Source organism: Sorex fumeus, unplaced genomic scaffold (assembly GCF_029834395.1).
Source record: "Sorex fumeus unplaced genomic scaffold, SorFum_2.1 ptg000051l, whole genome shotgun sequence".
Taxonomy (NCBI): Eukaryota; Metazoa; Chordata; class Mammalia; order Eulipotyphla; family Soricidae; genus Sorex; species Sorex fumeus.
In genome coordinates, this window is record NW_026606108.1 from 10,629,248 (window position 1) to 10,751,143 (window position 121,896).

Below are 121,896 nucleotides of genomic sequence, written 5' to 3' on the forward strand. Positions count from 1 at the left end.
ATTTTTTTGTTGTTTGGATTATTATATGAATGCAAAAATTCATCCATTTATTCTAAATTCTACAATTTCATGGCATAAATTTTTTATAGTAATTGTATCATTTGTATCACTTGTCATCTCATTGATCGTTGATTTGCTCAAGTAAGCGCCAGTAACGTCTCCATTCGTCCCTGTTGCATGCTAGTGTAGCCCAATGGCATCTGCTCGCTCCAGGAACACGAAGAGCCTCAAACCATTTGTTCAGGGTTTTGACGAAGAAGTCTGGTGGGCTGCCAGGTGTCCTTTTGACATCCCATGAAATCCAGTCGGTAACAGCTCTACTCCAGGGGTCATCTCTAAATTTCAGTACATGTCCGGCCCACCTGATTTTCGACACCGTGGCAAACAAGACAGTGTCCTTGATTCTTGATCGTCTACGGAGGTTGGAACTCCGGATTCCTTCTCTCACTTGAGTGAAGCATGATACTCCAAGCATAGCTCTTTCTGTTCCTCTTTGGGATACCTGAATAGCGTTCTCGTCCTGTTAGTAATTACTGATTATATCAGTAATTACATCAGTAATTTCTAATATAATTTAAAATTTAATGACCTATTAAATTTCTATGGTGGCTGTTGCGATATCTACTGTTACTTTTTTTATTTGGTTTATTGGGCCTTTTCTCTTTCTTTCTTTATAAGCCTCACTAACGGTTTGTCAATCATTTTTACTCCTTCAAATAACCAGTTCTTGGTTTCATTGATCTTTTGAACTGTTTAAGTTTCTGTTCCATTTATTTCTGCTCTCCATTTTATTATGTCCTTTCTTCTGCTGGTTTGAGTTCCTTTTGTTGATCTTTTTCTAGTATCTTAAGTTGTGCTTTTAACTTATTTATTTGAGGTCTTTCCAGCTTCCTAAATGAATGTTCGCATTGTTATAAACTTTCCTCTTAAAAATTGCTTTTGCTATGTCCCATATATTCATTCTCATTTGTTTCCAGGAATCTTTGTATTTCTTTTCTCATTTCCTCTTTGATAACAGTAGTGGCTCAGTAGTGAGTTATTTAGTTTTCAAGCATTTGAGTTTTTTCTTCATTTCTGTTTGTCAAATAATTCATAAACCCTAGGGTCTGTCTCTATTAAATTGGTGTGAAATTATTTTTATTCCAGTACCACATTGTCTATAGCTTTATTGTTAAAGCCAGGAAAAGAAAAGCCTCCCATCTTTTTTTCTACAATTACTTTGGCTATTTGGCAAGGTTTATTAGTCGATATAAATTTCAATAGCATTATGTAACTATTTTCCTCCAGATCTTTTAGCAGTTTTTTTAAATATCTTGATAGTACATCATTAGTATCATACATTTTTAGGAATGTTAGTTCCATGAGAAGAGCAGAAGTACTGGTAGATGCGGCAGAAGCCGGGAAAAGTATTCGTAACGCCCGCCTGTCCTTCGCCAACTATAAGACCAAGATGACTGCCCTCCGACGTCCTGATGGATCCATCACATCCTCCAGAACGGCAATGGAGAAGATTATCCATGACTTCTACTCAAATCTCTTCGATAGCCATGTCCACTTACCGACATACCAAATTCCACAGGATGGGTATGTCGTTCCCAACGTTCTCCCTTCCGAAATCCGACACGCCATTTCGTCAGTAAAGAAGCAAACAGCACCCGGCCCAGACAAGGTCAGACCTGAACACCTGAAGAACCTGCCGTCAGTACTCATCAATACACTGGCTCGGCTCTTCACTCGCTACCTGTCTGAATGCAAGGTTCCATCTCAATGGAAAACCAGCAGGACCGTACTACTGTTCAAGAAGGGAGACATCCATGACATTGGCAACTATCGCCCGATCTGCCTATTGTCTGTCATCTACAAGTTGTTCACTCGAGTCATCCTGAATAGGATTGGCAGAACACTAGATGAAGGACAACCATGTGAGCAAGCAGGGTTCCGCAAAGGATTCAGCACCATCGACCATATCCACACGATAACCAAACTCATTGAGGTTTCTCGGGAGTTCAAGATGCCGCTCTGCTTAACGTTCATTGATTTAAAGAAGGCCTTTGATTCTGTTGAGACGGAAGCGGTCATTGAAGCCCTAGCCAATCAGGGCATACAAGCCCAATACATCAGGATCCTCCGTGAGCTGTATTGCGGATTCACTACCAGGATCTCACCATTCTACAAAGAAGTGATCGTTGATGTCAAGAGAGGGGTGCGGCAGGGTGATACCATTTCACCAAAACTCTTCAGTGCCACCCTCGAGAACATCATGCGACGACTGGAATGGGAAGGAATGGGAGTGAAGATAGATGGTCGGCAACTACACCACCTCCGCTTTGCTGATGACATTGTTTTAATAACACCAAACATCAGCCAAGCGGCACAAATGCTGGCCGACTTTGACCGTGAGTGTGGAAAGGTAGGACTACAGCTGAATCTTACGAAGACAATGTTTATGAGAAATAGCCTTGTTCCTGACGCCCCATTCGCTCTCAATGGAACGACCATCTCCGAATGCAACAGCTATGTGTACCTAGGTCGAGAGGTCAACATGACAAATGACCTGGCACCCGAGCTGCGCAGGAGGAAGAGAGCGGCTTGGAACGCCTTCAAGAACGTCGAAGAAATAGCTAAGAGGACGAAGAACCTCCGGCTCTGGGCACATCTCTTTGATTCCACTGTTCTTCCTGCATTAACATATGCCTCAGAGACCTGGGCCCTACGCAAACAAGATGAGAACGCCATTCAGGTCTCCCAAAGAAGAATAGAAAGAGCTATGCTTGGAATATCACGTTTCACTCAAATGAGAGAACGAATCCGGAGTTCTGACATCCGTCGACGATCAAGGATCAGGGACGCTGTCTCATTTGCCAAGGTGTCGAAAATCAGATGGGCTGGTCACGTAATGAGATTTAAAGACGACCGTTGGACTAGAGCTGTTACTGATTGGATTCCACGGGATGTCAAGAGACCGCGTGGCCGCCCACCTACCAGATGGTCAGACTTCTTTGTCAAGGTCATGAACGATCGGTTTGAGGCCCTCCATGTTCCCGGAGCGAAGAGATACCATTGGGCTACACTAGCACGCGACAGGGACAAATGGAGACGTTACTGGCGCCCGCTCGAGCAAATCGACGACTAACGGGAAGTTAAGTGATTAAGTGATTAAGTTCTTCATCATGTACATATGCCTTGATTATTAAAATTTACTGGCCCTGTGACAATTTACCACAATAAAGCTGATTGGATTCAACCTCTGTCCAGCAAGGGTCATTCACAGAGAATGAGACAAACACATAAGGCTGGCCAAGTTTTAGGGACACTTAAGCAGCCATGAGAGAGCTGATAGCTTGATGTACCTGAGGGCAGCCAGGGCCATTTCAGAGTCAGTGGGTTCACTTGAAGAGATGTAAGTGTGTACTGTGGGAGGTGTTGTGTAGAGAGGTATTTTCAGGTATGACCCCAAGACCGCTGAACACCACAGTAAAATCCCTATTTTTTTTAATGTGAAAACATGGACTGACATGTTTTGGGGAGTTTGTGGAAGATTTAACGTTCTTAACCTAAGCACATACATTCTCTTTATTTTAAATCATTCCATACAGCTAAATAGGCAAAATCTAGCATCAATTTCAATATACAATTTTTATTTTTATAATTATTGGGCTGGAGGGATAGCACAGCAGGTAGGGCATCTGTCTTGCACGCAGCCGACCCAGGTTCGATTCCTCCACCCCTCTTGGAGAGCCCGGCAAGCTACCGAGAGTATCTTGCCCACACAGCAAAGCCTGGCAAGCTACCTGTGACGTAGTCAATATACGTCACAATAACAATAACAACAAGTCTCACAATTTGTTGTGAGACATTACTGGTGCCTGCTCGTGCAAACTGATGAACAACGGGAGGACAGTGACAGTGATTATTATTATTATTTGCTTTTTGGGTCACACCCAGCGATGCTCAGGGGTTACTCCTGGCTCTGCACTCAGGAATTACTCCTGGTGGTGCTCAAGGGACCATATAGGATGCTGGGAATTAAACCTGGGTCGGCCATGTGAAAGGCAAACATGCAAGGCTATGCTATCACTCCAGCCCCTAGATATAATTTTTAAACCACTGTCATTTATTATTGATTCTACAAATCAAAATTGTAGAATTGTCATCTTGATGAGTTGTTACTTCTGCTACAATTGAAAAGTAAAGGAATAAGAAAGCCCTGGTCCCACTCTAGGATTGTCTCATCTCAGCTGCTATCTACTTATCAGGAAGCTATTCAGGGTTCAGCCTCAAGACCCAGTAGTTGCTTGGATTCATATTAGCACCATAAATGCCTCGTACCTGTCATATTTCTCCCAGTTTAACCAAGTTCCATTGTAAAATCTTGCTTTTACACATTAGCTTTGATTAACTAAATCAAATCTGGACCTCTGAGTATAGTTAGGGAAAGGTAGTTTTCACTTTCTGGCCTCTACTGTCAGAAAAACAAATCAGAAATATAAATTGGGAAGCAAACCAATCAGAATTTAAACACATTTACCAAATTACATATAGCTTGACTATTTTTCCCCATCCCTCCTTTAACTCAGACCCCTATACTATAGCATTATTTCCAGAAAGAGCTCTTTGTTTCCTCTATCTCTCCAGACTAACCACTGCCTTCACTCCATAATTCACAAAGTATGATTGTAAAACTCACAGGACCTGCTCAATCTCCTTGCTTTGGTACCCGCTTAGTTCTTTTAGTCCCCCTACTTCTCCTATTTAGGATGCTCTACGTTCTGCATTTAGCACCGCACTCCTGTCTGTGAACTCAGCCTCGACGATCTAATGCTGTGGTAGATCTGCCATGTGGAGATAATCTCACAAAACATACCACCAGCTGTAAAACCTTTCCCAAGAAACAGATATAGATTTCCAACTGCACCCTGAAAGTATTCTGAATGTCACAAAGCACCACCAACTTGTGCATGCCATACGAAATTCATTCTTTAATTACAAATCCATTCATTCCCCTGCATGCTTAGTCTGTATAAACTGCACAACTGTAACCCACTTGTCAAAGGTAGAGCTCTCAGAGTCAATATGATCCTCCTTCTTTTCTTTCTTACTTCTACATCCAAACTGTCTTTAAGGTCCATGAATGCGTGGGATATTATTACCTGAACTACTACATTTAATAAATACTCTTTTTGTGTGTTTTAAGGCAGGTTTGGAAATTTCTTCTGGGAGGGCGGGGTGGTTTTTAGGCCACACCCAGCCATGTTCATGACTTACTTCTGGCTCTGTGCTTGCAAGTCCCCCGAGTATACCCTCAGTGCCAGATATCAAAGCATATTAACTCTCTCTCTCTCTCTTGCTCTCTCTCATTGTCCGTCTCTCTCTCTCTGTCTCTCTCGTTCACATTTTTCTTGTATGTTGTTTGGTTTGGTTTTGTGTGCTGGCTATCAAATGCAAAGCCCTGTATACAATGAAAGTGCTCCACCTCTGAGTCATCTCTGTCTCTAACAAACTCTATTGGATTTGGTTCGGTTTGTTTGCTTGCTTTCTTGCTTGCTTGGGGGCCACACTTGGCAGTGTTTACACTACTCTTCACTCTGTATTTTGGGTCACTTCCAGCAGTATATGGTTCTTGAGGATCATGTCAAACTGGTGCCAGGGACCACATCTGGGCCTTTCACATGCACAGCATGTTCTCAGCTCTTTGAACTCTCTCTCTCTCTCTCTCTCTCTCTCTCTCTCTCCCTCTCTCTCCCTCTCTCTCCAATTCAGTACACACTCTCCAGAAAAATACCAAAATACCTCAATAATGCTTTCTAACATTTTATTAGAAACTCGTTTTGTACAACAATGAAGTCAGATCAAAGTAACATTTTATAATAACAGCATGGACTGCTTTCTTACATAATTTAATAAATCCCAGGATATTTCTAAATTGGATCAAAGATCTTGAGTGGTTCAGAAATCTTCCTACATCATTTGAAGTAATCGTCACCATTTTCGGGTTGGTTCCAAAAATCCTGGGAATGTGTCTTTAAAATATGTCTGTCCTTTGGATTGGTTGCATTCTGGGGGAAGTCAAGAAGGACAATATGGAGAACTTACTGCAGGATCCAGGCAGAAGGACAGAACTCCCTAGTATGTGGCACACCAGGGGATGGAGGTTAGAGATCCTAGAATTAGGGCAGGGAATTCAGCCACCTGGTATTTTCCAACATTGCTTGAATATCTAAGCGAGACTACTCAGAGTTCGAGCATCTGCTTTGGAAGTCCAGTGCAGAAAGAAACCCACTGCCCATGCCAGCTCCCTTGAGAGTGCCAAAAATAAAGAAGCCTACCCTACATTAAATAGGGGCAAAGATTCTGGCTGAAGAAACTCCTGAAAATTTCCACCTTATCTACTCCTCAACTTGCTCCATCTCCACACCGAGCTCAATCTTCTCCTCATTAAGAAAACTTGAAAAAAGAAAAGTCTTTGAGCCACTGTAGTTTGGGGTCCTTGGAATGAGGATAGAATGCTCTTCACTTGTTTTGAAAAATGGGGCTCTGGTATAACCACTCTTCCACTCGCTCCACCTTGAAGACCATCACCAGCAAATAGGTTATTTGGTTTTTCAAAGCTTCTTAGCATTCGGCATAACACTGCCTATCAGTGGTGGCTTTAAATGCTCACAAACAACTCTACTAAGTCACTAATTTCAAAACTCTATGAGGTAGGTAGGATAGGGATCATGATCTCCATTTGGAAGATAAAGAAGTAGGAACTCACAGAATCATGTCGCTTGACTGAACCTACACTACCAGCCAGTGAGAGAATCAAAACCAGAACAAGGCTCTCCTCTTACATATCACACTCCAGAGTCCACATTCCCAAGGCCTTCCTGCTTAGTTTTGAGGGAGAAGAGACTGAGGGAGTCTATGCCATCCTCATTCGTCACCTGCCCCTCCTTGGGAAGCAGTCATACGGGTCCATTGAGAACAGGATGAGTTCGCATGCGGTAAATGATGACTGCCATCGCTGGGCACAGCAGCAAGGACGTCATGATGACAATGGTGGCCAGGATGATAAGGATAATGACCCAAATATCCAAGATGTGCTTGGGGAGCATAGCTTCCATGGGAACCTGGCTGACGGTGTCCATTCTTCTCCACTCTGCAACAAACAGAAAAGAATAAATAACCACTCAGCACCATCTGCCTACCTACCCTATCAGCTACAAACCTGGTCAGTGGATAAGAAACTTGCCACTCACCAGCCATGTGATCTTTGAGATTGCTCCATCAGGTTCAAGAAGATAGCTCAAAGGCCTGAGTATGTGCTTTGCATGCAGGAGGCCCAAGTTCAATCCCAAGCACCACATGGCCCTCCATGCACTACTAAGAAGTGACCCCTGCAAGCACAGAGCTGGGGATAGCCCCTGAACTTATAAGGTGTGGCCCAAACAACAAACAATAGGTAGATATAAATATTTCTCAGTAGATAATATTAATAACCTCTTTTACTAAAGGCATCCTCTGTGCCAGGACCTGGGTAAGGCACATGGATATGGACTCACTCAGCCCTCAGTCCTACCACAAAACCCCTGAAATAGAGGCTCTAGATTTTTATTCCCTTCTATTGATTGGCTTTTATATTGAATTATTATCAATTTATTCATTGCAAAAGTCTTAAAACATGTAGATGTATCCAGTTTGCTCAAGGAAAGTGAAGTCATATGGATAAACTCCCAAAGACTCCATACTTATCTATTATACAGATGCTTATAAGCAACTGTTTACTCATCTATAAAATGGGAAATTCGGTGATTTGGGTCCTTATCCCTTTCTCTGTTCTCCTGGTATCAGAACCTCCTTTCTTTCATAGTATTAATTCATTCCATGAAGTTTAGTTGGGGTGAGCACTGAGCAGTGGGATAGATAGTGATCTGAGTTTGGCCATCATAAATCTCTATCAGTGCAATACAGAGATAAGCAAGGATCCAAGCTGTCTATAAAAGTGATTTTATACGAAAGTCACAGGAAAAAGTTATTCACTCTGCTCGAGCTGCTAAACTAGAATAGTCTGAGTCTGAGAAGGGAGGACCCGAGAATATCTCACCCATGTGTGCAGAAGCTGTCCCAGAAATAAAAAGACAAATGGAGTCTTGGTGACCTCATATGACCAGTCCAAGTTGATGCCATCTAAGGCTTTGGACATGCCAGATATATATAAATGAGTAGATCCTTGTGTTTTCCTTCACCAGTGTCAGTTTGGTTTGTCCCACTAGTAGTAAAAATTATGAATAATAGCACTGTAGCACTGTCTTCCTGTTGTTCACTGATTTGCTCGAGCGGGCACCAGTAATATCTCACAACAAATTGTGAGACTTGTTGTTACTATTTTTGGTGTATCGAATACTTCACAGGTAGCTTGCCAGGCTTTGCCATGCGGGTGAGATACTCTCAGTAGCTTGCAGGGCTCTCCGAGAGAGGCGGAGGAATCGACCCCGGGTTAAGCTGCATGCAAGGAAAACACCCTACCCGCTGTGCTATTGCTCCAGCTCGATGATGAATAATGATGTAAATCAATTGATTCCAAACTTTTTAAATTCAGAAGTACTCTTCTTCCTAGTAATTCTCACAGTTCTTCAGGTCAAAAGAAATCCCAGGTAGTTCCAGTTATTTTGTAGTTAGGTTAAAACAACTTAATGATCATAACTGGAAAAAATAAACTTTTACTGAAAAAATAACATGCCCAAATTGAAAGAATATTTTTATGATATTTTTACTCAGTTACTTAATGGGGTAAAGAACTACACAACTTCTGAAACTCTGGAATCACTTGGACAATGTTATTCTCACTTCATATTTCACATTCATTTGTGAAATACTTGCTGTATCATAGCAACTGTCCAAAACTCAGCATCACATATAGCATCACCAAAAATATAGTAAGAGTAACAAACATGTTACATTCATAAATCCTAGGTTTTTTAATCCTAGTACCACAAAAATAATAATATTAAGCTGTAAATTACTTTGAGCCAGTAGTTTTCACAGTGGCTGAAAGATTTCAAACATCATTATTCATGTCAAAAAGTTTGAAAATATCACAGCCCCCAACGCACACACACACTCACACACACACACACACACACAAACGCCTTTCTAGTGAGTTCATTGTGGTTCTCAAGGACTCAGATCAGAACTTGCTAACCACAGACATAACACCTTCCTCTGCATATGATATAAACCTAGTACAATCGGTTTTGGTTCCCTGTGCTACAAAGATCTATAATTTTTTTTAAGATCTACAATTCTGAGAGTTGAGACCTCAGGGAAAATTCTCAATTCCAGTTCTATTCCCTCAACAACTTTTTCTTTTAGTGGCTTCAAGCCCACGATTATATAGGTAGATGCTGATTAACATAACCAAAGTACAGTCCCCACGATAGACAAAGACTTTTGTTTCTGTGACTATTGTTAGAGCAACCAACACAAAATTACTCATAAATAGAAAAATAAAATAGAGTGTATCCATGTAATGGAGTATCCTGTAGCAATTTTCATTCATTCACTCATTAATTTAAAAATTACATAGCTCTTGCCACATAAACATAACCCCAATTTTCTTGCAAACACCAATTTATTTAATAGTTCTTAAAAGTAATGACTATCTGTGGTGTTCTTCGAAATATTTTAAGTGTTGGCACTGGAGCAATAGCACAGTGGGTAGTGTGTTTGCCTTGCATGCGGCCGACCTGGGTTCAATTCCCAGCATCCCATATGGTGCCCCAAGCACCGCCAGGAGTGATTCCTGAGTGCATGAACCAGGAGTAACTCCTGTGCATAGCTGGGTGTGACCCAAAAAAGAAAAAAAATATTTTAAGTGGAAAAAGTTAAGTTTAGGACAATGTGTATATGATCCTTCTGCTTCATATTTTGCAGGATTAATTAGTTACATAGAAGAGTACATACAAGTTAAAAAATCTTTGTGCAAGGGAAGGCCCTGCCTCAGAAGCAGGTAGGAATGGGGGGATGGGGGGTGGGAGGGATACTGGGATCCGTGATGGTGGAAAATGGGCACTGGTGGAGGGATGGGTATTTGATCATTGTATAATTGAAACCCAAGCACAAAAATTTGTAAGTTTACAACTGTACCTCATGGTGTTTCACTAATAAAAATTAGAAATAAAAAATCTTTGTGCATCGACTCTTATGTAAGAGTTAACAGAAATTTCTTTCGTTGGAGTAAGAGTAGAAGAAGATTTTGCTTTTCATTCTTCATGGTTTAGTACTGCTTATAGTCTTTAAATGTGATCTTGGGCTCGCTCTTCAAGTCCATGTTCTCCCTTGAACATGTATCTCCCTTGCTTGTCTCTGTTTCTTTGCTTGCCCATTCCCACTCTGGAGAAGCCTGTGTTCTCTTTTGTATACATACTGCTCCCTCATTCTTATAGAAACTTGATTCTAAATTAGTGTCCTATTTCTTGTAATTTCTTTTAAAAAAAAAAAGTATCTTGCTTCTGGGCGTATGGTGCCGCCAGCAGGTCAATCTGTACCTGTGAGGCGAGTGCATCAGCAGCCTGATGGCACCTTCAGACTTCCAGATACCCCAAAAATCGCTGCTGTCAGGTTTGGGGCCGCAGTGTCGAGACACGCGGGGCCTCACTGGATGGGGGTGGAGCCAGCCCTGTCCTCCCCATCCCAACAAGACCCCAAGTCCCAGCCCACGAACAGCCTCTCTGGTTCCTGATCAAGCTGCTTAGCAGTCATTATCCCAGAGACTCAGAAACAAATCTCGCAACCCAGTGGCTCTTGGCAGAAATCCCTCCATATTTAATTGTTAAAATTTTAGAATTTCAAATTTGTGCAAGCACTACTGCAGCCATATGTTAATCATAACCAGCAATAGAAAACAAATTGTCTACTGTTGCCTTTTCAGCAGATCTGAGTGTTGGGGTAAAATCCCAAATAATAATGGTGGATCTGGTGTCAAAATATGCAATGTAATCAAAGTAGAGAGAGAGTAATGTGGAAATCATCTTCCCCACAGGTAGGGGGAGAGTGTGGGATGGGGGTATACTGGGGTTTTTGGTGGTAGAAAATGGGCACTGGTGAAGGTACTGGTATTTCATTGTATGACCGAGACTTAAACCTGAAAGCTTTGTAACTGCTCTCACGGTGATTCAATAAATAAAATTATTAAAAAAATGGAAAAAAGTAAGGTGGAGCTCATACCCAATTTAATCAGCTAATCAGTGGCTGAATAAATAGCAGTACTCCTACATAAAAAAAAAAAGTATCTTGCTTCACCAAAAAAAAAAGTGAGACCCTGCATTACTTTCAATTTTTGTTAACATAACCTGTGTGGAAGGAGAAAGAAAGAAAGAAAGAAAGAAAGAAAGAAAGAAAGAAAGAAAGAAAGAAAGAAAGAGAAAAAAGAAAGAGAGAAAAAAAGAAAGAGAGAGATAAAGAGGGAGGGAGGGAGGGAGGGAGGGAAGGAGAAAAATAAAAGGAAAGAAAGAGGGAAGGAAGAAAGGGAAAGAAGAAGAGGAAAGGAAGGAAGGAAGGAAGGAAGGAAGGAAGGAAGGAAGGAAGGAAGGGAGGAAGGGAGGGAGGAATGGAGGGAGGGAGGGAGGGAGGGAGGGAGGGAGGGAGGGAGGGAGGGAAGGAAGGAAGGAAGGGGAAGGAAAGGGAAGGAGGGAGGGAGAGAGGGAGGGAGGGAGAAAAATAGAAGGAAAGAAAGTGGGAAGGAAGAAAGGGATGGAAGAAAGAGGGAAGGAAGGAAGGAAGGAAGGAAGGAAGGAAGGAAGGAAGGAAGGAAGGAAGGAAGGGGAAGGGAAGGAAAGGAGGGAGGGAGGGAGGGAGAAAAATAGAAGGAAAGAAAGTGGGAAGGAAGAAAGGGATGGAAAAAAGAGGGAGGGAGGGAGGGAGGGAGGGAGGGAGGGAGGGAGGGAGGGAGGAAAGAAGACACACACATACATAACCTTTAAATAAAATTAAACTATGAAACTAGATTAGTGGTCAGCAAATGCCATATACTGAGCTTAGTGAGAGTTTCAATGGGACATATTGTATGCAATCAGATTCATCTATCCCAGTCCAGACTTACTGAATTTTCCAGAAGAGGTGGGGAAAATCTTCTTCTCTCATTTCCCAAGTTTTCTGAATATGTAATCTGGTTTGGTAACTGCTTCACTCCATGAGCTCTAAGACCTCTATGACTCCAGCGCCATGATTAGGGAACTAGTAACTAAGGGAGCTCTGTACTCAGTCTGGCCAGACCTGGGCAAATTCCAGGATGAAAAAGAAGCAGAGTCTGACAAGGATTCTCAGGGATGCAGAATTATCAGGTCTGCCATTCCTTAGAAATGTGGTGACTTTCTCCAAGGTCTATTGCACAGAATCTGACTCACAGGAGTCACAGTTAGAAAAAAATGGGGGAGGAGAAACCATGCTTTGTGGTCTCCTGATTACATCAACAGCTAGCTTGTTGCAGGCCAGAAGAAGCCCACAAGAAGTCCGTTCCAGGAAATCCATTAACATCAAACAGTCTCTCTGACGCCAAATGCCAGGAATACATAATCTCCCTGGCTTATTTTCACAAAACAAACCTATGATTTACAGAAACTTGAGTTCAAGGCTCATCTACAGTCCCAAATCCTGGAACATTGAAAGCAGATCCAGTTTTATTTCACAGATGTCAGAATTTAAGTGCAGAGGTCTCCCCCAGCTCAGTTCTAACAGAGCATAGATCTGGCAAATCCATAATGTTCCTAACTAAAACAAAACAGAACAGAGGACATAGATCAGTGCAACTTTTCTTGCAACCTGTGCTCAAAGACCAGATATTTCAAACTTATTTGGTCCTTTTCAGAAAAAAAAATTAATTATACAGAGGCCCTTAAAATATATCTTACTTAAGAGAAAGTTTTGGCAATTATGGATAAAGCTGCTTTAAACATCTGGATTATATGATACGGGTATATAAAGTTTTGTAATAAACTACCCAGCTGTCTTCCAAAATGACTATCATTTGCATTTCTGCCAACAGCAAGAGTTCCTATTTGTTTCATATATTTATCAGCATTTGCTGTGGTCAGTTATTTTAGATGTTGACCATTCTGGTAAGTGTGTGGTAATATTTCATATGTCTTTAATTTGCAATTTTCTTGTGAAATTAAGATTTTAACATTTATTTATATGCTTGTGATATCACAGCAGATAGGGCATTTGCCTTGCATGCAGCCGACCCAGGTACGATTACTCCGTCCCTCTTGGTGAGCCTAGCAAGCTAGCGGGAGTATCCTGCCTGCATGGCAGAGCCTGGCAAGCTCCCCGTGGCGTATTCGACTTGTGAAAAACAGTAACAAGTCTCACAATGGAGACGTTACTGGTGCCTGCTCGAGCAAATCAACGAACAACGGGAGGACAGTGCTTCAGTGCTACGGTGCTAAGCAAACAAACCACTGAATGCAGTTCACTCTCCCCAGGAGCTTCTAACTCTGCTCCAACAGGCTCAGTCCATCCCTCATCTACAAGCGTGTAACTTCCACTCTCTCCAGACAAACCCCACTCTGGAGACTCCAGATGTTAGAAAACTCCCCCAGAAGCCAGCTCAGAACCAAAGAAAGCTTCCCCAAAGCACGAGCACCAGATTGACCCTCCGACCTGACTTGGAAGATGCCTAGTACAAAGGATGGAGCAATCTTCAGTTTTATGCATACACACATCGTGTCAAAAACAAAAATGGTGGTACCCAACATAAACAGCGTACAGCTGTCCCACGGCCAAGAGCGTGATTACCAAGAAAGCAATTGGGAGCTAACATTCCAGAGGCACAACATACACCCTAAAGGTGAGTCCTACCCACCAGGCAGCAGGCCTGAGCTGTCACACCAAAACTGAGAGGAGCAAATGCAAAAATTCTACTTTGCTATGAAGGCTGACTTGCTAAACAGCTGTGATTGGCTACACATGACCACAACTCCCAAGTCTTTTGGACCGTGACCCCACATCCACTGCCAGACACCAGCAACAGTGAACCCTGTGCCAGAAATCAGACAAGCTAGATCTTGGCAATACAGTAGAAACTGGGCATGATGGGCATGAGTGCCACAAATCCCTCGTTGTCATCAGAAGCACAAGAGTCAGAGCCAGTAGCACCAGATTGCTCATACAAGCAGTTAAGAAATTCTCTCAGGGGGCAGAGCAAGAGTACAATGGGTAGGGCGTTTGCCTTGCATGTGGCCAACCCAAGTTCTATCCCTGGCATCCCATATGGTTCCCCAAGCACAGCCAGGAGTAATTGCTGAGTGCAGAGCCAGAAAGGAACCCCTGAGCATCACTGGGTGTGACCCAAAAAGCAAAAGAAAGAAAGAAGAAAGAAAGAAAGAAAGAAAGAAAGAAAGAAAGAAAGAAAGAAAGAAAGAAAGAAAGAGAGCGAAAGAAATTCTCTCAGGGCCAGAGAAGAGGAAGAAGAAGAAGAAAAGTGCCTGCTATGCTGGGTGGACAGGTGGACGAGAGGGTGGGCTTCAGGTGCATTTATACACTGCTAAACTGAAGAAATGGATCCTTAGACTCATGTACACTTGTACTTGTTGATCTTGGTTCAGTACCCCCATATAGTTCCCCAAACCCCACCAGTACTTATCCTTGAGTACAGAGCCTGGTGGAAGGTGTGTCCCAAAAAAAATAAAATAAAATAAAATAAGACCTTGAGATTAAATTAAATCCCAATGAAATACGTAAGGAAAGCACAGGCAGAACTCCCAGGTTATGGACCTCAGAGGTGTGTTCAATGGTTTGACTCCATTTGTAAAGATGACAAAATAAGTGGGACTACCTCAAACTAAAAAATTTCTCTAGGGGCCAAAGCAACAGTACGGTGGGTAGGGTATTTGCCGTGCACACCATCGATCCAGGTTTGATCCCCTGCACCCCATATGGTCCCCTTAGCCTAAGAGTGATCCATGCACAAAGAACCAGGAGTAAGCTCTGAGCACTGCCAGGTGTGAACCAAAAGAAACAATAATAAAAAGTTTCTCTATGGGGGAAAAAGAACACCTTGAGTGTTAAGACATCCTATTAAATGGGAGAAAATATTTGCATACAAAGCCTCAAGTAAAGGACTAATATCTAAGATATATAAAACAGTCACAAAGTTCAATAATTGGGGGTATGATGCCACCAGCAGGTCAACCTGTACCTGTGGGGCGAGTGCATCAGCAGCCTGATGGTGCCTTCAGGCTTCCTGATACCCCAAAATTGCCTCCATGCCTATGACTGGACACCAACATCTTGGGACCACGTTTACCAAGAAATTAAACAGCCAAAGGTTAGGTATGTGGGAGCCACAGCCACAAACCGCCTCCAGTTCAGTTATACAAGCTCATTTATCAGCCTTATTTCAGAGACCCATAAATAAATCTTGAAAGAGATGAAAAGCATAGCTGAACAGACCAGGATAAATCAGAGGGGGGCAGGTTGGCCTGTGTCCACCCAAGCAAAGCCCCAGGCAGCCACTTGCTCCCACATTCCAAAATCACCTCCATACCCCCGGCCTGACTCCACTGTCTCAGGACAGACCTCATCAAGATATAATCTGCTAAAAATCAGGTTCACTGGTTTTGTGACTGAACTCTCCAGGCTTTCTAGAAGTTGTGATGGGCTACCTCCCCTCACTTTCCAAAACTCCTGGAAGCACTGGTAGTCACCCCCCATGAACCAACTGCAGTGCCACCATACATGGTGGCGCTACTACCGGTAGTTCTACTACCAGTCTTGCTTCAGAGACCCATAAATAAATCTTGAAAGAGATCAAAAGTCATAGTTAATCTCAGACCACACAAGGCTGAACAGACCAGGGTAAATCGAAGGGAGGCGGATCAGTCTGGTGCCTGCCCAAACAGAGTCCCTGGCAACCACTTTCTCCCACAGTCCAAAATCACCACCATACCCTTGGCTTGACTCTACCATCTCAGGACAAACCTCACCGAGACACAATCTGCTGAAAATTCTGGTATGCGGGTTCTGTGACTGAAATCTCCAGGCTTTCTCAGGGTCAGGACGGGCTATCTTTCCCCTCTCTCTGTACTTTGAGAAGCCTCGGCAGTTACATCCCAAAGCTGCCAACCCAATGAAAAGGCTACTCTAGCCTACCATTCTGATAAAAATACCAAATTCCTTTACTCCATGACTTGGAGGCCAACCACACATACTAGGGGAAAAGGGAGCTCAGAAAAAGAGGGGAACACCAAATAAAGGTGTTGGGAGGATCCTCCCAGGATGGGAGAAGCATGCTGAAAGTAGACTATAGACCAAACATGATTGCCACTCAATGTTTCTTTTGCAAACCACAACACCCAAAAGGAGAGAGAGAACAGAGGGGAATGCCCTGTCACAGAGACAGGGTGGGATGGGGGGAATGGGGGGTGGGAGGGATACTGGGATCCGTGGTGGTGGGAAATGGGCACTGGTGGAGGGATGGGTATTCGATCATTGTATAATTGAAACCCAAGCACAAAAATGTGTAAGTCTGCAACTGTACCTCATGACGTCTCACTATTAAAAAAATGTTTAATAAAAAAATTTAAAAAATTAAAATAAAAACCAAATTCCCTGAACAAACACCATGACCCTTAGCACTTGTATTGCAAACTATAATGCACAAAAGGAAAAGGAGAGAGAGAGCAACAAGGAAAGTGCTTCCCATAAAGGGAGACTGGGGGTGGGGGGTGGGGTGTTTGGGGATGGTGGGAGGGAAACAAGAGACATTGGTGGTGGGAAATGTACACTGATGGAGGGATGGGTGCTGGATCATTGTATGACTGAAACCCAATTATAAACAGTTTTTTAATAGTCTAGCTCATGGATATTCAATTTAAAAAATTTTATAAAGTAATGTGGAGTCTATGCCCAATTCAATCAGATTAATCAATGGCTGAATAAATAGCAGTACTCCTACATTTAAAATAAAAAGCTCGGGGGTATGGTGCCGCCAGCAGGTCAGTCTGTACCTGTGAGAGGAGTGCATCAGCAGCCTGATGACGCCTTCAGACTTCCAGATACCCCAAAATTGCTGCTGTCCCTTTGGCAAGACCCCAAAAACTTGGGGCAAAGTTTACCAAAAAAGTAAAAAGGCCAAAAGTTAGGTATGTAGGAAACACATCCACAAACCAACTCTGGCTCAGCTATATAATTGGAGGCAAGGCCTCTCTGATCCCAGAGATCCCAGAGACTCAGAAACGAATCTTGAAAACCAGCGGCTTTAGGTAGAAATGCGTCCGGTCCCTGCAGTAGGTTACCGGTGCTGGGCCAACCCAGGTGGGAATAGGTTTCGTGCCTTGGCCTGTTCCCCCGGGCGGCCCAGTGGCCGCCATCCTTCAGAGGCCACTGGATAGTCAGACTTGGGCCCCCAGTGACGAGACACACAGGGCCTCACTGGATGGGGGTGGAGCCGGGCTTGTCCTCCCCACCCCAACGAGACCCCAAGTCATCGCCCACGAATGGCCTCTTTGGCTCCTGATGCAGCTGCTTAACAGCCATGATCCCAGAGACTCAGAAACAAATCTCAAAACCTAGTGGCTTTTGGCAGAAATGCGTCCAGACCCCACAGTACGTTACTGTCGTCGGACCACCCCAGGGAGGAAAGGGTGTTGTCACTCTTCCTGCTCCCTCTTGGCGGCTCGGTGGCCATCATCCTTCAGAGGCCATTGGACAGTCAGGCCTGGGCCTGCAGTGACAAAACTTGTTGGGTCTCACGGGATGCGGGGGGGAGCCGGGCCTGTCCTCCCCGCCCCAACGAGACCCCAAGTCATCGCCCACTAATGGCCTCTCTGGCTCCTGATCAAGCTGCTTAACGGCCTTGATCCCAGAGACTCAGAATCAAATCTCGAAACCCAGCGGCTTTTGGCAGAAATGTGTCCGGACCCTGCAGTAGATTACTGTCGCCGGGCCACCCCAGGGGGGAAAGGGTGCTGTCCCTCCGCCTGTTTCCCCCTGGCGGCTCGGTGGCCACCATCCTCCAGAGGCCATTGGACAGTCAAGCTTGGGCCCGCAGTGACGAAACTTGTTGGGCCTCACGGGATGGGGTGGAGCCGGGCCTGTCCTCCCCACCCCAATGAGACCACAAGTCATCGCCCACGAATAGCTCTCTGGCTCCTGATCAAGCAGCTCAACAGCCATGATCCCAGAGACTCAGGAGCAAATCTCGAAACCCAGTGGCTTTTGACAGTAATCCCTCCAGATTTAAGTGTTAAAATTTCAGAATTTCAAAATCACATGGCCCTACTTCAGCCACGCGACATCATATGTTATTCATAACCAGCAATAGAACACAAATTGTCTATTGTTGCCTTTTCAGCATATCTGAGTGTTGGAGTAAAATCTCAAATAATAATGGTGGGTCTGGTGTTGAAATATTGAATGTGATCAAAGTAGAGAGAGAGTAATGTGGAAATCATCTGCCCCACAGGTGGGGGGAGGGTGTGGGATGGGGGTGTACTAGAGTTTTTGGTGGTGGAGAGTGGGCACTGGTGAAGGTATGGGTGTTTCATTGTATGACCGAGCCTTAGACCCAAAAGCTTTGTAACTGCTCTCACGGTGATTCCATAAATAAAATTATAAAAAATGAAAAAAAAAAGTAAGGTGGAGTTCATGCACAACTCAATCAGCTAATCAGTGACTGAATAAATAGCAGTACTCCTACAAAAAAAAAAGCTCAATAACAACAAAAACAATAATCCCATCAAAATTAAAGAGAGAATATGAACAGACACTTCCATAAAGTGGACATACAGAATTAAAATGGACATTTAAAAAAAGTGTTCATCATTATAATGCAAACCAAAACAATGAGACATTATTTCACACCAGTGAGAATAGCGTATATCAAGAGGACTAGAAACAACCAGTTTTGATGGGGATGTGGTGAAAAATGAAGCCTTATCAGTTTGTGTGAATGTCATTTTGTTCAACCTCAGCAAAACAGTATGGATATTACTGTTTCACACTAGCACTGCCAGTGTAAAACTGAGCAAAGAACCAGGAGTAAGTCCTGAACATTGCTGGGTGTGGTCTAAAAGAGGGGGGAGGGGAGAGGAGAGAGAATAAAATTCCCATCTGACCCACCAATCCTACTATTTGGCATCTATCCCCAAAATACAAAAACATTAATTCTCAGTAATATATATATACACTCTCGCTCACTGCAGTATTTAGTAAAATAACCAGAATAGGGAACCAACCCATGTCCAGTGACAGATGAATGAATAGAGATGTTGTATCAGCAGGACCTCTGCATGCTGTCGTAAAACTGGCACTTATAATCACAGAAGTAGACCATTAATTCTCAACCTTTCTATATCTGTGGACTGGCAGTTGAAGACCACTGGTATATATACATATATATAATATATAGACATATAGGTACATAATTCAACTATAATATGAAATCATGCAGCTTGCTGCAACATGAATGGAACTGGGAAATATCATCAATTAAAGAAAGTCAGAGGAAAGACAAATACCATTTGCTCTCACTCGTGTGTGGTCTACAGGCAAAACAAGGAAATAATATCAAACAGTGATAAACCCTTGCCCTTGAATCACAAAACTCAGATTACCAAGTAGTGGGTAAAGGGTGAATGGAAAATAAAGAGGTGACTAGAAATAACATAAGAACACTGGCAGTGCCCTGCCACAGAGGCAGGGTGGGATGGGGAGACGAGGGGGTGGGAGGGATGCTGGGACCTGTAGGGGTGGAGGATGGGCACTGGTGGAGGGATGGGTACTTGACCATTGTATAACTGAAACCCAAGCACAAAATTTTTTAAGTCTATAACTGTACCTCTTGGTATTTCACTAATTAAAAAAAAAGGAACACTGGCAGATGTTATTGGCCTCTTTGGTAGTGGTGAAATGAAGAAACTTTGTACATAAATTCCATAAACATTACCACTTCTCTAACCATGTTACCTAAACTCTACTTTAAAAGAATTTTTTTTCTATTTTCTTAGAGGCTCTAGAGCTTACAGTGCTCACTTCTTTCACAATACAATACAAACTAAAAGTAATACTGAACCATAACACATAAAATGTACATGTTTGTGAAGTTTGGCCTTTTCTTTAACTGAAAGATCAGAAAATCACGTTCCCCAGTTAGCTTTCTGGTGCTCCTGCTTAGCATTTGGCCGATCAGTTTCCCCGAAGTCCCTGGGGCTTCTCAATACCCTGATCAGCAGCAGGGGCCATGCAGAACTTCTACTCCAGCATAGGAAAATGAATCTGTGTGTCTAGGCAGCAGAAGACAGAAGGAGCACCTTCTCGTTTCTCTATCAGGCATCCTTCAAGGGACTGGTCCCCAGGTGGTTGGGGCAGGGGAGAGAAGAGGCCCATCACTTCCACTTCCACTTCTAGCCACTGTCAAAGAAAGACATGCTCCCTAACTGAGAACTACACAACCCATATATTCATCCTCTTTAACAGCATATGGGGAAATTTTGCGTGATGGAAAGCGGGACTGAACGCTGCCACCGCCTGTCTCTTCCTCCTGCCTCTTATTTGACCTTTGTTTGGCATCTGGGTGTCCCAGCTCCCATGAAGCCACAGAACTCTGCTTCTTTAAACTTAAAGCAATAACCCATCAATTTGTTTATCCCTTGTTTTGAAGCTGTGCTACTTGGTATTTCTGACTAAGGGGTCACATTAGAATATGATTCAAACCACTCATCACAAATGTAACCATATCAGTGTTTGTTTTTAATGTGGCCATGGAAAATAAAATAGTCATCAGGTCTAAAACTGCTATGATTTTTAAAGTGGCATACTTCATCTGCTATTTACCTTACTTATGAATAAGGAACTTTGACATTTGTGCTACGGAAGTCTGTCCAACAAACTAAATGAACACTATTCTGAACTAATCAGCAGTCATTGTTACCCGTAGTTTCTGATGCCGTCCAGGTCCTATGTTAGCCCTGGGAACTGGGCACAATAACAGCTCCTGTTTAGACCACAGTGATAAAATTATAATTGTCCAAATGAGGTGGAGAAATGGCTCAAGTGGTAGAGTAATGTATAACAAGTATGAGCCCCTGACTTCAATCCCCAGCATCACTTACTCCCTAAGCCCTGCCAGGTATCACCTGGGTGACCCCCAAGCAGTGCCAGGCATAAACAAAAAGCAATGGGGCCTCAGAGAGAGTGCAAAGAAATAGAGCAAATGCTTAGCATTCAGGAGCCCCAGGTTCCAACTTTGGCACCTTTGGAAGAAACAACCAAGCATCACTTGGGTATGACGCCCCCCAACACATACACACACACACACACACACACACACACACACACACACTCACTCACACGCATACATAATCTACAAATGACTAATTGGGATCCATTAACCTAACTAAATGTAATGGTGGTGAAAAATAGTACTGGTGAAGGGAAAGGTGTTTGATCACTGCATGACCGAGACCTAAACCTGAAAGCTTTGTAACTTTTCCCACAGTGATTCAATAAATAAATACAAGAAGAAAAAATAAATAAATAAATAAAATTATGAAAAATAAAACTGAAAAACAGCTAACTGAATGGGAAATATATTTTCATTCAAAACTCCACCCCTCTCAGAGAGCCCGGCAAGCTACTGAGAGTATCTCGCCCGCACAGCAAAGTCTGGCAAGCTACCCATGACGTATTCGATATGCCAAACACAGTAACAACAAAGTCTCACAATGGAGACGTTACTGGGCCCGCTCAAGAAAATCGATGAACAACGGAAGGATAGTGATAGTGACAGTGACATGAGATAAAGGTTTGATATTCATAATGTGTAAAATACTCACAAAGATCAACGAAACAAATTCAAAATCCCTATCAACAAATGAAGAGAGGAAATGAATAGACACTTCTCAGAGAAAGACAAGTGGAAGGCCGGTAGACACATGAAAAAAATGTTCAATATCACTTTTCACTAGAGAAATCAAAATCAAGACAGTGAGACACTATCCCCCACACCAGTAAGAATGGCAGATATCAAAAACAGTAGGAACAATATGTTTTGGCAAGGATGTAGTGAAAAAGCAACTCCCATCCACTGCTGGGGGGAATGTTGTCTGATACAACCCCTGTGTTTCCACAGTATGTAAAGTTCTCAATAAACTTAGAATTGAACTACCATTTTCACAACAATTCCACTTTGGGGCATCTACCCCGCCCCCGGTCATAAAAACACTCTCTCAAAAGGACATAAGCATGGCATTATTCATTACTGCACTCTGTACAACAGCTAAGATATGGAATCAACTTAGGTGTCCAGCAGCAGATGAACAGATTATGAAGATACTGTAATATATACAATGAAATACTATGCAGCTTCAAGGAATGATGAAATCATGCAATTTGCTGCAACATGGTTGGAACTGGAAGATATCACATTGAGTGAAGTATGTCAGAAGAAGCAACACAAAAACAGGGTGATCTCACTTATATGTGAAATATAGAATACTGATTGAATGTACTGTATTAAATGAGGGATGCTCAGATCATCCCTGACCCCGGTGTTCAGAGAGGAGACAAACAGAGAAGGAAACAAATCAAGGGGGAAGAAGAAAATAAGAAATAACATGTTAACAGGCATCTGGGCTTCAATTATACCAGTGATACGAGTGAGAGTATATCCATATACACAAAACACAGATTCAACAGAACTGGAAACATGAGATCTAAGTGGCAACCACTGACACTTAGTAATGTGCCTGTTAAATTGAGAGACAGAGGGGAGTGGGGGTTGGGATGGGGAGGGAATCTGGGAACACTGGTGGGGGAAAGTTGACACTGGTGGAGGGACTGTTGTTGAATTATTCTATGCCTAAAATGCAACTATCAGTAACTTTGTAAATCATGACTAACAATTTTTTTCTTAAAAATGCATGGTCTCCATGCCCTACCGAGGTCACGAGTTGCCCCCCATGAGCCGCTCTCCAGCATGGCCATGGCTCCAGAAGCACAAGGACTTAATGCAGAACCCGGCAGCTTGCGGCAGTAAAGTGAATGGACTATGCGTTAATCCATGCCAACATGCCTGCCTGGAGGGAAAAGGATGTTGCTCCCGTCTACCTTTTCCCCTCTGGACAGCAAGATGGTGGCCGCCTCGGAGCTTTTTGGAAAGCCAGGTATGAGCTGGTCGTGACGGGGGCGACTGAAACCTCATGGGAAGGGGGGTGTTCCGGGCTCATCCTTCACACCCTACTGAGGTCACGAGTTGCCCCCCATAAGCGGCTCTCCGGCACGGCCATGGCTTTAGAGCCACAGAAACCAGTCTCATAATTATCTGACTCTCGACAGAAATACTTCCAGGCTTAATAAGTAAAATATCAAGAAATCCAAAATCACGCTCATCATTTGATTCTTGTAACCAGCTATAGAAACAAACTGTTTCAGAATGTCTTTTCAACAGGTCTGATTTGGGGGTGTAAACTCTACATAATAATAATGCATCTTTTGTCGAAACAATGAATCTAATCAAAGTAAATAAAGTATTAACCAGATTTCATCTGCCTCACAGGCATTGGGAGGGTTGGGAGGGAGGTATATTGGGGTTCTTCTTGGTGAAAAATAAGTACTGGTGAAGGGACATGTGTGTGATGATTGCATGACCGAGACTTAAACCTGAAAGTTTTGTAACTTTTCCCACACTGATTCAATAAATTAATAAATTTTAAAAATAAATAAATAAAATAAAATATTTTTATTTTCAAAAATGTCAAGCTATTTAATTTATATTGGAATTAAACACTCTTGGCACTAATAAAATGTTCAAACTGCTTGTAAAAAAAATGCATGGTTTCACTAAATGCCATTAAGCACTAAAAATTTAGAAACCAGTTAAAAAAAAGTTACCAGACTAAAATTTGAAAGAAGAGAAAAATCCAATGAAGTTAGCCTGACACCTGAGGCAGTATTTTCATTAGATAAAGAAGGAGACTAAGCTTTGAGTCTTAGTCCCAAGATAGACTCTGGTGAATGAGGGAGCAAAAGCTGATGTCTGAGATAGCGATGATTGGGTCATTCTGAGGCAGGACTTCAAAGAGTGACCTAAAAGTACAATCCCAAAGACAGCAGCTAGTTTCAGATCATCAATACCTCCAAGTGCCTAACAATAGCAAATCTCTGTCTTCTCTGAAAGAAATAAAATTGCAGTGCGTTTTGGGATTTGTTTTTGCTTTTTCAAATCTAAAGTCCAATACATAAAACAAGCAGGAATGAGTAAAGACAAGAGAACAGGAACAGAACCACAAGAAATAATGAACAATAGAAAATTATCTATACGGACCTCACATATTGTAGTTTTCAGGTAGGCATATTTTTTATTTGTGTTTTGGGTTGTTAGGGGCTTTTGGAGGTGGAGGGTGGTTGGGGGCCACTCCAAGTTGTGCTCAGGGTTCACTCCTGGCTCTGCACTCAGGGATCACTCTGATGGGGCTCAAGGGACCATATGGGGTGCCAGGTTCTGGGAGCAAACCTGAGTCAGTCACATGCACCTTATCCATTCTACCATCTCTCCAGCCCCAAGACAGACACTTCAAATCACCCTGCTGACTATGTCTAGGGGGGAAAGAAAAATCCAAGGTGAAGAGAAGTTTAACAGAGATGTGAAAACTATAAGAGGGAATACAACATATTTTTAAAGACTCAAATAGAAATTCTAAAATTTAAACATATAGTAATAAAAATCATGGTTTGGGGGCTGGAGTCATAGCACCGTGGGTAGGGCGTCTGATTTGCACACAGCCGACCAAGGTTTAATTCCCAGCATCCCCAAGCACCGCCAGGAGTAATTCCTGAGTGCATGAGCCAGGAGTAATCCTTGTGCATCACTGAGTGTGACCCAAAAAGAAAAAAAAAAAAAAACATGGTTTAATTGACAGGTTTCATAGTGATTAAGAGAACTGAAAAGAATTTGCAAGCTGTGAGACAGACCAAGAATGAAACTGAGAAAAATAACAGGATGGAAAAAAGAGGAAAACCTATTGGAAGGCACAGAAAAAACAATGAATAATAACAAGATCAAGTCTATGTAATTGAAGTCCTAAGAAGAAAAAGAAGGGAGCTGCATGGGAACAATATTATAATTAGCAATAACGAAATTTGTCAAAGCTGATAAAAGACATTAGTTCACAAACTAAGGAAGCCTTATGAAACTTCAGCAGGATAAACAAAATGTTAGGTAACCACAGTTTGGTTTTTACAGGAAATCTGCTGAAACCAAAAATAAAAGAATATATATGTATATACATATATATATATATTAAGAAAGAGAACCTATTAGACAGACAGCTAACTCAACAAAGATAATGAAATTCAGAAAACAGAAAACCTGCATCTTTTAAGAGATCGACAAAATTCACTGCAAAGAATTAAGATGAAATAAGACTTTTTCAACAGAGCTGAGAGAGACAGAAAGTGCATGCTTTGCATCTGGAAGGTCAAGATTCTATCTTTAACACCACATGGTTAACCCAAGCACTGCAAGAAAAATCCCCAAGCACCACCCCAGGAGTTGACCCAAGAATTGCCAAGTGAGTCCCAAAATTTTTTCAAAAATATAGATACTTTAATACCAAAATATGCAATTAAATTGTTCAATAAAATAGTAAATAATTCAGAGAATAAATAGAAATACAGTGTTCTGATTTTATTTTTTTATTTTTTTACATTGTCTGGGAAAGGTCAAAAAAGTAGTTCAAGGGGTCAGAGAGATGGTGGAAGGGGTAAGGTACTTGCCTTATGTGCAGCTTACCCTGATTCAATCCCCAACTTCACATATGGTCCCCCAAGCATTGTTAACAGTGAACCCTGAGCACTGCTCAGTGTGGTCTAGGCACTAACAAAATTAATTTTTAAAATAAGTAAATAAAAAGTAAGTAAATAAGCATAAGTAGTCCAAGAGAGGGTAAGGAGTCCAAGGGATGTGTACTTTGGGATCTCCCCTCTGGAGAAGACCAAGTCCTCTCTTGAGCAAGTATTTTACCTTCCCTCTCTCTTTACCTCTCTTCCCTCACCAATAAACTTGTTAAACCTGAAAAAAAAAGTCTAAGAGCACATAAAACTTCCAGAAGAAAACAAGAAAAGAAAGGGCAGAAATCATAGAACATGTAGGTCAAATAGAGAACACAAAAATAATAACCCAAACTAACAAACACTAATAGATTGTGTGCAAAAACATAAAATATACAAAATATAGGGACGGAAATATGGGTCAATAAGAGACCACTTGATCTTTCATATGTGAGGCCCTAGGTTCAATCCCCAGAACATATGGGCACATACAAAAATGGAATACTACTTAAAGAAAAGATGAAAGTATGCAACATGTTTTGATAAGCTCATCAGAAAGAGAGAGACATACACAGATCAATCTCTTTCATCTGAGGGACATAACAAAAACACAGTACAGGAATATCAATTGCCCAAAGGCAGCAAAAACTGAAATTGGCCTTTAGTGGGATGCAGACCACAAGGGAGGTAAGTGGGGATAGAACAGGAAGTGGAGAACAGAAGCAATGGAGGAGGAAGGTGGTCACTCTAGGGGAGGGTGTAGAGAAAGATTTTGTTGTAAATAACACCATAAACCATACCAGTAGCTGTACTGCACACCACAGAGGCTAAGATTGGGGGTGGGGGGAGGAGTGTAGACCTAAGAGAGGTAGAGTTCTTGCCTGATAGAAGCCAACCCAGGTTTAATGCCTGGAACCCCATATGGTCTCCCAAGACTGCCAGGAGTGATCCCTGAGTCCGGAGCCAGGAGTAAGTCCTGAGCACTGTCAGTGTGACCAAAAGCCAAAAATAAATGAATAAAATAAAGTTTAAAAAATTAACAAATAAAAAACAAATAAAAGTGTTCTTGTCATAGAGACAGACAGGGTGATAGGGAAATTGAGGACACTGATAGAGAAAGTTGATACTGGTGATGGAATTGATGTTGGAACATTGCATGCCTGAAACTAATCATAAATAACTTTGTGAATCATGGGCTTTTAATAAAATAAATTATAGAAGCCAGCGTGATAGTACAGGGGGTAGGGGGCACTTGCCTTGCAAGTAGCCAATCTGGGTTCAAATCCATAATATTCCCTGAGTCCCCCCAGGAGTGATCTCTGAGCACAGACTACTGCCAGGTCCCAAAATCAAAATAATAATAATAATAATAATAATAATAATAATAATAACATGCTTAATATAATAATAAAAATATTTGAGCACCACAACCAAATATGTGTGCAATCCCATTCATCTCAAGTACTACTACAAGAAGAATGAAGAAAATTAATGAAGTTCTGAATACTTTTTTAAAAAGAGTTGAAAGCAGAGTCTGGGAAAGATTTGTACACCTCTATGTTCATGGCAGCATTATTCAAAATAGTTTAAGTGTAAAAGTCACTCAATAGTCCACCCGTGGATAAAAGGATTAACAAAACGTGATATACACGTTTAAAAATATATGTATGATTCAGCATTAAATAGAATAAAAATTTGCATATCACCACAACACACTGAGCCCTGATGACATCATGCAAGGTGAAACTAGTTGACCACAAAAAGATAAATATTGTAAAGTTCAACTTATATGAGATATTTAGAATAGTAAGGGCACTATATAAGCACATTAACGGTCATGATCTGGAGACTTACAAATAAATCTCAGAAGAGAGCAACACACTGCAGAAATGCCTCCGGACTACAAAATCACCATCCAGTTAAAAATTTAACTCCAATTCTAGCACCCTATTTAAAATTTTAGAATTCCTGAAGCAACATCTCATACTTCATGCCACTGATATATATCAAGAGTAGCACACCACATTTGATGGGGTGTAAAGTAGAAGGCAACTGATCTTAATATGTGTGTGTGTGTGTGTGTGTGTGTGTGTGTGTGTATCACAGGCTCAACCTGTAATAACATGTTAGTGATCTCTTATACAGGGTTCAATGTCCCCAAGGTAAGATACAACAAGTTTCACACACTGTCCTCTAAGGAAATCTTTTTGGATCATTCTCAGTGGATTATTTGTAACAAGCAATACAAAATAAATTATTTAGCATCTGCCTTTGAAACAGGCTTGAGTGGTGGTGGGAAAATTCAAAATAATGGTGGTAGGAAGGTGTAATGGTGATGGGATTGGTATTGAAATATTGAATGTAATAAATAGCACAGCGGGTAGGGCGTTTGCCTTACAAGCGGCCAACATGGCCGACCCAAGTTCGATTCCTCCGCCCCTCTCGGAGAGCCCGGCAAGCTACCGAGAGTATCTCGCCCGCACGGCAGAGCCTGGCAAGCTTCCCATGACGTATTCGATATGCCAGACACAGTAACAACAAAGTCTCCAATGGAGACGTTACTGGGCCCGCTCGAGCAAATCGACGATCAACGGGAGGGCCTTTACCTTATAAAAATAAAATTTAAAATAAACAATTTTATGCTTCCATTTAAGAGCAAAAAACAAATATGAAAGAATTCAGGAGCAATCCTTGAGCAATAAACCAGGAGTAGCTCACAAGCATCACTGATTTTGGACCAAGAAGGAAGTGAGGGAAGGGAAAAGAGAGAAGGAAAAAGGAAGGGAGGAAGGGAGGAAAGAAGGAAGGAAGGAAGGAAGGAAGGAAGGAAGGAAGGAAGGAGGGAGGGAGGGAGGGAGGGAGGGAGAGAGGAATGGAAGAAAGGGAGGAGGGAAGGAAGGACAGAGGCACCTCAAAAGAACATTGTGCTCAGCTAATCAATGGCCGAATAATTAGCAATACTCCTACATTAAAAAAAAAAAAAAAGAAAAGAAAAATAAAAGAACATTGTGCATGCCTTGTCTCACATTTGATCCTGGCACCATATGACCCTTCAAGTATCTTTAGACTTTGCCCTGGTGGCCTCTGAGCACTACTGAAGTGGGTCCTGGTGGTTCCCAGCTCCAACAGGCCTGAGCACTAAACTATCAGGCCTCCACTACCAACTCAAATATCACCAGGAGTTGTCCTGGGCCCCCAAATACTGCTAGGGAGCCCATACCCCAAATGAAAAGAATAATTTTCTGCCTCATAGTATTAGGCTAATTCCACGAGATAAGCAGTACTTAGCAGCATTCTGACTCACAGAAAACTCTCTACAGAGATTCCGCATTAATAATTAGGAATTATAGGATTAATAATTCCTGAGAGGAAGAACTCACGAACATGAGAAAATAAGCTCCCCTCCTCCAACTAGAGTTTGTTCACACCCTGACTTGAACCATGCCTTTATTTTACCAAAGATGACAGATGATTAATCTATATTAATAATTCTTTACTCAATCAGCAGGATTCATGATTAATCTTACATATTCCTCCAGTCCAAGTACCAAAAGTGAAACTGGCAGAATAGCAATTCAGTCTAATTCAATAAATATTTATGACACTATGATTAGCACTGGGATCCTGGAGTAGAAATAGAGACAGGAAGTACACTTAAAAGCTCACTCTCTTATGGGGGTAAAAAAAAGATACTAATTACCACCTCTAATTCCAATACAAGGCAAAGAATTGTGTACTGAATATATAAACAATATGCAATGGGTAAAGGTTTTCCTGGTGATTTGGATCCCACAGGCCACTTTTGGTGCTAGTGCAGCAAATGTAGGACCTAACTGCTGTACCAAACAGTGCTGGGGTGGGAAGTGGGCATGTGGGGATTAACTCCTCATGAAAAGTGCTCCAATCCTTTGATCCACCTCCCCTCCCACTACTAACGAGGAAAGAAGAAAGAAGAGCTTGAAATAAATTCTGCTTTTTACTCTTATTAAAGGTATAACTTTGGACAACTTATTCAAAATCTACTCATCTCTGAAATAGGAAAATGAGAGTTAGCAAGATAGCTGCAGAGACTGAGCACATGTTTTGCATGCACAGGCCTGGGTTCGATCTTTAACGCCACGCGTTCACCAAGCACAGAGCCAGGAACAGTACCTGAGCACAGTCAGTGTGGGCCCTAGTATAAAATAAGGATACCAAAAGATCAAAGTGAGGCAATATAGGCATATCCCAACGTATGGTATATAATTTCTTTCTTTTCCTTCAAAACATTAAAGTGAGACTATGCGTATAGTGTCCAGGAAGACAATAAATGCTCAAATATTAATCCTCATTTTTTGTTTTTGTCTCAAGGAAATAGGAATTTTTTTAAAATAAAATAAAAGTCTTTGATAGGTCTCTGAAAATTAAAAAAAAAAGTTTTCAAAATTAAGGAACGATGCCAGGTTTAGTGCCCGCCCCACCACACACACACACACACACACACACACACACACACACACACACGTTTAAAAGGATAAGAGGATAAAAGGAATAAATACTATCAGCAAAACCTGGAGATGTGAGATACAGCGTGTGTTGGGAGCAGATGCTGTCCTTGTGCTTTGTCAAGAAGTTTAATTGCTTTGGGGCTGGAGTGATAGCACAGCAGGTAGGGCATTTGCCTTGCATGCAGCCGACCTGGCTTTGATTCCCAGCATCCCATATGGTCCCCCGAGCACTGCCAGGAGTAATTCCTGAGTGCAGAGCCACGAGTAACCCCGAAGCATCGCTGGGTGTGACCCAAAAAGAAAAAAAAAGAAGTTCAATTGCTTCGTTTCCTTTGTCAAACAGAATAATATGGGGGTGGGAATATAGCTTAATGGGCTGAAGCACACTATTTGCATATGGGAATCTCAAGTTCAATCTCCAACACTGCATGCCCCGCACCCCTGAACACTGCAGAAATAACTCCAAAGCACTGTTAAGTATGGTTCAAAAACAAATACAAGTAGAAATAATATAATAGTAGAAACTACTTTATTGAAGTGCCAGGAAATTTGGACAAACATAAATTAGCATATAAAGCACTTACTGATGCCTACTACAGGGCAGGGCTGATTAAAACTTAACGTAAAGTAGCGAACACAGATGCCAAAGAAAAAGAACTCAAGGCCCCCTCCTTTTTGGAGGACACCAAGACTGCTCTCTGAGTCTGACCTAGAAACTATATGATAGCTTCTTTTCTTTTCTTTTCTTTTCTTTTCTTTTCTTTTCTTTTCTTTTCTTTTCTTTTCTTTTCTTTTCATAGCCTTTTGATAGCCTGTTCCTGTTTTGACCTTACACTAGAAACACACATCCTTCCATGTGAACCACAGCTAAAAGTTAACTTTTGAGAAACTGCCAAAGGTCATGCAACTGGTTTTACAGCCAAGTAGTTAACCAAGGAAGAAGGCAATAAAAAATAATTACTTCCTGCTGGCATACTAGCTTTATAATTCCAAAGTGGGAGAAAAAGCATGTAAAGACAGGAGTCCTGGAGTGATGGCACAGCAGGAAGGGTGTTTGTCTTGCACGCGGCCGACCCGGGTTCAATCCCTAGTATCCCACATGGTCCCCGGAGCACCACCAGGAGTAGTTCCTCAGTGCAGAGCCAGGAGGAAACCCTGAGCATCATTGGGTGCGACCCAAAAAAGAAAAAAAAAAAAGACAGGAGTCCTATTGCTGCAGGAGTGGTCTCAGCCTAGCCTTGCCAGGTCTCTAAGCACATCAAGAAGACGCTGTTTTCATTTCCTCCAGACAACAGGGGGCAGCTATAGCCAACTGTAGGATAGTAGGATTCACACAACGAAGATGATGGGCATTACACTAGGAGTGGGGGTTAGCAGCAATGCCCAGCTTCCAGGACCTCTCTTAGAAAGAATTGGTGAGATTATCAGAGAGTGGCACAAACAAGTTAGACAGAGGAGGCAACTCAACACCAAGACGGGGCCCCCACTAGCTGTCTAGTAGCCTGTTCTTCCCAGGTGATGATTCCACTTCAAAATCTTTAGTAGCTCTCTCTTAGAGTGCTCTTCTTATCAGATCTTCCTTTTTAAAAAATTCAGTGTCTCACTGCCCACAGTCTCAAAGAAAGACTTTCCAGATTCCTTCTGTTAAATCATCACTCACATCCAACAGTCATCCTCTATCTTATACCTTGTTTTGTTTTATTCATAGATTAATTATCAAATGAACTCATCTTGCTTAACTAGAAAGGAAGAACTAAAGGTGATTAAATAGGATAAAAAGGATCAACTATATAATGAATAATAATATAATTGGAATTTTACAGGTAAACTTAAGTAGAATATACACGTTGATTTATAATACAGAGGGAGCGATAACACAGCTGTAGGGTGTTTGCCTGGCGTGCAGCCGACCCGGGTTCGATTCCTCTACCCCTCTTGGAGAGCCCAGCAAGCTACCGAGAGTATCTTGCCAGCAGGGCAAAGCCTGGCGAGCTACCCGTGATGTATTCAATATGCCAAACACAGTAACAACAAGTCTCACAATGAAGACGTTACTGGGCCCTCTTGAGCAAATTGATGAACAATGGGAGGACAGTGATTTATAATACACAGCATGAATTAGATGTTATACAATGCCATTTCCATAAAAAAAAACTTTAAATAAAATTAGACTAATGAGTAGGTTTGTGACTCAGATGAACACATACCTAGAATGTGCAAGGCCCAAGATTCTATCTTGGGTATCTCAAGAAACCTGGGTTTGGCTTTGGTGGTGCTGAGTGCCCCCAGGTCTGAGTACTAAAACATCAGGTCTATACTGAGAATTTGAACCCAACCCTACCACAAGCACCACTGAGTAGGGGCCCTATTTTAAAAAATTTAATACAAATAAAATTTTCTTGCATATTTTTCTGTTAATTTGGCCACCTTCTCCTGCTTTGAAAGCATAAAGAGAGCAAAGCCTCAATTCTTGACTGCTGCCACACCCTCATTATCTATCATAGGCCCTGGCACATATCAGGTGTCCAATAAGTGCAAGACCAATGAAGGAATGAATGCGACAGACTGGAAAACTTTAGATTTGAACTTGACTCCTCAGATTTAGATGGTGAATATTTAGAAAGGATCCTAGGTTGGATTGATAGTATAGTGGGTATGGCGCATGACTGCTCATGGATGACCTGGGTTCAATCTCCAGCACCACATATGGTGGTACCCCGTTCCCAGGAGTGATTCCTTAGCACAACCAAGTATGGACAGAAGGAAGGGAGGGAAGGAGGGAGGGAGGGAGGGAGGGATGGAAGAAGTAGGGAGGGAGGGAAGATATATTCTCACCACTCTAGAAGCTCCAATTGCCTTAAAAGTTAAAATTGTGTCTCTACGCTGACATTTTCTAATTTAGTACTTTCTGAACTCTCTCAGAATTTATCTTGCTTCTCCATTCCACCATGTATACACCAAGCAGTGAAGGACTGATCTTTCAGAATAAAATCCTCTAAGGCTTCTTCTAGATAAACCATTTAGGCTGGTGAGCTTAGATTTCCTGTGCTCAGGATCTGGACATTAAGATAAGCAGCTAGGGTACGGCCTTTCTCTCTCTGTCCTCGGATGAACGCAGCAAGACAGATAAAAGGAGGCGATTTCCCATGCCAAGTCCAGTGTGAAGAGAAAACTAGTCCAGGCTCACATCTAATTTTAGAAATAATTCAATGTAATACTTAACCTTAAACTTTTAGCAAGCCATCAAAGTGTTCATATTATCAGGAACCTTTGTTCCCCACCACCACCACCACCCAAAAGGGACCAGAGAAGGAATAGCAGGAACACACAATTATTTAAAATAATAATTTTAAATTATTTAAAATGCGATACAATTCAAAGACTGGATGCCTGTCTTCAATGACTTAAGGTCCCTGAGGAGTAAACTAGTCTATTTTCATGTCACTCTATTTGTCTTATTTCCTCAAAAACTCATAAAGTCAAAGGACACGCACCCTGCCTAAGTTTCTTCCTGCTCCTCTGTGAGTGGAAAATAGGAAAATACCAGGATACTTCAAAGAGCTCAGAAAGTAGCCAAGATTGTTCAAAACTGCACATACCATCCAAGCTAGTCAGTCACAAAGTCTCAGAAACTAACAGAGAGCTGTTGAGGAAAAACACAGCCAATTTCAAGGCATCCTATGGAAGTCTCTACTACCCATCACTGTAATCTGTAGTGACTATGTGCCAGCTGTGAGCTGGCCCCATGAAGGAGACTCTACATAGAGTGGGTAACCAGGGTACTTGGTGAAAGAGCTGCAAAGAGTTCTAAAGAGATGCTAAGATCCTGTGTCCCTGTGTTGTCAAAACAACTCACTCTCCCAAAGTGGGGGCTGGAGCGATAGCACAGCAGGCAGGGCATTTGCCTTGCACGCGGTCAACCCGGGTTCAATTCCCAGCATCCCATATGGTCCCCTGAGCACCGCCAGTAGTAATTCCTGAGTGCAGAGCCAGGAGTAACCCCTGTGCATTGCTGGGTGTGATACAAAGAGCAAAAAAAAAAAAAGAGGACAAAAGTGGGCCACACTGTAGAGGTAGAATAATGAATCACCTCTCAAAAATGTCATTGTCTAGTTTCTGAAAACATGAATATGAAAAATAAAATAGGACTCCAATGGAGATTCTTTAAGAACAGAGGTGAAAGTAACTTGGCAGTGAAAGTTCAGGACTTTGAGCTAAGAGGAGTATTCTAGATTAGCCAGGTGGACCCAGTCTAATCACCTAAGTCCTGAAACAGTAAAGAAAATGGCTGAAGAGTCAAGGAAGTCTGACTTGAGAAATACTTGACTCACTGTTGATGAGTCAAGTATTTATTGTCTCTGAGGATGGAGGAGGGGGACCAGGAGTCCAGGATAACGGCAGTCAGGGATGCTGACTTGCCTGTTTCAACTGAAGAAAACAAGATCATGGTCCTACAACTAGTGAATCATTTGAACTAAAGTTAGGCAATATTTCAAATAAAGCTATTGGAGTCCTCACTCCTAAACACTCCAATAGCCTAGAGGTGTCTTAATTTTATTCTAGAAAGACTCATAATGGGGGTTGGGGGTGATTAGAGGTAACCTGGGGACACTGGTGCTGGGAAATGTACACTGGTGCAGGGATGGGTGTTGGAATACTGTATGACTGAAATCCAATCATGAACAGCTTTGCAAGGGTCTGTATCACACTGATTCAATAAAAAAGTTTTTAAAAAATCATAGGATAATAAAATCATTAAAATATTTTAAAAGACTCATAATGGACTTCTGACTTACAGAAGGTGATGTAATAAATCTGGGGGGATTTTCAGCCAGTAAATTTGTGATAATGTACTATATCATTAGAAAACGAATATTCTGTGATCCTAAATAAGACCATCTCAAAATGGACCCGTATCTCCTACCACTAAGTTGAAAAAGGCTGGGTGATGTGGTCTCTCACACATATTGCTCTGCTCTCCTGGCATCCTGCCTCAGTTCCAGGATGGATTCTGAGCTGAAAGTCATTAAAGAAAAAACCGGAAACAGTTAGAGGAAGAGAAGATGGATTGCCTGCTCTACTATTCATTACTTTACCATACCACAGAGGAATTAAGTGGGAAACCTGAGAGAGCTCAATAAAAGCTTCACAATGAACTGGCAAAGCCCATCCAAAACACCTCACTAAGAAGGATTCCAAGAGTTAGAGACAGGCTCATGGGTTGAACACTTGCACTGCCTATGTGAAACTCTGGGTTTGATCTCTGATCTTGGAAGGGTAAAAAAAAAATCGGAACACTCAGACCACAAAGAAGGATTCTGAACCAGTCTGGTAGAGGTTAGGAACAAAGTCCTGATTACCTATGAGAAAAGGGGTAAGAACAGTAAGATGTATGCCAGACCTGTGTGTCATCACTAATTGGGAATTAAAGGAACCCAGTTGCATCATTTTTGTCTCCTCCCTTTTCCAGTTCACTGTCTTGATCCTATGCAGTGGTTCACCAACAGTTCACATGCCTACATAGTTAACCAGAGTACAAATCAATCAAATAGAAGCTATACACAATAAGCAACTGAATGTATGCAATTTAGTCATTGAGTGTGGTTGCTTTTAATATGCCAGTCAAGTAAAATTCAGAGCTGTTCCTCTTCCAATCTGTTAGACTTTACTCTTGGATATACACCTTTTTTTCTTGAAGTTCATCTGCCATAATCCTAGCAAATTGGAAGGGTACTAGAGTCCCCAGTAATACCTTTAGTCCGGTGGCTGTGAAATTCTCACTCACAGTCCCTGATGTTATTCTCAAATAAGTTTCAGAGACAAGATTTGAATACAGATCGCTTACAACCCAATGAAGTTTAAAACACAGACCCTGTATATAGACTTTCTGGCTTCAAACTGATTTTCTGCTATTCACATTGTTTGTGATCATAGGTGAATTACTCACTCTAACTGGACCTCAGTTTCTTGATCTATAAAATGAGTGTGGCTCAGGGGAGTGTGGTGAAGAATAAAAAAGTAAAAAAAAGTAAAGGCCCTCCCGTTGATCATCGATTTGCTCGAGCGGGCCCAGTAACGTCTCCATTGGAGACTTTGTTGTTACTGTGTCTGGCATATCGAATACGTCACGGGGAGCTTGCCAGGCTCTGCCGGGCGGGCGAGATACTCTCGGTGGCTTGCCGGGCTCTCCAAGAGGGGCGGAGGAATCGAACTCGGGTCGGCCATGTTGGCTGCGTGCAAGGCAAACGCCCTACCGCTGTGCTATCGCTCCAGCCCTGGTGAAGACTAAATGACTTAATATATGTAAAATCGTTAGATTAAAATCTGGTTCCATGGATAAATTTAGACGGTATTGAGCATACTAAGGCAAATGACACTATCCAATGTCACTCACATGTGGTAAAGAGAGAAAACAAATAAATGTACCAAACAGAACAGAAATAAATGTTAGACTAGAAAGTCAAAATAATGGTTACCAAAAGGAAAGGGGAAGAGGGAGATAAATTGGAATTTTAAAAAATCAATAATATGATGAATTGTGGTGAACTTCTTGAGGTAAACTCTAACTATGAAACGATGTATATGGATAAGACTTTTAATAATGCAAAACTAAAATCAATAGAATGTACAATGCAAATTTCACTTCAACCACTTTTTAAAAGAATAGTATCTCAGGCTGGAGAGACAGCACAACCGGTAGGGCGTTTGCCTTACACGCAGATGATCTGGGTTTGATTCCCAGCATACCATATGGTGCCCCAAGCACTGCCAGGAGTAATTGCTGAGTTCATGAGTCAGGAGTAACCCCTGTGCATCACCAGGATGTGACTGGAAAAAAAAGGGGGAAAAAGAATAATATCTCACATTCAGTACTCCATAAATGCCAATTATGATGTTTTTTATAGAATTCAGCTGACCTGGCCAGTCAGGGTGGGGGCTTTAGGATTCATGTATCATTTTGATAGTACGGTCAATGTCAACAGTATAAGGCCAATTAAAATAGACTCTCTTGGAGTTTTTTTTTTTTTGGAGTTACTCCTTGGAGATATTTCCTTTTTATACTTCAATTCATGGAGAAGAAACAGAAACATGTAAAGAAGAATCAGAATATATCTGGGAAAGCATCTGCATCTGTGATGTCTCTTTGTTGGCTCTGGGTCCACCAATGTGTGACTCGTTACTCTGTCTCAAACACCTCACCACTGCCCCAGTTTTCAGGCTGTGCAGCAGAGGAGAAATCTATAGGCCATCAATGCAATGGAGTCAACAGAGTCCTCATTTCTGACAGCAGTCGGCTTATCTTTGTAAGATTTAGAGTCACTGGCATGGTCATAACCCCAGGCCACAGGAAACAGGAGGTCCCTGCCAGAAAGGAGAAGAAACTCTCCTTGTTTTTACAGTTGTTAGACAGAGGTCCCAAAGAATACCTGAAGTGCCTCTGTGACCTCAGAGGACAGGCCCACATGCTAACAAGCTCACTCAACCCCCGGCCCCCAAATGTTCCACACCCAGTTTCTTATTTTACAGATGGGGAGGGGCAGTCCAGAGGGAAATGCCTGATGGAGGTAACTCCAAGCTCTCCTGACTTCCAAGAACTATTCTTCCCCCTGCCACCCCACCCCAACGTACTCACCCCAGGACCATTTAGCACAGGTTGCCCAGAGCACAGCCAAGGTCCAGGGAATATCTGACTCCTTGTGTGACTGACACCCTAGAACTAAGAGGGGTCTTAGGCAGCGACCCAAGTGCCCTCAGAAGGATAGACAGGAAGGAATCCAGTAGAACTGCCTGGCCACAAGATCAAAAGAACCACCTCTGAGCGCTAGGCAGGTTTACACCGCCTCCATCTCCCAATCTTTCACTCAGTAAACATAAGGTGAGCACCAATTTGCCAGGCCCTGTGCCAAACGTAGTTTTCTCAGGTATAGAGACCATCCCTATCCTCAATAAATAGCTGGGCTGGAGGGGGTGGGGGACAACAAAGTCCTCTGTGAAGAGATAGAAGAAAGAGGCCACTTGGTAGAGGGTAGACTTCTGCCCAAGATATTTTATACTCCCCCCACCCTTCTCGTCTGATTTATGTACACAAAAACATTTTCCCCATTTCACGAGCTCGAAGGCTCAGAGACGGGAGGGTAAAAAGGCTAGAGACAGAGCAGGGGTCCCCGCCAGCCCTGACTGCAAGGCCTCGGGTGTTCTACAACTGTGTGCTTTGGAAATGGGGGGAAAGATGCGGCCCAGACGCCCAGCTGCTGAGTAGCGCCAAGGTTCGGAACACAGGGTTCGGGCCAGCCCACAGCAGGGTCCAGGCGCGGCTCCCGGGGGGCAGGACCGTTCCCCAAAACGGCAGGAACTGCAGGGCCGGGGTCCCCCTGGGTGCCCAAGGATCCCGGGAGGGCCGGGACTTTAGGGCTGAAAGAAGACAAGGGAATGCGAGAGTTCTGGAGAGAGGGGAGCGGGAGAAGGGGAGTGGGAGGGGTGGACTCCAAGGAAAGAGTTCGGGGCACGGGCGAAGGGGCAGCCCCCCGCCCTGGCCCGCGCCGCCCCACTCACCCAGGCTCAGGCGCTCCGGGCTCCGCTCCGGCTGCCCGTGTGAGCACGACCCGGGGCGGCCACCGCGCGCCGCAGCTCCCAAGAGCCGCCCCGAACCCGCCTCCCGTGCCCGGCCCGCGGGCTCCGCCCCGGCTGCCCCCGCAGGGATGGGGCCTCGGCTCCGCCCGCTTCTCGCCCGGCGCCCTGGGCACCTTCGCTGCAACCGAGGGCGCAGACCTCCGCGGTTCTTTCTAGCTGTGGTCTACACTAGGAAGTTCTGGATTTACAGCGAGTAACTCCTACTCCAAGTTTCTGCTCTGCAGTGGAAGGGGATGAGGGGCGAGGGGAGCTAAAACTGGACACTAGAATTCTTTTTTCGCTTGCGTGCCTCTGATTTTAGGTTTTGGTCCACAGCCCCCCCCCCGACCCCCCCGGGGTACTCAGGGGCTGCTCCCGATCTTGGGTGCTGAGGACACTATCTCTCGGAGCCCCAGGAGCCGGAGGGTAGCTTGCTTTCTTTCTCTCTCTTTTCTTTTTTTTTTTTTTGGAGGTAGGGGGAGGGGTGGACAGTGGGGAAGTTGTGGCTTTTTTGCGTTTAGGTACAGTGATTTCCAAAACTGCTAATGATGAGCTTCGATGAATAAAACATCCCTGCACCAAACCCTCCACTTACCCCAGAGTCCCCCTCGCCCTATCCTCCCCCTATCTGTCCCCTCTCCCACCCAACTAGCTTCCTACTGAAAAGCAGTTCTCTGAATCTGTTGCCTTTCAGAACATAGAATGCTTTTGGGTTTTTTTTTGGGGGGGAGGGTGCTGGTTTGGGGTGGAGGGAAGGAGGAGGTCTAACCCAGTCAGCTGAGTACAAAGCAAGCACCCTACCTGCTGTAGTACCACTCCCGCACAAAAATCCTTAACCAGAAGTGCCATTCTGTTATCTCCCCAGCTTTGTGATGAGGATTAATTTAGAGGACGAAAGTGACTCAAGCTGACTGATGACTGCAACCCAACCTCTGAGCATCCTGTTTACTTTTTTGTAGTAACAGTAAAATGGTCCCATCCGAGGAGGTCCACAGCCTACATCTGAGAGCTTTCCAGACCCTCTCTGCTCCTCGCCTGGCTTCCCCAAAGCACAAGGCCAACTCTGCAACTTCCCCACCCTCCAAAGAGACGGAGGGACACGCCACTTGATCACTTGATCACTTGACATCCCGTTATTCATTGATTTGCTCGAGCGGGCGCCAGTAACGTCTCCATTCATCCCTGTCTCTTGCTAGTATAGCCCAATAGCGTCTGCTCGGTCTAGGAACACAAAGAGCCTCAAATCAATCGTTCAGGGTCTTGCCAAAGAAGTCTGACCATTTCGTATGTGGGCAGCCATGCAGTCTTTTGATGTCCCATGGAATCCAGTTGGTAATGGCTCTAGTCTAGCGGTCATCTCCAAATCTCATTATGTGTCCAGCCCATCTGATTTTCGATGCCTTGGCAAACAAGACAGTGTCCCTGCTTCTTGATCACCGAAGGAGGTCTGAACTCCGAATTCTTTCTCTCACTTGAGTGAAGCATGATACTCCTAGTATAGCTCTTTCAATTCTCCTTTTGGAGACCAAATAGTGTTCTCATCCTGTTTTCGTGGGGCCCAGGTCTCTGAGGCATATGTTAATGCAGGAAGAACAGTGGAATCGAAGAGATGTGCCTGAAGCCGGAGGTTCTTCGTCCTCTTAGCTATTTCTTCGACGCTCTTGAAGGCGTTCCAAGCAGCTCTTTTCCTCCTGCGCAACTGAGGTGCCAGGTCATTCGTCATGTTGATACCTCGACCTAGGTACACATAACTGTTGCATTTGGAGATTGTCCTTCCGTTGAGAGCGAATGGAACACCTACAAGGGCGATTAGAGGCCGCCCCAAAAGCCTCTATCCCTCTCAGAGAGCCTGGCAAGCTACCGAGAGAATCCCGCCGGCACGGCAGAGCCTGTCAAGTTATCCATGGTGTATTCTATGTGCCAAAACCAGTAAATACAATAGGTCTCATTTCCCTGACCCTGAAAGAGGGACACTCCAGGTCCTATTTTGGCACCCATAATTAATTTTTTAAAGAATCTTTTAGTATTGGGGCTGCAGCCATAGCATAGCGGGTAGGGCATTTGCCTTGCATGCTGCTGACCCAGGTTCAATTCCTAGCATCCCATATGGTCCTCTGAGTACCGTCAGGAGTAATTCCTGAATGCAAAGCCAGAAGTAACCCCTGTGCATTGCTGGGTGTGACCCAAAAAGCAAAATAAATAAATAAATAAAAACAGAATCTGTTAGTATTCTAGCTCTGGTTTTGTTGTAAGGATTGGGCAGTAAGACCACGCATGTGTCCCCAGATCTTGTTCCTTCCCTAGGCCAAGACTTATATACATTGGTGACAAGGCAAGTCTTATGACAGAGGTGATTCTAGATATCTATTTCAATCACCTAGAGCCAGGCAGCACCGCTAATCTTATTGAAGATAACCTCTGCCTATTTGGGGATCATCAGTTGTCATAAACAGACTGAAAAAATGCTTCTATTTAATTTTTTTTATTTCCCTTTGCAGTTGTTGGTTGTGTTGCTACAGAGACTGGAGGTCATTGGCCATCCTGACTATGAGGGTTGCACATTTTCAGTTGGAAAAGGGAACATGGCACATCAGGTTGCAGTGCTCAAGCACAAAGGGTTTCACACCTTTGAGAGTAACTCTGCTCCATTGGCTCCCTGCGGGGCTTAGCGGGGTGAGGGGAGAAGGGTACCATGCAGTGCCTAAGATCTAAGTGGATGTTCCAGTCTTTTGAGTGATCGCTCTTTCTAGTCCATGCATTGCACTTCTTCACACAGGCTTGGAGGTTACAAAGACGAAATGTTCTAGTTGTGGCCATCAGAGCTCATTCAGCTGTGTTGTTATGGTGAAGGTGGGAATGGCACGGGGTAGAAGCAGCTCCCTGTTGCTAGTACACATGCTAGTCAGGGATCTCACTTCCTGACTGTAGGGCTTGCACATCTTTTATGCATTCACACATATCTACGGCCAGAAATTGCTTGGAATACCAGGGATCACAGACACAAGAACGGCCAAGGTTGCCATAGGGGCATGTGGAGGCACTGAGTTTTGAAGTCTTGACCTGATCTTGCAAGGCAGGCATTCTAAGTCACATTAAAGTTTTATAAAAATAAATAAATAAATGTAACATTGTATTATAATACTGTAATGTTTCAAGTAGATCACTGTAGCACTATCCTCCCATTGTTCATCAATTTACTCAAGCAGGCACCAGTAATGTCTCACAACAAATTGTGAGACTTCTTGTTACTGTTTTTGGCATATCAAATAAGTCACGGGTAGCTTGTCAAGCTTTGCCGTGCAGGCGAGATTCTCTCGGTAGCTTGCCGGGCTCTCTGAAAGGGGCAGAGGAATCAAACCCTGGGTCAGCCACATGCAAGGCAAACGCCCTACCCACTGTGCTATCACTCCAGTCCGTTTCAGGTATATGTTGTTATAAATCAAAAAAACTATTAACTTTACCAACTGCATTAACTTTACCAATTATATCCTTCTGGAGCAATAGCACAGTGGGGAGGGTGTTTGCCTTGCACACAGTCGACCCGGGTTCGATTCCTCCGGCTCTCTAGCAAGCTACTGAGATTAACCTGCCCACACGGCAGAGCCTGGTAAGCTACCCATGGCGTATTCAATATGCCAAAAACAGTAAGAACAAGTCTCATGATGGAGACATTACTGGTGGAGACATTACATGATGGAGACATTACTGGTGCCCACTCGAGCAAATCAATGAACAACCGGAGGACAGTGCTACAGTGCTATCCTACAATTGATTTCTTTAATTAAATAGGTCTCTTTAATCCACTTCCTTCTCCCTGTTTGATAATTCTTATAGCCTAAACATTTACTTTGTTATATTTAGTTCATTGGGGGGACCCAGGTGAAGTGGGGTTTGTGTGTGCAGTATTTCTCTTTTTCCCACTAAATGTGGATAGTGAAAAATCAGTAACTGTAAGTACTCTGACGGTCCATTCATGTTATTATAAATGGCAGGGCTTCATCCCTTAATTTTCTTCTTCATTTATTTTCTCACGGTGACAGAAAACAAACTCAAGACCTCCTACGTGAAGGGAAAGTCATCTCCATATGACCAGGTCTGGTAGAAAAGTGCTTTACATGCCAGACCTGGATTTCATCATTTTATAACTCAATAGTATTCACAACAGGTAGGGCATTTGCCTTGCATGAGGCCAACCTTCGCCAACCCGAGTTCAATTGTTCAATTCCTCCGCCCCTCTCAGAGAGCCCGGCAAGCTACCTAGAATATCTTGCCTGCACGGCAAAGCCTGGTAAGCTACCCGTACTGTAATGTTTCAAGTAGATCACTGTAGCACGTATTCAATATGCCAAATACAGTAACAAGTGACGTATTCAATATGCCAAATACAGTAACAAGTGACACAGTGGAGACATTACTGGGCCCTCTCGAGCAAATCAATGAACAACGGGAGGACAGTGACAGTGACAGTATTCATTATGAATATTTGCCACATCTTCCAGGAGGCACTTAAATTGTCCACAGTGCTTAACTATTCAGATAATGCTGCAAAAAAAATGTGGGAGTACACATATCTCTTCAAATAAGTGTTTTGTATTATTCAATCAAATACCCAGAAGTGAAAATATATATATATGTAAAAATAAATAGCCAGAAGTGGGATAACTGGATAAGAAACATATCTTCTTAATTCAACAGCTCAGTTTTTCTTCAGTCATAGTTTTCTGGGAGAAAAACAATGGTCATGGTGGTGCAAGTTTTGCAGTAGACGTGAGAAGTCTTGAAGTCCAGATATATTTAGTTCCTTCCTTCCTTCCTTCCTTCCTTTCTTCCTCCCTCCCTTCCTTCCTTCTTTCTCTTTCTTTCTTTCTTCTTTCCCTCCTTCCTTTCCTCTTCTTCCTCCTCATCTTCTTTTTTTTTTTCGTTTAATCCATGCAATGAGAACCATCATACCTTACCCAGGCTTACATTTATTATGGTGTAGATCCCAGGACTTGCCTCCTATATTTCTCTCTGAATCTTGGATAAACTCCAAGGAAATGACATCAAAATCATTTTTAATTTTTCACAGATATGAGCTTTGTATAGGAAAAATGAGTCTGAAGGAGACTGAATGAGTTTCAGAAATGGCATTGAGTCTCAGAATCTGTCACTCCTAAATAACTGTTAATCAAAAAAAACCCCTAAAAACATGTACCTTGTAGTCCTCTTTTAATATAAAACTCTTAACAGATAATTTAAAGAGTGAAAAAGAGTTAAAGTGAGAAATTTTAAGATTAGGGGGTCAGAGAGATAGTACAGTGTGCAGGATACTTGCTCTTACTGCAACTGATTGGAGTTCAATCCCCAGCACTCCATATGGCCTCCAGATCACCAGGAGTGATCCCTGAGCATAGTGCGCAGAAGGGTGTGGCCAAAAATTTTTTTGAATGAAGACGTTACTGGTGTCCACTCAAGCAAATCAATGAACAACGGGAGGATAGTGCTACAGTGCTACAAAATGGTCCCTCGTTAGTGGAAGGGAATAGGGAATGCCTTTGGGTGGAGTTGGAATTCGATTATAATGCTTTGTGAACATGGCTGATCTCTGAGAAAATGCTGAGGTCAGAGGTGGCAGCCAGCATCAGGAGGCTTATTCTGCTTTTACAGCTTTTCTCTTTCATTGTGAGTTCTTTTGATACCCAAAAGGCAAGCAAAAAGGAAAGTCTGAATACCCTAGGGGAAGCATACAGTCTTACAAAATAAGCTAGGCTAATTTTGCCAACATGACTGTAGAAGGAAAGAATAGTGGATGCTCTGTTGCAGTGAGACAATGTAGTGGTTTTTAGGGTGTGGGGAGGGGTGCTTACATCAGCCTGTGCAACATCTTTGGGGCTGTTGCCAATAGCCAATTTCAGCAATAACTTTTTGTTACAGTAAAAAGCAGGTACAACTCACATTTAGCTACTTTTTTGTTTTGTTTTGTTTTGTTTTGGGGCTAGTGGTGTTCAGGGGTTACTCCTGGCTCTGTCTTCAGGAATTCCTCCTGGCAGTACTCAGGGGATCCTATGAGATGCCAAGGATCAAACACATGTCAGCCACCTGCAAGGCTTACCTTACCACTGTACTATCTCTCCAATCCCTAGCTACCTTTCAATTACAAGTTTTCCAAAGGGATATCCATCAAGAGAACAAATAAATAAGTCGTGTTTCCTAATTGTAAGGAAAGTGTGAATTTTGTCAATTCTATCAAAACGCTGGCTACAAGATCTTATATTATGGCACAATCCATATCAATTCCATGTATAAATCTGTTTTTGTGTGTATTTTCTTACATATATCTTAAATTTATACATGCACTTATTTTAGTTGTGGGAAATAATTTCATTTGTTTAGTTGGAAATCAGGAAACCAAAATTTTTTCTGACATTCATTTGTTAAATTTCATTAAAGGCTCAGCTTCCTCAAGCATAAAAGATTCCTTCTGTCTAATATCATTATTTGAGTCAATATTTGACCTGTGTTTTCCTTCATTCAAAACTATTCATTGGAAGTTTTCTACATGTTCTAAGCAGCAAGGAAGGAATTTTTTTTCTTTTTCTTTTTCTCATTATGCCAAGGATTAAGTTCAGGGTCCATACATGAGAGAAAGATGCTCTATTATTGAGCCACACCCCTGATCTAAATTCTCTTTCTTTATTGTGTTTATAATTCGTGGGGAAGTTATTTGTAATAAATAAGTAGCACTGTAGTACTGTCCTCCCATTGTTCATCAATTTGCTCGAGCAGGCCCAGTAACGTCTCCATCGTGAGACTTGTTGCTACTGTGTTTGGCATATTGACTACGTCATGGGTAGCTTGCCAGGCACTATGTGAAGTCATGAAAAATATACAGCAAAATGATGCTTAAGAGTGATGGAAAGGCATTATTAATTATGGCCATAATGAATCTGAGTTTTCTAAATTATTTTCTAACTTGTTACTGGGTGATATATCACTTTAACTATTATTTTTAATATCTTTAATACACTTTGGAGTATGTCAATGGTCAAATTTGTCACTTTTCCCAAATTTTTTTTAATGTTGTGTTACTCAGTGATGCATTGTAAATAATGTGAGTTGGGGGGGAGTGCCACAGTCCTTTGGTATGACACATTCGGTAGTCAAGGGTCACCTTCAAGGAGGAAAATAGAAATGGGGACCATGACAACTGATGGCCAATGGACAGTGACATTTAATTCAGAACTGAACAGCATACTTATAGAATATCTAAGGGGGGTTGAGGTACAGGACTTCACGTAGGTGTGACTGATCACTGACTGAGGTCAGGCACTTCACAGAGGTAATTCTTTTGTGGGGATTAACTCAAGGAGACACTGTCTAGAGGCTTGATCCCAGAGGCAATATGCCATCTATACTGCTCTCTTCTTTCCCTTGCTGCTAGTACATATTAAACAATCATACTAAGTTTTCCTATTATTAATATATGCAGTTATTTTGGATAAACACAGTAATACAGATTCCAAAGCATAGTTCTCTGGGCCCCAGGGACTAAAAGCATAGTTCTCTGGGCCCCAGGGTTAAAAGCTGGTTGGGCTTTTACCGTAAATCCCAGACTTGCCAGTCTTCAGGCAAGTTTAGCTTTTCTTACTCCATGGGGTCTTGTCTTTTAAGCCATTATGGCTTGTATCAAGACCGTACTTGTCTACTGCCATATCACCCGGATCACACCCAATCTCGTCAAGACCTTGCTTTATGACTTCTAGACTTCCCATATCAAAACCAGGGTAGCTTTACTGCTAACCCCAGATCCTTCCTTGGATCCTTCAGTGGGACCCAGCATTTTAGGATGTTAGGAACTACAGCAACTGAAGCCTGTCAGATGACTAGGAGTAAATAATTTTCAGAGTCAATCAACTCTCAAATATTAGGAGCATAGCATTAACGGCCTTTCTGTGTTTAAGCAAAGAACATTGTTTTATAGTCCACTATCCACTGTCCACTGTGTCCCGTTGTTCATCAATTTGCTCGAGCGGGCCCAGTAACGTCTCCATTTTGAGACTTGTTGTTACTGTGTTTGGCATATTGAATACATCGTGGGTAGCTTGCCAGGCTCTGCCGTGCGGGCGAGATACTCTCGGTAGCTTGCCGGGCTCTCCGAGAGGGGTAGAGGAATTGAACCCGGCTCGGCCGGGCTGGCTGCACGCAAGGCAAACGCCCTACCGCTGTGCTAAAAATGAAAAGGTTATAGGGGAAATAGAAAGCAACTAATTCACTACAGATACAAAGTCCAATGTCACCAGAAGCTTTGACTTTATAAGTAACCAAAGACTGACCTGGGGAATTTAGTCACCAGCAGAATGAGAGGAGAAGCACAAAGGAAAGGTTAAAGATAAACTCAGGACACTAGGAGTGCTCATAGGACCACTATAAGATCCTAGTGTGGGGGCAGGGGAGGGAGGGAGAGGGGCAATTCACTAATGAAGCCTAAAACACTTGTGGTTAATAAGCAACAATACATCACCCTAAGTATAATTTTTAATTTCTTTAATTGTCTTCAGAGTGTATGCTAATGGCAAATTTGTCACCTTAATAAACATAAAGAGGCTTAGAAGAGTAGCTCAGTGGTATGCCTGCCTTGTGAGCATAATGTGAAATGTTTAAGTCCTGAGGCTGCCACATACACGGGAAATGATCCTCTTTTAGCACGCCAACCCTGCTGCTTGATCCCAGCTGTATAAGTGAACCACAGCCAGCTGTGTGTAAGCACCACAACAAAAGAGGAAATTTTGCAAGTATCACAAATCAAATGTGTAACCAGGAAGCACAACTGCTGACAAATCTATGTGTGAGCACTGCAGCAACCCTCTGTGACCACTACAACCAGAATATGCCTATTCAGTTTTTATATTTCCTCCTGATTCAGGGTTGGAAGGTTTTATGATTCTAAAAAATAAATCCACATCTCTTCAGTTCTCCAACTTGGTGCATAAAGTTGTCTTCGTGTATCTTTTATTTGTCTGTTATTATTTTATTTGGCTGTTATTATTCTGAATTCTGATCCATTCTTGGAATTCTCTCTCTGTCTTTCTATGTCTGTCTCTCTCTCTCTCTCTCTCTTTCTTTCTCTCTCTCTTTCTCTCTCTCTCTCTTTCTCCACCTGGCCCTGTATTCAGAGATCACTCCTGGAAGGGCTTGCAGGACATTGTTGGATTGTTGGATTGGATGCACGTGAAACATCAGCAGCAACTTCGGTTGCCATCCGCTTCTCATAAAAGGTACGAAGTTTGCATTCATCGTCCCACTTCAATGAGTTTCTGGCAGCCAGTAGCTGGGTAGAACATGTTCAGCTTCATGTTCAAACAGCCGAACACCTCTTAGCCGCCATGAAAAAGAGGCCCGAAGATATCATGTTGAGTGAAGTAAGCCAGAAGAAGGAAGACAAACACAGAATTACCTCACTTATCTGTGGAATATAGAATCCTGGATGAGGAAATGTAGTAAAAGGGGGAGTCCTAGATCACCCTTGACCCTAGTGGTTGGAGAGGAGACAAAAACGAGAAGGAACGAAAGCAAGAGGGAAGAAGAGAAAAGAAGTAATGAGTGGATAGGCATCAGGGCTTCATTTATACCAGTGATGTGAATGATATAACCATACATCCAAAACACAGACTCAATAAAACTGAAAACATGAGATCTAATCTGCAACCACTGAAACTTTGTAATGTGCCTGTCAAGATGACAAGCTGAGGTCAAGTGGGGGTTGGTGTAAGGAGAGAATATGGGAACACTGGTGGAGGGAAGTTTGACAGTGTTGGTGGGATTGGTGTTGAAATATTATATGACGAAAGCTCAACTATCAATAACTTTTAAAATCATAGTTCTTTAAATTAAAAAATTAATTAATTTTTAAGATGCCCTTATGGCACAACCTTAAGGAAACTTTGGAGAAAATTATGGAGAAGAGGGGAGGGGATAGGAAGGGGGAAGAGGGGAGGGGAGGAAAGGGAAGGGGAGAGGATGAAAGAGGAGGAGAGGAGAGGGGAGGAAAGGGAAGGGGAGAGGATGAAAGAGGAGGAGAGGAGAGGAAAGGAGAGGGGAGGGGAGGGGAGGTGAAAAGAAATATATGTTTGTCACTGAAGAAAAGCCATTTGCACTTCTATGTTCATTACAGCACTATTCACAATAGCCAGAATCTGGAAACAACCCAAATGCCCAACCACAGATGACTGGATAAAGAAACTATGGTACATCTACACAGTGGAATACTACACAGCCAACAGGAAAAAAGAAGTCATGATATTTGCGTATGAATGGATGGACATGGAGAGTATCATGCTGAGTGAAATGAGTCAGAAGGAGAGAGACAGACAAAAAAATTATTGGACTCGTTTGTGGGATATTTAAAAAAAAAACATAGTATGAGACTAAATACCCAAAGTCAGTACAAACAAGGGTCTAGAGGATTGGCCCACAAAAGTTTGCCACAGGTGGTTGTGGCAGGGAGGGCAGTTAGGATAGAGAAGGGACCAATATGACAAACACGGTTAGAAATTATCACTCTGGAGAAGAACTGAATGCTGAAGGTAGGTAAAGGAATAAACATGATAACCTTTCAGTACCTATATTGCAAACCATAATGCCTAAAAGGAAAGAGAGTGAGAGATAGAGACAGAGAGAGACAGAAACAGAGACAGAGAGAGACAAAGAGAGAAACAGAGAAGAAAAAAGCCTGCCATAGAGGCTGGATGGAGGGAGAGGGATCTGAGGGAAACTGGAGATGTTGGTGGTGAGAATTATACACTGGTGAAGGGTTAGGTGATGGAACATTGTATGACTGAAACCCAACCATGAACAACTTTGTAACTCACAGTGTGTATCTCACAGTGATTCAATAATATATATAATTAAATTTTAAAATAACAAAAGAATAAAAGAAAAGAAGAAATATGTATTTGCCAAGGAAGCAGGTGGAAGAGAGAGGGAATTGGTCATTGGTGGACGGATCATTGGTGGACGGATGCTGACACTGGGGGTGCGTTTAGAGTTGAAACAACGAGTGCCTGAAACTCTGCCATCAATAGATTTGCAAATAATAATATCTAAAAATGTTTTTAAAGAGCAGAAATTTATAGTGTGTGGAAGAGAGAAAAAAATAATGAAAAGGGATAAAAGTAACCCAGCCAGTCCACTGCTGACCAGCTATCTAAGATCTATAAAACAAAGGATCTTAGTTTTACCTTGTGGTAGATGCCCTGTTGATATGGATGTCTTAGTCTTCTATGTTCAAAAAAAATTATAAGAAAAAATAGTCAGTTCTGGAGTTTATAATTTCCTTGGGGAAAATCACACCTTACTTTTTGGGAGCAGCTTTATTTACTGATTAATTTTCAAATAAGTTTACTTTCAGCATGAAAACTAGCTTACAGGACTTGAACCTTCCCTGGAGGTGCTCGGGCCTACTGTATTCCAGGGCTGCTCCCAATGGTGCTCACGCGATATGCAGTCAGGGATTAAAGAGGGCCTCTCACATGCAGAGCATGAACTCAGCCTACTGAGATCTTTCTGGTCTCCAGAATTATTTTTTAAAGGGTCGTTTCTGGTGATATTTTGGCCTGGCAGAGTGAACCGGAAGCAAGATGCTCAGGGGTAATACATGATGCTGGTAGGGAGAACTAGGATTACAACCTAGGGTCTAGGGGAGTCATTCAGTTTCAGGACCTCACATATGCTGGGCATGTATTCTATCACCTGATCTATCTCCCCACCTCAGTAAGTTTTATCTTAATGAAAACTTTATAGATGAAAGACCTCTCAATGGACCAAGTGAATGCTTTACATGTAGGAGGCCCACCTTCAATCCCTACTACCTCATTCTCCCCTGACCACTGCAGGGAGCCTATACTCTAATGTAGCCTAATACAGTTCCTTGAACATCTCTGGGTATGGCCCCCAAAACAAAAATAAACCAACAACTTAGTTGAACTAAAATGAAGTAAGGATGCAAAGTAATGGAATTTTCCAAACATAGGATTGAGACACAGCATGAAATTTGGGAGGCTGGAGAAAAAAGGGGGTCATTTGCCTTGTACACATCCAACCTGGGTTCAATTCCTGACATCCCATATGATCCTCCAAGTAGGAAAGGGGAATTCATTAATTTATGGATCTCAATGGCTTTATTAAAGATTCATAAATAGACGCATTATTCCTTCTAATAAGACCCACAAGGGCTTGTACAAAATGGAAGATCTTATAGCAAAAAAAGAGGGTGTGAGAAGATCATTAATAAAAAAAAAATAAGTTTTTGCAAGTAAAAACATCTTCCTTCAGGAGAAAGAAGATGTGGAGCCAGAGAAACAACAGTACAGCAAGTTTGGCAGTTGCCTTGCACTTGCTAGAGTCAAGAGAGCAAGTGACTCTACGTGTGGTCCCCTAAGCACCATCAGGAGTGATTCCTAAGCACAAAGCCAAAAGTAAACACAGCACAGCACAACCAGTGTGCCCTTCCTCACCAAAGAGAGAGAGAGAGAGAGAGAGAGAGAGAGAGATAAAGAGAGAGAGAGAGAGCTCAGGTTTTAGACAGATTGTTGTTTTAATTAATTTTGTATGGTTGAACATAAAGTTTCATATCTGCCACAGTTTTCTAGAAAGAATAAAACTACAATTAGATTAGGTATTATGTCTGGGTGGGGCCCAGGTATGAAAGACTCCATATGTGATCTTTTGTTTCATTTTCTATTTTTAACAGGAGTAACTCCTTCCCTAGCTAACGCACATTGCATACACACAATCAGACCATTAGGCACTTGATTATGACACAAGGTAGAGAATAGTAATTGTATGAATTAAAAGGGAGGAAAGAGAGCTAGCTCAATGGCTGAGTGCATACATTTTTCAACCCCCGATAGTACGTGATAGTATGAGCATTGCAAAGGGCAGCCCCTGAGCCTAGAGTTCCCCCTAAGTACCATCTTTATCGGCTGCCTTCATTTCCCTTTATCACTACTTCACTCCTCTGTTGAAGTATCCTAAAAAAGTAAATGAATTTCACTCACACATTTATACTAAAATCTGCTTTGAAAGAACCCAAACTGAAAATAGATTTACTTGATTCTGGCTTTTAGTTGACTGTAGCTAAGAGAGAAACACCAGTAAAATATTGAAATATTTTATATTTTACCCTCTTTTTGAACTCAAAAAAACCAACTTATGTCAGGAGACCACCTTCACATATCTTTCTAGGTCTCAAGTTTCCAGTAAAAGCTTTTTTCCATCAACCCTGAAAATATTAGCAACACACACCCCTACTAACTCTAAGACACTTCAGTATTCTGATTACGTGCCACCCCACACAAAACAGCTATTAATAAATTTAATTCTCTTTATTAATCATTTATTAATTGCAATTTTAGCCCATCTGTCTCTGATCTGTACTATTAGTGATTCTGAAAGTTTGAAGATATCTCAGAGAAGATACTAATGAGAATATGGGAAGTCAAAAGAAAGGAAGGTGGAAGGGGCTGAATACAAGTATAAAATGCAAAAAATGGCTAAATTTGTGGTTGGTATCTTTAAATACTCATTGTCTCACAGTCTTTGAGCGACAATAATTAAAGTTCTGCTTAGCTGGGTGATTCTAGCTCAACATCCCCCATGAAATGGTGGTCAGAACATCAGTTGTGTAGTCTTCTCAATCCTTCACAATCCTTCACTAGAACTGGAGACTCCTCTCCACTCATTATGTTTATTGGAAGGCCTCTGTTCTCACTAGCTATTGGCTGGAGTCTTTAGTTCTCTTATGGGTCTTGCTACAAAGCTTCTCACAAAATGACAGTTTGTTTTCCCCAAAAAAGTGATCCAAGAGAAGGCATGCATACGTGTGTCAGTTTACACCTCACATGGCATATTTTAAGCCTCTCATGGGATATAGCCAGTCAGATAACAGTAATAGTTAAGTTAAGGAGTGGGTACAAAAACAGGAGGTAGGCTAGGTAGATGGCATAAATCACCAAAGCAGGCAAGCAAAGACAGCACTGGTAGATAGTGAATACAGCTCAAAAGACAGCCTTGGATGGACACTCAGATTGGTGACTTACAAGATAAATAATGAAAGGAAGATGATGACGATGCAGACCTGTGACCAGCAACTAGTCAGAAACCTGCAAGTGATAAGTGGAAAGTAGTGAGACACTAGTGAGATGGCACCAGCTAATAGCCTGACAACAAAACAGCAGAGAGGCAGAAAGTCAAGATGGAGAAGAGAAATGGCAATCAATCAGGTTGCTGTCCCAAACTCAGAAGTCACTCTATCTGTGGATGCTATAGCCTGAAGAGATTTTTGTGCATGAGCTATTCAATAAACAACCATTAGAACCCAGGTTCTATCTCTGGCACCCAATATGATCTTCTGAGCCTACCAGGAGTGATCTGTGAGTGCAGAGTTAGGAATAACACATGAGCTCTGTTGGGTGTGGTCCAAAAGCAAATAAAAAATAATAAATAAATAGCTATTAGATAGATAGAAAAGCAGTAACACTGAAAACAAGTTGTTGTGCTATTCTAACATGCTGACCCCCAAGAGCCCAAAGTTAGCTAGTTCCGCTGTAGTAGTATCACCAGAGCTTGGTCATTTGCTATTGGTCACAGAGACCAATCTTTTATTTTTGGTGAAGAGCCACACCTACTGGTACTAAGGGTTGACTCCTGGCTTTGTGTTCAGGGATTACTCCTGGAGGTGCTCAGGAACCATGGAAGATGCCATGCATTGAACCCTGGCCGGCCGTGTGTAAGGCAAGAGACCTAATCCAGTACCACAAAGGCAAATACTAGAGTATACAGAATGCTACAGACACCGCTGAGCATCTGCCTAAAGGTCAATTTCCACAAAGACTAAGTAAGAACAAAACATCCCACTTAAGACCCCTGTGAGGGCAGAAAGGTAAGATACATGTAGAGTATGGCTAAAAGAGCTTCCCAGAAAGAAATAGTAAGAGGCACCTAAGAAGCACAGATGAGAGTCTGGCAAGAATGGAAAGCCTGGTCATCCAAACATAATAAATCAACTTAATTAGCATTAAGTAAGTCATTAAATCCATTGTAACTACAGACAGACCATTTCCTTTCTCTGAACCTAAATACCCGCTTATAAATGAGGAGGCTGGACTAAAAGTCTATAATAATGAAAAATACTTAAATAACAATTGATAGTATTCAATGTCCTATCCTCTTTGACTTTTATTAACTCATTTTTTTGTTTGTTTTTTCCCTTTATTTTATTTTATTTTTTTTAAAGTTGTAGATTTACAATTTTTTGTGCTTTGGTTTCAATTATACAATGATCAGATACCCATCCCTCCACCAGTGCCCATTTTCCACCACCATGGATAATATCCCTCCCACCCCCATCCCCCCATCCCCCCTGTCTCTGTGGCAGGGCAATCCCCTGTGTTCTCTCTCTCCTTTTGGGTGTTGTGGTCTGCAAAAGAGGCATTGAGTGGCAAACATGTTCAGTCCATAGTCTACTTTCGACATGCATCTCCCCTCCTGGGAGGATCCTCCAAACATCCTTTATTTGGTGCTCCCTTCTATTAACTCATTTTAACTTCACAGCAAAGAGAAAGCCTTCTCTGGAGGAGTCCTAGCAGCTTTCCAAATGAGCTGGACTCTCCCTCCACTTCTCCGTAGCCCATACTGGAGCTCTGAAGATCTGATTAATGTGTTTAGCAACTGAATGGCCCTTCCTCTGGGACGCTTGTGAAATATTTCCTGTGTGGTAATCATCATGCTTTGTGATTTGTTTAAAGTAAACTAGGGACTGAACAAGTTAACGTCTTCCTCATCACTTAGACATAAAAGTGTCTGATCTTCTCCATGATGTTTTTATTTTGATCTTTGAGAGAAGAAACAGATAATCTTGATAATTTCTGAGGAAGTAAACTCCCTGTGTGACAGACAGAAGCCAAGCACAACCTTTTAGATATGTGACTATTTTTTTTAATTTTATTGAATCACCGTGAGATACAGTTACAAGCTTTCATGTTTGAGTTACAATCATACAATGATTAAACACCCATACCTCTACCAGTATACATTCCCCACCACCAATCTCCCCAGTATACGCCCCTTTTCAACCCTCCCTCTGCCTCCATGACAGACAATTTCCCCCATACTCTCTCTAATTTGGGGCAATATGGTTCGCAATACAGATATTGAGAAGTAATCATGTTTGGTACTTTATCTACTTTCAGCATACATCCCCCACCCCGACCAATCCTTCTAACCATCATTGTCTTATGAAAATGAGAATTTCTACAGAAAATCCCATAGAAATTTTCCAAGTGGGTTTGGGAAAAAACTATATAAAACCAACTTTGTGAAATCAAGCAGTGCTCATCCCACTTTGGAATTGCCCACATTCCAACTTGGGATGTGTAATTCTTTTCTATTACTTTTTATTTGTTTGGTTTTGGGGGGGGGGGTCACGCCTGATGATGCTCAGGGGCTACTTCTGGCTCTGCACTCAGGAATCATTCCTAGTGGTGCTCAGGGCCCATATGGGATGCCAGGGATCAAACCTGGGTCAACCACATACAAGGCAAGCACCTCACCTGTTGAATTATCGCTCTGGCCCTTTCTCTTACTCTTTTTTGGTTATTTTCTCTGCAATAGATACTGAGTATCTATTGCAGAGTATCTGCAATACAGATACTGAGAAGCCAACATGTTCAGTCTTTTATCTACCTTCAGCACATACCTCCCATCCCAAAGGATCCCTCCAACCACTGTTGTCTTAGTGATCCCTTCTCTCTTCCAGCTGCCTTCTCTCCCCACTCATGAGGCAGACTTCCAACTCTGGAGCAATCTTCCTGGCCCTTGTGTCTATGGTCCTTGGGTGTCAGTCTCACATTACATTTTTTATACTCCACAAATGGGTGCAGTCCTTCTATGTCTGTCCCTCTCTTTCTGACTCATTTCACTTAGCATGATACTCTCCATGTCTATCCACTTATAAGAAAATATCATGACTTCATCTCTCCTGACATCTGCATAGTATTCCATTGTATAAATGTACCAAAGTTTCTTTAACCAGTTGTCTGTTCTCGGGTACTCGGGTTGTTTCCAGATTTTTGGCTATTGTGAACAGTGCTGCAATGAACATTTAGGTACAGATGTCATTTCTATTGTGCTTTTTGCATCCTCAGGGTATCTTCTCAGAAGTGGTATTGCGGGATCAGAATGTGTGACTATTAAGCACCCTTCATGTGTAGTCTAAGTACATGACTTCCTAGAGTGGAGTCAGTACCAGGAGATCCCTTACTTCTGCCTATGATGGTGCTTGGGAGGACCATATGGGATGCTGGAAATCAAACTGGGTCAGTCATGTGCAAGGCAAATTCCCTACCTACTGTACTATCAACCCCTATCAGCTGTAATGTTAAGCCTGAACCTAACTTTTCATTCTCCCCAATCGACAAAGCACAGAGGAAGTGTTCCATGGAACAGAACTGATATTAGCTTCCAGAGAGTCTATTCAGCACAGAAAAGGGAAAGTTTTGAGAGGGGAAGAACTTTAGTTAAGCATGAGGTATACCTAGGAACATTCCTTTTGAAGCCAAAAAAAGGTCAAGTTAGAATGAGGAATTCGTATGTCCATTGGAAATATGATATTCCAGCTTATAGAGCAAAAGTGAATAAGCTATCCATTATCAACCCTTGCATTTGTTTCATTTTCAAGTATTGATAGAGGAGCAACCAGTTTCTTATCTGTGATGAATTCAGTCATGGGCTGTGACACAGGGAATTGCATTTATGGAATTGCATTTATTAATTACAAAATACTGTACTAGAAGTGGCAAAACTTGTGTCATTGTGCCTTGGTTCATAGGACCTCATTTTCTCACCTAAAAAATACAAGGACTAACCTATAATTTTCTAGTACCTAATGATTTGTGGTCAATTAGAGGCAAGTACAAATGTCAGCAAACTCCAACCTACCTCTATAACACCTGTTAACACCATTGACATAGCTCATACTGTAGACCTCATAAACCAAGCCAACTGTCCCCCTGCATTGCTCCTTTGTCCCCGACTCCAGTGCCTATCTCTCATGAAATGGCCCCAGACCCATGCCATTATCTACACTGGGGATTCAGATACTAGTGACTACCAGTTACCACATAATGAAATCTTGATCTTTCTACTTCAGACAGCCAGTCTTTCATGAAAGGAGATTAGGGATCTGGATATGGATTACTGGAGGAACATTCAGCTGTTGGAAATCACATCACTTTTTGAAAGACATTGGATTGGCTTATTTGGGGTAGATAGTTTAGGAGGATTAAAGAAAGACTAACATGATAGTCAATAAAGTCAGTAAAAGGAATACAAATATAGAAAGCAATGTTAAAATAGCAATACACAATAGACAGCAATCATTTTCTTATGAGGACTTGACTCATGGAAGAAAGCTTTTAACTACTGCTGCAAAAAAAATTTTATGAAGTAGAAATTGGTTACAGTAATATTAGTGGAAAATAGTTTTAATGTTTTAGAAAGTGGAGGTAATTAGATATAAAATTCCTGGTAGTGGTTCAACAGAACCTGGAATGGGTGACCTCCCTCCATGGCCTCTGTTTCCAGCAACTTGGCAGTCATACCCACAAGCCATCTCTGACTGGCGCCAGATAATCTCATCAACAGCCATGATCCAGAGACTCATAATTTTCTCAGAATAGAATACAAAATGACTCGCCATAGCCATTCTGCCGGATCCCCTGCCAGGCTGTTTCATTCAAGGCACCCATAGGGCGATGGGTGAGGCCTCTTCCCACCCCAAGGGACCCAGCCCTGGCAGCCGACAACCTCCAGAACTCAACTGCCGCCATGCTCACATCCACTCTCCACTTGCTCTAGCCGAGCCCCACCCATGAATGAAACTATTCCTGGACCGAGGCTGCATGACATCTTATACCTCACACCACTAACATTTCAAGAGTAGCGCACCACATTTGATGGGGTTTAAAGTAGAAGGCAAAGTTAGAAAAATAAATAAATAAATAAAGTAGAAGGCAACCAATCTTAGAGAGAAATATATTTTTACAGACACACACACACACACACACACACACACAGCTCAACCTTTAACAATGTTAGTGATCTCTTATAGAAGGGCTTATTAGCTCCTGAGCGACAATAAATCTCCACACACTTTTCTCTAAGGAAATGTTTCTGGAGCATTTTCAGTGGTTTATTCATAACAAACTACAAAATAAATTATTTTGGCTCTGATTTTGGGCAGGGGTTGGGGTTCTGAATGGAAACACCCGAAATATGGTGGTGGAAAGGTGTACTGGTGGAGGGATTGATGTTCAAATTTTAAACATAATCAAATATTGCGAAGAACTTTATAAAAATAAAACAAATGTTTTTTTAAATGTAGGATTACTGCTATTTATTCAGCCACTGATTAGCTGATTGAATTGGGCATGAACTCCACCTTACTTTTTTTCATTTTTTATAATTTTATTTATTGAATCACCGTGAGAGCAGTTACAAAGTTTTGGGGTTTAAGTCTCGGTCATAAAATGAAGCACCCGTATCTTCACCAGTGCCCATTCTCCACACTCAAAAATTCCAGTATACTCCCATCCCACACCCTCCCCCTACATGTGGGGCAGATGATTTCCACATTACTCTCTGTCTCTACTTTGATTACATTCTATATTTTGACACCAGACCCACAATTATTATTTGGGATTTTACCCCAACACTCAGATCTGCCGAAAAGGCAACAGTAGACAATTTGTTTTCTATTACTGGTTATGAATAACGTATGATATCGCATTTCTGCAGTAGTGGCCGCGTGATTTTGAAATACCGAAATTTTAACACTTAAATCTGGAGGGATTTCTGCCCAAACCTGCTGGGTTCCGAGATTTGTTCCTGAGTCTCTTGGATCATGGCCATTAAGCAGCTTGATCAGGAGACAGAAAGGCCATTTGTGGGCGGCGTATAGGGGTCTCATTGAGATGGGGAGGAAAGAGCCGGCTCCACCTCCATCCCATGAGGCCCCACATATCTGATCACTGGGGGCCCAAACTTAACTGTCCAATGGCCTCTGGAAGGTGGCGGCCACCAAGCTCTCTAGGGGGAGCAGACGGAGGGACAACACCCTTTCCCCCCTGGGGTGGCCCGGCGACTGTAATCTACTGGCGGTCCAGATGCATTTCTGCCAAAAGCTGCTGGGTTTCAAGATTTGTTTCTGAGTCTCTGGGATCATGGCCGTTAAGCAGTTCGATCAGAAACTAGAGGCCATCCTCCAATTATATAGCTGAGCCAGAGGTGGTTTGTGCATGTGTCTCCCACATACCTAACTTTTGGCCATTTGCTTTCTTGGTAAACTTTGCCCCAAGTTTTTGGGGTCTGGCCAAAGGCACAGAAGCAATTTGGGGGTATCTGGAAGTCTGAAGGCACCATCAGGCTGCTGATGCACTCACCTCACAGGTACAGATTGACCTGCTAGTGGCACCATACCCTCAAAATAAATATTTTTAAAAATTAAAAAAAATAATAAATTTCTGGCAGAAATTTAATAGAACATTGCCAAATGGTCAGACTGATGACAACACCTAATGTGGACAAAAGTCCTGTCTGCAGGAAATTTTGGATGACGCCTAGAGAAATATTACACTGTGCATAAACCAAATAGTTGTTTTCTCAAGTACTGTAATGTTTTATATAAAAAAAAGGCTTTTTCTACATGCATCTCAATTTGACAGAAAGAGTAGTATAGGACATAAAAGAGAGCATTTATGCAAAATATCTTGATATAATAATGCATATAACTCAAAATTACACCGTCTTTATATTTAGGGCTTTCTACAAGGTGGTAGATATGGAAGACATGGCCCTGTATCAATATCTAAAAAGCAGCAATCACCTTCTATGTCTGTTCTCTTTTTGTGTTTTTTGTCATATTTCTTTTTCTTTTTGGGGGGGAGGGGAAGAGATTTAGGTCCACACCCCACATTTTGTGGCGGTTCTTGGGGAATGATATAAGATGCCAGGGATAGAACCTGAACCAAGCTGCATGGAAAGCGAGTGTCTCTGTACTATCTCTCCGGCCCTGCTTAATTTTTCTTAATCAACTCTGCTGTTGTTGCTGCTTTTTAGTGAAACTGGTAAAAAACAAAATTGTAATAATTAAAACAGCACTCTGGCAATAAAGATTTCAAAAACTTCGATCTTCTGGGTTGAAGAAAGGGTTGTTCTATATTTAGAACTCTGATTTACAAATTTTCCTGGCATGAAGACTTCTACCACTTTTTCTATCAGGTTTACAGGAGGTCTGACTTAAATTTGTTTCAAAGGCAACATTTTTTAAAAAATGAAGTGATTGATATGACTTTTTCAAAAACTTCCACTGATTTTATTCCACTCATCAAATATCCACAAGGATAAAACAGTGTGTTATCAAAATTGGTATGAGGTCACAAAATTCCACTCTCACGAGTGACACCCTTTACAACAGCACCATCTGTCTTATAGAATTGGTCCATAACTGCTGGATCAAAAACCATTATTGGGGGGCTGGGACGATGGTGCAGTGGATAAGGTGTTTGCCTTGCATGAGGCAGACTGGGGTTCAATTCCTGGCATCCCATATGGTCCCCTGAGCACCATCAGGAGCATCACCAGGTGTGACCCAAAAAGCAAAATGAACAAGCAAAACAAAAAAAAAGTGTGGGGGGGGTGGGGGGGGAAGAATACTCATCAGAATTTCCAGGGTTTGATTTGTCTGACTGATTACTGGCCTGGGAAATTCAAAGTAGAATTCATACGTCCCATATAATGTGTTGCTCTGTTTCAGAAAATTGTATTTAAAAATTCTATTTATTGCGTCCAGACCCTGCAGTAGGTTACTGTCACTGGGCCACCCCTGGGAGGGGGGGGCGGGGGGTTGTCGCTCCACCTGCTCCCCCTTGGCAGCTCAGTGGCTGTCATCCTCCAGAGGCCATTGGACAGTCAGGTCTGGGCCTGCAGTGACTAAACTTGTTGGGCTTCACAGGATGGGGGTGGAGCCGGTTCTCATCTTCCCATCCCAAGTCATCGCCCACAAACAGCCTCTCTGGCTCCTGATCAAGCTGCTCAACGGCCATGTTCCCAGAGACTCTGGAGCAAATCTCGAAACCCAGTGGCTTTTGGCAGAAATCCCTCCAGATTTAAGTGTTAAAATTTCAGTATTTCAAAATCACGTGGCCCTACTGCAGCCACGTGACATCATATGTTATTCATAACCAGCAATAGAATACAAATTGTCTACTGTTGCCTTTTCAGCAGATCTGAGTGTTGGGGTAAAATCTCAAATAATAATGGTGAGTCTGGTGTCGAAATATTGAATGTGATCAAAGTAGAGAGAGAGTAATGTGGAAATCATCTGCCCCACAGGTAGGGGGAGGGTTTGGGATGGGGGTACACTGGGGTTTTTGGTGGTGGAGAATGGGCACTGGTGAAGGTGCGGGTGTTTCATTTTATGACCGAGACTTAAACCCAAAAGCTTTGTAACTGCTCTCATGGTGGTGATTCAATAAATTAAATTATAAAAAAAATGAAAAAATAGTAAGGTGGAGTTCATGCCCAATTCAATCAGTTAATCAGTGGCTGAATAAATAGCAGTACTCCTACATAAAAAAAAAAATTCTATTTATTCCTGGAAATTTCTGTATGGGTACCCTGGGTGAGAAGGTTTCATGAAATTCTTACGAGAATAAAAGAAGTTTTTCATTGAGTCAAACCCACTGTAATCCGTAACAAGTTACAACGGTGCATTCAGCAATAGGATGGTAGCACATGTCTTCAAAATGGAATGTTCCTTGGAGACAAACATGCTACTCTCACCGAGCACATTAGCTTCCTGGTTATCAGTTTTTTGCACACTTAGAACTGAACATTGCACATCCTTCAAAAATATGTACCACTCAAATCTTGAAATGATGAGAAGATCCCTTGATCTTTGTTTGTGTTGACTTGCTTCGTGGCGAACCAAACCTCCAGCAGTTTCTCAGTTCCTTTGAAAAAAAATGTGTAGCTCTCATTACTCTAAGATGAGCAAACAACCACAGAAAACCAATGAAATTAAATATCTTTCTCCCATTGCCACTGCCTCTGTGGGTTGATTCAGGTGTGTTACTAAAGTTCAGCTTCCATTTATTTTTTGCTATAATTTTATATTAACTTCTTTTTCAAACGGCTAATAAAAGTTCCCTGGTCTTTTGTTAGTGTGTGTCTAAGCAAAAGTTGAATGAGTCATTTGGAAAGAGGAAGTTAGAGTGTAGTCTCTTGTAGTCTGATATTTCCCTATTAAAGAGAGTAGAGTGAGCATTAGCTAATGTTGCCAGCCATAATGTGGAAGTCTCACCTCACTCTTCGATCTTACTCTTCCCTACCTCCTCTCACTTGCCTGTCTCCCTGTAATTGTAGAGATGGTCTGCAACTTCAAGACAAAAGTATGTGCACATTCCATCAATAGACAGAGATGAGACCAAAGTTTTTTCCCTCATGAATAGCTATGTAATATTCTGGTTTTGCTTCTTCTCCTGCTGTGTCTAAAATATTTAGAACCTGGGACTGGCATGAAAATACAACGAGCACTTTCTTTGCACTCAGTTGACTGGGGCTCCACCCCCAGCACTTTAAATGGTCCCCCTAGCCTACCCAGAGTGATCCTGAATGCAGAGCTGGGAGTAAATTCTAAAACTTCCAGGTGTAGCCCAAAAATTATTATAATACCTGTTTCATATGGTAATTCAAAAAACATCGACCAGGTAATGTTAGCAAATTAAGTATATTGTATATGTAATAAATATTTACAGGTGTTAAGTACTTGCTTTGTCAGGTTTAGAAAAGAGTACAGATTTGGGGAATTGGAGCTGACCATCGGGATGAAGTATATGTGTGTGCAAGTTGCTTCGAACAGGATAGCTGTGGTTAGAGCAACTTGAGCATGGTAATTTCCTTTTTACAGTTATGCAAGATTTCACAGAGGAAGTTAATGTTGAGTGGTCTTGCAGATAAAGTTTATTCCTTAAAGGACTAAAAGTATAAAAGAACTACATTCTTTTCAGCAAGAGTTTAGTAGACCATGAGAGAGAGGTTCTTTGAAGATGAGACTGAAGAGACAGGAAGGTATATATCCTAGAGGATCTTTACCAATAGTTTGGGATGACGAGCACTGAAGCTAAACAAGAAAAAGAGGATAAATAAGACCAAAATATGGAGGGCTTTTTAGCATTATTCTGGTTTATTATGGAGATCAATTTGAGTGCAAATTAGGAAACTGTAGAAGGTCTTGCAGAAAAACTGTAAAGCTGAATTAAGGTAATAGCTGTGAAAATGAAGAAATGCAGGTATTAGAGATATCTAAAGTTTGAATTAAAAGGGGGCTGGAGCAATAGCACAGCGGGTAGGGCATTTGCCTTGCATGTGGCCAACCTGGCTAACCCGAGTTCGATTCCTCCGCCCCTCTCAGAGAGCCCGGCAAGCTACTGAGAGTATCTCGCCTGCACGGCAAAGCCTGGCAAGCTCCCCGTGATGTATTCGATATGCCAAAAACAGTAACAACAAGTCTCACAATGTTACTGGGCCTGCTTGAGCAAATTGATAAACAACAGGAGGACAGTACAGACAGAATTAAAAGGAAAATATCTGCCGGGAAGTCTCCAGGTTCTTGGCTGGGGCAGTAAGATGAAGTAAAGAATATACCTACAACAGAAGAGGCAGTTATGAGAAAAAGAGAAAAGGCATGGTAAAAAAAAAACAACACACTGTTAGTACTTGTACAGATTTCCCCCAGAAGGGATCGTTATACTCCTTTGGTATGTATACTTGGAAAATAAGCCAAACTCAGCTCTCACTTCTACTTTTTCCCCACTCTGGCTGTCCATTCTCCCATATTGCTGGAGAAAGATCTCCAACTTTGTCAAAGTGTGCTGGCCATTTAAAAAATGGGCAATCCCATTTCCTCAATAGGACTCCTCAGAAGGGTCAGGATGAGTTTTGATGAAACACTGGTTTTTCTTTCCTTTGCTTTTCTTTGAAAAAAAGTTTTTTTTTAACTTGGCAAAGGTAATCTCTCATAAATACTTCCTTCTTACAGTTGGAAGCTTGTCTCATAAATCGGGGGAGAAGGAGGCTGGAATAGAGAAGGAATCACCAAGACAATGATGGTTGGAGGAATCATTTGGGATGGGAGATGTGTGCTGAAAGTAGATAAAGGACCAAACGTGATAGCTTCTCAGTATCTATATTGCAAACCATAATGCCCCAAAAGAGAGAGTATGGGGGAAATTGTTTGCCACAGAGATGGGGGGAGGGTTTTGTAGGGAGGGGCAGTATACTTGGGACATTGGTGGTGGAGAATGTGCACTGGTGGAGGGATGGGTGTTTGATCATTGTATGACTGAAACTCAAACATAAAAGCTTTGTAACTGTATCTCACGGTGATTCAATTAAAAAAAAATACTTCCTCCTTTCTAAAGTTTTTTTTTAATTTTCTTGTGCATTGAGGGCCTGAGATACTCCTTCACAATTTGTAATTCCATTCTTTTCTGTTAAATAGGCTTTTATTAATAAGCAGGTCTTGGAGTCTGCTATTCTCTTGATATATTGTGAATGTCTAAATGTAGTAACTGTGTTATTATTAGAATACAGAAATCATTATTTCAGGCAAGACTCTAACATAGTATTAGGTTGACTGGACTGAAATTTAACCCCCTTGAGAAGCTGAAAATACAAACTGAATCTTAAAATCTGTCACATTTTGAATATATGTTTTACGCAAGTCTCTTAGGAAGGGCTGGGTCAGGTGTTCTGCATATAAGAAGCCCAAGTTTGATCCCTGACCACTGCACCCCACAAATTGATAGTAGCCTCAAATCACTTACCAAAGTGTCACTTACCAAATATGCCCACCAAAGAAAACCTTCTTGGGCCATCAAGTTTTTCTAGGTTTTAGCAATGCAAATTTATTTACTAGATCATTTTTACTAACACGTTGCCAATTAAAGTATAAACATACTTTGGAATTTGGGCCTATAAAGTGTATTGTTGCCTAGAAAATTATGTTATGAGAAAAGATATTATGAGAGAGAAAGACATGAGAATTCATTTGAAATATTTTAAAGATATTAAATTTGCACAGGGCTGGAGCGATAGCACAGCGGGTAGGGCATTCGCCTTACAAGCGGCCAACATGGCTGACCCGAGTTCGATTCCTCCGGCCCTCTCGGAGGAATCGGCAAGCTACCGAGAGTATTCGATATGCCAGACACAGTAACAACAAAGTCTCCAATGGAGACGTTACTGGGCCCGCTCGAGCAAATCGACGATCAACGGGAGGGCCTTTACCTTTTTAAATTTGCACAGCTTTTATGACTACTTATAATTTTAATTAGAAATTTCAAGTTTTGTAATCTGAATATTATTTTAAATTAGAGTGTGTATGGAAAGTATCATGCTAAGCAAAATGAGTCAGAAAGAGAGGGATAGACACAGAAAGATTGCATTCATCTGGGGAACATAAAGTAACCAAATAGGAGACTAACACCCAAGAATGGCCGAAATTAGTACCAGGAATTTTGCTCCATGCCTTGGAGGCCAGCCACACATGCTAGGGGAAAAGGGAGCTCAGATAGAGAAGGGAGCACCAAATAAAGGGTGTTGGGAGGATCCTCTCAGGATGGGAGAAGCAAGCTGAAAGTAGACTATAGATCAAACATGATTGCCACCCATTGCCTCTTTTGCAAACCACAACACCCAATAGGAGAGAGAGAACAAAAGGGAATGCCCTGCCACAGAGGCAGGGTGGGACGGCGGGGATGGGGTGTGGGAGGGATACTGGGATCCATGGTGGTGGAAAATGGACACTGGTGGAAGGATGAGTATTTGATCATTGTATAATTGAAACCCAAGCATAAACTTTGTAAGTCTACTGAAAGATAGCCCTGTGACAATTGGGCCCTAGCAAAGCAAGTCCCAGCCCATATCCCGTCCTGCAGCTGTGGCAGGCTAGCAACACCAAGTACCCCCAACTCCTCCTTGCACCTGGAATTCACCAGATAAGGCCACAAGGCCGGAGAAGGCCTAGTGAGGCATCTCTTTGTCCTAGAATCTGCCTAACAAGGCCCAACACCAAGTACCCCCATCTCCTCCTTGCACCTGGAATTCACCAGATAAGGCCACAAGGTTGGAGAAGGCCTAATGAAAAGGCCTAATTGACTGCCCGTTGGGAGGGCCTGGTGACAGGTACAGAAGAGAGTGGCTGGTGCTGATGGCTTGTTGCAAAATGATTGGCTGCCTGTGTGCAGCATCTAATGTGAATAATTCAAATGTATTGGGTGACTTGTGCGCGGGCTTTTCTGAAATGTTCGGGAAGATGCCCTATAAAAAGCTCCCTTTGAAGAGGTTCGGGGCTCTGAGTCACTGACGGTTTGTGGTCATGCTGTGAGCCCGAGCATGCTCGAATAAACCTCTTGCTTTTGCATGGACTTGGTCTCTCAGAGTTTTCCTTGACAGGTGAGGCTGTACTGAGCTCGGACCCTAACACTACAACTGTACCTCATGGTGTCTCACTAATGATAAATAAATAAATAAATAAAATAAGAGTGTGTAATTACCAGACAACTAGGAAATCCCATGACTCTCTCTCACCGCCTGCGTTTGGTGTTCTCTGGCCACTTACCCACCTGGGACAGCTGATGCCATGGGCAGACGAAGGAGGAAATGAGGGCCAGGCCGGTTGGTGATCAGTTGCCATTTATGCCATTCTCCCCACGAGCCTGTTCCAATCTCACTAAGCCCCTCATTCCCAACTCCTCCTGTCTCCCTCGCTCATCTCTCTGCACTCCCACTTGAGGCCTCAGTATCTCTCTTCTCTCTCCAACTCTCCACAATGGGGGTAGCAACCACACCCAGGTCTTATAGCACAATCAACATATGAAAGTCCTTCCAATCTCCTGCAGGCCCTAAGGGTGAAACACTGCTTAGGAGTTTTTCCTCCTTTCCTTAGTCCAATAACTTAATTAACATCTTAATAAACATCTTAGTTCTACTTCTTAATATTATTTATTTTGTATGGATACAGTAAGAGCTATATTAAACTTGTAGGGTGGCTCTCCTGGGGACATCTCGCTATAGATCTCAGACTACAGTGCTCAGGCCATATTAATCTTTCCTAACCCTAGCAGGGTCCTAATCTAACTGTTACTTTTTGGATGATGATAGAATTTGTCCATGGCCATGCTCGTAACTTATAGTTAAGTATTATGGTGCTTTGGCCTGGCCCTTTTTGGTGCCAGGGTATCTCACAGATTGCACTGGGTTCATCCAGTCCCTCGTCAGGACACTGCTTTTGGGGTGCTAAGAAGTAAGGGCAACTGAGGCTTAAATTGAGAAAACAGATGCACAGGAGTGAATATTATTCAGAGTCAATTAACTCCCAAGTTATAAAAGCTTAGCATTAACCGTCCTCCTGTGTCTATACACAAAGGAAGTTGCTCTGAATTAATTACACAAAGGACTTAAGGAGAAGAGAAAAGCAGTATTTACAAGTTAACAGAGTCTAATTAGGAGATAAAAGTGATTGACCAGTTGGGGAAGCAGAGCACAAAGAAAGAGGTTACAAATAAACACAGAGGAATGGGAGCACTGTGATGGGAGGAACCCAATAAACCTAAGCTCCCTGTTGCAAGGCAGAAAGGACAAACCAATGTTATCCTACATTTAGAAATAAATAAATTCTGTCTCAAAATAAAACTAATTGTTTGTAAAATGGAATGAAGGAAATATATAGGCTAGTATGTCAATAAGAACAGAATGGTCAATAAAAGAGTAAACTTGAGGGGCTGGAGAGATAGCACAGAGAGGAGGGCGTTTGCCTTGCATGTGGCCAACTGGGGTTTGATTCCCAGCATCCCACATGATTCCCTGAGCACCACCAGGAGTAATTCCTGAGTACGAAGCCAAGAGTAACTCCTGAGCATCGCTGGGTGTGACCCAAAAAGAAAAAAAAAAGAGTAAATTTGAAAAAGTCTTGTGATCAAACTAAATAGAACCAAATAAGTTATTATAACGATGTTTTTAATTGTTTGGATGGATAGATATCTGGAGTATACTTGATTAGGGAAGATTTGGGGAGCAAGGGAGATACTAACCTCAATAAAAAGTATCAAGCTTTCATCTTGAACTTATTCCTGGAAAGGTGCCTAGGGGATTCGGCCTGTCAAGTTGCTTGTACAGCATACACAAGGAGATCCCACCATCTCCACAAGACAGCTGCCAGTTGCATCTGAGGTCAACTTGATCTGCCCAGTATGGGAACTAGTCCTCATCACGCAAGTTTTCTGGGAGCTGTGACGTCAGGCTGGAGTAAAGATTGTTCTTTGTTGGGAGAGGAAAGTCACTATTGGCTTCCACCTACATTTTCCAGGTTTGTTATCTACCTCACAGAAAAAGAACTTCAGAAGGGGATGAACAGTAAAGTAAATCAGCATTACTTAAGAAACAGGAAAGCCAACTTCAAACTATAATACAAAACAGTAGTAATTAAAACTGCATAGTATTGGACTAGAAAAAGACCCACAGACCAATGGAACAGAGTTGAATATTCTGTCACAGACTCTCAAATATAAGATCACTTAAGGAGCTGAAGCGATAGCACAGCGGGTAGGGTGTTCGCCTTACAAGCGGCCAACATGGCCGACCCGAGTTCGATTCCTCCGCCCCTCTTGGAGAGTCTGGCAAGCTACCGAGAGTATTCGATATGCCAGACACAGTAAAAACAAAGTCTCCAATGGAGACGTTACTGGGCCCGCTCGAGCAAATCTTAGATAAGGAGCAAAAAATGTGAAGTGGAACAAGGAAAGTGCCTTCAACAAGTGGTGCTGGGAAAATTGGACAGCTACCTGCAAAAAAAAAATGTAATCTGACCTCTGTCTAAAGCCAGGCACAAAAGTTAGATCAAAGTGGATTAAAGAACTCAATATCAGACTGGAATCCATAAGGTACATGGAGGAAAATGTAGGCAGAGCCCTCCATGATATGGAAGCTAAAGTCATCTTTAAGGATGAAACATCACTGACCAAGCAAGTGGAAACAAGCAAAAACAAATGGGACTATATTAAACTAAGAAACTTCTGTATCTCAAAAAAAAACAGTGACCAAAATACAGAGAAAGCCCACTGAATAGGAAAATTTATTTACCCAATACAATACCCATCAAATAAAGGGTATATCAAGGATATTAGTAAACTGTACAAGAAATAAAACCTCCAACCCCATCAAAAATGGGGAGAACAAAAACTTCCCCAAAAAAAGAAATACAGGTGGTCAAAAGGCACACGAAAAAATGCTCTACATCACTAATCATCAGGGGATGAATTCAAAACATCAATGAGATATCATCTCAAGCCACAGAGGCTGGCACACATCAAAAAGAACAAGAACAACCAGTGCTAGTGCGGATGTATGAAGAAAGGGACTCGCATTCATTGTTGGTGGGAATGCCTACTGGACAGCCTTTCTGGAAAACAATATGAGGTTTCCTAAAAAAAAAAAAAAAAAACTAGAAATTGAGTTTCTATATGACCCAGAAATACCACTTCTGGGAATATATCCTGGGGGTGCAAAAAAAGCACATTAGAAATTACATCTGCACCTGTATGTTCATTGCATCACTCCTCACAATAAACAGAATCTAGAAACAATCCAAGTGCCCGAGAACAGATGATTGATCAAAGAAACTGTGGTACATCTGCACAATGGAATACTATGCAGCTGTTAGGAAAGATGAAGTCATGAAATTTGCTTTTAAGTGGATGCAAATGGAGAATATCATGCTAAGTGAAACAAGTCAGAAAGAGAGGGACAGACATAGAATGACTAGCACTCATGTGTAGTGTATGAAATAACATAATACAAGACTAACACCCAAGGATAGTAGAAATAAGACCCGGGAAGATTGCTCCACAGCTGGAAGCCTGCCTCATGAGCTGGGGGAGAAGACAGCTGGGATAGAGAAGGGACTAAATCAATGATGATTGGAGAGATCCCTTGGAGTGAGAGATGTGTGCTAAAAGTAGATAAAAGACCAAACATGTTGGCTTCTCAGTATCTGTATTGCAGAGAAAGTAACCAAAAAGGAGTAAGAGAAAGGGTCAGAGTGATAATTCAACAGGTGAGGTGCTCGTCTTGTATGTGGTTGACTCAGGTTTGATCCCTGGCATCCCATATGGTCCCTGAGCACCTCTAGGAACGATTCCTGAGTGCAGAGCCAGAAGTAGCCCCTGAGCATCATCTGATGTGACCCCAAAACAAACAAATAAAAACAGAAGAGAATTACACATCCCAAGTTGGAATGTGGGCAATTCCAAAGTCGGATGAGGACTGCTTGATTTTGCAAAATTCGTTTTATACAATTTTTCCCAAATCCACTTGGGAAACTTCTATGGGATTTTCTTTTGCTAAGTATGCTGTGAAGAGAAAAGATCTTCGAATTTTTAGCAGTCTTCTTTCATGTTGTCATTATGGCCTTTGGTTCCTAATGAAGTTTCTCCCTTTCTTGGGGTATCTAGATTGCTGTGGGTTGGTGCTGATATTATTCACAATCCTCTCAGGTTTCAGACTTCCTGCCTCTCCAAAGAGTGTTCAAATTAAGAGGAACAGCCCAACAGGCTGAGGACATGCTTTGTTTGCAAGAGGCCTATTTTTTTTTCCCCCTTTATTTTATTTTATTTTTTTTAAAGTTGTAGATTTACAATTTTTTGTGCTTTGGTTTCAATTATACAATGATCAGATACCCATCCCTCCACCAGTGCCCATTTTCCACCACCATGGATAATATCCCTCCCACCCCCATCCCCCCATCCCCCCGTCTCTGTGGCAGGGCAATCCCCTGTGTTCTCTCTCTCCTTTTGGGTGTTGTGGTCTGCAAAAGAGGCATTGAGTGGCAAACATGTTCAGTCCATAGTCTACTTTCGACATGCATCTCCCCTCCTGGGAGGATCCTCCAAACATCCTTTATTTGGTGCTCCCTTCTCTATCTGAATAGCCCTTTCCTCTAGGATACCCGGCTGGCCTCTAAGTTATGGAGTAATCCTCCTGGTGCTGATCTCAGCTATTCTTGGGTATTAATCTCATACTTTGTTACTTTATATCCCCCAGATGAATGCAATCTTTCTATGTCTATCCCTCTCTTTCTGACTCATTTTGCTTAGCATGATACTTTCCATATTGTACCACTTGTATGTAAATTTCATGACTTCATCTTTTCTAAGAGCTACATAGTACTCCATTGTGTAGATGTACCAAAGTTTCTTTAACCAGTCATCTGTTCTTGGGCATTCAGGTTTCTTCCAGTTTCTGGCTATTGTAAAGAGGGCTGCAATGAACAAACAAGTGCAGATGTCACTTCGACTATACATTTTTGAAGAGGCCTATCTTTGATTCCCAGTACCACATGCCTTTTCTGCCAGCACCACCAGGTACGGGTCAAAATAAACAAAACCAAAGGGGGTCAAGTCTTTTTGGTTGTATAGGCTTCTAACCTCTTTAGATCATGTTATGTTTTTATTATTTCTCAAAATTTGTTGCCACATTGTCCCCTATATATCTGCCAGCCTCATTTTTCTAAAAAATGATAAAAACTCCTGTACTATGAAGGGCTCATCCTGTTTTCATAGGGCCCAGGTCTTCATGAGATTCAGCTGCAATCCGTCCTTCCCACACTCACGGTCGAACCAGCATTTGTGTTGCTTGGCTAATGTTTGGTGTTATTAGAACGATGTAATCAGCACAGTGGAGGTGGTGTAATTGCCGAACATCTATCTTCACTCCCTTTCCTTCTCATTCCAGTCGTCGCATGATGTTCTCAAGGGTGGCACTGAAGAGTTTTGGTGAAATGGTATCACCCTGCTGAATCCCTCTCTTTACATCGATGATCACTTCCTTGTAGAATGGTGAGATCCTGGTGGTGAATACGTAATACAGCTCATGGAGGATCCTGATGTACTAAGTTGAACGCCCTGTTTGGCTAGAGCTTCGATGATGACTTCAGTCTCAACAAAATCAAAGGTCTTCTTTAAATCAATGAAAGTTAGACAGAGCGGCATCTTAAACTCCTGAGAAACCTCAATGAGCTTGGTTACCATGTGGATATGGTCAATCATGCTGAATCCTCTTTGGAACCTGGCTTGCTCACGTGGTTGTCCTTCATCTTGTGTTCTGCCAATCCTATTCAGGATGACTCTAGTGAACAGCTTGTAGACGATGGACAACAGGCAGATCAGGCGATAGTTGCCAATGTTGTGGATGTCTCCCTTCTTGTACAATAGAACAGTCCTGCTGGTTTTCCATTGGGACAGAATCTTGCATTCAGACAGGTAGCATGTGAAGAGTCGAGTCAGTGTATTGATGAGTACTGAAGGCAGGTGTTCGGGTCTGACCTTGTCTGGGCCAGGTGCTGTTCGCTTCTTTGCTGATGAAATGGCAAGTCGGATTTTGGAAGGGAGAACGTTAGGAACGACATTTCCAACCTGCTGAATTTGGTATGTGGGTAGGTGAATATGGCTATCAAAGAGATCTGAGTAGAAGTCATAAATAATCTTCTCCATTGACCTTCTGGAAGATGTAATAGATCCATCAAGACATCGGAGGGCAGTCATCTTGGTCTTGTAGTTGACGAAGGACAGGCGGGAGTTGCTAATACTTTTCCCGGCTTCTGCCAAATCTGCCAGCACTGCTGCTCTTCTCTCTGAGGTCTTCCTTTATCACTTCTTTGCACTGCTTTGCAAGCTCGTATGTTAGCTTGTGGATGCCTGAGGCTCGTGCCAAGCCACATTGGCGAATGAGCTTCAGAGTTTCCTCAGACAGACGTCTTTTTGTGGTTTTCTCTCTCTCAGTGTTCCTTGCACAATCAGGGAGGTGCTGAACCAGTCAATCATATTCCTTGTTGGTGTCATCAATGATGGCATCTTCCCATGTTGCCTCAATAGTGCCAAAGAGCTCCCAGTTGGTGGTCGTTCTGGGAGTTCTTTTCTTAAACCTTGCAGCCTTTTCTCCTTGCTCCGTAAAGTAGAATTTTGCACGAAGGAGACAGTGGCCCGATCCCGTTTGGAATTTTGGGACAACAGCAACATCGGCCAGGTAAAAACTGTCCATTGAATATGATGTGGTCAATTTCATTGTGGAACTCTCCACTGGGAGACTCCCATGTCCAACATTTAGATTCGGCCTTCTGGAACCGTGAGTTACCATGGTTACCAAGTTACCATGTCTTAGTCGACATAATGAACTCAGACAGTCTCTCACCCTGTTTCGTTCCATTTTAGGCCATGCGTCCAAATGTGGAGTTCTTCAACCGATCTGCTCAGTCCTATCTTGGCATTAAAATCACTGACAATAATCTTGTAGAAGGTCTGGTCTTCTTTGTAGAACTTCTCCAGCTCCATGTAGAATTTCTCAATTTCTTCTTCATCATAATTGGATGTTGGTGTGTAGACAATAAAGATAGAAACTGCTCGCAGTGAGCCACATCTATTCAAGCGTAAGCATCTGATTCGGGATGTTAGGCATTCGAATTAATCAATGCTCCTGGCCAAGTTCGTGTTGACAAGGACACCGATATCACCAATGCCTCTATAGTCACATGTTCCAAAGAACAGTTCTTCTCCGGTGTCAAAAGTGGTGTGATGTGGTTGATGCCTTCTTGTCTTGGTCAGACCAATGATGTCATACTTGATCTTCTGCGCTTGCACCATCAGGTCCTCGATGGATGCTTCCAATGCCAGCGTATGTGTGTTGAAAGTACAGACAGTCATTTTAGTTCTGAATCGGATGATTGCACTTGAATAGATGTGGCTCAATGCCGGCAGTTTCTATCTTCGTTGTCTATGCACCAACATCCAATTACGATGAAGAAGAAATTGAGAAGTTTTACATGGAACTGGAGAGGTTCTATACAGAAGACCACATCTTCTACAAGATCATTGTCGGTGATTTTAATGCCTAGATAAGACCGAGAAGATCGGCCGAAGAACTCCACATCGGGACCCATGGCCTAGAATGGAACAAACAGGGTGAGAGAATGAGTCCATCATGTTGACCAAGACCATCCATGGTAACTCACAGTTCCAGAAGGCCGAATCTAAACATTGGACATTAAATTGAAATATCCTTATAAATTTTATCATCAGGTTTTAAATAAAGTGCACTTAGTCTTGGTCTTAAAATTCCCAATGCTAACAACTTTACTATTTTGGTTAAATGAATATTTAAGTATTGTTTCATGATAATTTGTGTGTTTTAAATTTTTTTATTTAATTTTTATTAGTGAAACACCATGAGGTACAGGTGTAGACTTACAAACTTATGTGCTCATGTTTCAGTTATTCAATGATTATCCAGTTATTCATCCCTCCACCAGTGCCCATTCTCCACTACCAATGATCCCAGTAACCCTCCCACCCTCCCACCTCATCCCCCCACCCCGCCCTGCCTCTGTGGCAGGGCATTACCTTTTGCTCTCTCTTTCCTTTAGGGTGTTGTGTTTTGCAATAGAGGTATTGAGTGGCCATCACGTTTGGTCTATAGTCAACTTTCAGCACACATCTCCCATTCCAAGCAGATCCTCCAAACACCCTTTACTCGGTGTTCCCTTTTCTATCTGAGCTGCCTTTTTCCCCAGCATGTGAAGTTGGCTTCCAAGCCGTGGAGTAAACTTCCTGGTACTAATCTCAACTATTCTTGGGTGTTTGTATGACATTCTGTTACTTTATATTCCCCAGATGAGTGCAGTCTTTCTATGTCTGTCCCTTTCTTTCTGAATCATTTCACTTAGCATGATACTTTTCATGTAGAACAATTTGTATGCAAATTTCATGACTTCATCTTTTCTAACAGCTGCATAGTATTCCATTGTGTAGATGTACCAAAGTTTCTTTAACCAGTCATCTGTTCCCAGGCAATCGAGTTTTTTCCAGATTTTGGCTACTATAAACAGCACAGGAATGAACATGCAAGTGCAGATGTCATTTCGACTATACTTTTTTGCCTCTCCGGGATATACTCCTAGGAGTGGTATTTCTGGGTCAAATGGGAGCTCAATTTCTAATTTTTTGAGAAGCGTCCATACTGTTTTTCAAAAGGGCTGAGTCAGTCAGCATTCCCACCAGCAGTGAAGGATGTTTTAAACCTTTTAATACCTGTGAAACAAAACTTCCCAGAAATCAAAATTATAAAACAGCAATAGGAATAATAATAGTAAAATATTAATTGGTTAGAGAAAAATATATATGGAAAGTGTTAGAAGAGCTCCAAATGCATCCCCTATTAAATATTTGCCTCTCAGAAGGATAGGGAAGAAAATAAATTGAGGAGGGAAGTAAGAAGAGAAACAAAAAGTAACAGAGGCAAAGGTGAGGGGCCCCTAGCACACTGGTTTATGTCTGAAAGACCACAGAATCAACAACACTGCAATCAAGAGACTGCAAGCAATTGTAATAACTAAATTTAAAATTTCAGTAACTAAACATAAAAACATGTCTGCCAAGGAGCAGGCTGGAGGGGGAGGGGGAACCTTGGGGACACTGGTGGAGGGAAAGGCACTGCGGCAGTGAGATTCGTGTTGGAACATTGTACACATGAAACTGTCTTATGAAGAACTTTGTAAGTCTTGGTGCCTTCATTTCTAAATAATTGGTTTTAATAAGTGAATATATCTACCTTCAGCCCCACACATACTTGTGGTTAGTAAGATAGAGAAGAGACCAGTGTGACAATAATAGTATGGAATGACCACGTTGGACAAGATCGGAGTGTTAAAAGTGGGTAAAGGGATATTCTTATAACCTTTCAGTACCAGTATTGCAAACCACAATGCTCAAAAGGAGGGGGCATGAAAGAGAGAGAGAGAGAGAGAGAGAGAGAGAGAGAGAGAGAGAGAAACAGAGAGAGACAGAGAGAGCGCACTCCTATGTGGTGGTAGGGAAGAAACACAGCAAGTCCAAGTGGTCAGAATCAGATTTTATTTATTGAACTGAACTTATTGGGGTGTTGGAATGATGTATGCATGAGAATTGTGATTAACAATATTTTAAATTCTGGTACCTGAACCAAAAAATGGTTTAAAAATAAAGATAAAAAATCAAGGCAAGATATGAGGGATATAGTTCAGTTGTAGAGTCCATGTCTCACATGTGTTCAGTTCCTGGTACACACACACACACACACACACACACACACACACACACGCAGAAATATCAGTAGAAAATGGATTAAATATTTAAACTGGACAATTAACATGCAGGAGGCCCAGATTTGAACCCTGCTACTGGATGGGTCCTGGGCACTGCAAGGACAGACACCACCAGACCATTTGTTGTGGTCCAAAAATTGAAATAAAAATAAGATGTTTGAACTTGAGCTGGACTGGAGTGATAGCACAGCAGTAGGGCGTTTGCCTTGCACGCAGCCAGCCCGGCCGAGCCAGGTTTGATTCCTCCACCCCTCTGGAAGAGCCCGGCAAGCTACTGAGAGTATCTTGCCCACACGGAAAAGCCTCGCAAGCTACCCATGACGTATTCGATATGCCAAATACAGTAACAACAAGTCTCAAAGTGGAGACGTTCCTGGGCCCGCTCGAGCAAATCGATGAACAATGGGAGGATAGTGTTTTGTTGTGTTTGAGCTTGAGCTTAGTTTGGACAAATGATTTCTGAACTTTGACCATAAAAGCACTGGCCACAAACAATAAAATAATAAATGGGAACGAATCTGACAAAAAACCTCCACAGCAAAGGAAACCGTTAACAGAATGAAAGTATCTTCCCATGGGAGAAAAATATTTGGGAAGTATTTATTTAATAAGAAATTATTATCCAAAGGATATTGGAACTATTATAACAAATGAGCAATAGATAAGCATAAGTCACTTTTTTTTAATGGGCAAAGAAACTGAATAGAGATTTCACCAAAGAAAAACAAATGTTGAACAGGAAGCTGGGAGCATGGGTTCAGTCTTCCCCATGACATAGCCTCCAGATCATCGGGCCCTCTTCCCACTCAGCATCTCTCGATGTGAACTGGAGGCCCCCCACGTCCTCTCTCTTTACCACCCCTGCTCCCCTTCCCCTAGAAAAAAATTATTTGACTTCAGTATTCATCTCCTCCTGAGATTCTTTTCTCTCAGACAATGAACCTGAGAGACGTGCTCAGAGATGAGGGCTGGCTTTCCTTTTCCTGCACAGAGAAATCACTGCAGCCCAAGACCACAGCTTCCTGAGAACGTTGGTGCTGGGGGTAGGGGGTGGGGGTCGGAATCGTGTCTCAGGATAGGCAGAGCCAGCGGTGGACCTCAGGTGCAGCTTCACAGCTGCCTTTGTGTGGCCACCAGGATGCCAGCATGCATGCCACGCGGGGCCTATTGTCAAACTTTATCAGTCCTAAAGCTCCTGGGAGAGATGAGGTGAGTCAAGCGGGCCAGGGCAGAGTTGGGGGGTGCAGTAGCACCCTTTCTCCAGGCTACTACTTCTCTGGTTCTTCACTTCTCTGAGGACATCATTTATATTCACTATAGAAAAACTGAAGAGAATGTATATGAGATGATATATTTTAGTTCGACTGTACTGATTATTTCAGTGCATATTAAGTTATGAAGGTTGAACACATTAAACAAATGTAATTGGGGTGGAAGTGACAGTACAGCAGATAGGGCTGTACGAACTGGGTTGGTATACAGCCAACCTGGGTTCCATCCCTGGCATTCCCTATGGTCCTCCTAGCATTGCCATGAGTGATTCCTGAGTTCAGAACCAGGAGTAACCCCTCAGCACTGTCGGGTGTGGCCAAAAAATAAACAACCAATAAAACCAAATAAATTTTGGTATTAATTATATCTCAACAGAACTGGAAGAAGGGAGATATGCTGGAGACAGTATCATAGGGGTACTACATGCAAACTCTGGAGTCACAGAACAGTGTTCTGCTATTTATGAAACTTTGAAAAAAACCATAGTAATCCTCTAAATCTCAGTTTCCTGTACTGTAAAAAGGAGATAGATAGTATCTGCCTTTTGAAATTTTCATGAGAATCAAATGAGGCAATATAAAGTCTTGACAGTGTCCTGCATTTTAAAATGTTCAATGTTGACTAATACAATTGTTCAGTTCAATAGTGTTATTAACATAGCACACTAAATACTCTATTATTATAAATGAGATTATTCTTCTTAATCCCCTACTTTGTCAGATGGGCAACACTTACATATTTCTCAAGTACAATTAGAAATACACAACTAATCAGATTACTTGGGCTAATCTTTGGTAAGCCAATTCTATCCTTCTTCATTCTACAAAGAATTCTATTAAAAAGTCTTTAAAGAGGCCTGAGCAATAATACAGAGGGGAGGACGTTTGCCTTGCATGTGGCCCCCCTGGGTTCGATCCCCAGCATCCCATATGAACCCCCCCAAGCACCGCCAGGAGTAATTCCTGAGTGCAGAGCCTGGAGTAACCCATGAGCATCGCTGGGTGTGACCCAAAAAACAAAAACCAAAAAAAAATGAAAAATCCTATAAAGAAGAAGTATTTTTTTATTAACTTATATCGAAGTTTAGGTATCAGAAAAATATAAAAGACACCTGGGAACAACTGTTCCTTCATCTCATTTATTCATTGAAAAACGAGTCCCAATGCTATGAAAATCTGGAAACCAATGTCTGAGAAATGCTCTCTAAGTGGAGACGGTCTGAGAAATCTCAAAATGAGACTCAAAACGAGTCTGTGAGTTTCCTACTGCCAGTGGTAAAACAGTCAGAACCGAAGTGCTGGCGTGACTCGGCTTTTGAAACGCGATGGAACTCTGTGGGAAGATAAACCATTTAAAAATAATAAGGGGGGGCTGGAGAGATAGGACAGCGGGTAGGGCGTTTGCCTTGCACGCGGCCGACCTGGGTTCGATTCCCAGCATCCCATATGGTCCCCTGAGCACCGCCAGGAGTAACTCCTAAGTACAGAGCCAGTAGTAACCCCGTGCATCGTCAAGTTTGACCCAAAAAGAAAATACATAAATAATAAGAAGAAACTCGGTTAAATAAGAGGAGAAAAAAAATCGATGCCAAATACACGTAAAAGGGCATCTACTTCCTGGACGACTTTGCCTGGATGGTGGGAGCGAGAAAGGCAGTTGCATCGAAAGAGAAGAAGAAGCCTCCCAGGCTGGAAGAAACAGACAAAAAAAAGACAAGCATCTGGGCAGGGTCGGAACTGGAAACACACCCCAGATGACTTAACTGGACGCCCGCGGCCCGAGCGCAGGGTGCGGCTGCGCACGCGCAGTGAGGCGCTCGCGGCGCCGCGCTCCACCGTCGGGAACCGAGCGTCGGCGTTAGAGACGCGCAGGAGAGGCGGCGACCGCGAGGGACGGTCACGTGACGCGGCGTGCGCGTCACTGCCGCTCCTTCCCAACATGGCGTCCTTGCTGCAGTCGGAGCGGGTTCTCTACCTAGTGCAGGGAGAGAAGAAGGTCCGGGCGCCCCTGTCGCAGCTTTACTTCTGCCGCTACTGTAGTGAGCTGCGGTCGCTGGAATGTGTGTCTCACGAGGTAACGCAATGGCTCCCCGAGCAGCGCCCGGGGGTGCGGGGTGGGGCGTCCTCTCAGTCCCCCCCCTCCGGCGGCTGACCGGGAACTTCCGGCCGAGCGAGGCGGGGAAAGGTCCTGGTCCTCGCTTGCTGATTGGCTAGGCCTTCCCGTCACTCAGTGATTCTGCGATGTCATTTGCTTAGGATCTGTCACTTGGAAAGGGGGGTGTTGTCGGGTGGGGCTGAGCCCATCGTCTAGTTGAAGCGATGGGGAAGGGAACAAGGACGAAGAGGGGCGACCTCTGACTCCACGACTTAGCTTTGTTAACCCGGCGGTGGGCTGGGGTGGGGAGAGGGTGAGAATTGTGCACGTTGGAGAGAAAGTGGGGGGGCTCTTCTGAGCCACTAGGGCGACTCTCCGGGACCGTGGGGACGCTTCGGGGGAAGGGGAAGGGCCCGGCATCCCATTTACGCCCCTCCTGCCCTGGAAGTTTGCTCCTGTTGGCTCCCGAAATTGGGTCCTCCTCACACTTGCGCGTTCTGATTTCTGGCCTCCGCCCAGCAGGACAGGGAGGAGCGGGCTGGGTTCGGCGAGCACTGGGGGAAGCATTCAAATAGGGTCTTTTTCTCCGGAACACTCCCAAGTGCCCACACCCTACTCCCCCCCCCCCCACCCCCGAGAGTACCGTGCTGCCCTGGACAGCACTAGTGGGCGTTGGACGATTGAGGAGAGCTCCATCCTGTCATTTCCATACAAAATCCAAACCCTTCTCCAGGTCCTGGCACATCCTGTGCAGTCAGTAAAGCTCTTGGTAATCAAAGATGTGCTAAGGGTCAGATCCTGCTGTAGAGGAACTGAAGGTTGAATATACTGAGTATTCAGTCATTCTCTGTGCCTTTGTTTTAAATCTACAGACCGATGGAGTGACTACCTTTCTATTAAAAATCTTTATTACAAGTCAAGAAGCAGACCTGTGATGTTTGCCCTAAGTGATCCACCCAGAAACTTGGAAGTAGGGCGTGGGGGGGGGATGGAGAACCGAAATTTGAACCCAAGGCGTCAATTTAGAATACACCTAGAGTGTAAAACTGCATTTGAAAACATGCATTTTCTACATGCGTAGAAACCACTCTACACGATAGTACTTAATTGGGGAGAGTGTATTTTTCCTAACCGCAAGAATAGTAAGGCAGTTAAATGATACAAGGAAAATCAGTGCCATGATGTAACATGGTACTGATTTTTCTTGTACTTTTCTTCTCCCTTAGGCTTTCTCTCCTTTGCTCTTTTTTTTTTCTCTTCCCTTCCCTTGGAAGGTCTTTTCTCTTTTAGCTGCTTCCCTGTTCTAACTCAACCCCCAGAACTTAGGGAACTATCTCTGTAGTCTCTTCTCACTTCTTCCTTCAGTTAGGATAAACTGAAGATGCCTGTAAGTGTGTCTGGAATTTGGGGTTGGGATCCTACGGTCTGTACCTCCCACAATGCACACCCAGTTCATTCATAGTTTTACCTTTAAAACACATAACAGATTGTGTCTATAAAGTGGAGGATATTAGGTTTGGGGGAAGGATGTGACAAGTCAGGGCTACAGCTGCCCAGAAATGGGGAGAAAGATGGAGTACAGAAAGCTGATATGGATAATGGGGACTCAGAGGGGCAAATGTAATTTGGAAAGGCAAGAAAGAATAAGTTATAATTTGGCTTTTATGATGTCAAGTGTGTTCATGTAGTTGGGGGGGCAGCAACTTCATTAATCTTCCCAAAGATGGTCCTGTTTATACAAATGATGCACAGAAAGCCCATTGATAGCATTGTATTGACATTCAAATCAATCTGCTTTTCCTTCTGCAGGTGACTAGAGTTCTGGAACTGTTACATAGGGTCTTTATACATTTAAAAGAAATACATTTAGGCCTTAAAAATAAAATGAATTTGTTACACTGTTTTTAAATTAAATACAGTAAGAGTGTCTTTTTTACTTAAGAAAAAATGTTTGGCTACAGCTGAATTTCTAAATGTTAATATCTGATGTTCTTCAGCAAGCCTCTTTAATAAGAAGAAAGCTTTTTATAGCCCTTCTAATACAGGTATGGTCAACTTACTGCTATTTGACAAAGTTATAGGAGAAAGATAATTTGATAACAGCTTTTCAGATTGGGATTGGGTTATCAATCTATATTCACTAAATTATCGTAGTTTTTTTTTGTTTATAGACAATTTTTCACACATCTAATACATAAAATCCTGGTGAAAGAGAACAGAAAAGATCAGAAAGGGAAAATGAAGGGTTTGAAAACATCTGGACTATTAAAAAAAAAAAAGAAAAAGTAATGATTGAGGAGTAAAACCCAAGCAGTCCAGATTTGCTGGTAAATCTGTGGTTTCTTGCCTGCTAAACTGTATTTTAAATTTCACTATTTGGCATAATAAACGCATGCAAAAATAAAATTTATTTCTTTTTCTCTGATTTTATTTCTTCTTTCTAGGTGGATTCCCATTATTGTCCCAGCTGTTTAGAAAATATGCCATCGGCTGAAGCCAAACTAAAGAAGAATAGGTAAGACTGGGATCCAATTTTTCTGGTTTTTTTTTTTCATAATTAGTAACATGAAATTAACTCTTTATAATAGTATCATTCTGTGCCAAAGATGAAATAGCCTTTGATTTTTTTTTTAATTTTTTTTTTTTATTAGTGAAACACCATGAGGTACAGTTATCTTTCCATTTCCTCATGTCCTCTTTTATTTCCTGAAGTAGCATTTTGTAGTTTTCTTTGTACAGGTCCTTTACTTCCTTTTTTTTTTTTTGAGGTGATTACTGTTTTTTAATATATTCATACAAATAATTAAACTGTACAGCTTAAACATCTATGCCTTAGATGTCAACTACATCTCAGTAAAGTTGAAAAAATAATGAAAAATTTTAAATATTAGCACAAAATATACTGTTACACTTACACTAAATTAAAATTTTTTCAGTTCCTTTAACAAGTCTCTCTTTTTTTTTTTTTTAATTAGTGAAACACCATGAGGTACAGTTGTAGATTTACAAATTTTTGTGCTTGGATCTCGGTCATACCACGATCAAATACCCATCCCTCCACCAGAGTCCATTTTCCACCACCAGGATAATATCCCTCCCCCCCCATCCCCCCCGCCACTGTGGCAGGGCATTCCCCCTTGTTCTCTCTCTCCTTTTGGGTGTTGTGATCAGCAAAAGAGGCATTGAGTGGTGAACATGTTCAGTCCAGTCTACTTTCAACCTGCATCTCCCCTCCTGGGAGGATCCTCTAAAAACCCTCCACTTGGTGTTGCCCTTTCTATCTGAATTGTCCTTTCCCCTAGAATACCCGGCTGGCCTCTAAGTTATGGAGTAATTCTCCTGGTGCTGATCTCAGCTATTCTTGGGTATTAATCTCATATTTTGTTACTTTATATCCCCCAGATGAATGCAATCTTTCTATGTCTATCCCTCTCTTTCTGACTCATTTCACTTAGCATGATACTTTCCATATTGTACCACTTGTATGTAAAGTTCATGACTTCATCTTTTCTAAGAGCTACATAGTACTCCATTGTGTAGATGTACCAGTTTCTTTAACCAGTCATCTGTTCTTGGGCACTCAGGTCTCTTCCAGTTTCTGGCTACTGTAAAGAGTGCTGCAATGAACAAACAAGTGCAGATGTCACTTCGGCTACACATTTTTGCCTCTCTGGGATAAATTCCCAGGAGTGGTATCGCTGGGTCAAATGGGAGCTCAATTTCTAATTTTTTGAGGAACGTCCATACTGTTTTCCAAAAGGGCTGAACCAGTGGACATTCCCACCAACAGTGAAGGAGTGTCCCTTTCTCACCACATCCGCGCCAGCATCGGTTGCTTTTGTTCTTTTGAATGTGGGCCAGTCTCTGAGGTGTGAGATGGTATCTCATTGTGGTTTTGATCTGCATCTCCCTGATGATTAATGATGTAGAGCATTTTCTCATGTGCTTTTTTGCCATTCGGATTTCTTCTTTGAGAAAGTTTCTGTTCATTTCATTGCCCCATTTTTGGATGGGGTTGGATGTTTTCTTCTTGTGGAGTTCAACCAGTATTTTGTATATCCTTGATATCAACCCCTTGTCAGATGTGTATTCGGCGAATATTCTTTCCCATTCTGTAGACTGTCTTTGTATTTTGGTCACTGTTTCTTTGGAGGTACAGAAGCTTCTTAGTTTAAGATAGTCCCATTTATCTATCTCTGTTTTCACTTGCTCGGCCAGTGGCGTGTCATCTTTGAACATACCATTAGCCTCAATGTCATGGAGGGTTTTGCCAACTTTGTCTTCAATGTATCTTATGGTTTCTGGTCTGATGTTGAGGTCTTTAATCCATTTTGATCTTACCTTTGTACATGGTGTTAGGCAGAGTTCTGAGCCCATTTTTTTGCATGTAGCCGTCCAGTGATGCCAGCACAATTTGTTAAAGAGGCTTTCCTTACTCCACTTCACATTTCTTGCACCTTTATCAAAGATTAGATGATTATATGATTGAGGGGAGATGTCAGTGTATTCAACTCTGTTCCATTGGTCTGCAGTTCTGCCTTTGTTCCAGTACCATGCTGTTTTGATTATTACCGCTTTGTAGTAAAGTTTGAAGTTAGGGAGGTTGATTCCTCCCATTTTCTTTTTCCCAAGAATTGCTTTAGCTATTCGTGGGGGTTTATTGTTCCATATAAATTTCAGGAGTGTTTGCTCCATTTCTTTGAAGAATGTCATGGGTATCCTTATAGGGATTGCATTGAATTTGTACAGTGCTTTCGGTAGTATTGCCATTTTGACAATGTTAAGTCTCCCGACCCATCAGCAGGGGATGTCTTTCCATTTCCTCATGTCCTCTTTTATTTCCTGAAGTAGCGTTTTGTAGTTTTCTTTGTACAGGTCCTTTACTTCCTTAGTTAAGCTGATTCCAAAGTACTTGATTTTCTGGGGCACAATTGTGAACGGGATTGTTTTTTTCATGTTGCTTTCTTCTCTCTCACTGTTTGCATATAGGAAAGCCATGGACTTTTGGGTATTGATTTTATAGCCTGCAACTTTACTATACGAGTCTATTGTTTCTAGGAGTTTTTTGGTGGAGGTTATTGGGTTCTCTAAGTATAGTATCATATCAGCTGCGAATAGTGAGAGCTTGATTTCTTCCTTTCCTACCTGAATGCCCTTAATAGCTTTTTCTTGCCTAATCGCTATTGCAAGTACTTCCAGTACTATATTGAACAGCAGTGGAGAGAGTGGGCATCCTTGTCTCGTCCCTGATCTTAGAGGGAAGGCTCTCAGTTTTTCCCCATTGAGGATGATGCTTGCTGTAGGCTTGTGGTAGATGGCTTTAATTATGTTGAGGAAGGTCCCCTCTATACCCATTTTGGCTAGGGTTTTCATCATAAAGGGGTGCTGGATCTTGTCAAATGCTTTCTCTGCATCTATTGATATAATCATATGCTTTTTATCTTTTCTTTTGTTGATATGATGGATTATGTTGATTGATTTCCGAATGTTGAACCATCCTTGCATCCCTGGGATGAATCCTACTTGGTCATGGTGTATGATCTTTTTGATGAGTAGTTGGATTCTATTTGCTAGTAGTTTGTTGAGGATCTTTGCATCTGTGTTCATCAGGGATATCGGTCTGTAATTCTCTCTCTTTGTGGTATCTCTGTCTGCTTTTGGTATCAGTGTGATATTTGCTTCGTAGAAACTGTTTGGAAGTGTTTTTGATATTTCAATTTCGTGGAAAAGCTTAAAGAGGATTGGGAGTAAGTCCTCTTTAAAGATTTGGAAGAATTCACTAGTGAATCCATCCGGGCCAGGGCTTTTGTGCTTGGGGAGACTTTATTACCATTTCAATTTCCTTGATGGTGATAGGTCTGTTCAGGTATTCCAGGTCTTCTTGGTTCAGCCTTGGGAGTCTGTAGGAGTCTAGGAATTTATCCATTTCCTCGAGGTTTTGATGTTCCGTGGCATACAGTTTCTCAAAGTACTCCCTGAGGATCCTTTGAATTTCTGTAGTTTCTGTTGTAATGACCCCCTTTTCATTTCTGATTCGGTTTACTAGGGTTTTCTCTCTCCCTTTCTTTGTGAGTTTTGCTAGAGGCTTATCAATCTTGTTAATTTTCTCGAAGAACCAGCTCTTGGTTTCATTGATCTTTCGGATTGTTTTTTGGGTTTCCATCTCATTAATCTGTGCTCTGAGTTTTATTATTTCCTTTCTCCTGTTCGGGTTGTGCTCCTTTTTTTGGTCCTTCTCCAAGCTCTTAAGCTATGAGGTTAGGTTACTTATGTGTGCTCGCTCCTCCTTCCTGAGGAATGCTTGTAGAGCTATAAACTTTCCTCTTAACACAGCTTTTGCTGTGTCCCATAAGTTTTGGTAACTCGTGTTCTCATTTTCATTCGTTTCTAGGAATCTTTTGATTTCCTCTTTGATTTCCTGTCTAAGCCACTTTGTTCAATAGAGCACTGTTTAATTTCCAGGTGTTTGATTTAGTTTTCTGTTTTTGTATGTGATTTACTTCTAATTTCAGTGCATTATGGTCTGAGAGGATTGTCGATACAATCTCTATCTTCTTAATTTTTGGAGGCATGTTTTGTGGCTCAGCATGTGGTCTATCTTGGAGAATGTTCCATGTACGGTTGAGAAGAATGTGTATTCAGCTTTTTGTGGATGAAGTGTCCTGTATATATCTACTAAGTCCCTTTCTTCCATTGTTTCCCCTCAGATGAAGTATGTCCTTGCTAAGCTTGAGTCTGGTTGATCTATCAAGAGGTGACAAAGCAGTGTTGAAGTCTCCCACTAGTATTGTGTTGCTATTGATGTCTTTTTCCAAATCTATGAGTAGTTGTTTTAAGTACTTTGCTGGTCTCTCATTAGGTGCATATACATTTATTATTGTAAGTTCTTCCTGTTGTACAGATCCTTTGATCAATAAGAAATGATAGCCTTTGATTTTTAAAAAAGTAAACCTTAAAAAATAAACTTGAAATTATTGTGAAATTGGTACAGAGAATTTCTCTTTATTCCCAACTCAGTCTTCCCTGTTTTTAACATCTTATATTTGTAGGGGTTTTTTTCTCATTTGTCTATGGAGACAAATAATGTATTGATGCATTATTATTAAATGAGCTTCACATTTTATTCAGATTTCTTTGGTGGTATTTTTGCCTAATAGCCTTTTTCTGTTCTGGAATATTCTCCAGAATACCTTCATCATTTTTTGTCTTGTTTTTATTTTAATAATAGCACAGTGGTAGGGCATTTGCCTTGTGCGCAACTGGCCTGGACGAGCTGGGTTCGATTCCTCCGCCCCTCTCGGAGAACCCGGCAAGCTACCGAGAGTATCTTGCCCGCACGGCAAAGCCTGGCAAGCTACCTGTAACGTATTTAATATGCCAAACACAGTAACAAGTCTCACGATGGAGACGTTACTGAGCCCAATTGAGCAAACCGATGAACAACAGGAGAACCGTGACCATGACCATGACTCCATCTTTTAGTTCCGTGTTCTCATATTCTTACATTTGATATAGTCATATTTCCTTAGATTTTTCTTGTGATATTTTCTTAGACTTTGCTTGGTTTTGCTCATCTTTACAGTTTTGAGTGTGGATCATATATTTTGGAGATTATCCCTGAGTTGTTGATACACCCCATATTTGTGTTTGTTTGGTGGAAGGATGCTCTATGGTGAATAGGAACCACGTGGTGCTGAAGATTGAATGCAGAGCTCTCACGTTGCAAAGCACGTATTTTAGCCCTTTGAGCCATCTCTGTGGCCCTCTCCAGTGTTTTTCTTGTTATCTAGAAGAGTATGTTTTAAGGAGAAAAATCATAGAGGTGGGGCTGAAAAATCATAGAGGTAAGGCATTTGCCTTGCACGCAATCAACCCGGTTTCGATTCCCAGCTTCCCATATGGTCTCCTGAGCACCGCCAGGAGTAATTCCTGAGTGCAGAGCCAGGAGTAAACCATGAGCATTGCTGGGTGTGACCTAAAAAGCAAAAAAAAAAAAAAAAAAAAAACCCACAGAGGTAACATGTATATGTTGTACTTACTTTCAATATGATTTAAGACAGTTATTGTTAGCTTTGATTATCTATTGAATGTTGATTTTGCCCGCATTGGGTTACATCTTTTCTTACCCTCTTTTTCCATACTATGCTCTTTGGAAGGAAAAAATCATCATCACAGCCCACACCTAAATATGGGGAGTTAGGTTCTCTAAGGCTAGCTACATAAATTGGAATTCTTTTGCATGAAAAGTTTTTCTCCCCTCTTTAATAAATAAAGGAATGTGAGCTTCTGAATGTTTATTTTATACTATAGCTTATAATCTAAAACTGGGTTTTTTTTGGTTTTTTTTTTTTTTTTTTTTTTTTTGCTCAGTTTGTTCCAGCTTTAGGAACTGTGAGCTCCTAGAGTAGACTTCTCTATTCCCTTACATAATTCCATCTTTGGGGGCAGGAGTGCTTTTTATTCAGTTGTTCTGAATTTACTCTTTCTTTTGGACACTACAAGATACTTCAGATTCATCCTGTATGTTTTCTCCCTCATTCCTAAAATGTTTTGAAAACTATTTTTAAAAGAACTCTGATTTTATTAAAGAATGGTATTAGTAACAAAAAATAGGTACTAGATATGTTCATTGCTCTGGGTACTCTTTGGTGTTTTTAAATGGTGTGAAAAAGTTTTTCACTACCAGTAATACCCCTGCACCTTCCCATGCATGAATGACTGTTATTTGACTTTCCCTTCCCTAAGAAATAGCTCCTGATAAGCCAGACACTTCTCTGTATGTTGTCCACATGTTAATTATATCATCTAACCCTCAAGCTTGCCTATGAAAATACTTTTATTGCCCTAGTTTGAGATACCATCCAGAGGCAAAATAGCAAAAATAATTAGTGTTGTGTAATAGAACTTCAGAGCATGTCCAGAAGTGTAGGAGATAAAATCTTGATAATATAAAGTGGGAGGAAAGTTAAAACCAATCTAGCACAGGTACTGTACTGGGAAATTAAAGGGGAAATGTTGGAAATTAAAATGAGATGTTGAAAATTGAAGAGGAAATGTTGGCTGGGTTTTCCTGATACTAGGAAAAGTAGTTGCTAAGGAGAGAAATGATCCAGCACAATTGGTGGAGGGTGGGGAAAAATGTTAGGCCACACTCAGCAGTACTCAGGGCTTACTCCAGGCTTTGTGCTCAGGAATCACTCCTGGTGGTCCTCTGGGGACCATTTGTGGTGCCAGCATAGAACCAAGGTCTGCCGTGAGTAAGGCTAGTGCCTTAACCCCTGTTCTCTCCCTCTGACCCCTCCATTCTAAACTGTACAGTTTGGTATAGTGTCTAACTCTCTGGCCCAACAAGCAAACTATTTTCTCTACTCAGTTCTGTGAACTAAGTTCACAGCTTATCATATCATTTCTCTTTCTCAGTTTTTTATTGTGCATTTGACCTGTCCTCTCTAGAAAGAAGTTGTAACCTTTCTTTTCTTCAAATATCTGTGTGGTCTGTACAAGCATAAAAAGAATCTGCAATAGACATTTTGTTTGTTATGTTTAGGGCCACCACCAGTGTTATTCAGGACTTGCTTCTGTTTCTGTGCTCAGGTATCACTCCTAGAGTTTCTCTGAGCACCGTACACAGTGCCTAGGATCAAAGCAGGACTGGCTGCATGTAAAGCCTTACCCCTGTACTGTTTCAGGCCCCAGTTCTACAGACTGTAAACACCGATTCCTTCTTTAGAAGATTGGTTCGGGCTCTAATTCTTAAAAGATTTCAGTGATGGTTACATTTTAAAAAATAATGAGGACTGGAGAGAGAGCTCAGCAGGGCCTATCTTCTGAGCACTGCCAGGAGCAACACTCGAGCACAGATCCAGGAGTAGCTCCCTCGCACTGCTGAGTATAGTTCAAAAATTAAAATTAAAACTATAAAAAATGAGTATGATACTTAAGAAGTTGTAAAGCAGAGCTTTTTAAAATGCCTCAGAAATATTTTTATATCTTTTTTGCTTGAGAGACGCTTGACTCTTCTAATTCTCCCTTGATTGCCTAGTACCTAAAACAGTGGCACATGGCAGGTGCTTAATTATTGTTGAATGAGTGAATGGTTGGTTGTTGTGTCGTAGGTGCGCCAACTGCTTTGACTGCCCCGGCTGCATGCACACGCTCTCCACCCGGGCAACAAGTATTTCCACACAGCTTCCAGATGACCCAGCGAAGACCACCATGAAGAAAGCCTATTACCTGGCCTGTGGGTTTTGTCGCTGGACATCTCGAGATGTGGGCATGGCAGACAAGTCTGTGGGTAAGTAGGACTTTAACGTAAGACTGATTTGGGCAGTGATGTAATTACACCACAGATTATTAGTTTTATTACCCATATGGTCCCCCAAGCACTACCAGGATCAGTTCCTGATTGCAGAGCCAGGAATAACCCCTGAGCATTGCCAGGTGTGACCCCCCCCACCCCCGGCGAAATTTTTTTTTTCAGTGTTTTTAATTGATACATGAGAAAGCCTAAAACAAAGCATTCATTTTTAAATATATATACATATGTACATATATATCTATATGTATAGATATATAATTCCTGAGAGATAGTACAGTGTCCTTGCACACAGCTTACCTGAATTTAATCTCCAGCACCACAGATGGTCCCCCAGGATCTGCCAGGAGTGATCCAAGAGCACAGCCCGGGGTAAACCCTGAGCACAGCCACGTATGGACCAAACGTCAAATAAAAGAGTTTGTTTCCCTTCCCTTTTTTGTTATTGTCATTGCAGTGACTGGCAGTGGCACATTAGGTGTTTGCGCACTTGGTTGCAGAGTGTTAGAAATTGTGCTTTGTCATGGTGCTGAGGATTCAAATGTCAGTGCTGCTGGGACCATGCTCCATCTACAGGGAGCAGTGCCAGGGATCACAGTTAACAACCTCACATTTTTCAAGGCAGCCACTGTGTCACTGAGCTAATCTTTGACTCCCTGTTTCTTTGACATAGCTAAAATGAAGAATTTGCTAAATTCTTTAGATTTCTTCTTTGGGTTTCTTTGGCGGGGGGGGGGGGTGGGGGGAGGCATGAATTTTGCTGATTATTGAATACAGGACAGGGTCTCATATATGAGGTACTTGTTCTGCCACTAAACTACGTAGAGATTTCTTTCTCCATATTCTTAAAGCAATTTGGAAGTAAATTTGAGTGAATTTTCCTTAGATTCAACTTGATCTTAAATTTTCAGTCCTGGTCTGGAGAGAGAGCCCACTGGGGAACATGCTTGCCCTGCATGCGCCTGATCCAGGTTCAATACCTGGCATCCCCTATCATCCCTCAGCACCACCAAGAGTAGTTCCTGAGTGCACAGCCAGGAGTGACCCCTGAGCATTGCTGGGTATGACCCAAAAACTTAAAAAAAAATTGATTTTTCTTGATTTTGTTAAGTTTGCCCATTGATTTAAAATATGTGAACCTTTTGAGTTGTTTTTTTTTTAATTTTTTACATTGAGTTGTTACTGTTGTTACTGTGTCTGGCATATCGATTACATTGAGTTGATAAAATACTCTTCAAAAACGAAGTTAGGGTGGGAAGTTCAAGACTCTTGTAAATGTGTATGCTTTGAATTTGGGAGGCCTGGGTTTGATTCCTAGCATTGCATAATCTAAACCCTGCAGGAACAATCTCCAAGCATTGAGCTAAGGGTGGCCTCTGAGCACTGCTGGGTCTTGCCAAAAAGAAAAAGAAAGCAAAACACACGAAAAAGTAGGCCTAGAGCTTGTAATACAGCACAACAGGCTGGAGTGCATGCTTTACCTACAGAATGCTATGATGCTATCCTTAGCACTGAGCACCAAGATGAGAGTAGTCCCTTAGCACTGCTGGTGGTTTAAGTGGTAGAGGTGGCCTTGCGTGTATGAAGCCCTGAATTTGATCCCTTGCTATCGTACAGACTCCTGGTTGTGTTCCAGACAATTTTAAGTTAACAAAACAAATCTTAGTTCCTTAAAAATTCTCTGTGTAATGCCTGTGGGGCTGAGGGCAAGTAAGGTAGAGAAGAGACCGGTATAACAATAATAGCTGGGAATAATCGTGCTAAAGAAGAACTGAGTGTTAAAAGTAGGTAAAGGGATATTCTTGATAACCTTTCAGTATCAATATTGCAAACTACATGTGCAAAAGGAGGGGGGGGAGAGAGAGAGTGGTGGGGGGAGAGCGAGCGAGCGAGTAGGCAGGGATTGGGGGTGATGTTGGAAGTGAACCTGGGGACACTGACACTGGTATTAGGAAATGTACACTGGTAGAGGGATGGGTGTTGGAATACTATATGACCTAAATCCAAACATGAGCAGCTTTGTAAGGTCTGTCTCGCAGTGATTGAATAAAAAAACGTTCTTTGTGCATAAAATTTCTTAAATTTAAAGTGAATTCATCTCCACCATCCTATATGGTTCCATGAGAACCACCAGAAGTGATTCCTGAGCAAAGAGCCGGGAGTAACCTCTGAGCATCCCCAAGTGTGGCCCCCAAGCAAAACCTAACGAAACAAAAAGTGTGTATTAGAACCAGTATATTTGTCTTTATTGATTTACTTTTGTTTGGGCCACATCCAGTGGTGCTCTGTTTCTACTGCCAGTTCAGTAGTCTGGGGTCACTCTTAAAGATGTGCAGGAGAACATGCAATTTCAGAATTTGAACTCGGGGCCTCACACATGCAACACACCTGGCTATATATAAAGCCCTAGCTAGTAGATAAGTTGTTTGCGTTTGTCTAAGAATTTAAGTTAAACATAAATTAAACCTGGAAAAGGCTCAGGAACTTAAATCACTTGACTGGCAAGCACAGGCCCTTAGTGTTGAGTTGCCCACAAACACTGGTAGGCATCCACTAAGAGACAAGCAGGCAGACCTGAGATTATACCAATGCTTCCCCAGTACTATGACAAGACTGATCAAAGTTTGGAATCCTGGTGAGGAGAACTTTAAAAATTAAAACTGGGGACCCAGCGAGATGGTACAACAAACAGGTAAGGGTTGTCTTGTTGCAGCCAAGGTGGGCTCAATCTCCAGAATCCCACATGTCCTCTAAACCCACCAGGAGTGATCCCTGAGTGCAGAGCCAGAAGTAAGCCCTGAGCACTGCCACCTATGGGTCAAAAACAAACCAAAAAAAAAAAAAGTAAGATGATCCCAAAGCAGCATTTATATACAATGTATACATTGTCTGCATTGTATACAATGTATGTATACAATGCATGCATTGTATATAATATAGCCATTGTATACATTGTATCCAATGCATACATTGTATACAACTCATGCATTATATTCATTAATATTTGTCTTAATGAGTTAAAGTGTATTTTTTCTTTTTTTTTCTTTCTTTTTTTTTTTTAATTTGGCTGGGGAGGTGGGGGGACACACACTACAACACTGTGTGGCTTGGTACTCCAGGTCACTTCTTAAGGGAGCCATGTTGTTCAGAGATTGCATGTACGTGCAAGACATATGCTCTAGTCCTTTGAATTATCTTCCCCAACCCTTATGTTTAGTCTCTTTTTATCAAATAGAGCAAAGTCCAGAAATCCGAGTAGGATTGCTCAGTTTATTACTCTTAATGTTTTATGGGTTTTTGTGAATTAAAGTCATTAGGCTTAAAGATTTTATACTTAAGAACTTAAAACCTTAGAGCATTAGAAGCCTGTTTCCTCTGGGGTATCTTGACAGAGATAGTGAGAGTGCTTATTTTTTTTCCTTCCATGATGATGTTGGTTTGAGAAGCAGTAAACTCACTGTAGTTGATTTATAAGTAAGCAGCAGTGCCATAGTTTGCAGAGGGAAGCCTATAATGATCACATTTCCCAAATTGCTTTTTTAGACTAAATTATTACCAGTTCTAAAAAGAAATGGGTAAAATACTGATTATATTTTAACAGACTCAGAATTATGTTTCATATATTTGTTTCATGGCTACCTTAATTTACCTTAAACAAGAGATTTTATTTTGGGGATTTGGGCTCACACCCAGAGATGCTCAGGGCTTACTCCTGGGTCTGCACTCAGGGATTACTCTTAGCTCAGGAGACCATATGCAGTGTTGGGGAACAAACGTAGGTCTTTCTTGTGCAAGGCAAGTACCCTGTCCCCTGTACTTTCTCCTCTGCCCAGGAGCTCTTTGGGGAAGAAATAAGAAATTGTTGAGGTTTTTTATTTTTGAGGAGGTAAGAAGGGATGTGATAGTGTTCAGGGAGGGAGTACATGGACCAGTTCACAGTGCTTGGGGACCATGCAGTGCCAGTTCTCCTTTGCTGAGCCTTTTCAACCATCTCTCAGGTCCCAAAACTTTGTTCCTAATTATGTCAGTTATACATCATATACTTATCACTAAGCCTAAGAAATGACACAACCAGGCACTGAGCACTGGTGGAAATGATCCCCAAACATTGGGGGGCAGGGGGCGGGTTTGTTGTCAAAAATGAACAGTGAAAAAAAACAAGAGGTACCTGAGAGAGAGTATAGGGATTAAGGGACACACCTTGTATGTGGCCAACCCCAGTTTTATCCATGGTATCATGTGGTCTCCCGACTTTTACCAGTTGTAGTCCTGGAGTCCCTCAAGAACCACCACATCAACTGACCTCCAAGTTTGCTGAGGATCACCAGGAGTGGCCTCCTTCCGTTGCCTGAACCCCCAGTGAAACAACCAGAACAGTTTTTGAGTCCCTTATTTTTTTTTAATTTTACGTATTTTATTGTTTACTTTTCCCAGACTGATAAATGTGAAGTGGATTTCACTATAGTTTTTGCCAATTTTTTTCTTTTTGATTAGTTTTGAGGTATAACTTATAATAATTATACTCACAGATTTTAAATCTAGATAGAATACTGTGATTTTTTTTAATTCATATTCTCTTTTTTTTTAAGTCACTGAATTACAAAATTACAGTGTTATTATTCATGATTGGTTTACGGGTGTACAGTGTTCCAACATGAATCCTTCACCAGTGTCCCAAGAATGCTGTAAATTCTTAAGAAGCACCACCACAATCATATATGACATATTTATCACCCCCAAAAGTTTGCTCATGTCCTTTTGTACTCGCTTCCTTTCCCTGAACCCTAATGACCACTGATATGCTTTCTTTGACTGTAATTTTACTTTTTAGAAGTTTATATGATCAGTCTAAACAGTGTATTTTACATTGTGTCTGTCTTCTTTTACTTAGCATAATGCCCTTCAGTTCTTATTTTTGCATTGTTGAGTAGCATTCTGTTGTGTGGATATACTATGATTTGTTTATTCATTCCCTGAGGATTTAAATTTGGGCTTTTCCCACTTTTGGCTCATAGAAATAAGGCTGCTAGGAACACCAGGTCTTGGTGGGAAATTTGGTTTTAGGTTTCTTGAGTAAATTCCTAGGAGTGAAATTACCCGGTGCATATTTAACTTGACTATAAATTGCCAAACTGTTTTTCAAAATTACTGTTCCAGATCTAATTGTAGCTTAAATTCTAATTCCTCAGCAATCCTGAATATTGTCGGTCTTGCTCATTTTATCCATTCTAACATAATTTAGTCTTAAAGTACTTAATTAGTTTTTTTAATCTCTTTTGTTTAAGGGTTTGTACAAATTCTTTGCTCTTTATATTTTCAAATATAATTTTTTTTAATTTAGGTACCATGATTTATAAAGCTGTTCTTAATAGAGTTTCAGGCATATAATGTTTCAACAGCCAGTGTCAACTTACCAGAATCCCCAGGTTCCCTACCACCCTCCAGCCTGTCTTCTCAACAGCATGTTTTTAAGTTTGGTTATTATAATTTACGTCTCATGCTTATACTGTTGTTGACTCTGTGGTTTAAAAATATACCTCCCTCTACACCACCAATGTGCCCCGTGCCCCTGACTCCTGCCACCTCCCATCTACCTCTTGCTTCTCCCCCCCCCCCAGCACCCCCCGCTTAATTTCTTTCCTTCTCTGTCCTTCTCAGTTTTATAATCTAGGGCCAGGGTAATGTAGCAATCTCTTGTTGATACTTTGCATTTCTTTGTCCTTTTATTCCATGTGTCGTATTGGAAAGTGAGATTACCCAGTTTCTATCCTCCTGATTTCTGACTGACTTAACATGATATCCTCCAGTTCCATCCAAGGTGCAGCAAATTGCATGATTTTATTGTTCCTTGCAGCCGAATAATGTTCCATTGTATACCTCTTCATTATCTATTCATCTGTCATTGGACACCTGGGTTGATTCCATATCCTAGCTATTATTTTAAGTGCTGCAATGAATAATAGCAGGATGTTTCCTTTAGAATGAATGTTTTTGTGTCTTGGGGGGGTGGGGTTAGATACTAAGATGGAATTGCTGAGTCATATGGCAGCTCTATTCTTAGTTTTCTGAAAAATCTTCTGTTTTCCAGAGGTGTACAGACAACACATCTCACAAAAGTGATGGGTTCCTTTTTCAGTACAACCCCAATGACACAGATTATTCCCAGTTGTTTTGATCTGTGCCATTCTCACTGGTGTGAAATGATACCTCATTGTCATCTTATTTTGGATTTCCCTGAAAACAGGTGATAATGAGCATTTTTTTTCCGTGTAATAATGGCTGTTAGTTTGTCTTCAGGGAAGTTTCTGTTCCTGTCCTCTCCCCGTGTTTTAATAGAGTTTTGGGTTTTTGTTGTTGATTTTTTTTTCCTTTTTTATAATTTTATTTATTGAATCACCATGAGAGCAGCTAAAAAGCTTTCGGGTTTAAGTCTCGGTCATACAGTGAAACACCTGTTCCTTCACCAGTGGCCATTTTCTACCACCAAAACCCCCAGTAAAGCCCCCGTCCCACACCTTCCCCCTACCTGTGGGGCAGATGATTTCCATGTTACTCTCTCTCTCTCTACTTTGACTACATTCAATATTTCAACACCAGACCCACCATTATTATTTGGGATTTTACCGGGCTGGAACGATAGCACAGCGGTAGGGCGTTCGCCTTACAAGTGGCCAACATGGCCGACCCGAGTTCGATTCCTCCACCCCTCTCGGAGAGCCCGGCAAGCTACCGAGAGTATTCGATATGCCAGACACAGTAACAACAAAGTCTCCAATGGAGACGTTACTGGGCCCGCTCGAGCAAATCGACGATCAACGGGAGGGCCTTTACCTTTACCTTACTATAATGGAAGCTTTATGAGCATTCTTGTCTAATTTCTAGGACCCTCAGATTTATGGTTTTATGTTTATATTTCATTTTAATATAATGTACAGATTACCTGTATTTATAAAAATAAAATTGTCAGGGCCAGAGCACGGTGCTTGCCTTACATGCAGCTAACCTCAGTTCCATCCCCAGCACAACATATGATCCCTCAGCACAACAGGTCCCACCAGGAGTGATCCCTGAGCACTGCTGAATATGACCCAAAAGCAATTTTTCAGTGAAATTTTCAAATTATTAATGTCCTGTTTAATGTCTTTATTTTGCAGCTAGTGGAGGTTGGCAAGAACCTGAAAATCCTCACACACAGCGAGTAAGTAGAGTCGCCAGGGAAGACGAAAAGAGAAAAGATACCGCAAAAGACTCAAGGTCCTCTTATTCTATGTGTAGATGTAGTCTGTGTTTAGAAAGTCATGATCTTCAGACCAGAGAAGTAATGCAGGGTACTTGCCTTGCATGTCACTGACCCTGATTTGACCCCAGATTGCCAGGCACAACCAGGAATTATCCCTGAGTACAAAGCCTAGAGTAAGCCCTGAATACTGACAGATATATCCTCGAAAGGGGACAGTGGGGGTGGAGGTATGCTTTTCGTTCTAAGACTTACACCAGTGACAATTTTTCCCAGTCTGAAACCTAAATATAGTTTTAGTTCTATACTCAGGTTGTGATAATTTAAAAAAAAAAAAGAGAGAAAATTAGGGGCTGGAGCGATAGCATAGCGGGTAGGGTATTTGCATTGCACGCATCCGACCCAGGTTCAATTTCCAACATCCCATATGGTCCCCTGAGCACCGCCAAGAGTAATTTCTGAGTGCATGAGCCAGGAATAACCCCTGTGCATTGCCAGGTGTGACCCAAAAAGAAAAAAAAAATTAAAAACTAATTTTCCCCATATTTGAAAAATAAAGACCTTTTGTTTTTTATGCATGTTACAGTTATATATGCATACTCAATAGTTTGATACAAGCAAAATATGTTATACCTGGCTCTAAACATGTTTTAAAAAAATATGTAATGGGCTGGGCCTTGCACACTGCCAAACCAGTTTCAATCCCTGGCACCCCACATGGTCCCCTGAGTGTAGAGGCAGGAGCAGCCCCTGAGCATCACCAGGCGTGGCCCAAAAACAAACCAAAAAAAATTTTTTTTTTACCTGATAATACTTGGTACTGTGCTGGCCAGAAAGTTGAGTTTGGGCATGAGATGAAAGAGAAGTTTTACTTTCATTCGTGTATTTTACAAAACATTTATAATTGTTGCTGCTTTTATGAATTTTTTTGGGGGGGCGGGGGCTTTTGGGTCACACCCAGCGATGCACAGGAGTTACTCCTGGTTCATGCACTCAGAAATCACTGCTGGCAGTGCTCGGGGGACTATATGGGGTGCTGGGGATCGAACCTGGATCGGCAGCGTACAAGGCAAATGCCCTACCCGCTGTGCTATTGCTCCAGCCCCACTTTTATGAATTTTTTAATATAAAAAAAAAAGAGTAGTAAAGAAAACAGTTTAAAAGTCCCATTTTTAGATGATCCTATTACTGCGAATTTAAAAAGAAGAGCAGCTGTGAGGAAATAATCAGTGAAGGGAACCAGACCAGTACAGTGGGTAGAGTGTTTGCCTTGCATGTGGCCCTCTCAGCCATATGGTTCCCTGGGCACCTCAAGGCGTAATTCCTGAGTTCAGAGCTAGGAGTAATCACCGGATGTGACCCAAAAAGCGAAAGCGGGAGGGGTGGTGGTGTGTGGAGTAGAAGATCAGTAAGAGCATGAAATTTCCAAACCTGTTGATTACCAGACCTATTTTGGTGTGTTTTAATTGTGAGAGTAGATCATATAATGAAAGAAATTCTCGTTGAAAAAAAGGGCAGACTTGTGCTGCTTATTAATTTGTCTTCACCATTTATTCAATTCAATAACTAATTTCATGTTTTCTGTTAAAGTTTTTGGTGAAAATTCTTTGTCTCTTATATCTTACAGATGAACAAACTAATTGAATATTACCAGCAACTTGCTCAGAAAGAAAAGGTTGAACGGGATCGTAAGAAACTGGCACGTCGTAGAAACTATATGCCTCTGGCTTTTTCGGTGAGGACTTGATGCAAAAGGTTCATTGACTGAAATCTGTGGGGCAAAAGAACAGTGAATCAGTTCATATTTCTTTGTCCTGAATGATGCGTAGCAGAAGAGTTCTTGTATATTATAGATAGTAAGTTCAGCAGTTATGCTCTTGCTGTATCATTATTTTTATTTGGATACTTTGAGGGGTTTTATTTAGTTTTCTGTGTGTGTTTGTTTAATGGGGGAACTTCCAGCAATGTTTCGCCCAGGGTGCAGGCTGGATAGTCTTGGTGCTTGGACCCAGTGGTGCTTGGGATCCACCAGAGCTGCATTTGAGGTGCGTATGGGGCCATGCACTCAAACCCGGCTTAGAGTCTCACACATGCAAGGTGTGTGCTCTCACTGAGCTATCTCCCTTACTCCATTGAAGTTTGAGTTTCAAGGGCATTTTTACGTCACTCCCCTTTCTCATCACATTATTGCTTTCAAGAGGCTTCTATTTAATGTTGTGGGCATCGTATTACTTTTACAACTTCTAGATAGTACAAAATGTCCAGCGAAGGTAAGGCATGTGGTAGATTCTATTCATATACTTGTCACCACCTTGTACAACCTGGTGGTAGTAGTTTCCCAGCTCAAGATAACATAATTTTTTGCAGCTTCCCACAGTTCTTCAGTTTTGTAAAACACAAACTTTCAGTGTATTTGTGGAACTAACAGGGGAAGAACACAAAAGAGAGGTTAAAGATAAAACACAGCGAATTGGGATTTTCCTCCAGTGGTGCTGAAGTGAGTCTAACTCATTTAACTTAAGCTCTCTGCAGGAGAAGAAAGGACAACACAGTGATAAGCCTAAAAAGCTTGGAACTATAATCCAACAGTCTACCAGTCAGAAACAACAACAAAATTGAAGCTTTTGTTATTGTCCCCCAAATTTTGTTTGCTGTTGCAAAACTGTATTTTGTATGTGTGCGTGTGTGTGTATTTGTTTGGAGACAGACAGGATACGTCACATTTATTGGTTAACAATGATGTTTGTCAAACACTGTGCTAGGCACTTTATACTAACCATTTTATTTATTGAAAATAATCCTATTAATGTAAATAACCCCATTTTACATTTAAGGAAATGAGACATTCTAAGATTAGTTTGTTACACTGTTTCCACACGACAACTATTTAAGTCATTGAAACTGAATGATTGCTAAGGTCCATATAAAAATGTCTAATTTAGAATTTAATGAAACACTAAAGTTTGCGGTTTGACTAAGACTTTAATGAAGTCTTTAATATTTCTCACTTATATGGCATATTAGTATAATCTGTATATGTGGTAATATATTTAGAAGAAGAATTAGAATTAAATGCATTATTCTTTCGACTTTCTCATACAACCTGCTTGCTGTTTTAGTTTGCTTCTACTTTATATGGCATTTTTTTTTGTCTCTGTTGCAACCCGCTGCTATTTGGGGGCCTACAGCAACACACTATTCATGTAGTGGTAAGTTCCCTTTTATGATTTTTGCTAACTCTGAAGAAGGCAACAGATAATCACCAAGGTTACAAGAAAACATTTTCTTTAAATCATGTATCTTAGACATTTCCACATCCTGGACTAAGCTGTAACTTATTTTTAGATATTTTTAGATTAATAGTAAAAACATCACATTTAGCTCTCAGTTGTGTTAGTGTGGTTTAAGTCTGTGCCTGTTGCTTTCATTAGCTTTAATATTACAACCATACATACTCACATTGAAAGAAATGTTTAAGTTAGCTTATTTTTCTTTGCTTATTTCCCCGTGCTTCTCATGCTGTCCCACCCATAAGTCTTTCTTTTGATAAATCAACGTGTGTATGTGGGATTTGTTTTGAGGGGGTAGATTGGGGCCACTTCTGGCTGTGTGTTCCCAGCAATGCTCGGGGGACCGTTCAGTTCCAGAGATCCAGTGAAGATCAGCCACGTGCAAGGCAAGCTTCTTAACCTCTGGACTTTCTCTTTGGACCCTAAATGTGGAACTTCTAATAGGAATTTCTGAATTCTGTGCAGGACAAATACGGTCTTGGAACCAGGCTTCAGCGACCAAGAGCTGGTGCAACCATCAGTACCCTTGCTGGACTTTCGTAAGTTTGTGTATTAAAAGACTTTGAAGACAAAAGCTGTTATCAGAGTAAATAGTAAAGCGAAAATAAGCTACTGCTCAGTATGATCAAATTAGTGGTTACCAGAAGGAACGGAGAAGTCACAGATCAAAAGGGACATTTCTGTGTTGAAGAGTAGAATTGGCTACAATTGATAGGCTTGTGTATAAATACTGATTTATAGCGATACACAACCTCAAATTTAATATGTTAAATTAATCAAAAAAATTACGGGCCACAGCTGTAGTACAGCAGGAATGGCACTTGCCTTATATGACACAAACCCGGGTTTGATCCCTGGCACCACATAGAGTCCCCTTAACCCCGCCAGGAGTGATCCCTCAGAACTGAACCAGGAACACTAAAAAAAAATTTCTTTTTTGTTAAACTTAATTTTTGATTTGCATTTGTTTACTTTTTAAAACACTAAACATATTCCTTAAGCATTACTTATTCTTTTATGGTGCCAAGGATCAAACCCAAGTCTCATATATGCTTAGTATGAATTTTACCAGTTTAGTCACATATCTCCAAAAATTTTTTAATTTTGTTTGTGAAATCACTTGGCAGTGTTCCAGAGTTATTCTGGGCTCTGTGTTCAGACATGACCCCTGGGAATATTTGGGGTTGTATCATAGGCAACTCCCCGTGGCATATTCGATATGCCAAAAACAGTAACAACAAGTCTCACAATGGAGACGTTACTGGTGCCCGCTCAAGCAAATCAATGAACAACAGGAGGACAATGCTACAGTGCTATCATAGATGATGCCAGGGGTCAAACTGGGGTCACCTACATGCAAGGCAAGCACCTTAACTTCCCGTACTATATTTCCTGCACTCAAAACCAAAATTTTGTCAAAATAAAGGCTAAAAATGGTTATGTGGTAAAATGTTAACAGTGAACATAGATGAAAAGTGAAAAATAAAAATACACAGATATACACACTGTTTAAGGAACAACCCTTCAAAATTGTCAGTGGGGAAGAAGATTATCATATCGCTCTTAGAGAAAGTCTAAACAGAAAGTATAATTTTTACATAGGGAAATTTAGTACATGTGAAGAGAATTATCAGTTCCTTGCTATGGAAGAACACTTCAGTTATTAGATCATAGATTTGAAGGTTGTTAGGTAAACCCCTGAGGAATTACTGTTTTTATTTTTCAGCCTTAAGGAGGGAGAGGACCAGAAAGAGATAAAGATTGAACCAGCTCAGGCTGTAGATGAAGTGGAACCTCTACCTGAAGACTATTACACAAGACCAGTAAATTTAACAGAGGGTAATTTTATTCCTTATGCTACTTTTTTTCTGTTTACATCAGTTATGCTTATTTTACATTGGTCGAACCTTTTTATTTTGAAACTTGTTTTCTTACTTTTTTAATTTTCCTTTGACTTTGGGGACACACACAGCAGTGCTTAGGGCTTGCTGCTCCTGGCGCTGTGCTCAGAGATCACTGCTGGCAGTGCTGCGATAAAACTCAGATCTGCTACACGCAAGGCAAACACCTTAACCCTCATTCTAGTTCTCCAGCCTTGTCTCTTTTCAAATGTTTACACCTTCCCTGCCATCAGTTGCACACTTCACTTTCAGTGTACCCTTGGGGGTCACGTACTTGATTGTGGTACCCTAGAGACTTGCGTTCTTTATTAAGGCACTAGGGATCACAGATTGCAGTGTTGCCAGGAGTGCACACGGAATCTGGGGCAATGCTGCAGCTGGGGTGCTCAGCACCTACAAGCTATACCACTGAGCTCTACCCAGCCCTGGTTTTTTGAGATTTTTTTTTAATGCCATAGTTGTTAGTAGTAAAATAATTGTGTGGAAAAAAAAATAGGTACCCCAGATACAAGGAGTTACCTCATTGGCAGTGTTTCTCCATCCTAGCTTGATGCCTGGTTTGGTGGCCAGAGCTATTTCATTGCTCTGGCATGAAATAGCTCTGGCTCTGGGGCACATAAAAAAAATGAATAAAATACATAACAGTTACTCATTGAGAGAACTTTAAAAATGTCTAACAAGTTTCTGTATTGTTTCTGAAACATTTTCTCAGTAGTTAAGTTGAGGCCGGTCCCTCTAAGCTAATCCTAGTTTCTGTCTTTCGTTAATAGTGACTACGCTTCAGCAGCGTCTTTTGCAGCCTGACTTCCAGCCCATCTGTGCTTCACAACTCTATCCTCGTCACAAACATCTTCTGATCAAACGATCCCTGCGCTGCCGGGTAAGTATTCTAGTCTACTATGTTGCTGTTTGTACAGAAAAAGGGCAAATTAAAGGGAACATGATTGGTATCTGGGTATTATCAAAATCCCTGGAATGTAGTGAATACTTAGGGGAGTGTTCTATATGTGCAGACCCTATTTTAGGCTTGGGCCTTTCGGGGGCTTGTGGGGGATATTTGAGGTATGGGTGGTGGTGCCAGGGTGAAGCCAGGGCCTCACACAAGCAGTCAAGTGCTCTACAACCTAGCCACATCCCTGGCCCCATACACTGTTTAAAATTATTTCGAGGGACTGGAACAGTAGCAGAGAGGGTAGGGCGTTCGCCTTATACATGGCCGACCTGAGTTGATTCCCAGCATCCCATATGGTCCCCCCCCCCCCCCCGAGCACTGCCAGGAGTAATTCCTGGTGCATGAGCCAGGAGTAATGCATTGCTGGGTGTGACCCAAAAAGCAAAAAGAAAAAAAATTCTTCCGAAACAAATTCAGTCTTCATAATCATGTAAGGTATTGTTATCACTGGTTTTTTCCTGGGTTTTGGTGTGGATTATTTGGCGGAGTGGCGAGGAAGAGTCACATCAGGGCCATATCCAGCATTGCTCAGGGGACTATGTGGAGTGCCATGGATTAGACCCAGGCCTCTTTCACACAAAACATGTGCTCTAGCCCTGTTTGCAGCTGTGTGAACTACCCTAGCTAAAGGTCAACTTCATAGTGCTGATAGCAGAAAGAACAGTGAAATCGTGTCATTTTTAGGCTAGTATAGAAGAAATACAAAAGAATAATTAAAAAAAAACACTTATATAAGAAAGCAATTTAAAGAAAAGGGACCCAAAAAGTCGAGGGTCTGGGCCTAGGAATATAGCTCACAGTAGCATGTATATGGCCTTGTGTCTGATTGACAGCACCACTAAAATAAGTAGAGTCTAGGGTCAGAAAATCTACAGAGCAGAAAACAGAGTTACTCAGTGGATTAGAAAATGAAATTTTACAATTTAAGAACAATTCCAGGTGGAGGAAAACATTCTGGATAGGGAATCCAACAGAACTTTCTGTGATGATGGAAATGTTTTGTTTCTGCAGTTCAACATAGTAGCCATTAATTATATATGGATTTTGAACACTTGAATTTTGTACTGAATTACATACTTGAAATATGTATATGTTTGAATTGCATACTGAAAACAAAAAAGGATACATAGCAAGGTAGCAACAGAGGACCAAAGGCAAACACTGGTAGAACTGATCCATACAAGTTTGGGGAGAGGTTAAAGTGGAGGGATGTTGGGTTCTTGGGGGAGGAAGGTGGGTATACTGGTGATGAGTGTGCTGTACATGGGAAACCATCATAAACAGATTTTGTAATATACAGCAGTATTAAATATGTACAGTAGTCTATGGTGTGTGTGTGTATATATATATATATATATACACACACATACATACATACACACACACATCACAGAACCTGTAATACACAGTATGCAGTATTGTACATCACAGAATCTAAATTTTAATAAGCTAAATTTGTTTTAAGAGAAGCTCATTGTCCTGCATACCCAGTAAATACTCTGCATGTGTTATTTTATTGCATTAGGTTTGAAGGTGTAATATTTGGTAGTGCAGTTGTTTATACTTGAAGTCCAAACATATTTTGTAAATTTTGATTATTGGTATTATACGTTCTCATTCAAAACATATGTGGTCTTTTAGTACAATGGTGTTTTAGCAAATCTAGGGAATGCTAAATTTATTGCCCTGTGGAAGAGCAAATTGTCTTCTTGTTTTTCTGATATATCCTGTACTTTTCTTTTCAGAAATGTGAACACAATCTGAGCAAGCCAGAATTTAATCCAACATCTATCAAATTCAAAATTCAGCTGGTTGCTGTGTGAGTTTACTCTTGATTTAAAAGAATTAAAGAAAAACTACATCAGAATAATTTTCCAGTTATTCATGTATAGGTTTTTAAATAGATAATAATGAAGTTTAAGGCAAGTCTGTTAACAGAGAATCAGGGTACTTGTTTATGTCTAAGCCAGGAGTCTTGTGATCTGGAATATTATGGCATGTTGAGTGTTCTAGATAGTCACTAGCCATTCATCACAACATATTAGATGATTGACTAAGTTTAGGAATAGTTTTAAATTAAATAAAAGATAATAAATTATAGCAGACTGAAGAGATCCTTAAAACTTATTTAATTGTGTTCTAATAACACTTGATTGAATGAAATGACAGTGTTAACTTACTGTCAGTGGAAGGGAATTCACTGCATGAAAATCACCTGTCAAACAAGAAAAGGATTTTGAAAAATTAGGAAAATAATTGTCTTAACTTTAAGGTGAAAAGCCTTTCATGAGTAGTCAAGTAGCTCCTAGAGAACACGGCTTAAGATTTGAACTGGTCCCTTACACAAGAGGAAATATACCTGGAAACATGGAAAGATCATGAGACTGGATAAGAAAAGTATAGTTTCTTAGAAAACAAAAAAATTCCATAGTCAAACACATTTGTATATATCGTTAGATTATGCACTGCTGGGGCCTTTTTGGAGAGAGGTCTGGAATAGCTAGATAAAATTACATGCACCTTTTTGCTTTCTCAGGATATTCTATTCTATAGAAATAACATCACAAGTATCTAAAAATATCACCAGTAGGTAAAGTATCTAAAGAAGGATGTGTATTATAACATTTTAATGACAAACTGGAAACAATTTTCTGTCAAGGTGATTAATCATTATAAGGAAGTAATTAAATCAAGGTACACATTCTGTAGAGTATTATGTAGCAGGTAAAGAGCAAGTAAGCCAGTATCAGTTTTTTTAAATGCCAGAATAATAGTAAAGTGGTAGGGCATTTGCCTTGGATACAGCCAATCTCGATGCTCAGTAATTTATGTGGTCCCCTGAGCATCATCCAGGAGTAATTCCTGAGTATAGAGCATGGGTGTGGTCACAAGCACTCAGGTATGGTCCCCTGAGCACAGCTGGGTGTGACCCATAAACAGGAACAAAAAATGGAAATCCTACCTACCTATCAGGGTTATTTAGTAGTGCTTTGCAATTTAAATTACTACTAGGTAATGCTCTGTTTTCCTGACTTACCTAACTAATGTATGACCAGTTAGAAAGGAGCAGTGCTACAAAAATGGTATATGTGAAGTCTGGAATGGATTTCATTCCTGATTAGGAATTAGACTTATTACAGAAACCCTAACTGGCAAGATGTGGTTATTAAACTGTATTTGAGAAAAAGACTTTTTTGATAACACAGCAAAATCACACAGAAATACAGATGCTCTGACCATTAGTCAAACCAGCTAAGTCCAGTCCCTATTAGCAGGACTCTTGAATTTGAGTTCTTTAAATAATCTAAGTAATTCTAATGGAGAGCATGAAAAATACTGTCGAAGCTAAAATACTTTGTCTCAGTTCTAGTAGATACATACCCCCACTCTTAGTGTTTCTGCAATGACATTTTACCTTACGTTAATTTGTTAAGAATAAGATTAATGCATGTTTTAGTCAAACATTTATCCACTTATGTAATGTACAATGAGCCCAAGATATAGGTAAATTACTGACCTTATTGGTATGGAGGTGAGTTGAGAGGGGTCTCCACGCAGTGCTTGGGAAGCCTAGGGCCCAGTAATACTGAGCCTGGCTCTGTCAGCTAGATGCTTCAGTGCACAGATCCCAGTGCTCTGCAGGGCCCATGACCATAACCACGTGAGCTCAGGTTGAGATAGGGAATTTGCAATGTCAAGGATCGAACTGGGGGGGGGGTGGGGGGGGCTGGAGTGATAGCACAGAGGGAGTGCATTTGCCTTGCACACGGCTGACCCGAGTTCAATTCCCAGCATCTCATTTGGTCCTTTGAACACCGCCAAGAGTAAGTCCTGAGTGCAGAGTCAGGAGTAACCCCGGTGCATCACTGGGTGTGACCCAAAAAGCAAAAAAAATACTTAACTCGGTCCTTAAGTTATTACCAGCCCACCCCCCTCTTCACCCCCCACCACCTGTCCTTATTTTATAATTGTGACTACCAAGACACAAAGAGGTGAACATCTTTCCCTGGTCTTTACAAGGAGCTATCTTAGTTTTGTAAATTTCAAACTGGCCTGTAAACTTGGTGGTGTAGCATAATGGTTACAAGCAAGTATCCTCGCCACCTTGCTATCAGGTTACTTCTTCCAGTCCTGTTTTTATCCACAATGCATATTTAAATTTAGTTAAAACGAAAATTACATGGGTTAACATTTACAAAGAGAATGTTTGCATGATACAGGTGCTATATCAAGTGGTGTCTGGAGATTATTTTTACATCCCTACAGTAGTTAAATCAGACTTGAATCTTATAGCCATTTTCCTTTCAGATTTACAGAAATGAACTTATAGAAGCACCAGAGATATAGTACAGTGGTGGAGCTCTTGCCTTGCTTGCAGTCAATTGGTTCAATCCACATCACCTCACATCACCTCTGAGCACCACCATGAGTGATTCCTGAGTGCAGAACAAGGAGTAACCCTTGAGTATCACTGCATGTAGCCCAAAAACAATGAATGAGCTTAAAGAATCTCAAAAACAAGAACTGGGGAGATAGCTCAAAGGGTTGGAGTGTGTGACATTCATGTATGAGGGCCTAAGTTCTATCCATTAACTGCATTAACCCAGCCCCAGTACCCCACTCTATACTGCAGAGTATAGACCTAGTGACACCCAGAACCAACTGTGGTGACCCGAGGGTCTCTAGCAGTGGTGGCCCAGATATTACTTGTATTGACCTTTGGGCTCCCAAAACAGCTGGGAGTGGCAAATAAACAAGTAATAAATAATTCGGAAGATTATACATACATACATACATATATATATATATATATATATAAAACCTGCCATGATGCACATACTCATATAAGCTGTGTATAAAATTTCAGAAGGAACTCACTGCCAGTTCAGATTCATGTTTTAAGTTCTTCTGGTGGGAGAAAAGGAGGGTTCGATTTTGGGGCCACACCAGGTGGCGCTTAGGGCTTACTCCTGGCTCTGCTTAGGAATCACCCCTGGAAGTGCTCAGCGGACCATACATATGTAGTTCTGGGGATTGAACTTGAGTTGGTTGTATGCAAGGAAAGCACCTCAAGGTTCTTGTTGGGTGATCATATGAGTCTTTAAAATTCTTTGATATGTTTGAATTATGAATGAGAGTCTTTGCTTTGCCAGCTATAAAAAGGATTTAAAAAAGACCTTAAATTAATCCTTTTTTTTTTTTCACACATAGCAATTATATTCCAGAAGTGAGAATCATGTCAATTCCTAACCTTCGCCACATGAAGGTTAGTACCATGTTTGTTCCAGGCAGCAAAAGAAGGGATCAAATATGTGTGGGTGTATGTTGGTGGTGGTCATCTGTATTTTGTCTGAAATGCAGTGAGTAAGAGATAAAAAAAGTTTGTATTGAAGAAATTGAGAGTCTCTTTAAAATTATAACAGCATTTCTAAAGGGTGTTTAGGGGTGAGGTATATATTATACAGAAGTAGAATCATATTTGGGAAAAAGGGGGGGAGATAATGTTGACCCCACGGGCAGCATTACCTCTTCTTCAGTCAGAAAATTCTCCACTGTCATGTGCGCCAGTGTGTCAGTTGTCCGAAATCAGCTAACTCTCTTCTTTACTACAACTTTTTTTCTTTGGGGTTCTGTATGCCCTTTTCTTCCCCACCCCTTCCAGTGAATTACAGAATGAAACGTAAGCAGCCTTTTTTTTTTCCTTTATGCGGCTCAGGAAGATACACTCCTATTTCATTTTAAAGATTTGTTCATAATCTTAATGAGCATATCAAACAAGGGCATATTGTAATTTAAGAACTCATTAAAGTCTTTAATACCTGGCAGTAGTCAGGGGATGTGTCCTTGCCCAGTCCATGGAGCTCAGGAATGGTAGGAATTAAACCTGGGACTCCTACATGCAAAAAGCATGCATTCCCAGCCCTAGGATCATAAACCTTAAATTTATTTCAAATTACTTAGAATAATAATTCCTCAAAATGTTCGCATCTAGTAACTAGCCCATTCAAATGTATTTGTTTCATTTCCTCGGGGAAATAAGCCTAATTCCAGAGAGTATATAGTTTAACACTTAAATAATAGACCAGAAATCAGTGATGACTTTGAGAATTCAGTGATATGAAAATATGGTGCACAGAAATATGGGTGTGGAGAGTCAGAGGACATGTGTCTGCCACAAAGGTGTGGGGGATGGCAATGGGGGGTGTTGGCAGGAGGGATACTGGAAACATTAGCATTGGAGAATGGGCACAGGTGGAGGGATGGGTACTTGAACACTGTATGAAACGTAAGCATGCAAATTTCTAAGTCTGATACTATATCTCACAGTGATTCATTAAAATAAATTTTTTTAAGTTATATAACTCACAAAAAAGAAAAGAAATATGGATGTAGAGTAACATGGTAACGATTTGAAACTTTTGTGAAATGCTTGGTTTATCTACTAAAAACATGACCCTACATGGCAGGAGTGGAATGTTTCTGAAAGATGTTTATTCTGTTCCCCAGGAGAGCCAGGTCCTCCTGACTCTCACGAATCCAGTAGAGAACCTCACCCATGTGACGCTGTTGGAATGTGAGGAGGGGGATCCGGATGATATAAACAGCACTGCCAAGGTAAGATTCGTTGGCCTCAAGTTGATTGACCCTGACTTCCCAGAGGGGCTTATTGGACCTGGCCCGTGACTCTGCACCATCTTTGTTTCCACATCCACGTAGAAGTTCTTTTTGATTCTACCCTGTCTTGAACTTTAACCCCAAACACATTTCTGCTGCCCTATTTGAAGATCTCATCTTTTCTTACCCAAATTGTAACCGTAACTTCATTGACCTATTGACCTCATTGTTTTTTAGTCCACCCTGTTCCCATCAGAGTGATCTTTCAAAACTCACTTCAGTAGTGGCATGCCAAACATTGAGGTGAAGTCTAAATTCTTGGGAAGCGTAACTCTTTTATGTCTTTTATGTTTAGCTGTTTATTTGGAGTGAGGGGAGGGATACTGGGTCACTGGTAGTGCTTAAGGGCTACTCTCAGCTCAGGGTTCTGGATTGCTCCTCACAGTGCCCAGAGGACCAGGCAGTTTGGAGACTAAACCCAGGTCTCCTACATGCCAAGTATGCCCTCAGCCCTTGCAGTGACCTCTTTACCCCAATGTCCTCATCTTTATTGATGCAGAATGACCTTACAGATCCCTATATCTAGCTTTCTAGGTGCATAATAAATATGCATATGAGTGTTTATTCTCCAAGCAGATTCACGGGGTTATGAACTTATATGCTGGAAAATTTGTTACTTTCATTTTACCCATTTTACCTTTCTTTCCTCAACTGTGATCATATTCATACCTCTCTGTTTTAGTTTAATGCATTCTTCAGATTCAGGAAATAACGCTTTGGGTGTTCTGGTTGGTTTGGTTTGGGGCCACACCAAGCTCTGCTCAGGGCTTACTCTTGGCTTTGAACTCAGGGATCACTCTTCGTGGGGCTCAGGGAACCATATGGAGTGCTGGAAATGGAACCGAGGTTATCAGGTATGGAAAACCCAAGTTCTCTGTGTGCAGAGTAAATGCCCTACCCGCTCTTCTCTCTCCAGCCTAGAACATTTAAAAGTCTATAGGCGGGGCTGGAGAGATAGCACAGTGGGTAGGGCATTTGCCTTGCACACGGCCGACCTGGGTTTGATTCCCAGCATCCCATGTGGTCCCCTGAGCACTGCCAGGAGTAACTCCTGGGTGCAGAGCCAGGAGTGGCCCCTGTTCATCGCCAGGTGTGACCCAAAAAGCAAAAACAAAAATAAATAAATAAAAGTCTATAGGCTTCTTCTAGGGGCTGGAGCAATAGCACAGCGGGTAGGGTGTTTGCCTTGCACATGGCCAACCCGGGTTCGATTCCCAGCATCTCATATGGTCCCTGAGCACTGCAAGGGGTGATTCCTGAGTGCAGAGCCAGGAACAACCTCTGTGCATCGCTGGGTGTGACTCAAAAAGCAAAAAAAAAAAAAGTCTATAGGCTTCTAGATGTGTTACAGAGGATCCATGTAGAGTATGCACAGCACTTAATAAAGACTGAAATAAGTGATTTGGAATCAAAAGAGACTGACTGTACAGGGGGTTAGGTACTTGCAGTGCAGTTATCCTTGCCCAATCCAAGCATTGCATATGGTCTCCCTAGCATGGCCAGGAATGATCCCTGAGCACAGAGCCAGGAGCTAGCCCTGAGTATATGTTCCCAAAAACCAATAAGTAAAATAAGTGATTCTGATATTTTACTCTAAGTATTGGTTAAATAAATGAAACATGGCCTTTACATTTAATACTTATTAGTAGAGAAATCCTTTATCATTTTTTTCTGCTTTTCAGTTATTTTGCTTATTAGCCTCATTCCCAAAACAAATGGCTCTTACCTGTCTTTGTCTTTATTTCTGTGTTTCTGTAACACTGATAAGAATAGAGACACAAATTAGAGCCTCACACATATATCCTGCTTATAGACTCTTTCTCTTAAATCCTCTAACCACATTTGTATTTGTAACAGAAATAAAATTGACATGATCTGTCATTCTGACATAGCCGCCGGAAGCCTAGTTACAGCACTTGAATGAGCTTGACTATCTTCCATGTGCATGAAACATGCCAAGCATCTCCTTTATAATTTTGTTTGTTCGATTTTGATTTTGGATTTTACCCAGCTATGCTCAGGGCTGCACCCAGCTAGGTGCTTAAGGAACTCTGCAGTGTCGGGGATCAAAATTAGGTCTCTTACATGCAAAGCATGCACTCCAGCTATCTCCCCAGCCCATGTTTGGTGGTTGTTAAATGTGCCAAAGCTTTCACATACACTGGAAAGTATAAAGAATAATGCAACAAACACTCATGTCTGCTGCCTTATTCTTTATGCCCTAACCTCATCTTTAATCTCATTATTGTTTGATCTCATCTTCTTAAAATATAAAACTTAAGAATCAGAGAAAAAGTACAGCAGGTTGGGATTGCCTTGCACTCAGCAGATCTGGGTTCAGTCCCTGGCACCCCATATGCCTGGTGCCATATGGTCTCCCAGGCACTGCCAGGAGTAATCCTTGACTGCCTCAGGTTAGCTAAATAAGCTAAATAAATAAATAAAACATTAATTATTTAGCTAATAATTAATGTTTTAATTGTTAATTATATAATAAAAATAAATTGAATATTAAATTGTTTATTTAGCTCAGTAAGCTAAATAAATAATTAATAAAACTAAAGACATAGCTGAAACCTCTGTTTTTCTCCCACTTGAGTTGCCCAGTGTAGGCCTAGTGAAGGGAGCACTCTCGGCCCCATCCTCAACTCAGATTTTCTGTTCTTTCATTAGAAAGGTCTGTGTTTCTGCTTTTATATATATATATATGTATATATATATATATATATATATAATTTAGGTAACATGTTTACAATAATATTAACTATTTTGAGGTACAAAAGTATTGCATCTTACGGGGGGGAGAGGGAGGCAGGTGAGAGAGGCAAGATAGTTTTTATTAAATGACATTGACTAGAGGGAGAGAAAGAGACGAAAACATCCATGTTCAAGAGAAAATACGGGGGGGCAGGGCTGGAGTGATAGTACACCTGGTAGGACATTTGCCTTGCACGCGGCTGACCTGGGTTCGATTCCCAGCATCCCATATGGTTTCCCGAGCATTGCCAGGAGTAATTCCTGAGTGTGGAGCCAGTAGTAATCCCTGAGCATCACCAGGTATGACCCAAAAAGCAAGCAAACACGGGCTTCTCCAGAGTGGAAGCAAACAGAGAGACGTGTTCAAGGGAGAACACAGGCTTGAAAGAGCAAGTCCAAGAGGGCCAAGGACTAGCCCCTGGTAAATAGGCCTGAATCAGGGGAGAAGCCAGGATTAAGATAGAAATAAGAGAGAAAAAGCACGTAGTCAGGGGGCTCACAGCCTCATGAACTGGGAGCCCTGACTGCCCTCAGCTTCCAGTATTTATTGATTAGAACTAATAAACATCAGAACTATAAACATTCTTTAGTTGAATTAGACTTTTACATAACTGAGGGTGTTGGTCAAATATAAATATAAATAGGTTTAGTTAAGCATAAAGATAAGTATGGGTTTTGTTGAACATAATGGTAAATCCCTTCAGGGGAAATTCTAGGAGCTGTGCCCAAAGGCAGCAGTCCCTCTCAGGGCTCCAGCATTTTGGAGTCTCGTTCCCAACACAGGACTAGTCTTTTTTTTTTTTTCTTATCTTCTTTTTTTCTTTTTTTTTTTTTATTATTATTAGTAAAACACCATGAGGTACAGTTGTAGATTTACAATTTTTTGTGCTTGGGTTTCGATTATACAATGATCAAATACCCATCCCTCCACCAGTGCCCATTTTCCACCACCATGGATAATATCCCTCCCCCCCCATCCCCCCCATCCCTCCCATCCCACCCTGCCTCTGTGGCAGGGCAATCCCCTGTGTTCTCTCTCTCCTTTTGGATGTTGTGGTCTACAAAAGAGGCTTTGAGTGGCAAACATGTTCAGTCCATAGTCTACTTTCAACATGCATCTCCCCTCCTGGGAGGATCCTCCAAACATCCTTTATTTGGTGCTCCCTTCTCTATCTGAGCTGCCCTTTCCCCTAGAATGCCCGGCTGGCCTCTAAGCTATGGAGTAATCCTCCTGGTGCTGACCTCAGCTATTCTTGGGTATTAATCTCATATTTTGTTACTTTATATTCCCCAGATGAATGCAATCTTTCTATGTCTATCCCTCTCTTTCTGACTCATTTCCCTTAGCATGATACTTTCCATATTGTGCCACTTGTATGTAAATTTCATGACTGCATCTTTTCTAACAGCTATATAGTACTCCATTGTGTAGATGTACCAAAGTTTCTTTAACCAGTCATCTGTTCTTGGGCACTCAGGTTTCTTCCAGTTTCTGGCTATTGTAAAGAGTGCTGCAATGAACAAACAAGTGCAGATGTCACTTCTACTATACATTTTTTCCTCTCTGGGATATATTCCCAGGAGTGGTATTGCTGGGTCAAATGGGAGCTCAATTTCTAATTTTTTGAGAATCGCCCATACTGTTTTCCAGAAGGGCTGAACCAGTGGACATTCCCACCAACAGTGAAGGAGTGTCCCTTTCTTGCCCCATCCGCACCAGCATCGGTTGCTTTTGTTCTTTTGGATGTGGGCCAGTCTCTGAGGTGTGAAGGACTAGTCTTTATGTCACTTCTAGTCTGCCTCTTTCATCCCCCGTCTTTACTCCTCACTGTTTGGGAATCTCAGTTTTGTACCCCAAAGGAAAGGCCTGTGTTTCTAAAGAGTATGTTTTGCCATTGTAAATAAAATAATGCTGTAAGTTTTTGAAACTTCCTGCTTGATTCTGTGTAGGTCATTGTAATGATTTGGTTCATTCCCTTGACTGAACGTCTTATAAAACAGTGATCTCATCTGAAGTCTCTGTGTTACTGTCCAGGTGGTGGTGCCACCCAAAGAGCTGGTACTAGCTGGCAAGGATGCGGCAGCGGAGTATGACGAGTTGGCAGAACCCCAGGACTTTCAGGATGATCCTGAGTGAGTGAGCGTCTTTGACCTGCACATACTCAATTGCCTGATCCAAACGTTCACATGCCATATTTAATCATTTATTTCTTCCCTGCTTATAAAAATAATTGCTGTGAGGGTTCTTGCCTTATCATAAAAATAATTAGAGAGTACTTGCCTTACAAATGCAGCCAGCCCCAGTTTAATTCCCAGCACCATATACAGTTCCCTAAGATTGATCTCTGAGCATCAGGCCAAGAATAAGCCCTGAGGACTGCAGGGTGTTAACTCCAAAACCAAATAATTACTATTATTGACTAATGATTATCATAAAATAATTACTATTAATAGTAATAGTATGGAAGTTTGAGGAACATATATGTAAAACATAAAGAATAAAGTAAAATTCTACCACCAGAGATAACCACCATTATTGACGTCTTGATGTTTATCTAAACGTCTAGGTATTTCTTTTCATCATTTAACTTGTTTATTCATTTAAATATATTTCCTCATAGTAATAAAAAATTTTCAAATACATGATGTTTTTTTAATTTTTTATTTTTTTTTATTAGTGAAACACCATGAGGTACAGTTGTAGATTTACTATTTTTTGTGCTTGGGTTTCGATTATACAATGATCAGATACCCATCCCTCCACCAGTGCCCATTTTCCACCACCATGGATAATATCCCCCCCACCCCCATCCCCCCAGCCCTCCCTGCCTCTGTGGCAGGGCAATCCCCTGTGTTCTCTCTCTCGTTTTGAGTGTATACATGATTTTTAATCACTATGATCAGCTCATAAATTCTTATTATATGTTTATCATTGGATTTATTCACTACCTACTTTCCAGCAATAACTGCCTACTTTCCATCAATATAATTACTGAGGACTAAAGCGCAAACCTGTCTCTAAATTAGGTCTATGTTAGTCTTATTCTATTCCTAAGACAAAAATCACATCAGTTTCTCGAACACAAAGAATTCCAGATATAAATTGTTGTGGTCGGGGGCCAGAGAGATAGTACAGTGGGTAGAGCATTTTCCTTGCATACAGTAGACTCGGGTATGATCCATGGCACTACATATGGTCCCCCAAGTCTCACCAGGAGTTTTATTCCTGAGCACAGCCAGAAGTAAACCCTGAGCACATCTCAGTGTGACAGGATATGACTCAGTGATAACATAAATGTGTCACATGTGTTGAGGCCTGGGGTTTGATCAATATATATATATATACACATATATATATAGTGATATATGTGTGTATATATGCATATACGTATACACACACACACATATAGTGTATTGTTTTTTTTAGGGCTGGAGCGATAGCACAGCGGTAGGGCATTTGCCTTACAAGCGGCCAACATGGCCAACCCGAGTTCGATTCCTCCGCCCCTCTTGGATAGCCCGGCAAGCTACCGAGAGTATTTCGCCCTCACGGCAGAGCCTGGCAAGCTACCTGTGACGTATTCAATATGCCAAACACAGTAACAACAAGTCTCGTGATGGAGACGTTACTGGGCCCGCTCGAGCAAATCGATGAACAACGGGAGGACCGTGATTTTTTTTAATGGATTAACTTCAGATGTTAAAGAGAACTCTGAAGTATCCCAGATATGAAGAATTTACCAGGAAAAGATTAGAGTTACTAAAATTTAGTCGGAGCCCTAGGAAGGTTGGGAGGTTGGTAATCGAGGACACTGCCTGACCTTTTCTGACGTCTCAGGTGGGAGAGGAAGGCACAATGAAGCTGCCTCATGGGAGATAGAAAGCTGAAAAATACTGCACCTCCTTAGTGAAAAAGCATTGCAGTCATGATGTCCACAGAAGAAACAGGTCCCTTCTTCCTCCAGCCTCTCTGGTCTCTAAGGCCTTCTGAAAGGGAACCTGACAAAAAGCCAGCCCACAAAGGAGAAATGGTTAGCACAACCCTGTGTCACAGAGCAAGATACAGAAAGAATAGGAGCTTGAAGCTGAAAAGCAGTAACTGAATATTCTAGCAAAAGGAGACTTAAGGCTTTAAACAGAATCATCGAACTCCCTCCGAAGGCAGTAAAGAAGAAATAACATGGGGTAGGTTGGAAAAATTTAGAACACAGGTGAAGTCAGTGCAAACAGTAGCAAATTTGGGTTAACTTTAAAAAACTTCAGGACAAGTGATTCATTACTGTATAGAGGCGAGGAGTTTTTGTTTAAAAAGACTTCCCAGTTATCATTTGTTGCTTGCTCAAAAGATTTATTTGCTTTTACCATTTTTTATTCTTGTTTTGTTTTGGGACTATACTTTGTGGTATTCAGGGCTCACTCCTGGTGGGGCTCAGGGGAACCATATGGGATGCTGGGGATTGAACCTAGATTGGCTACATACAAGACAAATGTACCTGCTGTAGTATCACTTCAGCACATCCTTTTTACCATTTTTAAGTGAATTACTATTGATACAATTCAAAACTCAATTAGCACAAAACCAAATAATTTTGTTTAATACTTTTAGTAAATTCTTAAATTACATTAAATACAGAATTTAACGTAAACTTGTAGAAGGATCATCTGAGATACAAATTACAATTATATTTCTGATAGAGCAATAAAGTGTTGGATTCTGTTAAATTTGTACTTTAGATCTCTGAAAATTAGTATTAACTAATATTCTTATGAATATACAAATATTAATTCTGGTAACTTCTTAGACTAATTTATCATTTGGATAGTAAATTCTGTTTATTTCATTTGATGTGTAGTGGAGGAAAATGACAACTGCCTTTAACTTTTTAAAATTAGGTTATTAAGGGGGCTGGAGTGATAGCATAGCGGGTAAGGTGTTTGCCTTACACACGGCCGACCCGGGTTCGATTCCCAGCATCCCATATGGTCCCCTGAGCACTGCCAGGTGTAATTCCTGAGTGCAGAGCCAGGAGTAACCCCTGTGCATTGCCGGGTGTGACCCAAAAAGAAAAAAAAAATTAGGTTATTAAGACAGTGCCCACTTTTACCAGGTAGCTCACGCTTGAATGTGTTTTAATTAACAAAAATTGCAGTGATTCTATCAACATGTCAAAGCACAAACATCAAGTACACCTCAGAGAAAACTTCGCTGGAAGCAGCAGCTAAAGGGATGTTTTTTATCAATTCTAAAGTACTCTAATTTATAGGAATTGTAAAAACATATGGTATATGTTTTATAAAAAATTATGGTATTGCGGAACTCCTTTAAAGTGTTGAATCTATGTCCTGTGGAAATAATACCACATGACTCAGGTAAATGTAAAGGGATGTTTGTGGCACTGTTAGAGACTGATTATAGTCAATAGATAATAGAGCACTGTACAACCATCAAGTGGAACAGAGGGGAATGTATGTATAGCAATATATAAGTTATTTGGGCTGAAGCGATAGCACAGCGGGTAGGGCATTTGCCTTGCACACAGCCAACATGGCCAACCCAGGTTCAATTCCCAGCGTCCCATATGGTCCCCCAAGCACCGCCAGGAGTAATTCCTGAGTGCATGAGCCAGGAGTAACCCCTGAGCATCGCCGGGTGTGACCCAAAAAGAAAAAAAAAATTTAAAAAAAAGTTATTTGTGATTAAAAAGTGTGCGTTTTGTATTGGATTGAAAAGCACAATTGTGATTGAGCTCAAAATATCTAGTAGATTTCCTCTGTGCTGAAAGGGGAGAACTTATATTTTACATTTAAATATTTTACAGCTAAGTTTATTTTTATAGTATTAGAAAAGTAGATCAGTATTTCATTGAAGAAACTTCATTGCTGACACACAGATGAGGACATATCTTGCCATCAGTAATTTCCTGTTGGCTGTGAAATAACTAAGTCTCGGTGGTGTGGGTGACTTGTGAGCTACCTAACTCTGTACTTATTTCCTTCCATAGCATTATAGCCTTCAGAAAGGCCAACAAAGTGGGTATTTTCATCAAAGTGACCCCACAACGTGAGGAGGGCGAAGTGACCGTGTGCTTCAAGATGAAACATGATTTTAAAAACCTGGCAGCTCCTATCCGCCCCATGGAAGAAGGTGACCAAGGCACAGAAGTCATCTGGCTCACCCAGCACTTGGAACTCAGTTTGGGCCCACTCCTTCCTTAAACGGTTCCATTGGCAGGCAGATTCCAAAGGACAGTATCACCACAAACATGCGTTAAACTTTGGAAACCACTACTTCATTAGGCCTTGTTGATAACAATGGGCTTATGTACTGCTGAATCCTATTCCATCAAGGGGAGAGGACAATATGTAAGCTTTGGGAACACAGGGTCAAAGCTCTTCCCCTTGCTTTCATTTATGTTGACACTAAACTTGTCTGCCACACTGAATCTTGCATGTTGAGTAACAGCAGCGTGGTTTACCCCAAGAAAGTTCCTTAGAACTTTCCATTAGATTTGCCTCTGAGACACTGTATTGTCTTCAGATTTGGCCACAGAGGATCACAATGTCACAGATGAAACTTAAAATGAAAATTGGAGCCACAGGTAGGGCATTTGCCTTGCATGCAGCCGATCCAGATTTGATCCCCCGCATCCCATATGGTCCCCCAAGCACCACCAGGAGTAACTCCTGAGTTCAGAGCCAGGAGTAATCCCTGAGCATCGCCGGAGGTGACCCAAAAAGCAAAAAAAAAAAAAGAATTATAGAAAGTAAATCTTGTTAAAGCACCCACTGTTTTCTGCATTTCATTGGATGTAATCGAGTGGTCTAAACAGTCCTTCACTTGCCATCACAGTTTCATCATTTCATAAATTCTCATTTGACAAAAAGAAGTCGACATTAGCTTACTTTTCTGATGATTGGGGAAATCTGCCATTTTTAAGGTGCTGTCGTTTGGCCTTATCTCACTGAATACAAGATAATGATCAGTGGCTCCTAAAACTTTTCCAGTGTAATAGTGAACTGTTAGGGAGAATTTGAAAAGCGGATGATTACATATCGTGCCAGAGACGGGAGGAGGAAGAGGTGGAGAGGGGTGTGCAAATGTCATTTAATTCAAATGTTGCCCTACTATCCATGGGTCAGCTTCTCCATGGGAGGCAATTTGTGTGTGTCTCACTCCTTTCCCCTTTCTTCCAATCTGGCTCTTTAAACTCAATACACGATTCTGAGTACTTGGTACCTGGAAAGAGCCTAGTGAAACTTGATACACAGGTACACTTCTGGAATGCGGGAAACATGAGGCTAAGTGTTTAGCAGGGTTCTTTCCTTTGAATTGAACTGCGATTTTGAATCCAAAATTGTATTTAAGCTGATGACTTTTGTGGACGTCACGCAATACCATTTTGATTATAAACCGTAAAGTAATCCAGCACATAGCCAAGAACACTTGCTTACCTTCACATGCTGTTTTCACTCTGTGTCCTGGAATTGCTAACCCTGATCCTGTGATGTTTCTAAAATAGGGCTCAATAAAGTAAACCAACTGTACCACTTCTTTTTTTTAAAAAATACAGCAAGTGACCACAGATCTTTGGGGAAAGAGAAATTTCCTTTTACCCTGATTTTTAGTTCAAACCTTTAGTTTGAAAAACAAAAAACCTAAGATAGGATATAGGTCACTTTGGAAGATAAAATATTTAGAAAATCTTTGAACTATATACCAATTGTATTCTTCTTAAGGTCGGGACAATTTATGAAACAATATTCCACAGAGTAACATATATGCTGCAGTATAAAAAAAAAAACACATATCTCTAATATGACAGCGAGAAGGTTTAACTTCTTAGGAGTTGGGGCGGGGGTAGGGAATCATATAATGACAAATTTTCAGACCATAGAAATGGATTTCATTTTTCATTATACCATAGAGTGTTAATGTAATGTTTATTTTGCAGTTTGCTAAAGGCTACTTTGAAACCACTGCTCCGTACTTACCAGTGGAGGAAATGGGCACCAAAGTAGAGAATAGCTTCAGGTTTACATGTTTGCATAGACTGTATACTGTTTGTAGTGCATTTATAGCATGTAGGTGGTATTTGTTCCCAGAAGTAATGTTGAACTAGTTGGGCTCATTACTTCCATGTGACCCAAAAATACAGAGACACCATAAATTACAGAATTTCTTCTCTTCTCAAGCCAAATTAACTGCAGAATAACAGAGCCATTGGTTTAATGTTTGTTCAAGATATGGAAATTTGCATTCTATGTAAAATTTTGCTTAACAATGTAGTGAAGAATTGGTTCCATGTCTGCAGCTGATAAATTTATAATTTGTTGCCTTTTTTATATTAGAGCAGGTACAAAATTTTGATGCAGCAGAATTAGATATTATTAGCACTTGAAACCACAATTTCAGAGATTTAAGGCTTTGTGATTTGATTAACCTACCAATCTTCTGTTACAAATGCTTATAGGCATAATAAGCTAAATGTCCGCATATTTGTGAAGAACATCCTATTTGATCCTTTTGGGAATAAGAAGCACTCCTTGATCTTTATGAATGACAGGTTACTGGTTTGCTTTATTGCTTAACAATGTAGTAAAATAAAGAAGACAATGCTTCAGTGTGGTTTGTTTGCTGTACTGGAATCTGGTTGGAATAACATGACTTTTAGTGAGAACACGTCAGTGGGGCATATTTCTTTCCATTTTCTAAGTGAATGAATCCAAAACCATATTCTGGGGCCTGGGAAGATAAACGCAAAGGGCTGGAGCGTATGCTTTGCGTGTGGAAGACCAGGGTCCATTCCCCAGCACCACCTAGTTTCCTGAACACAGCAGGTGTTATCCAAAAATTAAAAGAAAAAACCTCTTTACAAAGTAAGCAGGTGTTTATTTGAGCTGTATAAACATTCCCAGAACCTTCGTGTGAAATTTACAGTTTTTTGTAAGGCTCCTACCAGCGTTTTACTCTGGGTCCAAAGATAACTTCTCCACTATGCAAAAGGTCCCAGTCCTACCAAGTGACTTGTCTGCACTAACATCCATCTGCATATAGGTGGACTGTGCACACTCCTAGTACCAACCCCACCACTTGAGTGATTCCAACCTTTTTACACCTGCAGACTGGACAGTGGTCACCATTGTCCAGTATTAAATATATTAAAATCCCTTTATTTTGCAAGCCAGCAGGAAATTTTCTGAGGACCAGCACTGGT

At 41.5% G+C, this 121,896-nt stretch overlaps 2 protein-coding genes and 1 pseudogene across 3 annotated transcripts; 1 reads left to right on the forward strand and 2 right to left on the reverse strand.

Annotated features, from left to right (window-relative positions):
- Positions 1-5,879: 5,879 nt before the first annotated feature.
- On the reverse strand, positions 5,880-38,874 carry SMIM3 (small integral membrane protein 3). The gene is made up of 2 exons (XM_056124754.1): positions 38,850-38,874; positions 5,880-7,141 (listed from the first exon to the last, which is right to left on the reverse strand). Exon 2 carries the CDS (start codon positions 7,128-7,130, stop codon positions 6,948-6,950), a length of 183 nt encoding a protein of 60 aa, XP_055980729.1. The 5' UTR covers positions 7,131-7,141; positions 38,850-38,874; the 3' UTR covers positions 5,880-6,947.
- A 21,153-nt stretch (positions 38,875-60,027) lies between these two features.
- LOC130033029 (S-adenosylmethionine decarboxylase proenzyme 1-like) lies at positions 60,028-79,400 on the reverse strand (annotated as a pseudogene).
- Positions 79,353-121,300, forward strand: DCTN4 (dynactin subunit 4). 2 transcript variants are annotated; one of them, XM_056124615.1, is made up of 14 exons: positions 79,353-79,533; positions 81,999-82,069; positions 89,670-89,848; positions 97,024-97,067; positions 98,734-98,841; positions 100,295-100,315; positions 100,862-100,935; positions 102,123-102,235; positions 103,068-103,177; positions 104,995-105,068; positions 108,461-108,515; positions 109,757-109,864; positions 114,717-114,814; positions 118,684-121,300. In XM_056124615.1, exons 1-14 carry the CDS (start codon positions 79,399-79,401, stop codon positions 118,895-118,897), a joined length of 1,404 nt encoding a protein of 467 aa, XP_055980590.1. In that variant the 5' UTR covers positions 79,353-79,398; the 3' UTR covers positions 118,898-121,300. The 2 variants fall into 2 exon arrangements, with proteins under 2 accessions (XP_055980590.1, XP_055980591.1); XM_056124616.1 differs by lacking the exon at positions 100,295-100,315.
- The last annotated feature ends 596 nt before the right edge of the window (positions 121,301-121,896 follow it).

What these genes read in the sequence shown, in the direction of transcription:
- SMIM3 (XM_056124754.1), bottom strand. Translation starts at nt 7,130, where the DNA reads ATGGACACCGTCAGCCAGGTTCCCATGGAAGCTATGCTCCCCAAGCAC.
- DCTN4 (XM_056124615.1), top strand. Translation starts at nt 79,399, where the DNA reads ATGGCGTCCTTGCTGCAGTCGGAGCGGGTTCTCTACCTAGTGCAGGGA. An exon ending in GCCAAACTAAAGAAGAATAG is followed by an intron (nt 82,070 to 89,669) that starts GTAAGACTGGGA and finishes GTTGTGTCGTAG; the next exon opens with GTGCGCCAACTGCTTTGACT. An exon ending in AAAATTCAGCTGGTTGCTGT is followed by an intron (nt 105,069 to 108,460) that starts GTGAGTTTACTC and finishes TTTCACACATAG; the next exon opens with CAATTATATTCCAGAAGTGA.